The 120,113-nt window shown below is 37.7% G+C and overlaps 13 protein-coding genes across 33 annotated transcripts; 4 read left to right on the forward strand and 9 right to left on the reverse strand.

Annotated features, from left to right (window-relative positions):
• Positions 1-7,065: 7,065 nt before the first annotated feature.
• On the forward strand, positions 7,066-10,398 carry LOC137745095 (PWWP domain-containing protein 5-like). Its single transcript, XM_068484971.1, has 2 exons — positions 7,066-7,205; positions 7,313-10,398. Exon 2 carries the CDS (start codon positions 7,343-7,345, stop codon positions 10,157-10,159), a length of 2,817 nt encoding a protein of 938 aa, XP_068341072.1. The 5' UTR covers positions 7,066-7,205; positions 7,313-7,342; the 3' UTR covers positions 10,160-10,398.
• Positions 10,399-14,694: 4,296 nt separating this feature from the next.
• LOC137746001 (uncharacterized) lies at positions 14,695-19,019 on the forward strand. The gene is made up of 8 exons (XM_068486043.1): positions 14,695-14,919; positions 15,437-15,634; positions 15,748-16,011; positions 16,446-16,480; positions 16,561-16,653; positions 16,943-17,096; positions 17,210-17,844; positions 18,094-19,019. Exons 1-8 carry the CDS (start codon positions 14,787-14,789, stop codon positions 18,670-18,672), a joined length of 2,091 nt encoding a protein of 696 aa, XP_068342144.1. The 5' UTR covers positions 14,695-14,786; the 3' UTR covers positions 18,673-19,019.
• Positions 19,020-20,939: 1,920 nt separating this feature from the next.
• LOC137745846 (interactor of constitutive active ROPs 2, chloroplastic-like) lies at positions 20,940-25,631 on the reverse strand. Of its 5 annotated transcripts, none has more exons than XM_068485876.1 (4): positions 25,353-25,631; positions 23,906-23,989; positions 23,022-23,193; positions 20,940-22,893 (listed from the first exon to the last, which is right to left on the reverse strand). In XM_068485876.1, exons 2-4 carry the CDS (start codon positions 23,932-23,934, stop codon positions 21,235-21,237), a joined length of 1,860 nt encoding a protein of 619 aa, XP_068341977.1. In that variant the 5' UTR covers positions 23,935-23,989; positions 25,353-25,631; the 3' UTR covers positions 20,940-21,234. The 5 variants fall into 5 exon arrangements, with proteins under 5 accessions (XP_068341977.1, XP_068341974.1, XP_068341976.1 ...); XM_068485873.1 differs by having other exon boundaries at positions 23,022-23,196; XM_068485875.1 differs by having other exon boundaries at positions 23,906-24,019.
• A 4,434-nt stretch (positions 25,632-30,065) lies between these two features.
• Positions 30,066-30,656, reverse strand: LOC137744210 (low temperature-induced protein lt101.2-like). The gene is made up of 2 exons (XM_068484073.1): positions 30,582-30,656; positions 30,066-30,158 (listed from the first exon to the last, which is right to left on the reverse strand). The coding sequence occupies exons 1-2, from the start codon at positions 30,654-30,656 to the stop codon at positions 30,066-30,068; spliced, it is 168 nt and encodes a 55-aa protein (XP_068340174.1).
• A 5,857-nt stretch (positions 30,657-36,513) lies between these two features.
• On the reverse strand, positions 36,514-49,604 carry LOC137744702 (ribonuclease MRP protein subunit POP4-like). 16 transcript variants are annotated; one of them, XM_068484484.1, is made up of 23 exons: positions 49,158-49,604; positions 49,017-49,082; positions 47,944-48,005; positions 47,728-47,792; positions 47,184-47,398; positions 46,676-46,762; positions 46,298-46,347; positions 45,233-45,875; positions 45,069-45,100; positions 44,791-44,917; positions 44,014-44,094; positions 43,760-43,856; positions 42,792-42,878; positions 41,883-41,994; positions 38,945-39,188; positions 38,804-38,839; positions 38,623-38,699; positions 38,281-38,549; positions 38,042-38,110; positions 37,840-37,898; positions 37,278-37,379; positions 36,997-37,103; positions 36,514-36,818 (listed from the first exon to the last, which is right to left on the reverse strand). In XM_068484484.1, exons 15-22 carry the CDS (start codon positions 39,171-39,173, stop codon positions 37,006-37,008), a joined length of 939 nt encoding a protein of 312 aa, XP_068340585.1. In that variant the 5' UTR covers positions 39,174-39,188; positions 41,883-41,994; positions 42,792-42,878; positions 43,760-43,856; positions 44,014-44,094; positions 44,791-44,917; positions 45,069-45,100; positions 45,233-45,875; positions 46,298-46,347; positions 46,676-46,762; positions 47,184-47,398; positions 47,728-47,792; positions 47,944-48,005; positions 49,017-49,082; positions 49,158-49,604; the 3' UTR covers positions 36,514-36,818; positions 36,997-37,005. The 16 variants fall into 16 exon arrangements, with proteins under 16 accessions (XP_068340585.1, XP_068340582.1, XP_068340577.1 ...); XM_068484481.1 differs by having other exon boundaries at positions 36,514-36,845; XM_068484476.1 differs by lacking the exon at positions 45,233-45,875 and having other exon boundaries at positions 36,514-36,850.
• Positions 49,605-53,471: 3,867 nt separating this feature from the next.
• Positions 53,472-57,974, forward strand: LOC137745800 (uncharacterized). Its single transcript, XM_068485813.1, has 7 exons — positions 53,472-53,671; positions 54,025-54,434; positions 55,440-55,631; positions 55,783-56,022; positions 56,211-56,428; positions 56,729-56,977; positions 57,238-57,974. The coding sequence occupies exons 2-7, from the start codon at positions 54,029-54,031 to the stop codon at positions 57,478-57,480; spliced, it is 1,548 nt and encodes a 515-aa protein (XP_068341914.1). The 5' UTR covers positions 53,472-53,671; positions 54,025-54,028; the 3' UTR covers positions 57,481-57,974.
• Positions 57,975-70,292: 12,318 nt separating this feature from the next.
• Positions 70,293-74,351, reverse strand: LOC137745931 (ribonuclease MRP protein subunit POP4-like). Its single transcript, XM_068485964.1, has 9 exons — positions 73,460-74,351; positions 73,320-73,355; positions 73,139-73,215; positions 72,797-73,065; positions 72,428-72,496; positions 72,210-72,268; positions 71,647-71,748; positions 71,364-71,470; positions 70,293-70,430 (listed from the first exon to the last, which is right to left on the reverse strand). Exons 1-8 carry the CDS (start codon positions 73,686-73,688, stop codon positions 71,373-71,375), a joined length of 939 nt encoding a protein of 312 aa, XP_068342065.1. The 5' UTR covers positions 73,689-74,351; the 3' UTR covers positions 70,293-70,430; positions 71,364-71,372.
• Positions 74,352-79,984: 5,633 nt separating this feature from the next.
• On the reverse strand, positions 79,985-82,628 carry LOC137745959 (mitochondrial import inner membrane translocase subunit TIM14-1-like). Its single transcript, XM_068485990.1, has 3 exons — positions 82,513-82,628; positions 81,697-81,875; positions 79,985-80,307 (listed from the first exon to the last, which is right to left on the reverse strand). The coding sequence occupies exons 1-3, from the start codon at positions 82,513-82,515 to the stop codon at positions 80,151-80,153; spliced, it is 339 nt and encodes a 112-aa protein (XP_068342091.1). The 5' UTR covers positions 82,516-82,628; the 3' UTR covers positions 79,985-80,150.
• A 1,203-nt stretch (positions 82,629-83,831) lies between these two features.
• Positions 83,832-87,717, reverse strand: LOC137744978 (protein IQ-DOMAIN 2-like). The gene is made up of 6 exons (XM_068484816.1): positions 87,494-87,717; positions 86,810-86,907; positions 86,383-86,718; positions 86,031-86,252; positions 85,501-85,620; positions 83,832-84,892 (listed from the first exon to the last, which is right to left on the reverse strand). Exons 2-6 carry the CDS (start codon positions 86,879-86,881, stop codon positions 84,194-84,196), a joined length of 1,449 nt encoding a protein of 482 aa, XP_068340917.1. The 5' UTR covers positions 86,882-86,907; positions 87,494-87,717; the 3' UTR covers positions 83,832-84,193.
• A 10,338-nt stretch (positions 87,718-98,055) lies between these two features.
• On the reverse strand, positions 98,056-101,359 carry LOC137744357 (beta-1,4-xylosyltransferase IRX9-like). The gene is made up of 3 exons (XM_068484190.1): positions 100,635-101,359; positions 98,564-98,792; positions 98,056-98,205 (listed from the first exon to the last, which is right to left on the reverse strand). Exons 1-3 carry the CDS (start codon positions 101,357-101,359, stop codon positions 98,056-98,058), a joined length of 1,104 nt encoding a protein of 367 aa, XP_068340291.1.
• Positions 101,360-105,354: 3,995 nt separating this feature from the next.
• Positions 105,355-108,414, forward strand: LOC137745574 (pentatricopeptide repeat-containing protein At3g53360, mitochondrial-like). Its single transcript, XM_068485546.1, has one exon. It carries the CDS (start codon positions 105,491-105,493, stop codon positions 107,765-107,767), a length of 2,277 nt encoding a protein of 758 aa, XP_068341647.1. The 5' UTR covers positions 105,355-105,490; the 3' UTR covers positions 107,768-108,414.
• A 107-nt stretch (positions 108,415-108,521) lies between these two features.
• Positions 108,522-112,691, reverse strand: LOC137745576 (DEAD-box ATP-dependent RNA helicase 57-like). 2 transcript variants are annotated; one of them, XM_068485548.1, is made up of 12 exons: positions 112,494-112,691; positions 112,264-112,405; positions 112,049-112,170; positions 111,863-111,954; positions 111,617-111,713; positions 111,371-111,451; positions 111,056-111,288; positions 110,651-110,845; positions 110,460-110,550; positions 109,948-110,070; positions 109,370-109,520; positions 108,522-108,941 (listed from the first exon to the last, which is right to left on the reverse strand). In XM_068485548.1, the coding sequence occupies exons 1-12, from the start codon at positions 112,572-112,574 to the stop codon at positions 108,733-108,735; spliced, it is 1,617 nt and encodes a 538-aa protein (XP_068341649.1). In that variant the 5' UTR covers positions 112,575-112,691; the 3' UTR covers positions 108,522-108,732. The 2 variants fall into 2 exon arrangements, with proteins under 2 accessions (XP_068341649.1, XP_068341648.1); XM_068485547.1 differs by having other exon boundaries at positions 112,264-112,408; positions 112,494-112,690.
• A 930-nt stretch (positions 112,692-113,621) lies between these two features.
• LOC137745254 (importin subunit alpha-9-like) lies at positions 113,622-118,292 on the reverse strand. Its single transcript, XM_068485173.1, has 11 exons — positions 118,028-118,292; positions 117,412-117,631; positions 117,089-117,242; positions 116,645-116,747; positions 116,167-116,351; positions 115,795-115,874; positions 115,506-115,656; positions 114,765-114,846; positions 114,610-114,668; positions 114,213-114,527; positions 113,622-113,937 (listed from the first exon to the last, which is right to left on the reverse strand). Exons 1-11 carry the CDS (start codon positions 118,077-118,079, stop codon positions 113,773-113,775), a joined length of 1,566 nt encoding a protein of 521 aa, XP_068341274.1. The 5' UTR covers positions 118,080-118,292; the 3' UTR covers positions 113,622-113,772.
• Positions 118,293-120,113: the final 1,821 nt, after the last annotated feature.

Below are 120,113 nucleotides of genomic sequence, written 5' to 3' on the forward strand. Positions count from 1 at the left end.
AGTGACTGGCCTGATAGAAAACTGGAAAACTTGACGGAAACTAGGTAAACTTTAAACGTTCATAACTTCTTCAATACTCAACAAAATTGAGTGATTCAAAACGAAAATCATACTTCTTGACGAGACGAAGAGCATGGTACCTTTCTTGATGGCTAACTCGCCATGGTTTGGCCGGAAAACGGTTCGAAAATGGCTAACTCGATGTGACCAAGATAGCCACCTTCGAGCCATTTTCCGGCCAAACCAAGGCGAGTTAGCCATCAAGAAAGGTACCATTCTCTTCCTATCGTCGAGAAGTATGATTTTCGTTTTTGAATCACTCGATTTCGCTGAGTATTGAAGAAGTTATGAACGTTTAAATTTACCCAGTTTCATGCGAGTTTTCCAGTTTTTCCGCGGACCAGTCACTTTTCAGGCTCTTTTTCGGCCATCTTCGGCAACCATTAGGCTTCCAAATAGTATAATCTTGTTCTACACTTTCCTATCTTGATTTTGATATATTATGGGTTAAATTTGGTTAAGAAATGATTGAGTTACAAAGCTTTGAAAATTGGCCAAACTTTCGACCAAGAGCTCCGGAACCACTTAACGGAGTTTTTAACGGAATAACCAAAATCATGGATGATGGAAAATCTCAGGAACCATTTCTATTGATTTTCAATCTTAGGGACCAAAATTATGTGTTATGTAAATCTCAGGAATTATTTTGGATAAAAAGTCATACATAAATATCATATCCCAACAATATATGCTAGCTCAGCATAATGAATAACTAATCACTAACCATCCTAAGCTTAACAGCTAAGTTAGAATCTAATCTGGTGGTTTTGGTGCATTGTTGTTGTGTGAGATTGTATCACTCTTAACACACCCCCTCAAGTTGAAGGAAGGGGGATCACACTGAGAGCTTGTAAGTAAGAGCAGCAAATCGATCAGCAACTAAGGACTTTGTAAAAATATCTGCAATTTAGAGAAAAGAAGCAACATGATGCACACCAATATGTCCAAGTAAAACTTTCTCTCGGATGTAGTGATAGTTGATTTCAACATGCTTAGTCCTAGCATGGAAAACATGATTGAATGCAAGAGCAATGGCACTTTTGTTATCACAATAGATCACATGTGTCTTTAGCAAAAGAAAGGATATATCTTGCGGTATCTTGCACACCCAAGTAATTTCAGCGGCAATGTTGGCAAGAGATTTGTACTCTGCCTCTCTGGAGGATCGAGCAACTGTAGCTTGTTTCTTAGCACTCCATGAAATTAGATTAGGTCCTAGGAAAACACAGTAACCACTGGAAGATCTTTTATCCATAGGGCAACCTACCCAATTTGCATCAGACCAAGCAGTGAGACATTGAGAACCTTGAGTAAACCAAATACCTGAATCCACAGTGCCTTTCAAGTATCTTAGGATTCTCTTGACTGGGATAGGTGAATAATTCTTGGAGAATGCATATATTGACAAACTTGGTTGACTGCAAAGGCTAAATCAGGCCTTGTCCAAGTTAAATATTGTAAAGCATCGACTATGGACCTGTAATAAGTGGGATCATATAAGAGAGTGCCGGAATGATCCAATTTGGATGCAAAAACAGGTGTGGCATAAGGTTTAACTCCAAGCGTGTCTATCTTTTTAAGTAAGTCCAAGGCATACTTAGACTTATGCATAAACAAACTCTTTGCTGATCTTTGAACTTCAATACCTAAAAAGTAGTGGATATCTCCCAAATCCTTGACAGGAAACAGAGCTTAAAGCTTGGAATGATGGATTGACACTCAGAAACTTCCAATGATGATTATATCATCAACATAGACCAATATAAAGGTAATGGATGTATCTCTTTTAATAAACAGGCTGGTATTAGAATATGATGAACTGAAACCCAAAGAGATAATAATATTGTAGAAAACCTCACACCAAGCTTTAGGGGTCTGTTTAAGACCATAAAGTGATTTCCTAAGCTTGCAGACATGATGAAGTTTGGAAGGATCCACAAAACCAGGGGCCTGAATCATATACACATATTCATTCAAATGACCATGAAGGAAAGCATTACTTACATCCAATTGGTGTACAAACCAATTATAATTGACAACAATGGATAGGAAGATTTTGATGGTAGTGGGTTTTACAACAAGGCTAAAGGTTTATGAGAAATCCAATCCTTCCTGTTGATGAAAACCTTTGGCAACAAGTCTTGCCTTATACCTTTCAATGGTGCCATCTGGTTTGTGTTTAACTTTGAAGACCCATTTGAAGTCTACAAGGTTGTAATTTTGATTGTTAAGAACTAATTCCCAAGTTCCAGTGGACTGCAAGGCTGAAACTCATATTGTATAGCTTCCATTCAGTGGGAATGCTTAGAAGCTTAAAGAAAAATTGAGGGAGTAGTAGGTAATTTGGTAAAGTGTCAACAGTAGATAAAAGGTGATGTTTGGTGGCAGTGAACACCTTAAGTTTATGAATACCTTCTTTTACTCTTGTAATCATATGATGGGAATTAACAGGAGCTGGAGGATGTAAAGATGTTGAATAAGATGTTTCTGGTGTAGGAGATGTAGTGTGAGATGCTTCTGTGCTAGAAAATGTTGTTGTGTGATGAATGACATCTGGAGTATGAGAAGTTGTTGAAGACATAGTTGAATTGGGAATGACATCTAGAGTATGAGAAGTTGTTAAAGACATAGTTGAATTGGGTGCATCTAATAGAGCTGCAGGTGTGACATACTTCTCAGAATGTGATATAGGTATTGGAATAGTAAGAGAAATATAAGCAGTGGAGTGATGACTTGAAGTTGTTCTTGGAACTAAAACCTGAGAACAATGCTTGTAGGGAAATAAGGATTCATCAAACACCACATGTCTTGATACGTATAACCTGTTAGTAGCAAGATCCAAACACCTATAACCATTGTGATTCAAACTGTAGCCCAGAAACACACACTGTTTACTCTTTGTATCCAACTTGTCACTTGAATAAGGTTTCAACCAGTGTTCTAAAATCGCCCTAGGCGGCGCCTAGGCGTTGGGCGGTGGAGCCCCGATGCATTTTAAGGCAAATCGTTACGGAAATCGGTGGGGAGTTAGGCGGCCGCTTAGGCGCTCTAGGCGGTCCAGACGGCCTAGGTAGATTAAATCTTGTCTTCTTCAATCGCTGGCTCTGCAACTTTCATCTTGAACTCTATTTTTCTCTGTGCACAATTCTCGTCATTGTATCCTCTTCTGCCCTAAATCATGTTATTTGGTCTTGATTAAGCAGACTCGCATCTTCAACTCCAACTCTTGCGATGCCAAACTCGAAAAAGAAAGGAATTTACAGAAGAGAATGGAAGAAGATTTGCGAGAGGAGGAAGAGGAAATAGAAGAAAAGAAAAAAAACGAAATGAAACGAAGATGTGAGAAAGGAGGAAAAGGAAATAGAAGAAAACCCAAAATAAAGAGCTTTCCGGTTTTCAAGGCATCAAAAGGTGTTGAAGAGTGTACCACTTTACTATATTTACTGTCATGTCCACCACTAGCCCTATTATTAAATAGACAATTGATTTCTTCAACATTTTTTACACTATAAACCTTTGATATGAGATTGAAACCATGGGTAATGTGAGAGAGGTAGGGCTCCATCGATTGGGAGTGATCTGGAACAAGTGGAGTGCATGGGTCATTACGCGGGTTTTGTTTTAATGCTTTATTGTTTTTTCTAAGACCAAATATAATTGAAATCTTACATTACATATATTATTCTTTTTACAAAGCTACATATTGTTTCATATTTATTTATATATTACATAGTAAATCTAATTAATTTTATGTAATATATAATAAATTCATTAAATCCGCCTAGGCTCCGCCTACCCTCAGTTCACTGCTCAACTAGCACCTAACGTCTTTTAGAACCTTGGTTTCAACCATGGATAGCAGGCACATCCAAATGTCTTCAATGTATGATACTTAGGAGGAGCATGAAACAAAGTTTCCCAAATACTGATCACAAAAGATTGAGGAGAAGAAGTTAGAGAATCAGCGACCTGTTTGGGAGATGAGAAAATTTAAGAAACGCATTTCAAGAAGAAGAGGGAAGCGTCGGATCGTAGTCGGTTGGACAATGGTGATGATACCATGTAGCAACTAAGAATCTAGATAGAGATTCAGTTATAGAGAAAGAGAATTGTAGATAGTGACTAAAATAAGATTGTGATTTTCATTAACTCAACAGATCATTACACAAGGTATTTATACATAAATATCATATCCCAACAATATATGCCAGCTCAGCATAATGTATAACTAATCACTAATCATCCTAAGCTTAACAGCTAAGCTAGAATCTAATATGGTGGTTTAGGTGCATTGTTGTCGTGTGAGATTGTATTTCTCTTAACATTGAGCACCAACTAGTCACTACTTTCCTCTTAGTCCAGTAGTGCTTTTCTTCCTAACGTCAGCACAAATAGTACTTCTCTTGTGCCACTCAGTACTACGATCTAATAGTATTCTTCCACTTGTAAGTGAGAGGTCTAGATTCAATTCTTGCCAAAAGAAAATTTGAACCACATTATTGCTAGATAGAAGAGGAAGAGGAAACTGAATAGATTTGTTAGATAGAAAAATAAGAACTAACCATTGCATCCTGGGCTGTTATTTCTTCTCTAAAATCCAGCCTTGCCCGAGCATCGATCAACCTTGCCAGACTCTCTAATTGTCTTGCTGTTATTAGTGACATAGCGTGGTCTCTCGGTTTTAAGTAAGATTTTTGCAGTTGTAGGCTTTGAAATCGTGGTTCACCCAAAGTTGAAAATTTAGAGTATAAAAACTGAAGCATTTGATAACTCTTGCAAGAGAAAATGGATGCACAAGAGTTGCAGAAGGTCGTGAAATTCACCTAGGAACACACAATTTTTCTTGCATAAGCAATATACTCACGGAGAAGTTGTACTCGTAATGGAACAAAATCAACATCCTTTTGTGGGTCAAGCCTCAATCTTAAAACCAAATAACCTTCTCCACTAGTATCTATGTCTTTTGCACTCTCTGATGTTGTTTGAAGTAGAAGGCAATATCTTGATTTTTTTAGTACAACGTTATATTTACAAAAAAGGGAGGGGAGTTTGGCTAAGCCACAAAATGGATAACCTAATTTAGTATTGAATTCGCTGTCTACGAGATTCAAACCCAAGGCCTCTCACTTACAAGTGAAGAGGAATACTATCAGACTATAGTACTGAGTGGCAGCAATATCTTGTTAAATAGAGAAGATTTTGTATGTGGAACTACATGACCAACTTATTGTCCACATCATCACTTAAGTGACGAATATTGTTCTTTATCACTTTATTTATCACGGGGTTGGATAAGTTCAAATTTCGAGATCTATAGATACATATTAATCTTAAAATTTAAATGCACCCAATGATAATAAGTAGGATGGTGAGCGTGACTGACACTTCGAGATGGCAAGCAAAAACACACCTAGTGAACCTAATAATTGTCCACTTCTCAAAACGTTAGTTAATTATTTAAAATGTTCTAAAATATTAGAATCCATTTAAAATCACTCCAATAAGTAGTCATTTGGACTTAACCTAAAAATAATTAGAGAATTTTATTTGAATCCGTACAAGTTCGTTCTACATCCAGCTTACTCTTACACCCACATTATTTTTCGTTAGATTATCAGTATCTCTTTAAACTCAAATTTACTACCTAAACTGTCCCCACAAACCTAGTTGAATATGTAAATTTGTCTTTTATTTCCACTTGAAAAATAAAAAAACCAAAATCAAAACATTCTCTGCTTGGCCATTCTCTCTATGCTACAATTGCTTTTGATGGAGTCTTCATCACCCTCTCCAGTGTAGCTCTCAACAAAACTCAAGTTGCTTTGCCTAACCATGTCAAACAAGCCGTCCCCTCTAAACTATCCTCTTCCATTTATTTTGACTTCTCCAACACACTCACTAGTGTTCTCATACATTTGAGTTTGAGTTCACCATGTTATTGCGATTTGTCCACTTTGTAAGGCTTCTCCAACACACTTCAATATCATTGTGATTTCTAACTAATCAAGGAATTGGTCCACACAAAATTGTAACCTCATCAGATAATTAAAATTATGTGACTATAATGCACTTGATTTAAATCATTACTGACGGTTCTAAATCTCAATACTCATCCAGGGAACAAAGTGCTAATTTTAGCCAATTTAGTGAGCCTTAGGGTTGGTTTGGGATTATGGTGTTTAAAAAAGCTTATTAAAAATTTTGGAACATTAAATGTGTTTGGTAAAACAAAACAAAAAAAATTAATTTTTAAAAAATGCTGTCAATGTAAGTAGAAAAGTAGAAGTTGAGGTCTACCATGCTTCTAAAAAATTACTTTTTTTTTTCAAAGCATATTAATCTTTCATGAAATTTCCAAATGGGAAATACCCCACATGTTCTACAAAATTACAATCTTTGCCCCTACATTATTGTTTTTGACAATTATTATATCTCATTAAATACTATATCATTTTTAGTCATTTAACATATTCAAAGCAATTTATATAAAAGTTTACCAATTACTCAGACACTTTTTTTTTTTAATTAAAAGCACTTCTACAAAAAAAAAGGTTTTCCAAACACTTAACAACTTTATTTTACAGCTGATTCTCACATCACAACAGAAGCATTTTTATTTTTTTATTTTTTTGAGTCGAGAAGCAGGTTTTTTAAAAGCACATCAATACCAAACTAAACCTTAGCCAATTTATTAAGCCTTTGTTAGAATATAACGTAGTAAAAAATTACGTAGTGATGAGGGTTTGAATATTAAATGTGAATTTATTTATAAATTTATTTTTTATTATTAATTTTGTCTCGTACAAGATGATAATTATGTATAGTTTAAATGGAGTAGAAAAAAATTATATCAATTCAAATAAAAATTTTCAAATAATTATGTTTTGTTTTGGTCAAAGAAAAATAATTGAATTAAAACAAATAAAAAAGGAAAAGACGGGTAAAGAAAGATATGCGCACAAAATATAACAGCCGCCGATTTCTACCACGTGCACTCTAAGATCTCTGGGCCTTCCTCGTGTCATCGATTTGAAACGGAAATCCTCTGTTATTCCCTGTAGTTCTGAAAGGGTGCCCTCAAAATATTTGACACATTGAAGGAGCTGACAGCCGAAGCAATCGAACCGGCCGAGCCAACCCGGAAGGTACGTCTTGCTACTTCCATCGTCCTCTCTGCATCTCTAGGGTTTCTATATTCTGCACAGTTAGGGTTTCCTGAATGTTGTAGCATAATTTCTATTCTGCTTTCTAGGGTTGTATACGTTTGACTATACCTGACTGTATGGACCTGAACGCCGACGTCGTTTTGGCTGACCCGAGTGACGGGGTTCACCACTCTGAGCCGGCGCTGGGAGTGGTGGGCGAAGTGAATGAAATGGCTTGTGTGGGAGGTGGAGTGAATGGGGGTGTAGAGGAGAAAGGTGAAGTGGTGGATGGAGGTGATGATTCTGAATTGAAATTAGGACTGTTAGATGGGGATGTTGAGGGGAAAGGGAGCATTGTTTCGTCAGAGGTGGCGGTTAATGGCTGGGAAGGTAGAGAGGGCTTGGAGGGACCGCAATTTGGTGCTGGGGGTGTGGTTGGAGAAAATGTTAATAGGTTGGTTTTGAAATCTGAGGATGGTTTGAGGAACGTTGAAACCAGAAGGGGTAGAGGGGAGGATGCGACTTTAGGGGAATGGACAAAAGATGAAGTTGTGGGTTCTGAGGATGGAGATTTGGTGAGTGTTAAGGCCAAGCAGAATGTGGCAGTTCATGGAAGGGATGACATCATGATAGATGAGAAAGAAGAGGACGTTGTTCGAGTAGCTGATATAGCTCCTGCTGAAATAGAAATGGATCAAAAGGTGGAGCAGGGCCAAGTTGAAGACCAGAGTCTTGATGCTTCCAGTTCTATGCGTGGCAATGGTGACATTGAGTATTTGGAAACTGTTGGACAAATAACAAAAGGCACCCCGGCTATGGAAGTGAAAGTTGTTGATCATAGTGAGTCTTTGGATAAAAAAGACCTGAATGTAAGCACGCAGTCTAAGATGGAAACCTGTGATGGACTAGAAAATCAGCCCATGGAAGTTAATGTGGAAGCACAGACAAATGAGAACAAATTGACCCGTGATGTTTCAGAGAATGCGGTTCGGCAGAATACTGAAAATGGAAAATCTACTTCCTCAGATGGGAATGTGTCAAGTGATAGAAATGGAAAGTCTGCTTCCACAGAACTAGAATTCCGTGATTCTGATCTAGTATGGGGAAAGGTAAGGAGTCATCCCTGGTGGCCTGGGCAGATCTGTGATCCTTCCGCTGCATCAGTGAAGGCAAAGAAGTATTTTAAAAGAGGCACTTATCTAATAGCGTATTATTGGGATAATACATTTGCTTGGAATGAAGCAATGCGGATTAAGCCCTTCTTTGAGAACTTTTCACAAATGGAGAAACAAAGCAACATGGAAGAATTCCACAATGCAATTGGTTGTGCTTTGGATGAAGTCTCAAGGCGGGTAGAATTAGGGCTGAGCTGTTCTTGCATATCCAAAGAAGTATATGAAAAACTCAAAACTCAGATAATTGAAAATGCTGGAATCAGTGAAGAAGCAAGTAGAAGAGATGGTGGCGACAAGTCTTTAAGTGCTGCTTCTTTTGAACCTGTGAAACTCATTAGGTTTGTAAAGAAGTTGGCTCAGTTTCCATATAGAAAAGTTGACAGACTAGAACTTGTGACATCAAGGGCCCAATTATCAGCCTTCAATTGCTGGAAGGGTTGTCCTCCACTGCCAGAGTTCAATATACTTGGTGGGTTGCTGACCGATGCTGAAATATTACAATTGGGAGAGAAGCAGTGTGCTGAAGCAAGTGAAAATGCACTTCCAGTAATTAAGGATGAGGATTTGGGGCCGCAATCAAAAAGTAAAGATAACTTACCGCAGAAGCGCAAGAATATGTCTGGAGATAGTATGCGCCCGAGTAAAAAAGAGAGAAGTATACCAGATGTAGTGGCTGAGAAGTATTTGTCTACTCCAGTGAGTGAGAAAGGATTGGAAGGGAAAGTGGGCAGTAAACTGATTTCACAATCTTCCAGTAAGAAACGAAAGGCAGCTGATGCTACATCTGATGACTCGGCAGTAAAGCAACGGAAAATTGAGTCGTCGACAGGGGCTGATAGTAATTCTATACAAAATAAACAGACTTTTAAAGTTGGAGATAGGATACGCAGGGTTGCAAGCCAACTAAGTGGATTGAGCTCAATACTGAAGAATTACAGTGCAACATCTGGAGCAGTTGAAGTTGAGGATAAAGGCAAAGGAACTGAGTACCCATCTCCTGATAAGATGCTGTCTCAGGTCTGCTTGGCGGCTATAGATCCCATGAATGGATACAGCTTCTTGAGTTCCATGATTACTTGCTTCCAGGAATTTAGGAATACTATATGCTTGGACCATTCCAATCCAAAGGAGGATCAAATGTCTCTGGAACAAATGTTTGGTGGTAAGCTGGTTAAGAAATCAATCAGGAGTGGGAAGAAATCAATGAGCTCCGGCATTACTGAAAAATCCAAGTCACAAGAAATTCCTCCTGAGCAATCATCACTCAAGAGTCGAAATGAAAATGAAGGATTAGTGCCTGGAGCTCCAAGTGATATAGAGACCTCTACTGATGAACAGCAAGCAAGTCTTGAGTCGGATCCCAATTTGGATTCTGAACAGAAAATTGCTGGTGGAGATATTGAGTCAGAAACAGTGAAGCCAGCTCTTGTCTCAAGTGAGAGTTGTGATGAATATCTCTCTCGGACAGCTCTGATCTTGAAATTTTCAGATTTGGAGTCCGTCCCTTCAGAGAAAAACCTGAAGAAAATATTTAGCCGCTATGGACCCTTGACTGAAGTGATGAGGAATAACCGCCGGGCCACAGTGGTTTTCGAGAAACGTTCTGATGCTGAAACAGCTTTCAGCAGCACAGGGAAATACAGTACTTTTGGACCTTCACTTGTCGGTTACAGCCTCAAGTACCTGCCGTCTAAACCAAGTAAAGCTGCTTCTTCAACCAATGCGAAAAAGCGTGGCAGAAAATGTGCAACAGCGCCTGGAGGCAATGCAACTAAGTGATACCTTCTGTTCAGGTAAAAGCTCAACAATGAAGTTACTGTTCTGTTTTTTCTTTTACGAAACTTTCAAGCAAGAAACCATATGAATTTGTAGTTGACTCGGTATTTTTGTCGAAATTGATAGGACGAAGGCTAAATAAATATGTGTATATCCATGTAGCGTATTTCGTAATCGGCTTTCAGAACTTCATAATGTAACTATCTGGTACAATTAGGATAGTTCTCTTGCTGTGTCTGACATATTTTCGAGCAGTGTCTCAGATTCTCATTTCCACCATCAGAGTAGATTTGAACCTTTTATATAACACAAGTGAAGCTAAACCTGTCTCCTGAGCAAATTTCATCTCCCTTGATTTTCTGTTGATTCTATTTTTTCAAGGTTTGGGCATGCGTCCGCTCTTCAAATTTCGAAGTACTTGTTCGTGTCATGTTTACTTGCTTGGAATGTGTAATTACGGGATTTATTATAATCCTGATTTTCGATTTTTTTCTCTGTTATGTTTACTAACGCATAGGAATCAAAACATACAATTTTTCTTCAATAGGCTGGGAAATGAACGATGAAGATTGACTTTATGGAAATTTTCGTCAATCTTTACCGTTTATTCGCGAACCATTGAAGACAACCCCCAAAATATATGGGGCCAATTTGTATTTCTGGATCAGAAAAGCCAAGTGCTAGATTGATTGATTGAGGTGAGTTGATCTCATTCCAGCTTTCCCTTATTCTTAGCTTTTTCCAATCCAAGCAAGCGTGTCATCTATTTGTCTTCCACTTTTTAATTATTTTTCCGATGCAAGAGTAAAATAGTTTATAAAGAACAAATTGAAGAAAACATGAGATCAACCATCCGTACGTCCATGTTATAGCAAGTGAATTAGTAAAAGACCCGCTACAGTGTAATAACGGTCACACTAAAAAATTGCTCGAAATGTGGGTACGGATATTTGATCAATGCTTGAGAGAAACTCTTCTTTACTTTCTTTAGACCATAATCATCTTCTTTCGAATTTGGTCAACACGGGTATAATTGAGAAAAACATTGGGTAAAGCAGATGTGCTTCTTCTATCGCCTTCCTTACGTTTTAAATTTTTACGTAGATTTTTGTTGGTGATAAGAAAAAAGAATATTGTTTGGTTTTTCGAATTTTATTTTTTCAATTTTTAAATGTTGATAAAATACGTAGGGAGGTTAGGATGGAAGCAAATATTCTAAGCTACTCTGGAGTAGACCCGGCAGTTTCTGACACGACACGATGACACGACACGAAAACGACACGAAAATAACGGGTTTCGGGTCAACACGATAACTTATCGGGTCATTATCGGGTGACCCGTTAAGAACCCGTTAATAACGGGTTGTTAACGGGTATACACGCAGGTAACACGTGGGTAACCTGTTTCGACCCGTTAAGAAAAAAATGATTTTGATAATTTTAAAGTTTAATTACTAAAAGATTTATTATAAAATACAATAGCCCTATTAATATATTATATGTACAATATATTCTATATTAAATATATAGTTTTGTATTATTATTCTATATAAGTTAAAAAAAACAAAAATTTTGTCATTATTTATTTTTATTATGAGAGTTCCTTATTATCAATACTAGGATATCATATGGGAGCTCTCCTTCCTTGAAGGAGGAAATTCTGACCCATAGGTTGTCAAGCAAAGGCCAAAGGGTTAAGACTTAGGAGTCATGCTGCTTCATTTGATTTTATAAAATCATGCACATTTGATTTTAGGGAGAGAGAGAGAGAGTCCAACTTATAAAATCAAATATGCTTCCCTAAAAGGCTTAAAGCCTTAAACCATGCTACCAGAAGGAAACCATGAGCCAGGCCCACCTCAATAGTCAATACCCTTGAAAAGTTTAGGATAATAAATTTTATTTAATATGTTGTTGTCCAAAATTAAAATAAACTAAGAAGACATACATACAAGTATGAAAAATGTCAAAGAATATATAAACACTTGTGATTCATCATTATTCCTCTACCAGTATATAATGGTTACACTTACATTATCGTTTAGATTTTTAAAATCCTCCAAATCCTCATAAATAATGTTTTTTATTTGAGGGAAAAATTAATAAAGTTAATAATAATTATTGTAGAAGTGTAAAAAATGTAAAAAAAATATACAATCACTCATAATGACAAGCTTTACAACTTTCATGAAGGGGCCAGCTTCAAAATCCAACACTATAATCCATAAACCTTAAATTTATATTTAACCGTTGATTGTCATTTACGCCTTATTCTTGTTACTGAATTTCATTTTTTAAATTTTCTTTTTTGAAAACATGATCATCTGGCGGATGTAAGAAGATGAGCGGTTTAGATCTTTAATATCATGTTTCAATATTTACGGTTAATTGAAATATGAGTCGATGTCATATAGTTTGTAGAAACTTTATAAACATCAAGCAATATTTTCACTAACCATAAAACTATGAACATAATATCAACGATCCAAACCGTTCATCTTTTGGCATCCTCTAATAGATCATGTTTTAAAAAAAAAAAATCTGAAAAAAAAAAATTTGATGAGAAAAATGAAGCGTAAATGTAAACAACAATCAACGGTTAAATTTTAATCTATGATTTATATGATTATAGTGGCGAATTTCAAAGTTAAGCTCTTCACGAAAGTTGTAAAGCTTGTTATTACGAGCGTTTATATATTTTTTCTATATTTTTTATACTTCTACATTAATTTAAAAACTATTAAAGACTTCAAACAAAAAATAAATAAATAAATAAAAGCCACTAACAAAGCCAGCCCACTGACTTTGAGAGCCCAGGGCCAGGCTGCCAGCCCACTGCCCAAATGCAAATGCCCAGCAGCCCTAAATAATAAATCTAATCACTTTCTCTAGTGACCCAAATCCTCATAAATAATGTTTTTTATTTGAGGGAAAAATTAATAAAGTTAATAATAATTATTGTAGAAGTGTAAAAAATGTAAAAAAAAATATACAATCACTCATAATGACAAGCTTTACAACTTTCATGAAGGGGTCAGCTTCGAAATCCAACACTATAATCCATAAACCTTAAATTTATATTTAACCGTTGATTGTCATTTACGCCTTATTCTTGTTACTGAATTTCATTTTTTAAATTTTCTTTTTTGAAAACATGATCATCTGGCGGATGTAAGAAGATGAGCGGTTTAGATCTTTAATATCATGTTTCGATATTTACGGTTAATTGAAATATGAGTCGATGTCATATAGTTTGTAGAAACTTTATAAACATCAAGCAATATTTTCACTAACCATAAAACTCTGAACATAATATCAACGATCCAAACCGTTCATCTTTTGGCATCCTCTAATAGATCATGTTTTCAAAAAAAAAAAAATCTGAAAAAACAAAATTTGATGAGAAAAATGAAGCGTAAATGTAAACAACAATCAACGGTTAAATTTTAATCTATGATTTATATGATTATAGTGACGAATTTCAAAGTTAAGCTCTTCACGAAAATTGTAAAGCTTGTTATTACGAGCGTTTATATATTTTTTCTATATTTTTTATACTTCTACATTAATTAAAAAACTATTAAAGACTTCAAACAAAAAAATAAATAAATAAATAAAAGCCACTAACAAAGCCAGCCCACTGACTTTGAGAGCCCAGGGCCCAGGCTGCCAGCCCACTGCCCAAATGCAAATGCCCAGCAGCCCTAAATAATAAATCTAATCCCTTTCTCTAGTGACCCAAATCCTCATAAATAATGTTTTTTATTTGAGGGAAAAATTAATAAAGTTAATAATAATAATTAGTTTGGGCGTGCAACCTTTTTTTCACGCAAAAAAGTATTATGTTTTTTTATTTAATTATTTATTAGTTTAAAAAATATTTTTCTTAACAGGTAACGGGTCGGGTCATATTACCTGTTAATATTATCGGGTCGATTTCGGGTCGGGTCATTTTACCCGTTTATTTTAACGGGTGTTACACGACACGACCCGTTAAGATATCGGGTATGACACGAAAACGACACGAACACGGGCAACACGACACGAATGCCAGGTCTACTCTGGAGTATGAAAAGTTAATGACCCATTTTTTTTTAAACAAATGATATTATTTACGCTAAAGGGGAGGGGTTGACTTAGCCTCACAATAGGCTAGTAATAATGTGATTCAGATTCGTCTTTGGCAAGAATCAAACATGATACTTCTCACAAATGAAAATGAATATCACTAAATCATAGTATTAAGCGGAAAAATATTCCGATTTTTAACTGTTAGATCTTAACTTTGTCTTTTTAAATAAATATTCAACATTCAGAATATCTTATGCTCTAGAATACAATAGAAAATCTCAAATGAGAGATGGGCCTTATGTAGGCCTATCACCTACTTTTTGATCAATATGGGGGCCCATGTTCTGGTGTGCCCATGCAATAAGTAAAACACCGTTAATCCGGTCAGAGTAAAGTCCACACAAGACGCTCCCCATTTTTTTATTTAATTAAATTATTACAATTTTGAACCGCCGCTTCTTCGCTGTTCAAAATATTTCGTTTCACCTTCTCCACAGAACGACTGTGCTTTTTCCATCACTGCAGCAACCCCGATCCAATCCTATTCGATTTCGCCCGAGATGTACGAGTCCGAGTCGGCGAACAAGAGGACCGATTCCACCCAATCGAGGCGGCTCAGCCTCATTGACGTCTCAGCTGAGGACGATTCGCTCCTCAATTCGTTTGCTGGAGACAACATGTTTTCAATTTCAGGTCCCCTTCAATTTCACCATTTTTTAGGATTTTTTTTAGATTTATTTTCAATTTTTGTAGGAATTTGAGGTTTTCTTCGAAGCTGAATGATCTTGTTCGTGCAATGCTGGGAATGGTTGAATTGATTCCCTTGTTGTTTGAAAGTACATGAATTTTTTGACACTTTACGTTCATTCGATATGCAAATTCAGGGCTTTTCGATAGCTGATTAGGTTAGAGTATCACCAAGGCATATTTCATTGTTATCTACAGGGGGAAAGTGGGAAATTGTTCTCGAGCACAATATTAGGTGTTAAATTAGAAAATGAAATCTTAATTTTGTGTGAGGGAAGCAAGGAATTCGATTTCCTAGCACGGCGACACCTTATGTTATGCACGGGCTGAGTGTGGAGGAATGAGAGAAAAATTGCTCTTGTGTAATTTTATAATTTCTATATTTCTGCCTTCGCTAGTGAATGAGAAAAATTACTCTGGTTGGTTTCGCATTTTATCTAATCTTTCGCAATGTGGTATGCAGAAGACCAGGAAAACAGAAGTTTTCAATTGTTTGAGGGTATGACTGCTAACAAATTAGAGGATGTGCCTGAAAACTTTGAGCTAACCAAGCAAGTAACTGAACCTTCTGAATCACTGGAACCTGAAATGACAAAGAAAAGTGGCAAGTGCAATCTTCGCAAGAGTTTAGCTTGGGATAGAGCCTTTTTCACCAGTGCAGGTACGCTTGTGTGTAGATTTTATTGTCAGAAGGTTTTCAGTCAATGTGATTCAGGTTATTTCCATCTTGCACATTCCAATTCATAGCGGGTGATACAAATTTTGTGGATTCAGGTGTTCTGGATCCTGAGGAGCTGTCTTGCATGATTGACGGAGATAAGACTGGAAAAAAGATGTTACCCGGAATTCAAGAGGAAATTCACAGATCCACCGATTCCATCTCCACATTAGGAAGTGATACTTTGACACTAGAAAGTAGTGAGGCCAATTTGTTTGAAGATGTGAGAGCTTCAATCCAGAAATCCAGTAAAGCATCCAAAGCAGTGAATGAAAGTATGAAAGATGGTTCGGGAGTAACAGAAACCAATAATAGTGGCAGTAAGTATACTTCTATACCTTGTATTCTGTATGAAACAAAAAAGTGTGTGGATTCGCCTGGTTTAGGTGCTCGCAAATTTGTGCTTGACGACAAGGATTGGAAGCAGAAATGGAATTAGGGCCACAGATTTACTTGTTTCTTCCTTTTTGTCCCTATTTTGAAGCACATAGACATAAATTGGAAGTTGAAGGGATAGAGGGAATTTAACCGATTCTTTACTATACTCTCTCTCTCTCTCTCTCTCTCTCTCTCTCTCTCTCTCTCTCTCTCTCTAGAGAAGTAATGTTGGTGTTATATATATATAATACCCTTGTTGAGGGAACTTAGAAACTATTTTGAAACCTTTGTGGTACCACTGCCTTCACACTTCTCATACCAGCCAATTTTCTTGGTAACTTATTTTCCAAACTAACCAGGTCTAGTCATTTTTCAGCTTCGAAGGGGATCAATGTTGTTTCTCAAAACAAGGTATGCCGAGTTAATGCGTGCAAGCTTCAGTTTCACTGATTCGATCACAAGAATATCTGAGATAATGTTGTGAATTTCAGGTGATGCCTAGATTTGCTTCTAAGAAGCCAACTGTCAGTGTGCAAAAACCAGGGAAAGTGAAAAAGGCATCTACATGTCCAGACGTATCACAGGCATGTGAAACAAACATAGATATCAATGCCAATTATGCTATACCATCAAAATTACTCACTGTTTATAATACAAGCAGTTAGTTCTGGAACAAATACTACTGGGAAATGAATCTGTTTGTCATAGTATAACGACGATTCAACCAACTATGAAGCTATTAATGCTATTTGAATTCAACATTACAGAGATCATATTTCTTCTCTATGCTGATTTAGTCATTTAAACAGTATTAAAAAGAGATCTGGTCTTGATATCTTTAATTGACACATCACTTATGTTCTCTAAATGAAGTCTGATTCTGCACGTGGAGACACATCTACATCTCTTTTGAAGCGAACAAAGGTAATAGGGAAGCCTATACCTAGCCCAAAACCTTTAACCAAGAGGGCTTCTCTGGGTAGCAAACTTATCCAAAGGGAAAAGGATAATGTCAAAAGTGCAACTGGTAACAAGAACTTCTGTTTGATTATATTTCTTCTTTTTTTCTCCTTGAAGGCCGAAGTGTTTATGCTTGTGGTATAAAGTTATCATTCTCTAATCCTAGTTTGACCATTGCAGGTAGAGGGGCTCCATTGCCAAAAATACCCTCAAGTTCACGAGTTCTACCTGGGCCTGGACCATTAGCTAGATCTTCCTTTTTGGATACTTCACCCGGAACCAAGAGAGAAGGAGCTCCTTCCTCATTTGATAGTTCTGGCAGTACTTCTAACAACATTGGTCCCTGCAACTCCAAGAGAAAAACTGATTCCAGGACTGCCAATCCCCCTTCCTCCGGTTCTACCAGCAAAACACCATCACGAATTGAGCCAAGAAATAAATGTCAATCTGGAAAATCTCTTCTGTCAACTAACAAGGTGCCTGGGACAAAGCTGGTTACTAGCACATCCCCTGCTCACTCATGGTCCTCAGAGTCATCGTCGTCATTTTCAACTTTAGAAAAAATGTCATACAGTCCAAGAGCTAACCTTGACACAAGATCGTCCAAAAGCGGCTCCGTAGGTGGTGATGCACCAGATATTCTAGATTTGAAAAACCATATTTATGATCAAAGCTCAATTGGAAATGAGACTCAGGTGACTGGGTTGCTTCGTCAGTGTGATGTGAAATCTTCAACCGAAAATAGTGGACTTCCTCCAGCTTCAAAACCTTCCGGACTACGATTGCCATCACCCAAAATTGGCTTCTTTGATGGGGTTCGTTTTTCCTTGCCTCTTGATTCTTGTGTTCTATATGGGAAATTATTATCTCTAGTCTCCTAAGTTGAATAAGATAAACTATGCTGTTACCGGAAGGCCTAGGCTAAATAACTTCAAAGTAGCATTTTTGTGAATGTGACGAAACTAATGTTAGCAAAATCACCTTGTTATTTTTCTTTTGTTTCTCTTTTAAATAACCACCTGGTCCCCTCAAAAAATAACCGCCTGGTGTTTTACTTTATGCAGGCGAAAACAGCGGTGTCCTCCCCAAAGGGAAGTATGCAGCCTCATCCTGTTGTACGTAGTGGCTTGCCTAAAAGTGGGGTGCGAAGTGTTATCCTGAGTGCGGGACAAAACAAGGGAAAGGTGGGAAAACTTTTACCTGTTAGAAATGTATCTAAATTGGGGAATAAGACCACTGATGCTCAAAAAACGTCCTTTAGCACGAAACCTAAGTCTCCAGTACCACTCCAGCAAGCATCCAGTGCTGCAAAGGTCCTTCGTCCTTCAAGGAACAGCATATCTCCTAAAGTTCCAAGTCAAGGGCCTCATAAATCTGGCAGAGAAAATCACTTGAAGGATGAGAAAGTTGGAACTGAAGAACATGGTACTGACATTAATGAGCAAGAAAACTGTGTTGTAGAGTTAAGGGGCAGCCCTGCTTTCTCAAAAGATAAAGTGAGCCCACAATTGAAGGTTCATTCCCATGGGAAGGCAGCAAAAGTCACTCCTATTAATGGCGGGTCTCCTACTATTTTTGATACAAGTTCCACTTGTAATGCCGACAACATACCCCTTTCTGATAAATTGGGTGATGCAACATAGGAACCAAGTGATTTCAAGCAGTCGGAAAAATCCCATCTCGAAGATCAGGTTAGTGGCTTGAGCAAACAAGTTGGAGCCATGAACATAGACACAGAGATGGTGTTTATTTAAAAGAGTAGCATTTTCTTGTAACGAACCTTTGCAACGCGTGTGGGCTTGTTGATAATTCAAGAGGATCACCTGTGCTGAAGGGAGAACAAGCCGAGATTAGGGCAGTAGCGTTGAAAGTGGTCTTGTTGCATAGGATTGTTCTGTAGGTCTTTGCATTGAAATTGTTTGCTTGGTGCATATATCAACAAGAAGAACGCATTTGAGTTGCCAATTAAATGGTTTTTCGTGTACCCTTATTCTATATTACGTTAAGTCTACTGCATTTCCCCTGCCTTCTCTCTCTCTCTCTCTCTTCTCTCATAAAATTCGACCGTTAGAATATTTCACACCCTAATTTGATTGTTTGAATATTTCACACTCTAGACATTGAGCTTATAAGTTAGCCTAATGAATCTAGATGACAGATCATCACACGAGAATGAATGACTACCACCATCAATGACCACTCCTAGTCCTTAATTGTATACTGACAAGAAGAGATGACACTTTAAGGATATGTCTGTCCAGACAACAACTCTGAGCTACACGTTGGCCATCAATGAGAAAAGAAGTCTACAAGGAACATAAATATTGTCAGGTCTAACGTTCCGGTAAAGTGATTTTCATGAACTTAAACTTACCGTTGTTATTTGTTGTAACTCCTTTATGGATTATTTGGGAAGTATGCTAAACCGCGGTGTTTCAAGAATGTTAAACTTGCATGGTATGAATTTTATGAGTACAAAACCAACAACCGAGCGTGGATGGCCGGGGAGTTATTCCAAGAGTATGCTCAATGACTCGATAGACAAAGGGATGATTGACTCATATTTTAGAAAAGTCTCGTAGTCAAATCATAAGAATTATGATACATATTATTAGTTTATATATTATATGGGACTTATATGAGGTTTTTTTTAATAATATATTATCTTATAAATTTAGCGAACTATTAATTTAGTACATTATTTTTCAAGTTGCAAAATATTATTTAATTGAGGTTATTAATTTAATAGGCATTAAATTATTGAGATTCTACTGTACTTGGTTTTTGATGGTCATGATTTGACATTGGTGCTTAAATAGTAACTGGGTTTTCTTTCACTTGGCATGTTGTTTTTTTTTATTCGCCCAAAAAATACTCCGTAAATAAATTGAAAATATTTTTGCTCATTACTGTTGACTGATGGTGATATTCACTCTCTACCCTATTGAAAACCAGCAGTTACTAAAGTTCATTCTCCATCAATATAGGCCCCAAAATTGCTTTGGTTAACATTTGATAAAGTATGATACTTTTGGAGTTTCCCATAAACAAAAAAACAAAAACAAAAAAATAAAGTATGATACTATTGGAATAAAATTCCTCACATCGAGAAGAAAAGAGATTCACAAAAAGTACATGAATGAAATATGAACACACTATTTTTCCTCCGTCATTCAATCTAATTCATTCAATATGATATCGAAAAATTAAAAAAAACTGTTTAAAAATAGAAAAAATTACGTGTGCTTATCATTTCTCAATTGAATCCTATCTTTAGCATAACTTCACTTTCAATCCAAGACTCAAAACACATCCAAATATTTTGTGTTTAGTTTGCTTTTAGTACACATAATAATCATTTATGCATGCTAGGGCCCTTTGATATCCATGATTAGTGAGAGAACAATACTTCATGTTAAACAAATACTTTTCGTAAGTTTTATCTTTTGGCATCCATGATTGCTGAGAGAAGCACTTGCTTTTTATATTTGAGCTAACCCACAATGCTACCATTGTTTTCCCTTTCAGCTAACCCACAATGCCACTAATGTTTTCCCTTTCAGCTAACCCACAACGCTACTATTGTTTTCCCTTTCAAAATTTTCTTTTAAAATTTTTTATTACAAGCGATATTACTACTCTAACTTTAAATTACACTAAGAGGAGAGAATGATTTGAACCCGAAACAAAATGAGTTAAAGAAAAATGACATTCGCCAAGACAATCCGCCACCTGCTTTCTTTCGTCTTTCTAACTTGAAAAGGCGAAAACTTTGCGCAAAGGCAAGCAGATGCATGAGCATTTTGAACTCTTTCGTCTGGAAAATGGACAGTGCCCGGGCTTGAATCCGGAAGGTCAGTTCGGCACAAAGGACTGGATGCATTTAGCACAACATTAACATAATGCAAACTGCATTGATCCAATATTGAAACTGATTTAATTAACATAAAATGGAAAGGCTCAAAGTAAAATACAACATTAATCCAAGTCTTTCATAGCGATACATCATGTGAGAAAGGACTCTTCAAAGTTCACCAGTTTCCACATACCTATACAGTCTGCAAATGTCGGTCTTTAACTCCACACGAAACTCGGGTGCTAGCAGCCTAGCACCCTCCAAAATACCTGTCAAGATTACAACAGAACATACTGAATCCAACAAAATAACAGCAAGCGACGATAAGCAACTTGTGACATAATTCTGACTACTTTTGGCCTTTCTTCCATAACACGCCGATCTTCTTTAACATATTCCCATTTTTCTTCTTCGGCGAGTCATCATCCATGTCTTCTGAATAAGGTGAATTCATAGGATTGTAGTTGTTGCTGTCAAGAGAACCTGTTCTCTCAACAAGGTTCCCATTGTTTCCAGTTGAAAGCATGGCAGCAGCTGCCTCAGCGGCCTTCCTCCACTGATCCGCCTGCACCTTTAACTTCCTTAACTCAGCCTCCAGTTCAGAATTTGCAGCCTGTGCTGCCTCCAGCTGCTCAGTCACCTGTGCGGCTCTCCTGGTACTTTTATCTGCTTCCTCAGTCGCATAGCCAAGTTTCACCAAAGCCTCTCCCTCTGCAGCCCTTGCAGCTTCCTCCGAAAAAACAGCCTCATCATTAACTTTATTCCTCTCGATTTCCTTGTTTTTTAGTTCCATCTTGAGCATTTCATTCTCCTCAGCTATGTTCTGCAATTCTGTTTCCTTATCCAACAAACTTGCCTTCAACTCTACCATTACAGTCTCTGACTTCTTTAGCTCCAATTCAAGTTCAGATTCGTCTTCAGTTGATAAATTTTTCTCAACTTTCAAGGCCACCCCATCATTTTTCTTTGATACACTCTGAATTTCAGTTTCCTTATCCATTAGCTGTGCTTTCAAGTCTTCAATATGATCCTTCGCTTTTTTCAGTTCTGCTGTCAGTTCAGCTTCCCTCTCGGACGCTTCAGATTTTGCACTGTCAACTTCCTCATACGCATTCCGAATCTGCAATGTGCTCTGAATGTATTCTTCCTGGTACCTGACCTCAGCTGCATCCAATGCAGATCTCAACTGACCCACTTCGGATTTCAAAGAATTCAGCTCTGCTTGTAACTGTTTTCTTTCTTCATTTTCATCTTCCTTAACAAGTTTTACATTGTCTGTAGAGTTTACCGAATGATTGCCTTTCCTATTAATCAGTTCTGCTTGAAGTTTGCTCACAAGACCCTCCAGTGATTTAACACGAGCATTGGATTGCTCCAACTCCAACGATAAGGAGTTGCAAGACTCTGTGGCTTTGATCCCATCCAATTTGAGCATTTCTATGGTTGCATTTGCCGCTTCCAATTGCATATGAGTGCTTTGTATAACTTCTACTGCCCGGGATTCGGATTCTTTGCATTCATTGAGCTCAGCTTTCAATTTCTCAACCAGGGAAAAAGTTTCGGAAAGTTCCTTTCTCAAGGTCTGGATCTCAGCATATGCCAACTCTGCATGCCTGTTTTGAGTGTCCTCAGACTCGGCTACCCTTTCGAGCTGACCCTTTAGCTTCTGAATTTCATTCATGGCAGAGGCCAGGGCAGCAGAATCCATTGACCGCTGCTTTTGAACAGCCTCAAGTTCAGACTCCCATGCTCTATCCCGATCCTGAGACAGTTCACGAAGCTCTTGAAGACGAGCATCTTCAGAAGTAGAAAGTTCCATCAGTTGCTGTTGGGATTCTTCAAGCTTTGCAGACATGGCTAATATCTGGTTCTTCGCTTCTTCAGCCTCCTGCTGGGATCGTCTCTTCAGTGACTCAGTTGTGTTTAACTGGTCCTTTGTCTTCTTCAGATCCTCTTGGAGTTGAGCAAGTTGTGTTTCCAATTCTGACACTCTTTTCGGTTGCTTCTTCTGAAGCTCAAAACCAGGGAAAAGGGAAGTAATTGAGAAACTACAATCGTTTCGAATTGAATGATAAGAAACCACACTAGATAACCTTCTAGTCGCAACTCTTAAAGACATAAGTTATCATGGAATACCTCAGGTACAGGGCTTCGTGGTGACATGCGCTCATTGACTTTTGGACTTCTGTTTTTCAGGGTCTTAGTCGCCCTATTTGGAGAGGATACAGAAACCGGCTCTGATCCAGGTGTCTTGGTAGTTCGAGGCTTTACTGGAGATCTTCTTTGAGGCACTTCCAAAGAGCCAATTCTGCTATCAATACGAAAAGGAAGTTAAATATTAGAAGACATGCATCAAAGTACTCAAAGTAAAGATAAGTTTCACAAATTTTTGCATCAAGAACACGAAACACAGAAAAAAAGATAGATGCGGATACAACTTTGTTACAAATGGATTCACCCATATCTGGAGGATATACTGCATAACAACCATTTACCAAAGCAATACCTTCGTTGATTTGTCTAACTTACTTTCAGATACAGAGCGATAATAATTTAAGCAGAAAAGAGAGAAGTATTTTACAAAATTATAACTTACAAATCAGCATTTCAATTCTGATGATACTGGCATATAAAACGAATTCCACATGGATAGATATAAATCCGAATTCATACTCAGTTAAGTTTAGATGAGGTTTATAAACTTTGTTAAAAACTCAAAGTAAAATATTTCTCAAGCTGTTTATTGCTTTCCTTTTACTACTTTATTCTAGATAGTTACATATAATTTGAAGCATATGATTTTCGATGACAAGTATCATTTAGAACACCATCCTATTTTGCTTTCTTAGCTAATTGTATCACCATTACTTACCCAATATGTCAAAATTTTCCCATAACGAACACAGAAAATTTGAAGTCTAAGAGTGATTATTAGCACACTATAAAATTAAGCAAACAACACTATAAAATTAAACAAAGTTAATATTCTTATAAAAGAAGCAAATAAATGTTGATCTTACTTTGCTTTTGGTGTCTGCATCTTCAACATCTACTTGTTATAAGTGCTGATTGTGTTATCCTAATTCGATCTCCCTTTCAAATCCCTGAAAGCAGTTCGGAGAAACGATCTTTGGCTGAGATAAAGAAACTTCAAAGAGATTACCATATATATATGCACACAAAAAACACAAGAAAAATGGCTCACTAAAGATGGCCACCTTAGATCCATATAAAGTACAAAAACTAACAAACAAACAAACAAACAAACAAACAACACCTGCCTTCAAAGAAATCCCACAGTAAGCTAACACCACTACTACCAACCAATCCCACTAAATATTCAATATATATTTAAGAAAGAACGCTGCAGCTGCAAGATTCATCGAGTCTCATTAAACAAGCTAACCTTTTAATTTCCCTTTCTCCCTTTCCCACCTTTAAACTACATTCCAAAAAATGATTTAAGCCACAAGGGACCAGCAGGAGTTAGAAAATGACAACAATAACCACGTGCGATTGCCGTGGCTTAATTTTTAATTTGCATCAGTGCTCATGACAAAAGGAGGATCTTTCGGTAATAACTGATTTAAGTGTGGGCATACTGAACCCAGCGGAAGCACAAATGAACCCCATTTCTGTTCTTTGATGAAAATCCACTCTCTTAAAATTTAGCTGCAAATTAAAAACTATGACATAATATTCTTGGAAATGCAGCAATGCAATAAAATGCAATCAAAAGCGTTCTTAAATTATAGTAAATTACAGAACCAATATATTAATGAAACCCATAGATCTGTGAACCCCAGATTCGCACAACAGATCTACAGAAAAAAATTGAAACAGGAAAAACTCAAAAGAGAGGCCATGGGAATAGAGCTTCCTGCTTAGCAAAATAGGGGAAAATAAAATCTTTTGCGGTGGAACAAAAAATCTGAAAGAAAAAACATGAAAAGGAAGAAACTTTAGCTCTTCTTCTCCAGCAACTCTTCAGAAATTGCCTTGCAAAGTAAGAGACTTTCAGTTCAAATACCACCAACCCACATTTTCATTTAAAAGCACAAGTTCCCAACATTTAAATTAAACCAAAAAATAACATAACATAAGAACAAACTAAAAGCAACAAAACCCATAAATGAACTGTCTAAAACAAGCTCTTTAAACCCAGAAAAAGCAATTAACCCAAAAATAAACCCCAGAAAAGTTGACACATTTTCCATAAGAAAGCAACAGAACCCAGAAATTCATAGACTAAAACAAGCTCTAAAAACCCAGAACAGACAACACATTTTCACCAGAAGGTAAAAAATAAGAGTAGACTCAAGTTGAAAGGATAGTATCAAATGGGAAAGGTTTTGCAACGAAAACCATGACATCAAAATACCGTTAGAATCCTCCTCCTCTTCGTAGTTTAGATTAGATTAGAATGTCGTTCAAATAAAAAGAAAAAACCTTGACATTTGGCCTTACCACAAAGATCTCTGCCTCTGACTAGGGTGGCTTGCTAATATTCCTCAGGTTGGATAGTACTAATTAGCAGATGTTTGGCAAAAGACAAGAAAAAGGAAAAGAAAAAAGAAAGAGGCTTTGGAAATGGCAGAAAACCCTAGAGCTTGCTTGGTTTAGAGTTGCAGCAGTAGCATTGGGAGGGTTTGGTAGCTTCTGCAGTAGCTGCTTCTGTGTGCCCACTTCCCAAGTGAGTGAGACTCTTTCTCTCCATTTCTTTGTATTTGTCAGTGGAGGGAGGGAAGTGAGCAACAGACAAAAGCAATGCCTAAATTGGCTAATAGAAATTTATAAATGTTTTTACCCTCACGCGCCTATTAATCCACATGTTCCCACTCACATGGGTTTGCTGATAGAGTGATAGTAGGTCTTAGTCTTACCTTCTATGATTGCTACAGCCACCCGAATAGTTTTTGAGTAATTATCGTGGGGTGGCTTAGCTGCAAGAGATGAATTTCAGATTCATATTCGACACGGTATATTTTGAGTTTAATTTCAAACACTTGTAAATCACACGATGATTAATTAGGTGAAATTGAAATGTTTCTGTTAATTTTTTTAATCTTTAAAATGATGAATTACCGTAATGAAATCACTAACTAATTCCTTTTTTTAAAAAAAAAAAAAGGTTTTTGGGGCGAAGAGCAAGGCTTAATTCAAGTTCCAACATCCAAGAACAAATGGGGTTATTTAGTGATTATATATAGTGTACTCTCCCATCTTAAGCTAATCTCCAATAATTTGTTTCCATTAGGCCCCCTATGCATGATTTATTGGTCTCTCAATTCCCTTATAAAACTCATTTATTTGGTTGTACAACGAATCTTAGGTACCCTTCATGATATACGTAACTGATCTTGATTAAGAAAAAAGATAATGACAATCATTCAGGTATGCATGCATTAGCGTGAGTTGTTTATTGGTGTGTGTTGTACGTAGGCATTTTACAATTGTTTTAGGTGAGTTTGATTCACACACACACAGATATATATATATTGTCCGTCAACAATCATTTTGGTCATTCTGTGAAAATTCTGTTAAAAAACTTTGTTAAATAAGGACTAAAATGACAAAAATACTGTTAATTTAATAAACAATGGACCAAAATGATTTGACAAAATTTGAGGGTATTTTTGTCATTTTATCCTTATTTAATGAAGATTTTTCACAGAATGACCAAAATGATTGATAGTAGACAATCTTAGCGACCACTTCTATCAGTTTCAAATTTCAGAGACCAAAGTGAAGAGTTATACCAATTTCAAAGACCATGTTGGATAAAAGCCTCTTATAATCTCCAAGCTTTACTCCCATAGAACTCAAGAATTGAAATCAGTCCCATAAACTTATTTTCCGCAATGTGCAAGAGTTTGATTCTTATACAATTCGAATCAAACTTAATTGTCCTTATTGCGGAAGGCCTTATAATATTGCTTAATAAAGATTGCATACTTAATTAGGTTAGGAGATTATTCATGACCCCGATTTTCAACAGTGTGAATAAGACTTTCAAGTTATAATTACTCAAAAATAATGGAGAGTTGTTAGTTCTTCTCAATTCCCATGTTTTCAATTTGATTCATTGAATTAGAGCATATCATCCTTCACATACCCACCTCTAAACAGCTGGTTTGCACAGGCAATTGGGATACACTTGGATTTGTCAAAGCTTCAATTTTTCAAAGTTTTCGTCAATGATTTTAGACCCCATTGGCTATAAACTCATCACTGTGTAGATCCCAATTTGTGGATCTCCAACATCTGTCTTTCCATTGACCTAGGACTCTTGCCTGGTCAATGCAACTGAATTTTTTTTTTTTTTTTTTTTTTGGGGGAAACTAATGCAACTGATATTTAGTAACTGACAAGACAGATTGATTAGGCTTTGGATGCATTTTCAACCATCACATGTGCTAAGTCTTCTGCTTCGGGTTACAGGACACAAATGGCTGGTAATTAGCTAACTAGTTCCCTTCTTTCATGGGGTCCCCCTGAAATTACACCAATGGGCCCCCAAAACTAGGATACTAACAAAGAACAATATGGGCAAACCGCTTCATTTCTGCATGATCAATCATATCAAGCAGACGAGTTGTCTTCTTGGAGAAATTTTTGGATACAGACGTTCAAACCACGTTAATATCTGATTACATACTTAAAGTGCTCGATCCCCCTCTTTTGTGCACATACCTCTTTTTGTCTGATAAAACAAATTTTATCTTGTTATTGTTACAATCAATCATTCCAATCATCAAACTCAAAGAGTCTAGTGTTGTTATTTATTGTCACTACGTTCCCATGTCAAGATGAAGCATAAGTTTGCTTTGAACACCCTAATTTATTCAAAGTAATAGCACTATATGAGAAAAATTCTTAAATGTGGATGCTTAAATCACGTAATTGTTTGATTGCACACACAAAGTGTCTCGTCCTCCTTGTGTCTAGTGCCTTGTATGGATAACCACACACAAAAATTATTTTGTGTTAATACTACAGCTAGTCGTCCATGCGCGAGTATGGGATTCCTTCTCATTGAAGCAAACATGACCCACAATGACAATATATCCAAAGTTAGGATCCGGCCAACGCACACATGGGCACCCAACTTAGCCTACAGTAAAAGCTTAAAAAATGCAAAAAACAATGGAAGATAGCCTTCACATATATGCCAAAGTATTGTCAAGTGTCCTTGTAGTGTGCATGGCATGAGTTGATATAATTAAAGAATGGTATCATTCTTTATTTCTTTAATTGTGGCATTTCAAATGTGAGTGGAAATAAAGGTCACCCATTGATATATACTCGTCCTATATTGTAGGACAAATGGGCAATCCATATGTTTATTTGTACAAAGCCCTTTGCTTTGTCTGCAATGAAAGCAAGTTGGTATCATATAAAATAAGGTATAATTTTGTTCATTTCTTTGAACTAAAAGAGGTAAAAGCAACTAACAAAAACAAAATATCCATTTGGAAAGCAAAGGGAAAGTCACACTCGTTGCTCAAAAGTGGATTAGAAAATAAGGCTTTGGTTGTTGTTTTAAGACTTCTCTGAGAGGGATGGGGTATTTTAATACATATTAGTCCACAACAACCTGATGTATCATAGGCTAGCCATCCGATTAGGGTTTTTTTTTTTTAATAAGTAAATTAGTTTGTTGCTTGTTTGTCTGTAAATTACATCATTTCTCAAACTGCTATGGAAAAAAATAATGCCTTTGCTTAACTAACAAACATGCATTTTGCATTATAATTGTTTTATATTGTTATCAATATACAATTCTAAGATTCTCATTCTAAAGACCTGTGAGACCCCTTTTATATGAGTCCTCAGATTAATCTTATGGTAAATTAAGTCATCAACTTAAATAATCTATATTACACTGAAACAAAACACTAATTCACAAAACCAAAAAAAAAAAAAAAAAAAAGAAGAAGGTTTCACGTCAGGTCGAATCTCATCCATCGGCAAAACCTAATCTCCTCATTGAATATAAAAACCCAGAAAATCTAATTGCATAAAACCCTAATAACTTTAGACATCCAATTTCATCGAATCTTTTATCAATAATATTCAAATCTAGTTAGTTACAAACACAAAAATTTGAGATTGTGTGGTTTCGAAAATTGGGATCCCTTTCTTCTTGAACACATGAACCCTTTTTTCATATGAAAATTTTCGACAATGGTGAAAATTTTAAAATAGATCCCTCTTCTTTTTTCATATGCGAAAAGTAAACAACAAAAAACTTAGGTGGAGTAAAGGAGAATGAATCATTAAGAGATGGAGGAAGGAAGGGGATGTGGATTAGAGAGACAGTAGGGGAAGAAGATGGAAGACTTCATGCGAGAATTTTTTTTAATTTAATCACTTCGCAAAATTATTTTGTTTCGTGTATCATAAATTATATAAGTTGATGGTTTAATTTACCATAAGATTAATCCAAGAGCTCATATAAAAAGGACATCAAAAGTCTTCAAAATGAGAATCTTAAGATCTGTCAATATACAATTATCAAATCACTGTTACTAATTGAGGCTCAGTGGTATTTGTTTGCACCATATAAAAAAAAAATTCAAATTCGAATCTCGAATGATTAGAAAATTGATATTCATTTAGTATTAAACATATATAATGTCACGTTTTTTTGGAGTTGATCAAATCAAAATCTTAGTGCAATGTAGTCATTTTGGGATTGGGTTCCCTCCTCATCAATTCACAAAGCCTTATTCGGCCCAAGGCGTTAATTATGAGTTGTTTAGAAATGTTTTTAAAATTGCTAAAAATCCTTTTGTAAAAGTGCTTATAGTATCTATCTTAGTAAAAATACAAATGAATTTTAAAATGGTTAAAGTGCTTCCTAATTAAAAGAAGCATATAACTAGTACTTCTTAAAAATGTACTTAAAGTGCTTTTCAACCCTAAAAGCACTTGAACCAAAAGCATTTGATACACACTTCCAAACATGCTCTGCAGGAACAATTGGGCAAAGTCCAATATTTATACAAGACAATGAAACAGAAGAAATCTAGAAAGTCCAAGTATAAAGGTGGACTAATTACACAAACCACGATGAAAATTTAACAAAAATGAAGATTTATATCTTAAAATATGTCCATCAGATCACACATTACACAAATTGATCGCTAATTAAAGATGTAATGTAAACTTAAATAATTACGAAGTTTCTCGTAATATGACATAAAGTGCATATATAATTCCTGGTATATACCCAAATAGCGTCAGCAATAAGGCAATCCAAAACTCCACCTGCAATTTCACAAACAAACCTATATAAAAATAAATAAATAAATAAATAAATAAAAACCCCTAACACCACACAAAAGCGATGATAATACTTTTTAGTACCATCTCAACGGACTCTAGCCACGTTAATTGAAAGATATCCAATTAACGGGTAAGATAATCATGTAATTGTATAAACAAAAATTGTTTTCGTCATAACTTGCTAAACTAGCTTCTTACGATCGCCAAACGAAGATATATAACTGCATGATTTGCATACACTTGAAGATAAACATACAGTTCTATTCAATCAATATTAAGAAAACAAGTATTTCAACGCATACCCATTAGATTCCAACTTTGCGTAGACAGATTACTAGATCGCCAGTTGAAATGGTAAATGTAAAAGAACTCTCATTCAATACAAATGGTGACAACGTGACTTACCGCACAGCCATAGCGAATGATGACACCAACTGGTGGAAGAATTATGGCACATACGACTTCTACGCATGTCCTCATCTTATTAATTAACTGAGTTTTTATTGCTAATTCGTTTGTGGGAGAAGCCTTGTAATCTGAGAGCCGATGAGAAGAACATGCAAAATTAGTTGTGGAAAGCCGCAGGAACTAAGGCTACGTTTGCATGGCCAGCAATACACGTGTCTATCATTCCACCAATAAATGCTTTGGTGGGTTTACTTTTTAGGATTATGGGCTTGGTGTGCTTTGACGGGTGGATCATACACCAATTACCAAAAAGTATTAGAAACCATCCCTTTTCGTTATTGGAAAAGTTTGAACACCAAAAGATATTTAAAGAAACAACTAAAGGTATTAGAAACCGATTCATGTGGTGTTTTTATGGGGAAAACTAGTCCTTGATCATGGACGGTAGCAGCAACTAAGTCCATTAAAAAATCAATCTTCGTGTGAGTCGCTATAATTTGTGATTGTTACAAACTGCGGGAGTTATGTTCTCTAGAGCATCAATCAAAGCTCCGTCTTCAGGGTCCTTTAGTTTTAATTATCGTTCATTGCAAAGGTCATTGGCTGGAGGAAATTGAGTTCAACTCTCATTGAAAGCACCAATGTTGGAGCCAAATTTGTGCACATCCCTTAATAGAGACGAGATCCAATTACAATTGTCCATGATCTCCGACGAGGGTAGATGGGGTTGGTTGTGGAGTGTGGTTGAATACAGATTAGATTGCCGTGTAAGTATATAGGAAAACAAATTAGGCTCACTTGTATATTTTTGTTTTTTAGAAGAATATAGAGATATTCCATTGATATACAAGAATAGCTACAAGCCTACAAGGGTTGCCGTGTAGATATATTCCTAAAGTAACCAATATATTGCTATGGGGATAATTTTCACAAACAAACATGCAAACATTATAGTCCTCTAAATGGCTACCATAAGCACAAGAACTACCGGTACCAGCTCAAGTATAGCCATCACACATCTGCCACAAATACGGCAGCCTCAAGAGACCTATATTGTGGAACATGCAATGTCATCAACAATAAGCGAGACCACACAAAATCATTGCTAACAAACGATGCCACATTGCTTGTTAGTCGGGACATCACCAGCTAGATGCGGTACAAACACAAGTACACTAAACCTACACTACGGCGAAAACAGGAGCCACTGATTGGCTCATCTTCATAGCGAAATAAGAACACCCAGCTAGGACCACCTGCGACTTAATTAACCGGTTCTAGAGAGATCCGCAACCACCGAGAGAAAAGCACCGCGAAGCCACCACAAATCCGGCTAGGTAAGGCGGTGTCCACGCTAATTGCTCAAGAAGAATAACTCCACCGTGGAGACCAAGCCATAGGAGGTGGATCTGATCCACCAAAAATAAAAAAGAAAAACTAATAAAAAAAAACTTAAGGACTTTGAGCTTTAACGATAAAAGCAAAATAAAGGGTAAAGTGAATAGTACCATGATTGACTTTTTAGTGTAAAGATGTGATTTTTTGTTAAAATGAACAGTACCGAGAGTTTTTTGTTAAAGTTCCAAATAAAAAACCAACCAACCCACAAATTTGTGCCCAAATCAAGGGTAAAAACCTTGAGAGGAGCTTGAGAGGAGTACAAATTTTGATTTGGGGCGGAGGCTCCAACAAAGCCATTGAAAAAATATTTGCCCACAAAATGATGGGCGAGAAAAGGTGCTAGTAGCAAAAAGTGGATTCGGTAATTTACAGAAGCAATTCGTGTCGTTCTATGTGGTTGAGCAATAAAATGTATTTTTCAAGCTAAACGTTAAATGTTTCAAAGAGTAAAAGAATCATGGAATGGACACTATATTGCAGAGTTTCAATGATACGTTTGTACCAGTAGTAAATAAAAGTATCATTAACATAAGTTGTCCTAGTAGGAAAGAACGATATATTGCTGATTACAGGAAATAATTTCAAGATTTTAAGGGAACCAATTAGGTGAAAGAACAGCTATTTAAGTTATTTTCTTATGTATTTAAAAATATAACTACTTAACAATGGTTAAGTAAAGACGCATGGAACGTTTTATGAAGAGTGATGAGCAAATTCTCACTCTAATACTATTATTAACGCTGGATTCTTTTAGGCCTACCAGAAGACTACAGAAGTTAGGAAGAAGCCCAATGTAAAGCCACGCAAGCCCAAGACACCAAGAAGCCCAAAATGAAGCTCTAAAATAAAGAATTCCCGAGTGATCTAGGTCGACCGACGGATTATGCATTAAGTTTGAACTGCCAGGTTGAGTTTCGATGTCGAATGACATGAGCACGTGGGCTAATTGACAACTTTATGGCACAATGCTCAAGAAACAAGCTCACTTAACCATCTACTCAGGACATGTGATGATTACCAACCAATCAAAGTCTATGACGAGACACAAGGCAAAATTGGATCGTCGAGCTCAAGCAGGTTGCTTGGCAATGCTAGGCAGATCACCAGAAGATAGAAGAATGCTCAGCATATGGGTCGTTGGATTTTTATTCAACGGTTATAATCATTATAATTTTAAAGGACCTTTCTGTTTGTAGTCGTTGGATAAAAATTCAACGGCTCACGATGATTGGTTATGAGAATCCTCTTCATTAGCTCAGAAGAGAATCCAAATCCAGCAGATGGACTGCTTAGCAGGCATGATGCTCTACAAACGACTGCATCTCGAGGAGCCCCACAGCTAGACTACCATTAAAAATGAAGGTGCGTTGACTGATACCAGATATTTGTTAGATTAGATATTTTGGTTTGTATTTATTAGAGTGGTTGGGAAGTGCCACGTGATGATTGTTTAGGACCGTCCGTTTGACATCCATGTGAAGGGTGGGTTTGCCAATTTAAGGCAGAAAGGCAAAAGAGAGAATGGGAGGCTGGTGGGGGGAGAAAGGCTATGTTCGAAAATTTTCGAGATAATTTCAATTTTGTTTAAAGAAAAGAGTATACCATGCATTACATGATTACACATTTACACTAAAGATGTAGCTATATATTATAATGTTCTACAACACTAACATGTTACATGCACAAGTTGTGAAAACTGTGATATCGATACCGACACAAATTTACAAGACGTACGCATACTGATAAATCAAGATTCGTCCTCTGTGTAGCAAAATTAGCTATAGCTAGAAAGCTCAACTAGTGAAGGCATTCCAATTTATAAGGTAGAATGGTCCCTCACTAGAAGATTAAGAGCTCCAACGCAATTGTTACAAAGTGTCAAATTGGCCTGCAAGTTACTGCCAATTGGTTAATCATTTGTCCGTCTCATGCATTATTGTTGTAACCTAGCTAGCTTGCTAGTTATATATGCAAGTATTGTTTCAGACGTAACTTCCATATATGCATGCATGCATTGTTTTGTGGAATAAATTCCAAGGGTTAGCTGGCGTACATGACAGCGGATTAACAATAATGCTACAGTGTTCCATCCATTTGTATCACAGTGCTTGTATCATTAACCCTAGACCCTAAACTTTTGCTTCTCCCGCTCTCCTCGTTCATTCATCTTCTCTGTCACTGAAATAAGTATATCTGGCAATTTACACTTACATGATCCTCAACATAGTAGGAGGAGTAGAAAAAAATTTCAAAACTCGAACTGAATACGAAATCATGAATATACAAAATTTACACGATCTCAAGATACAAAATTTTTAATATCTCATTACCCAGGGATTCGTCATAGGTTGGCCAAGTGAATGTTGGGCCTTGGGTGAGGCCACCCAACATCTACAATGCGTCAGATGATCAAGGCGAACCTGGCCACTACGGAATGGGAGCTGTTCTCATTTTGCCTTCCTTCCGTTGAAGAACCAACAACGTTGACAAGGGTGCTGCAACACTGGACATTAGGGATGAGGCGGGTATAGATAGCAAGGGAATCCAATTCACTCCGATCATCCGAGGCCCGGTCAAGGAGGAGTACTTCAAGTACTACCTAAATTTCACAGGAATTACTATGATCTGCTCTATGGCCTCTAAGATGCTGGGTCCAACTCCGATGATCTGGACATTAATCATGCAGATTTCATTTTCCTCGGCAAATTCAGAAAAAACCTGAGACAACTCCCTCATTGCCCTGCCGTCGAAACTGAACTCAATTCTCGGAAATAGCTCATGTGGATGCCACCAAGTCTGACCAAATCGCCTGTGGCGTAGCACAAGTCAACTCTTGTCTTGCTATCCGAGACAGGTATGACTCCATAACTTGTGGCCAAGTACTCGACAACATCGGAGCCATGGCTGCCAAGTCCTTGTGAAGGGATATCGAAGCCATACATGGCTTCGTAATAAATGTTGGAACCCCGCTGATATTATTGCTGATGCAACATACTATCCGTTGGCAAAGCGTGTTGTGGAATACTTGGCCACAAGGTATGGAGTCGTGCCTGTCTCGGATTGCAAGACAGGAGTTGACTTGTGCTACGCCACAGACGATCTGGTTGGCCTTAGTGGTTATCCACATGATCTGTTTCCGAGAATTGAGTTCTGTTTCGACGATGGGGTAATGATGGAGGTGTCCCAGGGTTTTTCTAAATTTTCTGAGGAAAATGAAAGTTGCGTGATTATTCTCCACACAGGACCCAGCATCATAGGGGTCATACTGCAAACGACAGAGGTTTTTGTTTGATCTCAACCACTCTGTCATGGCCTTTGCTCCAAACCAAAGCTAGCGTAATGTGCTCTCTGTTCGGTCTCCAAACGTAATAGCAACTGTACCAGTGTTGATTTATAAATATAATCTAGTTAATAAAATAGAGAATTCTATTTCAATCCTTGAAGAAGATTACTTTTAGAATAATATCATGTGTAAGATTAAAAACTAACTTTAGTCTTTGGGATTAGTTGTAATGATCAAATATTAATTACGTTGTAATAATTATTGAGCTTATATTAATTAGGTTGTAATAATTATTGAGCTTTTGTATATAGGTTATATATTCATCCTCATAAACAATAAAAATATTATTTGACAATTATTATTAAGTCCCATAATAAAAAATGTCATATATATATATATATATATATCATATATTCTTTATCGTGCATAAATTTCTCTATATATATGTATATGCATATTACGTACCAATGCAATCGTACCGAAACTTATATATTGATACATTCGTACCGAAACATATGTACTGATACATCCGTACCGAAACATATGTACTGATACATCCGTACCGAAACTTTTGTACTGATGCATTCGTACTGAAATTTATATACTGATGCAATTGTAGTAATACATTCATACCGAAACTTATGTATCGATACATTCGTAGCAAAACTTATATACTAAAGCATCGTACATAAACTTTGTACCGATACATTATATTGAAACTTATATACCGATACAATTGTACCGAAATTACGTGCAGATAAGAAATTGAATTTTAATAAGTTTTATTATTTATATGATGGAAACACAAGAAAATACATTAATAATGGAAGGATAGACAATTTCGGATGGTCAGTTATATATAATAAATGTGCTATAAATATTTAAATATGGTAAGTTTTAATAATAGAAACTTAAATTAGATTTATAAAACTATTCAGGTTACAAACTCTTATTTAAGCCGTAAAATCTATAAACCCCTTAAATGTGCGCTCTTATAAGTGTGTTTAGAGACGGTGTTAATTATAATCCAGAACGTTGCAGAGCATGTCAGAGTCCTACAGTTGGTGAGACTCATAAGTTCGTTTTGAGACGGTGTTAATTACTAGTGGGGTGATGAGAAAGGCACACCACCCATGTGAATGTGATCCATTTAGGCATATGAAAGGCCTGTTTTTTGTAATGTTTAGCGTGCTGGTTCATGTGATCCATTTTGGAGGCAGTGCTTCCATTCTTTGCAATCATATATAACGTCAAAAATAAAACATCTTCCATGATTATGAAACATGTAAGAGATGGGCTGCCATAGTGAAATATGGAAGAGATAACTATAGAATTGCACAGCTTCATACATCTATTAATTGGGAACTTTAACGAAAAACTCCCAATTAATTGTATTTGACGCCTAGCAATGAATTGTAAAGCGGCATACTGAAGACCAGCTGGTACCTGCAAGAGTCCACTCCCCTTCCTTTTGTGATCATAGTTCTTCTCGATTGTTCAATGCCAAACCTGTCTCAGCCGCTCATCCACCAACCAACATTGTCGAGCGACTGTCAATGATATTGTTAAACTCTTAACTGTTCTGCAATTTACCACAATTGGAAATCTGGAATAAGTTAACAAGTAAACTGATTATGAAAACAACGTCGATCGTAGTAAAGTTGATTGATTCGTCATCAAATAACTTGCCATGTTCTTATATCCCATATAAATAGTGGAGAAGATCACCTGAAACAATTACAAGCCCAAGTTTCTTGAAGTGAGTTTGTCCCCGTGCAAGGTAATCTTCCAGCAATCAACTTGAAATATAAACACAGAAAACTTTTTGGGCACCACTGCAAATATGCCCCATACAGATAATCAAACCATCAGCATTCCATTATCAATTCACAGACGAGAGAAGAAGAAATCATAGCATGAACACATACGTGTTCAAAAGGTTCAGTTCAAAGTTCTATCAACACGAGTTGTACCAAGAACATCTAAATAAATTAAAGGTTTGAAATTACCTCTGAATTTATCATCCTGTGTAATTATCCCAAATGTTTCTGCTGTTTCACGAATCATGATACCACTCACTCCAGTGTATGAAGTTACTTTACACTCGGCAACTGCCAGTAAATAGACAGGGAACTACAGTAAGTATTGACAGAGAGAAAAGGGTAGATGAGGGCGTATTTGACACTGCCAAGCAATGTGCAGGAACGAGTCCAGATAGTTCAAAGGACGTGCATTTGAACATAAGTTCATAACTTGATATAGAATAATGTATCCTTGAGCCATTCACATAAGAGAAGAACAAAATAACTTAAAGGAGCAGAATTAAAGCCCTAAATAATTCCCAATTTTGATCGACAAAAGAGATAAAAGGTTCTCAATTTTAGGATGTTTGAACATGTTGGAATTACAAGAAGCCATAGTACATGTGATCTATCTGGTGTGATAAGAATTCGTAATATGGCTTGGAGGATGATTAGAGGTGAATAATGAACAAACAGTATGGACAATGTTTACATTAAGGACAAGAATGGGCAGTTATGAATGAAAGTTATGAAAAAGTAAGAAATAAACCTGAAATAATAGCACCATGTAGATCTGCACTAAGAATACACTGAGCCAGCTGATTTTTTCTGCAGGATTGAACGAACTTGTGGTTAGTTAACAAAATGCAAAGCATATTGCCCCCCAAAACTATAGATGCTTAAGAAAGAAATGATTAACCATTAAAATATATACATAACTCTGATATCTGCAATGAGAAAGATATACTCACCCAGTAGTTTTTAAGAGTTGCATAATATAGCCTTTCCACATCTCATGCATTGGCTTAAATTTATCAAAGCTGTGATCCAAACAAAAGAAAGTATTAGAGAGTGAACCATAGATGGCAAAATATAACAAGTAAAAAAAAAAAAAAATTGTTAAGATCTTATCATCAATCACGGAAAACATCTCTCCAGTTATTTTGCTGAGAAACACAAATGGCAACATATGCTGAGAAACACAGTTCACCTATGAAAATCTTTAGGAAAATCAAACAATCCCATCCTTTTTTGCTGTTTCATTGACATGTGCTTTTTAGAACGCTTGGAATGAATCTGCAGCGCCCTGGCACTAGAGCCAGTTGAAACGCCACGTCCTTGCACATAGTTATCGAGGAGAATCCAATTGTCAATTCTCTTACTTCTGGATCCTTGCATGTACTTCTGAGCTGAGTCTCCACTCTGAAGAAGCTCGTGCAAAACCTTATCAACTTTACTCTCCTTTCTACCGCCAGAGACCTGCATTTCACAAACTAGATCTTAAACCAACGACTTAAACCAAAATTTTTGCTTCAACTTCACTAAAAAGTACCTCAACACTAGTTGCCAGCAGATTCTCATCAACAGATTGAACTAGTTTTGCATATGTTGGACCACTTTCGTCGATCTCTGAATAACAAATACAAGCAAAATAAACATATAACCTCAATCCTAATCTCTTAAATTAAACTACCAAAAAATTTTGCCTCGATTCACTAAAACTGAAACAGTACCTTGTGAATTAATATAACCCGAAAAAGTGAAAGCTCCTATTAAGAATAAAGACGAGAAAAATCAAATAATCGTAAATATACAAAATCATAACAGAAAAAAAAAAAATTAATTAAATATCTGAAACTAAGATTTTCACAAACCTTTCTTAAATGGAGTTGAACTTGAGGCCGATGGATTTGCTAAATTTGGTAAAGAATTAACAGCCGAAGAACTTGCAATCTGCGATTTCTTTCCAGCTTCATCGGTTTTTGATCTCTTGACAGTATTCTTTTGATGTAAATCGAGCTCGACTTGGGCAGCCTCAAACCTTCGTTCCAATGCCTTCAAAGTGCGTTGGCGTTGATCGTCAACAATTGTTTCACCAGCCATGGCTGCTTGAAAAGACTAAGGAAAATTGGTTTAGTATCCCTTTTACAAACCCATCAACTGAAAACAGCCCTACACCCAAAACGGAATCTCTTGCTAGTAATTGGACAGAGAGACAAAACATAACAAAAATAAAATCAGACAAGAACTAGCATGCAATGAACAAAACTACAGAATATGATATCCATTTAACTACACAATACTAATAGAGCCTTTGGCTGAATGGTCCATATGCAATAACTAATATGTTTATAAATATCCAAACATTTGATCAAACACCAACTGGTCAACAAACACCTTATGCAGAAAGACAAGCATAACGAAAAGAAAATAAATCATGAAGATATATACCAAAGGTCAATCCCAGTAAACTCTTGGATCATTCATTATGTAGTTCATTTTGTGAGAGTACTACTTGAAATGAAAAGACCTCGATGCTGAAGAAGAAACATTTAGACATGAAGTAATGGATGACTGAAACTCAAAAACTTCTAGTTGAGAAATTAGATCACCTTCAGATCATGACCCAGTTAATGAATGATAGAAAAATCAAAAGGGCATAATTCAAATATCAAAGAATCTTACAAATGTGCCCTGAAGATAATATGAGGTTTAAAAATAACATAAAAACAAAAAATAGAGAACATTAACAGATAAGATGAACAACAAGACCACCGCAGAAATGAGAATTCAGAAACAAAGATGATACCTTTATTAGCAAACCGAACAAGATAAAGTCTCAAAAACTCAATTTCCAACAAATTAACGTCAAATATCTACTAAGTAACTGAATTGCAAAGAGTAGCAAAAAGAACACATTACAACATAGGATTTCCAAGAAAGAGAGAGAAGCATACTCGTCAATACGAGTGAAATCAGCCAAAACTAAGCCTAGGAATCCAAAAGCAAAACCCACAAGAGCCATCCCAGGACCAATGAAACCAATTAGTAAACTGTCCTTTCTTGGGCAACCTCCTCCGAACCCTCAACCGAACTACAATTCAGTGAAAACCTAACCATTTGCAGGATCCTATCAAAATTTGAATCTAATTACAAGAGCGGATTAAATGTTCAGCAAATCCCAAATATAATTTAGAATGCAAAAGTATGAAAGGAGAAAAATGTATTACTATTCGTCACAAGAACTTAACTCGTCATCTAAATCTAAAGAAGACGAGCCGAAATCTCGGCAAGATCATGTACTCTAAACAGTAAAACCCTACGTCCTACCACCATTGATAAAGCAATTGAAAATTTTACAATTAGGCAGTCATATTTGTCCAAAAAAAAAGGCAGTCAGAGTTGTAATGCCTCTAATACAATTACACACCTCGTCAATGGAGGTGGAAGAAAGGGAATTCAATTCCTCTCCAAGTGATTCCGGCGTTTACCAAATTTGGGAATGAAAAAATTTGTGGGCTCCACCCAAAATCAGTAATCGTATTCCTGATATCCCCGGAATCCAAATACTGACTTTAAGGTGGTAATTGAATTCCAGAAGAAAGCCAACATCAGGTATCAAACTTCAACACCGAAATTGCCCTGCCCCTCCCATCTGCCTCCCACCATTCAACCACCCAAAGCACACCCATCCCCACCCTTAACCGACGCAGACCACCGCACCACCTCCCAGACTGCCAAGACCTATCACCAACCCACCCCAACAGTTCTACAAACAAACTCCGGACACCCCAGATCCAAATTCGGATGGGGAAAGAGAGATGCAGATGAATATAGAAAAAAGAAAAACCTTGTGACTTACCCACTGCGGATCGAATTTCGATTGCAGACGTTTTTACAGAGAGCATAACCTAAAGCATTGAGCGGATGGCAAATGGTTGAGAAATCCGAGAATGGCCGCAGGCAAGGAGTTCATGATTTACCGCCAAAAGGAGATCTTCAGGCCGATAGAACCCGACAAGGTCAGGATGGGCAAGAGTTGGCGCTTGGGGATGATCGCAAAAACAATATGCGGATGCAGACGGGGAGAGTAGAGAGAGTTGTGGTGGAACCGTGGAACCGTAGAGGTTCCCGAACCTTTCTTTTTTTTTTTTTTTTTTTTTTTACTTCTTTTCCTTGTTGAATTAGGTTTTTACTCTTTACGAAATAAAAAAAAAGTTCAAGTTTTATTAAAAATAAATATATGAGAATTGTTAAGATTTTAACAAAACTATATGTGTGTGTGTGTGAAATTGTATTAAAAAGTTATGAATTTTTTTATTATTAAGATTAAGGGTATTTTAGTGATCATATTAATTTTTATTTTGATTTAGGTGAACTGGTAAACAACTTATATCATTTTAACTCCGATTATAGGACATTATAGTAAACAACTTTGACAGGAATTCGATTCTGACTCCTCCCTATTTCAATTCCCCCTCAATACAATTCATCATCAATTCAATTCCTCTTATTTTAATTACGGATTAGTAAATGAACCATTAAATCCTTCCTAAAACCATTCAAAACAGATTTCTGGACTATCGGATATCAGGAAAATCCAATTTTGGGTTTTTATCAAACAGTTTGGGGAGGCAATAACTGTGGCTAGAAATCCAAAAACATAATAATATGAAAATTACATAAACACATATACCCTTCCAAAACCCTAATCTAAGAGTAACCCATACAAATTTGAAAAAAAAAAATTGGAGAAATTAATAGATAATCAAATTTACTGGAAGGGGGGGGGAGAAGAAGAGTGTAATGTACCTTGGTTGCGTCAAATTTTGAAGCTTCTTAGAACTCTTAGAACTGAAGGACGTCGTAGCGAATGGTGATTGGGCGAGCTGATCGGTTGATATTATCTGGGGTGTTAGGATTTCTGCGAAAGAAAGAGGTCGACTTAGCAGTGGGCGCGAAGACGTTGAGAGTTTAAACGCACCGTCTGGTTAAAGTGGAGATACAGTTTGGGCTTTTAGAGACTACCATTGATTTTGATCGAAATTACTAACAGGGAGTTTTGGAAAAACGTCCGTCCGGAAATTTAAGAAGAAAAAAAAACAAACAGAAAGAAACCGAATCAAATTTAAAAAACTGAACTGAACTGAAATTTATTAGTAGTTTTGATTTTCAGCCGTTTAGAATCCAAATCGAACCAAAACAAGCAAAATAATGTCGTTTTATACTTTACCCTAAGGTTATTCTTTTTAAGCATAAGCAAACTATCATTTGAACTAGTAGTCACATCAATTATTAAATTAATATTTCACATTTATCTTTTGTCATCTATGTGGCATGACATGAAAAGGCAGTAGAGTAAGTTGTCAAATTTGATAGCAACTTCAAATTTATTTTTAGTAATTAATAAATACTTTTTATAATTTTAATAGTTATCTTTTGTTTTAAAATACTAATTAAAACTATAAAAAGTAAATAATGTAATAAATAATAGTTTAAACTAGTAATAGAGCCCGCGCGTTGCTGCGGGTTTTAAAAGTTTATAAAACATGTAAAAAGTTGTATTTCAATAGTAGAAAACGATAGTAGGCAAGAGAAGCAAAGAGCTAGGTGCATAACAAAGCTTCAGTAATGCATAAATGATTTCATCAAATGTAAAGGAAAGGATTGCTAACTACTAAGACATGCAACTAACACAAAAACAGTTACTCTTGAGCTTACAATTATGATTGTTGTTTGATCGAGATTATTCAGCTCAATCTGCTTTGTTCATCTATTTCTTACGCTTTCTGTGTTGATCTCTCAACCCTGAAAGGAATAACAATATCAATACAAAAACAGTCAAACATAGCCACAGAAGCCAAACACCAACAATCTCTCATATCCTCCACCCAAAAACACATAGAAAGAAAAAGGAAGAATATGTACGTGTTTTCTCCTCTTCTCTTTTCCTCCTAAAGATACTCACAATGGATATCATTGACAGTGATAATATATTATTGTTTCTTTGGTCAAATGTAATCTAATATTATCAATTGGTAGTTAGTTCTAAAACATTGTTTTTGCAAAAAAAAACGAAAAAAGAATGTTGTAGAAAGATGGATCAGATATATTTGGTTTGGTGTCTCTATGTAATATAGAGATATAATGTAAAAATAAAAATGAGTCAGCATAAGTACGTTAGAATCAAACTATTCAGATTTCCATACAAAACAAAACCATATGGACCCCATTTTGTACAATAACTCGCAGATGCTGTAAAATATGTCTAATACAGGGCAAATAAATACTGATAAAAAATTGTCAAATGATAAATACAGGCTTCTCTAAATAAGCCCATGCAACTACACACATAGAAATAAATCGATAATAAGAATATAAATATGTATACCATGCCTTGAAAACAATGAATAAATTAAATCATCCTCTTGACAATTATAAAGAAAACCAACTATATGATTAACAAAAATTAAGCCTAAAAAGAAACGCAGGACATAAAGATCTATTATAAATTGTCGCTTACATCAGAAACAAATGTTAATTTATTCAAAATCAAACATGGAAAAAAATATATATATATGGAAAGAAGAGAATAGATAATAAGCGCGAACAAATTTTGTTCAGATTATTAATTCATATTGCAAATCATAGGTCACAAATTGAAACCAAATGATATCATTAAAGAATACCTTTTGTATTATGTCTTTATATTGATTGCCAACAAAATGGTCTTCTTTTTTTTTTTTTTTTTTATCCTTTCTCAACCCAAAGTAGAACCACCAAACCCTGTAATGAAACAAAATATTGTTCATAGAAAATTCCAAAAATTTAATTAGATTTAACCAATACAGTCCTAAACCTATTTAATCTGAAAAATATAAAAAGAATTTTGTACATTACAAAATCAAATCAAATCATATAATCTCAAACATTTTATTCATACCTATTTTATTGTCTTTATACCGATCATCAACAACCTTTATATATTTTTACTCAATCTTTGAAGGTGAATTTTTATAAAAACCTGCAATCATGACCAAAAAAAAATTAATATCACAAAGATAGGAAAAAATTGCAGCCTTGAATATTTATAACATCAAGAGAAGGACCACAAAAAGATAAGATTGATCAACAAAGATACATTTGTCCACCAAAGTCCAATAAAATACATTTAGAAAAGCTGTTCAGTTTTTACACTTATTGATCAAATGGACTTTAAAAACGAATTCAAATGAACTAAACGGAAAAGAATAACAAAAATTATTGTAAAAAAAAAAAAAAGAATTTAAGCATATTAAGACCATGCACTCTAAATACGAATAAATAAATGTGCAAGTAGAGGATCCCATAATTGTCCCAATGTTAATTTCATGAGTAGTTTACGAAGACATGTGAGGACAATAATTACTTTGTCAACTGATTTAAACAATGAGATTCCAAAAAAGACAACCCCGTAGGAGACACACTATAGTTTCTGCCCACCACAGAGCTTAATCTCTGTCCACACACTATCCATACCCCTTACTGAATCAAAACCCCTAAATCGAACTGATCACAAAACTGGATTACTGCTCTTACTCTGTTAGACATACCCACACTTATCAATTTACACATAAATTTCAATTCTGAATCATTGGGGTTTCCAAAAAATTCCACAGAAATGCAAAAGTAGACAAATAAACTGAAACAAAATTATGTGCACTGGGGAATCAAGACTCACCCAAAATTGCTATCCAATGCCCTACAATTGAGAACACGTTTACAAAGCCTTTCAAAGGCTCATATTCAACTTTCATATGCAAAGACTCTAAGCTCCAATTGTTATTTCTCAACTCTAGTTACTTCAGCTGCATAACAGAAAGAAAAAACAAAATTTATTTAACTATAATTAACTAATCTGATTTAAGATTAATAAAAAAAAAGTCGGAAATTTCAGCTTTAAAATTACATCTCAGGCTGGAAGTCGAATAAAAAACGTAGAATTTCAAAACTCCTCACCTTCATGTCAGAAACCCGAAAAACCGGATCTCCTGAAACCAAAAAGAAAACCAAACTAAATCTGAGGCCAAAATTCCCAAAATCACAACCAAAAAATTTAAATGAAAAACCCGTTTATAAATCCAAATTTACACTCCCAAGCACATAACATTCAAAGCCCATACCAAATCGGCAGCAGGAAACGTGATCCGCTCCAAATTTTCTGCAAATCGAGACCAAACTGACTATTTTTTAGCAAGCGAGCGTTGTCGTCTGCAGCCTCCGACAAAAGGATCTAAACAAATTTTACTGACTTAACCATTTTTTGGAAAAAGCCGAGACACAGAGAGAACTCGAGATGGGAGAGCAAGGCCAGGATTGAGAGAAGGTTTGTGAGACAGAGATAGAATTGGAAAGAAGAGTCCAGAAAAGAGAAAAGCTGTAGTCCACGAAGAAGGGATACCCTCTTCTGAAATCATCGACGACAAACGCGTGGCAAAGGAGGGTAGCGATGCCATTTCACTGTAGCAAAGATGGCAAAAAATTGACTTAACAAACGAATTGAGGGGCATTTTGGTCCGCACACTGCTCTAGAACAGTAACCAGAATTTGGGTTTTAGTATATACTAGCAAGAGTGCCCACGCGGTGCTGCGGGTTTTCAAACTGTACAAAACATGTAGAAAGTTTTAAATGTATATATGATATGCCATACTATTTACATACATGTGGAAAATGTACTTACAACACTATCTACAATAAGGAACAATAAGTAGGATTGGACTTCCTTAATCTGATGGGCTTGTTTTCATTTTGCTTAGCATCGTTGACTGAAATTATTAGAGAAACAGAAAAAGAATTTCAGAAATTGTTTATGAAGGAAACAAATTCAGTCCTTATTATATATAATAGATGATCTATTACCTATAAGGAAAAACACTTGGTAAAACCATTTTACCACATCAGGAAACGTTTGTTTATGAGTTGTAATTCATTGCAACAAATTTATTTCCATCACCAATGCTTCGTACTTGAATGATCTAAATTAAAAAAATAATAGCTATAAATGGACATTCATCACTAAAAATGAAAATCATAGACCCTAAAACTTCCAACATGGTGAAAAATATAAACATTGCGAAATTGGAATAGAAATCAATTCTGAAAAGAAACTGAGCAGCGGGATTACACTAAATGGAAACCGTAAACATAAATTGAAACAATTCTTATAGAATGAGTCAGTCGAACTTACAACGTAGTGAGGAGTGCAATCTTGCTGCCAATTTGCTAAACCAAGACTACCTATACCAAATCAGAACATTTTAATCCTTGAATAAGTTATATTGGATGACGCTAAGCATGCATGCTTAATTAGACAATGACTTGGAACATCTACTTAAAACTCAAAAGTACATTACTTCAATTAAGAATATCTCGAGACTATCTCTAATCTTTGGTTAAACCATGACTTGGGACATGTCTAAAAAGCCCCGAATTTTAATTGGTACAACAGGACAAAGAGCTTATAGCTCCAACCAGTAATCAAACTCTACTGAAATCAGCTAGAATAATAACTGAAATGAAAAAGAAACAAAAATATAGGAATACCATATTAATTTTCAAATCTTACCACCAGTCTGCAAGGTGTGCCGAAAGCTTGTGTCTCACCATGGCTCAGTCTTTGCTTTGTTAGTAACTTAACCGTCAAATCTTTCAACTGCAATGATCAGTTAGAACACAATCAGAGAAAAAGCACATATGGAAAAGCATACTACTTTCAAAATGCTCATGGAATCCACAGTCGAAACTTTTCACTTTGCTTATATCTGCAAGATACCAAAATGATATTAACGATGAAGGGATGATAACAAATCTTATTAAAGAATGCACTGCATTCATTACCAAAGTGTTAACCTGGTGAAAGTATAAAATATTATGGATTTACACAGCCAAATTCTACACTTGTTAATTCCGAAATTTTTCGTTTTTTGGCGTATTGAAACAAAAGTAAAAGGCGTGATCTAATCAATTTGAAAAATCTCAAGAATTCACAAATTATTACAAAACCAAATTCATTGTCAAGATTATGAGCAACCGAATAACACAATAACAAAACGGAAAAAAAAAAAATTATCTACCTTTGTCAAACCTCTAGTCAATTCAAGTCGATTGACTCCACCCCCATACTAAGTGGTGCCCCAGAAATTCTTGCAACTTTAGTAGCCTTGATCATGCATGTTTATAAATACATAAAAGAAGATAATTGCAATTTATTAGACTAAAGAATTTGGGATCAATAAACAGCTACTGAAGATAATTTTTCGTGTTGCTACATTGAGAGGGGCACCCAAACCTGATATTAAAAAACAAAATATTTAGTATAATGTAAACAATTCAATATGTAGTATCAGTTTAGGATGCATAATTCAAGGCTCTAAAACCCGCAAAATCACAGGAAAAAAATATCACATCTCATTGTAAAAAAGAAAGAACCGACTTAATCACAGTATAAAAGACATAAATACAAATACAACTTTAACACATGATGATATTTGATATACATAAATTTTTAAAAGGTGATACAAATACCAGAACATATTTATATATATGTACAAACAGTTATCAACATGATTAACAAAAATTTGTAAATTCTAAAGTTTACACTACTTGTCAATCACTTACACTTTTTTTTTCTTTCCAATTTGAGCAAAAGCACTGTAGCTTATATAAATTGTTGTGCCAATAATCTACAATAGATAACATAGTATAAATAAGCTATACAAAACAATAGCATTGTAATAATCCTTTTTTTTTATTTTATTTAAAGCAATAATTATCAATACGATTAATAAAAATTTATAGATTGTGAACTTAACACTACTTAGTAAGTTGGCTAACCTTTTTTTTTTCAATTTCAGCAAAAGCACTTTGTAGCTTATATAAATTGCTTTGATAATGATCTACAATGGAAAATGCAGTCACAAATGAGATACACAAAACAGAAATAGTATTATAATGATCTTTCTTTTTTTCGTTGAAAGCATTGCATAATTGGGAAAAGAAATGAAAACTTAAATTAAACTATCAAGAACCAAATGATCTAACACATTTTAGTTCTTCTTAAACTATAACAATACAGTATATCTAACACAAATAATCTGTAAAGAGAACTATTAAAATCTCTTGACCCCAATAAGCATCTTTTACCTTACAAAAATTCTATGGATAAGTGACTTCTTTATACAACATTGCTATTCCGAATACCTAATCTCACACTTAGCTTGCAATTAAATTTTCCAAAGAGTAGGATGATGATGGTAATATACTTTCTTATAAAACAAACCATATACAATCTATTTTTCGTCATATTCTAGAAATGGGTAAATTTTTAATTGCCTTCTCAAACAGTATATCTATATTTGGGCAATTTGGGTAATTGAATCGCCTAGAAAATAAATTCACTGAACAGGATTTCATAAAATAAAATAATAATAATAATAATTGAAAAAAAAAAAAAAAGGGTGAAACCGAATCGTAAAAAATGAATCATCTCAATCAATTTCCCAACAAAATAAAAGGTTAGGCTAGGAGGAACCCACATTTTCCTCACCCTCTCCGCCTATTTCGAAAACATTTTTCTTCTTTCCAACTTCCCCATCTCTCTCTCCCCTCTCCTTCCCTTTCAACTCCTTTTTTTCTCTGTTCATATCTTCTTTCCCATCTCTGAAAAACCCACCCTAGTTCAATTGAATAAATCGCAGCAAACTCAAATAAAAATTTGAATATTTCAGACCGAAAACGGAAACCAAACGACCACATAAAAATACGAAAATTGGAGATTTCCCAGATCACGAAAATTGGAGATTGCCCAGATGACGAAATTATGAAAGAACAGTAACCCAGAAGTTAAAATCGGAAAAAGCCGAAAACTTTGTAAGATTTGACCGGGACAGAGTAATCAGAGTTCATACCTTTTTCAAGAGAGAAACAAATAGTAGTCACAGCTACTGCAACTGCTCTCTCTAAGTCCGGAGTTTCTGGGAAATTTAGAAAAAATCGTTAGGGTTTCATCCAAATTAGAAAAAATCCTAAACAATCATTATAAAACACACCTTAGCTATATAAGATTGATTCTGCAGAGATCTGAAGATAGGCCGCGCCCAAAGGGATGGAAATCGACCAAAAACCCAGCCACAACCCAGAAATCCCAAACGGAAAAAGGGGGAAACAGCAGGAATTCTTTACCCCAATTAGAGATGTCGAAACCCTCGGAACGCAAAAAATCCCAAATCTAAATAGACGCACAACGGCCCGGTAACCACAAAATCCCTTAAACCACGAAAATCAGCAACCCTTTCCGCGAAAGAAAGCACGGTTATCACAGGAAATAGAGGATTGGAAGAAAGAACAGCCAAAACGAAAAGAGCAAAAGCCGAAATCAAGAAAAGCAACGAAGGAACAAAACCCTAACTCAAGATGACTCTCGAAGTCGAGAGAATAAGATGAGCGCCTCGTGGAAAACAGGGACACGGAAAGAAAACAGAGAAGCCAGGTTAGTTCCGTCCGGACACTGGTCATCCACAGTACTCAACCCCGGTTTTAGTATATATGATAAATTTGACATATCGGTTAGAGAACAAAATTTATAAAAAGATCAATGTGCCACATAAGACCAACTTCAATGGTTGGGCTAAAAGCCAAATTTTTTAGCTCAGAAAATTTAGCTTTTAGCTCAGAAATAGTTTTTCTGCTCTAACCGTTCTGGGCTAAAATTTTAGCTTGGAATTATTAAAGAATAAACTTAGGCTTTTTTTTTTTAAATTAAATTAAAAAAATAAATATGTAGACTATCGTAAATTAATTTTATGAACATTTTAATCTAAAAATATTTAAATTTTGATAAATATTGAAAAATCACTAAATTTTCCACAAAGCAAGCCTTCAACTTTCACCAATCTTTCAACCCTGGGCTAACTTTCAATTCACCAACCGTTCAACACCAAATTTTCTACATCAAAGTGTGGAATAATAAGTATAATAATTATTGAAGGCATCTAGATTAATAGAAACAATAATTAATAAGACATAAATTTAATAAAGTACATAAACGACGATAATTAGTAGGAATTCAATAGAAACAATAATTAGTAGGAGAAAATTGAGTTTTGTGTGGATGTTTGAACAAATACATAGGTATTTATAGAGTTTTTGGGTGAATTTTGAGTTAAATAATTTTTTAAAATTATTTTAGCTGTTGGATTTAAATTTGGGCCGTTAGATCTATTTTTTTACCGTTATATTTGATTATATTCGATCTCAGTCGTTGGATTCAATGTATTTTAAAATAACATATTCTAAAAAAAATAAATTTGAATCAGGACCGTTGGATCAACCAACTGTCCTTAAACCCCAGCCATTGGATTTCAATTATAGTCATTGGGATGATGATGATGCTGGCCAACAACCAGCTAACTGCGGGGCCCACTGTAACAACATTTCCCGAGATTTACAGAACAAAAAAGGTATTTTCGTATTTTCACTTTGGTTGGGTTTCTTTTGTTTAAAATAATGGTTTTTGGTTCTTGATTGGTGAGCCCAAGGGGCCCACCCCCTGTTTTGTCCCCCGATTCCTTTCCCATTTTCTTTCTTTTCTGATTTCTATGACTCTTTCTCTAGCTCTCTCTCTCTCTCTCCTTGAAACTCTCTGCATCTCTCTCTTGACTTTACTCTTCCCTCATCACCGTCGAACACACACACAAACATACAAACACACGACGACATCACCACCATTGTTGGGCCTTTCTTCTCTCCCTTCTCATCTGTGAAGCACAGAGACCACCCAACCATGCTTAGCACACCCACGCCGGCGAGTTCTACTATTCCCGACTAGGTGAGGCTCGAAATACCATTACTCATTCTTCATTTTCAACGATTTGGTGGTTTTAATGAAAATAGGTATTGTCTTGGGGACGTTTTGGCACATGAAAACCACCTCAGAGAACTAAACCCAGATTCCAAAAAATACCCATAGCTTTCAGGCCACTTTCTGGCCAAACCATGACGAGTTGGCCAACATGCAAGGTATCAATCTCTTCGTCTCGCTGAGCACTACAACTTTCTTTTTTGAATCACCCAATTTCGTTGAGTATTGAAGAAGTTATATCCATTTGAATCTTACCCAGTTTCTGACGACCTCCGGCAAAACCACAGTGAGTTAGCCATCCTGTGAGGTACCGTTCTCTTCGTCTTTTCGAGAGCTATGATTTTCATTTTTGAATCACTCGATTCCCTTGAGTATTGACAAAGTTATGGATGTTCAAAGTTTGTCTAAATTTCGATCCAATTCCGGGCTTCTTCTCCGGCGTGAAACCCAGCCCAAGAAACCTCCTAGGCCTTCGGGCCGTTCCTGCCAAGCCTAAAACCATGGGCAGCTCAACTGAACCCTTTTATTTCTCTTTATTTTGTTAATGTAAAGGCCTTTGGTCCATTTCCCTTTAGGGCCTTAGGCCCGTGCATTCTAAAACCCAAACCCATCAGAACCCAAACCCAAGTCCAAACCCTTTGACCCAACCTAGTCCAACCCAATACCCTTGACCCGGATTCGTTGACTTTGACTGTTAACTTTTTGGGTTTTCCTGTGGGACCCCTCTTAGGCTAATTTCGATGTCTTGAATCCGTTTCTGACATTTGTTTTCCCAAATTAATTCATTTGAGTAGAGTTTGGCTAAATGTACCCTTTATGTGCTTAAGGGCAATTAATTGGAGCGTTTTGTCTTCGCTAGTTGCGTGGCTCTTCAACGGCTAAGTACTGTGAGTGGACCCCTTCTAAAAATGCATGTTTTGATAGTAGAAATGCATACATGAAAAGCATGATTCGATGATTATGTTTTATGAGATAACATGCTTACTGAGGCTAGTTTGAATTATTACTATTTTTCCTATAACCCATGTTCTTATAGAATATCCGATTGATGACGATATGATATTTAGAACATGTTTAGAACACCTCTTCATAATATAGATGATGGATGACTTTATACTATGAAGTTGTTTTTCAATATATGTATGTTCAATGATTTTGTACTTACCTAGTGGTTCTTTCCGCTACGGGACGTAGGGATAGATTCTACTCCGTCCTGGGCGATGGTTTGGTGTTGGCATAGGGCCTGGAGTGTGTTTCCTCTGGCTATTAGCACAGGGACAGGGAGCCGGCATGGGGCTTGAAGTGTATTTTCATTTGACTGTCTGTTCAGAGACAGGGAGCCGGCATGAGGCCTGGGGGTTATCGGACATTCACTAGTGATTATTATATATACAAGTTATGATTTGTGATATTGCATGGCATGCTAGGTTTCGGAAAACCTATGTTTATCATGATATATATGTGTTTTCATAAAACCTGGGGGTTAGTACGTTGATAACTGTTTTATTATATATATCAATTTGGTCCACTTATGTTTGTTTTGCACCCCCCTTTCAGGACTTAGAATCGAGGCGTACAATCTTGGCGTCAAGGTACTTCCGCATCGGCATCTTCGAGTCATCTCAGTGTAGGACCCATTCTTTTATTCGTTCAATTTTATATTATTTCTTTTAGTATTCTAGTTAGTTGTATGCTCTGAACACGTTCCTTAAATGCATATTCATTATTCTTTTATATTTATAAGTCTTATCTATCCCTTTTTTTCAACATTTGCACTCAATAAATGACTTTCGTCATCCTCGAGTGTCGGCTAGCACGTGCCTATCCTGATATTCGGAGAGTATCGAGATCGGGGCATGTCACCCAACCCTGTCAGGAAAGCATTGCAGGTCCAGTGCGTGGGGTGCGTGCGCGTGTGGGCGGGTCGAGAGTGGCCCAAGTTCCAGCGAATCCACTTGCATGAGGGGTATTTGGCCCAGCTTTGACATTTGACTTTTAGCCTAAAGATTTAGCTTGGGTTGAAGTGGGTTTGAGGGGGAAATTTGACATTTAACTCATTGTTTGAGATGGTCTAAACCTTCAAATTTAAATTTTGTGTTTAAAATTTAACATTTTATTTGAAGATGGTCTTAAAAAAGCTATCAGCTTCTCGTCATCACTCACGTCCTTTCACAAACCTAATCAAATAAACACCGTTGGAAGAGACGGTTTGGAAAACACCATGCATTGACCGGAACTAACGGTTAAGATCGAACCAGGCATAAATTAATGTAACCTATCTGGCGGTAGAGAATAATAAATTAAAAAGAACATTCCCGTGTCACATGGGCCCAGCGACGTACACTGAAAACCGGCAGTTCTAGGTCGACAGACAGCGTGGGCAGAACCGCCCGACACGCACCGCCCGAGCCGGTCTCCAGCCGTTTAAATCACGGCATAGCAGCTGATGACGTGGACACATCCAGACCGTCCGATTCCACTTCACACCAAAAGTAAACTGGGCTCTCGTCTTCGACTAAGCATCTTCAACCTCAAGCACCGAAAAACGCTTTTCCGTATGAAGTGCTTGCAGAAAACCAGCGTTGGCGAAGGGCCGACGAGAAGTGCATAAGTCAATTCCAGTAAAAAGCTGAATGATTCAGATCAGAGAAGCAACGGTTTCAGTGTTGGGGAAAGCAAAAGCTAAAACGCCGCTGAGCTAAGGTGAGCAATGCAGAGGTGCTTTTGGCTCTTGGCTTTTGCTTTTTGATGCATTGAATATTTATAATTTTATTTTTCACTTTTCTGTGTTGGTTCCGATTCGTTTTTGAACGGTGGTCGGTTCGGTTTTCTTCTTGTTTTTTCTTTATAGCAAAATTAGGTTGAAACCAAGCTTCAATTTCACGCTTGGAAAGTAACAGTTTTGACATCATTGCCTCTGCAACTCTCTCTCTCTCTCTCCTCTCTCTATGTATATTTATATATGTATGTATGTATGTATATATGTATGTATAAGCTTTTTGATGATTCTGAGCTCTCACTCTCACTCTCTGTCGACTGTGTTATTCGAATTTCAGAGAAATGTCGGAGGTGAGAGGATCGAGCTCGTGGAGGGACGAGCTGGCGAGTCTGGTGAGTGACTCGGGGATACGATACGCGGCGGCCGATCCTATCGAAGTCTCTACGGCTTCGTTTGATGCTGGTTTCGCCTCCCGCGAAGAATTGGAGCAATCGGAGAACTTCAAGGATCAGATTAAGGGATTCGCGATCGCTTGGGGCGAGATACTTGTGGATTTGGCAAGAGGCTGTAAGGACATTGTGGAGCAGAACGTTCTGACTGAGGACTCTTACATTGTCCAAAAGCTTCGGAATCCCTGCGCCAAGGCGTCTGCGAAATTGAGATACTTGAATGAGTTTTTGCCGGAGGATCGCGATCCGGCTCACGCTTGGCCGGTTATACTCTTGGTGTTCATTCTTGCACTTTCAGGTATATTGTTTTGCATTTGTTAAATGTTCAATGTTTGTTGATTATGCACTTGTTGCATTAATTTGATTGTGATAATTGCATAAATATTTGTATTTGTTACTCATAAGACTATTAATTTACTGTTCAAGTGTTTTTTTTGTGATTAAGGTTTTTGATCTGTTTCGAAATGTTTTGGGAGGAGCTACTACGGATCTACATACTTTTTTTGGATAGAGCTTTCGCATTTTTCGTGTTCTATTTTTGTTCCTAATGTTTTTCAGTTAGTGTTTGGGTTTTGTTCTTTTGATGTACCTTATTCAACGGTTGAACAACGTGTTCTTGAGCTCGAGTCTTTCGCCGCTTGATCAATGGAATCATGAGTGGCGACATTTGATAATATTTGGACTGCTTGTCATTCAGTTAGCAGAAAGTTGATGCTTAAAATTGCATGATTAATTTTTGCATGGAACATTCCAAATGTAAGCAGACTGTTAAGGGAAATGTGGTTTCAAAACGGAGCAGTCTCCTTTCCTTTTTTTCAATCTGCGATGCTATGTTGGGGTTTCCATTTTCGCCTCTGTGCATTCTCTAAATAGTTTCTAGGTGATGCAACTTTACTCTGTTGCATTTCATTAAATCTTACGAGGAGTTAACGAGAGAAGTGCTCTACGATTCCTGGAGCCATGCTGGAAAGGATTGTATTCCTCTGGATAAGGCTATACTAGTCTTCTGAATGTTGATAGTTTTGGTGGAATGAATAAATATAAGAAAAAAAATTCCTTGAATCAGTCCTCGATGGAGTGGTTTTGGTATTCTTATTCGGCCTTTTTGTATGTAGTGGAATTATTATTTCTTAACTTTCAACTGTCCTAGTAAAGTTTTTCTAGATTAGTCATTGTTTTTCTTTTGAACTAAGAAAGCTTTTTCGGTAGGAGCTCCAAAACTTGATTTGGACTGCAGTATACATTTGTGTTCTTTCGTGCTATAAGCATGATCTGACGTGTCTACATTTCTAATCATGTGCAGCTATAAATGTCAATACCAACCATGACAGCTTGGTCCGATCAGTGAAGAAAGTGCAAATACATCCTCCTAGTGCTAGCCATGTACTACTTCCAGACGGGAGACGATTGGCCTATCATGAACAAGGTGTCCCAGCAAAGAGCACTCGATTTTTACTGATTGCTCCACATTCTTTTCTTTCATCTCGACTTGCAGGTAAATAAATCACTGGTACTGCTACATTAATTTAGGTGGTTAGAATCTCGGAAACCATAATCTATGCTCTTGCTGAAGAGTATATGGAATAAAGATATCAGACATTGGTTTTTTCCTCCTTCTCCAATTTATTATTCTTTTTTCTCAAAAGGTATACCAGGAATAAAGATATCATTGCTTGTAGAGTTTGGTATCCGCTTGGTCGCATATGATCTTCCTGGTTTTGGGGAGAGTGATCCTCATCCCAGCAGGAATCTTAACTCATCGGCATTGGATATGCTATACTTAGCAAATGCTATTGGTGTTGATGACAAGTTCTGGGTGCTGGGCCACTCAAGTGGAACGATGCATGCTTGGGCTTCTCTCAGATACATTCCTGACAGAGTTGCAGGTATATTACTTGTTTTCTGAAAATTTACGTCCATGGTTTAATTTCTATTTGGGTTCTGTGGATGCTTGCATAATAATATTTAACACCCAAAATCCGAACCTTATTTATGGGCACCCTTATATTCTACCACTTTCTGAAGATTTATCAGGAATAACTTGCTGTGTTATGAATCTTGAGTGAACTTGCAGGTGCAGCCATGGTGGGCCCAATGATTAATCCCTATGAGCCGGGTATGACTAAAGAGGAGAAGAAAAAGACTTGGGAACCATGGGTTCTACGAAGGAGATTAATGTATTTTTTAGCTCGTAGATTTCCAAAATTTCTGTCCTCTTTTTATCGCCGAAGCTTCCTATCAGGGAAACATGACAGAATTGATAAATGGTTGTCTCTCTCACCGGGGAAGAAGGTAAGCTCATTGTCATCTAATCCATGAAATATCCTGCAAGGTTGAAAACCTTTTTCTTCCCCGCAGTCAGTGCCAGCTTTAAACAGATTTCTATGTTTCTCATTTCTCTTAAAGCAAGGCATGATCATGCATGCCAGTATATTTTTTTGTTTATAATAAGACTGCTTTTTTCTGCCTTTGGTAGATTAACAATTTCATATTTTTAGTCACTTTTTAAAACCTGCACTCCGTATTGCTTCACACATATTCAGGTGTATTCATTGCACAAGGTGTCAACTTTCATATTCTTGATACGTGCAGGATGAAATTCTGATTGAAGATCCAAAAGTTGAGGAACATTTGCAAAGGGATATAGAGGAGTCGATCCGCCAAGGGAGTATCAAACCCTTCATAGAGGAAGCTGTCCTACAAGTATCACGGTGGGGTTTTAGTCTGGCAGATCTTCAGGCACAGAAACAGTGTCAACGAAGAGGATTTCTTGCTTGGCTCTGGAACAGTGAGGCAGAATGCATGCTGACTGGATTTCTAGGCCAGATACACATATGGCAGGTTGGTTAATGTATTTTATTATTTTTCCCTCGTATTTCTTAATTGCCTATCCAACGTTTGCTGCTCTGGTGTTTCTACTATGAATCTTGCGACATTTTACTTTTGTATGCGGCTGGTTTTGTCGGGGTCAGTTATATCATATACTGAAATTCCTAACCCAGGACTTAGAACTACTCTCATTCAAAATGCATGCATTAACGTCAGTGCAACTTGGCTCGAGAATTTTGTTAATGACATTATGCCTAATGAAAAATGTGCAGGGAATGGATGATATGGTAGTCCCACCATCAGTGACTGATTATATAGCACGGGTTTTACCTGGATCTTACGTGCATAAGCTGCCAAATGAAGGCCACTTCTCGTACTTGTACTTCTGCGATGAATGCCATAGACAGATCTTCACTACTCTTTTTGGAAGCCCTCAAGGTCCAGTAGTCGAAAAATTGGATATAGATACAACGTCATTGGAAGGTAACTCAGAAGAGATAGCAACAAATGCTTGATACACTGTCAGAGATCAACTCGGGAAGAAAGATCAACAAATGTAGATCAACAATTGCTTGATTCTCTCGCGACTTGCGCATCGTTTCTGATAATTGGTTCCTTTTACGTAGAATTCTGATGTAAATACCATATAATAACCGCAGGATGCTCCTCTGCTCAGCAGAGCGTGAAGCTGAGTTCGAAAAGTTTTGGAGGATTAGCACGTTTGATGACGAGATGCTGTGAAGCAATGGTGCCGCAGTCTATGTAAAGTTTGCGTCTCCTCTGGTGGTATGGTTTTTTCTCACCGTCCACGACTCACTGTATCATATGTGATTCAACAAATGGAAGTTGTTTTCTCTCTTTAGGAATCATAACTCGTACGAATGTTTGTATCTAACTGTTAAACATCGAAGGCCACGAAGGGGTAAACAACGTAATGTTTCGCTGCTTTTGTGAGGACGTGTGCCCCAAATGTCGTTCGGATTTGCATATTCTTGACAGTAATAAAAAGTGGAAGCTCGCCGTTTTCCATTTGAATGCAATGTAGATTGTGAGTTGATTTAAATTCTTTTGCTCACACCCAGGTTAAGGTTAAGTCAAATGGCACAGTAAAAAAAGCAAAATACAAAGCCGTACAATTATCACGGTGATTGGCAGATCTTGGGAAGTCGTTTTCGTTCGTTCCTTTGATTTCTTGACGGTAAATAGAGTTTTCCATGGAGTTGCAAAACAATTAGTACATTTTAAAACAAAAATATTGGACGGTTGTGATTTGTACAAAATTTGGCTCCCTCCATTTATCTACGTTCACACATCCTACCGCCTACTGTCTCGATCATCATTCATCTCTCTTCTAAATTCACAACAACAACAATTTGGAATTCAAATTCACCTTCATCTCCCCTTCGCCCCAATCTTCTTCTCACTGTCACTGCCTCTGCCTCCCAACCTCTTACTTTCCCCAGCCTTACTATCCCCACCACCACCATGTCTTCCAATGACACTGCCGTCACCGTTACGCCGACACTCTCGGCCTATTACTTTGTTGAGGTCCGAATTGGGCTTCCATGGTTCACCGTGAAACTGGCTCTCTCTAAGTCAACCCCGACAATCAGGGTGCTGAATGCGATTCGTAGTCTGTTTGGACGTCCCCTCAAAATATATGAACTTCAACACATGGTTTCGCACCCCTTCCCGGGATGATGCCAGATATTGCATCCCCTGTCGCCAAAGCAGCCACATCGGCAGGCCTGTGTCAGTACGATCTTGGCTTCAGCCAAGGGATCTTGGGGATTGACACCTCCTCATTGGTGTCGCCGTCATCAACTTCCAGTCCACCGCCGTCCCTGAAGATAAACGACTTTATCTTCGGCCTGGGTAAACAAAACATCGCCAATTTCGGCGCACACAGTCCGATAGTTGGACAGCGGCAGACCCGTTCGGAGCCAAAAACTGCTCCGATTGGAGGAGATTGTACGTGAATATCCACCCTCTTTGCTGCAACGCACCCAGCCGGTTTGGCTCTGTCCCAGTCTTCGGGATCATTACCATGCACGTTTGAAGCTCAGCCCCAAAAGTGAGGAAGGCTTGAGATTCTGGTAGCTGCAACACCGCTCCTCCTTCGAAATGGTAGGAAATATTCGGGTATGTGAGGGTGGTGATGGACTCAAGATCCTGGTTGCAAAAGCAGAGATCGTAAGTCGGGGTCTCGTAATCAAAGTGGGAGTGGGAAGCCTCCTTGTACAAGAGGGTGACCGGGGCTGTCCGACTATCGGACTGTGCCCATCGAAATGGTGATGTTTTGTTTACCCAGGTCGAAGATAAAGTGTTTGATCTTCAAGGACGGCGGTGGACTAGAAGTGGATGACGGCGACACCAATGACAAGGTGTCAATCCCCATGATCCCTTGGCTGAAGCCAAGGTCGTACCGACACGGATCTGCCGCTGTGGCTGTTTTGGCGACATAGGGACTGCAATATTTGGCATCATCTCCCCGGGAATCGATTTGAAACCATCTGAGGTTTTGAAGTTCATATAATTGGAGGGGACGTCCAAACAGACTACACCTTTAGCCTACTGCACCCAGGTTGTTGGGGATGACGTAGAGAAAGCCAGTGTCACGGTGAACCGTGGAAGCCCAATTCGGCCCTTCACAAAGTAAAAGGTTGAGAGTGTCGGCGTTACTGTGACGGCAGTGTCATTGGAGGACACGGTGGTGGTGGGGTTAGTAAGGCTGGGAAAAGTAAGAGGTTGGGAGGCAGCAGAGGCAGTGACACTGAGAAGAAGATTGGTGGCAAAGAGGAAGATGAAGGTGAATTCGAAATCGAAATTGTTGTTGTTGTGAATTAAGCAGAGGAAGATGAGTGAGGATCGAGACTGTAGGCGGTCGAACGTGGGAACGCAGAGAAATGGAGGGAGCCAAATTTATACAAATCTTGGATAAATCACAACCGTCCAATGTATTTATTTTTAATATTTATTAACCGAGTAAATTTAAATGAAGATGGGCGTGCGGTAAATATTGACACATGGGATGCCGCTGAATGTGTAATTTTCAACTGTAAATAAAGTCAGTTAAAGGCATCGAATGGGCACTTTGTTTTTGGTGTCCGAGCTATCATCTACTGTCCAATTTTGTGAGTTTTCCGGTGGCTCTCGTCTCTTTCAAGTTCCAACACTTCTCCATTCTCCCAATCGATTTACCTTCGGTGCGTAGCACAGACTGGAATTCACTGTTGATTTTATTAAATGGCTTAAAAATAAATGAACAGTGACCATTGAATTTGATCAAATGGTTTGAAAGTAGGTAACGACAAAAAACAAGCTAAGGGATTTTTATAACACACCTCTCCTTATTTTTAGCTTGTAAATTGAATAAATCAACCTAAAATAACATGCTGATTAAACGAGGATATGTGAGAAGCTAAAAAATATGTCTTATTATTTTCCAAATCATAAATCTACCTCACATCACCTACATCATCCGCCATCTCCAAATCAGTGTAAATATTCTCTCATGCTATCTTTAAAGAAAATGCTGTAAAAGCTGTGGCTTTGTCCCATATTACAAAAAAGAAAATGTTGTAAAAGTTGTGGGTTTGAATGCCCACATAGTTTAGTCAAAAGTTAAAATGTTAGGATAACCAAAATGATGGTATTGTCAAATTTGTTATTGTTGGATGACATGATTTTCAACTTGTATGGCTTGGTTTTCAACATGCCTTAATGTGCCTTGTAGACTTATGCACGTAAATGACTATATAAAGAGCATACAGTGTATGACCAAACAACACACCAGATCAAAAGTAAAAGTAATAATATTAATATCTCTTTCTCCCTCTTTACATGCACGGTGCACCCCTTTTGTGATACAATTACGAAAATAAACAATGTAATACATTGCACCCGTTCTGCTTTTATCTATAACAAATGTTTTCTCTCTTACTTTTGGCTATTTATAATGGAAACTTGGTTGTTTAGTCTTTAGTGAAGAGAAGGGTTTTTAGTCTTTTCACAGCTTATTTTTCCATATTAAATAGTTTGTTTAGGAGAGAATTAAATTGACAGAGGTGTACAACTGTTAGACGAAGTCAAGCCCACTTTGTGATTCCCGCGCCTTGAGGAGTCTTCATCAGTTCAAACTCTTATCCTTTAGTTGTTCCTAGTTTATAGGATTTTTTTTTCAAATGTTTGTTGTAAGTTAAGCTGCGCATGCAGTCTTTTGCTATCTAATTGTATATTTGAAAGCTCCATGTATCTCGGGTTTTCAAACCCCTTCTATAATCCTCAAGTTAATATAAATACATGCATCCCATCATTAACTGGGTATGCAATTGAAATGAATCCTGAGCGTGCTAAAGTTCTTATATGGTATTGAGCCTTACTGTCTAACGACTAGATCCTTGTTTTTTTTCCACGCTTCAATGGCTAAAAACACTGTCAACTCTTCCAACTCCACCTCCTCCAACCCACCTACCAACACACCTACCACTACTCCCTTCCATCCGTTTTCCACTGTTGTCAATATCAAACTTGACAAAACCAACTACCCACTGTGGTTGGCTCAAATTCTCCCAATTCTTAAGAGTAGAGATCTGATGGGGTACGTGGATGGCACTTTGGTATGCCCTTACAAAAACCTGCTTGGTGTTACCACTGTGGATCCTGCGTACACTGCGTGGATCCAACAAGATCAAATGATTCTCAGTTAGATAAATGGATCCTTGACTGCTTCTGTTTTGTCTACTGTGGTAAGCAAGAGGACTGTGTTAATTAACGTTCTCATTTTTTATTAGTGACACATCATTTAATTTATACTTTTAATCTATAAATTTAGTCGACTTAGCATTACTCTTTCGAAATACTAATGTCATAAGCACAATACAATAGGACACAGATGACCCAACTTCTTCCAACACGTTATAGTAATGCTAGCCTTCTAATACATTGGACGGTTCAAGACTTCAAGTTTGGCTTCCAAGTTGCAACGGTCAAATTTAGCAAATTTTGAAAAACTATATTACCAAAACTAAAACTTAGTTGCATACTTACGTTTTTTTGTTTTGGGAAAAATGATCTTATCTACATTAATGAGGATGGGTTGGACTTAACCTTAAAACGGGTTATCAATAATGTGGTTCAAATTCGCTTTCGGCAATAATCGAACATAAGATCTATCGTTTACAAGTAAAGAAAAATATTACTAGACCGTATTACTAAATAGCAGTTGTACAATTATGTAGGGCTGGGCACGGGCCGGGCCGGGCCCAAATTTGGAAGAACCGGACCTACCCGTTTTAAAATGTAACGGGCCGGGCGGGGCCGGGTGTAGGGATTTTAAGTTTGGGAACCGGACCTAACCCGGCCCGTATCAAACGGGCCGGTTCGGGACGGGTCCACAGGTCCAATAACTTTTTTTTTTTTTTTTTTTCATTATCGGACCATTCATCCAGGGTCACTGACAAAACCTGAACATTTCCAATTCATGTTGTTTAAGACAAATATATAATTGTAATAATGCACACGACTGGAGACATCACGTCAGCATATAGAAAACATAAAATAATAATGAATATTGATCAATTAAGCAACATTTGACAGATCACCGAGCAAGCCTGAAATAGTTCTACCATGCCTGTCATCCTAGAAACGAAAGAAGGAAAGCCAAAGAGAGATTTTTTTGGTAAAAGGACTGAAATAAACTTTCCCAGTTTCCTTGCATTGCAACTCAAACAACCAAGGATGAACAATCAAATGAACTTCCTTGATGAAAGCAGATTGGGATCAATCAGTTATTTCGTTCACCGAGTTACAAGTTCCCTTTTGGTCAGTGGATTTTGTATCGTTAATTTTGTTTGTTTAAATTTAGTTATATAACAATCCTGCAAACAAAACTCCAAAGTATGAGTGTCCCTAGCTAGTTTCATGTTTTCAACTGGCAAATTGTTTCCATTATAAAAATTTAAATTGGATGCATCCAGCAATCAGGAGCGGTTACCTTTGATATATGAGTACCAAGACTCCTGTGCACACCACAACATTTTAATCATATAAAAACTCCAATGTTTGCTGACCTGCAAATGCAGTTACGAACAGGATACCTTCCAAGTCAGAAGGATATAGGATGGAAAGTAAACTGTCCTAAGAATATACATTTATTTTCAAATGTCCTGAAACATGTGTATCCGAATTTGGGATGTCAACTAATAGCTTTACACGACACGCTCATCGTTAAGCTCTGAAGCTTACTCACGAAACAAGCATGTCTCAAATTGACTTGGTGCCATACAAAAACCGATACAAAGTTGTATCAATGGGAAAAAACTTACGCCCATTTAGGATCAGGAGCACCACAATCAGCACAATTGCGATTATCTTTTTGCACCAATAAATCTTTTAATCTTCTTTTACCATCTTTCACCAAAACACCCAAACTAACAAATCACACAATTAGAATTAGATAAAGAGATTCTAAATCCAAATTAGCACAAATGCTGAAGACCATTACCGTGGTGTCGTTGACTTGCAGCAGCATGCAAGGGATCAAACCCGGACCGGTTCTTCTTCGTAACGGTCTCCCGATTCGAATATTTCAACAGCTCCTTAACCACATCAAGGTGCCCTTTATCCGCCGCCGTGAACAAAGCCGTCTCTCCCAGCTCATTGACCTCATTCACTACCGCCGCCCTAACCTCAGCCAGAGAGTTCTGGTTTGGCTGTGCAGTCATCGGACCCTTCTCTAAATCCCCATCACCTCCTACAAGTGAACACTGAAGTCGTGTCGTGTCGGAGAAGGTGGACGGAGGAGCGGCGCCGCGAATTTGAGAAAGGGTTGGAGTGTTGGAGAGATTGAGATTTGAGACTGAACACTGAAGTCTGAAACTGATTTGGAAACCTAGGTTACAAATTAACGGTTCAGATTGAATGATAGGTTTATCATTCAATCTCAACCATTAATTATAATATGAAACGAGCCGGTCCGGGGCCCCGTTTTTCTAAGGTGTAGGAACCGGCCCGCCCCGTAAATAACCATGCCCCGGCCCGCCCCGCCCCGTTTGTTCCCAAAAAAAAAGGGACCCGGCCCGTACCCGCCCCGAACCTACACTACCCGCCCCTACCCGCGGTTCCTTTACCCGTTTGCCCACCCCTGCAATTATGTTAAACTTGAAGGTAAAAGAAAATGGCTGACTAATTTGCATGTTTTGGGGTGCCAGTCCAACGTTCCTTGTTTGTACCAATAAAAGCGCACGTATATCATTAGAAATTTCATAAAACATACTTTCAAGAGACTTGGCAAAACCTCGAGTGGGCCTTATAGCTAAGAGAGAGAACCCATTTGGGCCAAAATTGGATTCCAGTTCCAAATGAACAAACCCTTGATGTGGGAGAAATTTTTAGTTGTGACGAGAACACAGATGGTATACCATGTGTTTTTATGTAAGTGGTGAAAAATTTTAATTTTTAAGTTATTAACCTTTTAACACAGATAATCTACCATTTATATAGAGCCATGTGGTATACTACCTCATGTGACGGTCACACTGAAAAATCTCTCATGATTTGGGCCTAAATGGTGAAAAAGATTAGGTGTAGAGAAAATATATGTATATCGGAGAAGATGGAGAATCCAAAGTAGGTCCCTTGAATAATAATAAGTTAGAGTATTGATCTTGAGTCTTCGTTGAGAAAATAATTTCAATTAAATAGGGAGACTATCTAGGAGGGAATTTAGGATAAGATACCAATCCTCCTAGGATCACGTTGTCTAATCCTCAAGGTATCCCAATTTGACTTGAATTAGAGTTTCCTTACTTGAGAGACAAGTAATATCTTTAATGGGCTTAAGCCTAACTTGTCGGAACTATGCTCCATGGGCTGTGGTCAGTCTTGCCACCTGAGATGCACATGTCATGCTCCTAGAAAATCATGGTTCTACAATTGCTCCTAACTATGCCTCTGTGAATGCACTTCGCTTTGAAAATGGATAGTTACCAACAGGCCATGAGTGAATCATCCGAGAGTAACTTCTCCTAAATGTGTAACAAAATAACTTTCGAACTGTGTGTGTGATTTGAAAGCTTCATTGCATTGTATTGATTGGTATATATATTAATGTAAAATTGTTGTAAAGTTTAGTTTTGGACGAAAGAGGATGTTAATCTCCACACGTGTTTTTTAAGAATAGGAACAAATGCACGGATGATCGAAAACCATCCTTTACACTACAACAAACATATTGGCAATGACTAATAAGTTATTTTTCACTCAATATTTTAGTAACTTTAATATATACCTAATATTCTTCAAGATAAACCAATTCAATATTTTAGTAGCTTGATTACAACATAAACCGATAATTGTTGATGAAATTTGCAATGGGACTAACTCTGCTATTAGTTCCAAACCCCAGAGGCGGATGATTTAACACCCATTTGGAGCGAAAGACAGCTCCGAATGGAGGAGATCGTACGTGAATCTCCACCCTCTTTGCTGTGGTGCACCCAGTCGGCTTGGCTCTGTCCCAGTCCTGGGGATCATTACCAAGCATGTTTGAAGCTCATCCACAAAGTTGTGGAAGGTTTGGGATTCTGGCAGCTGCAACACCGCTCCTCCTTCGAAATGGAAGGAAATGTTCGGGTAGGTGAGGGTGGTGAGGGACTCAAGATCCTCGTTGTAATAACAGAGCTCATAAGCTGGAGGATCATACTCAGGTGGGGAGGGGTAAACCGGGTACAGTCCGAAGTGACTGGAAAGATATTCCATCACAGCGTTTTTCATCGGGATGTAAGCCTCCTTGTACAAGACGGTGACCGTGGCTCCCACGTCAATTACAAATCCCGGTTCCCCTCCTTCTCTCCATTCTGAAGGTGTGTAAACTAATACGTTGTCGACGACAATTGCTGTGAGGTTAAGGTAATAGTCGAAGGGGTGGTCGGGGGGTCCTTCAATAATCGGGGTATTGCAGTAGTAGGCAGTAGTTAGTCCGGTTTGGGGCCAAACTCGAGGGTTGCATTCGTATTTTAGGGGTTGGAATTGGAGAGCGGAAGGCAGTAGGAGAAGCGGCTGATGTTGAGCTGTGAGAGGGTGGAAGAAGGGTGGCCCTTTCCGAGGCCAAGCTGTCCGACTATGGAACTGTGCGTGCCAAAACCGATGAGGTTTTGTTTACCCAGCCCGAAGATAAAGTGGTTTATCTTCAAGGACGGTAGTCGACTGGTTGTGGATGGCCGCGACACCAATGAGAAGGTGTCAATCCCCAAGATCCCTTGGCTGAAGCCAGTTTGACGGGAAACCGTGGAAGCCCAATTTGGGCCTCCACAAAGTAAGAGGCTGAAAGTGTCGGCGTAAGGGCAACGGTGGTGTCATTGGAGGACACTGGTAGTGTGGATGGTAAGGATGGGGAAAGTAATGGGTTGGGAGGCAGTGATGGTGGTGAAAAGGAAGAAGAAGGTGATTAAGATTGGGAACAGAATGAAGGTCGTCGTCATATTGATCGAGAATCTGGATTCGAATTTGTTGTTGTTGTTGTGAGTTTAGAAGAAGAAGATGTAAAACTTAAGAATGCTCAAGAGTTCACGTTAATTGCATATCCCCTTAACGAGAGGCTGCATGTATTTATATTGCATTTTCGATTACATCAGGGAAAGCAATCCCTATTTACAAGGCTTTTCAAAATTTAAAGATTACAACAAACTGGAGGAAATATATATATCCGAGAACCAACAAACATTTGAAAGAGTTGTAACCTAAGCTAACTCTTCATGGATAAGAGTTTAGAGCGATCACAACTCCCTGAAGTCTCGGAAGTGAGAATCATAGACTGACGTGGTCTATCATCCCCCTGCAAGCTAACAGGTGGAGGAACAACGGAAAGCTTGGAAACAAGAAGCTTGAACCTTGTTGATGATAATCTTTTTGTGAACAGATCATCAACCTGATCTTGAGAACAAATGTAATTAACAAGTAACTGACGACGAACCACCTTCTCTCGAACGTAATGGTAATCAACCTCCAAGTGCTTTGTCCTTGAGTGAAACATGGGATTGGAAGCAAGAGCAATTGAGGAAATATTGTCGCACCAAATTGTGGGTATGTCAAGATGCAAGTTCAAGTCTCGAAATAAAGACCTGAGCCACGAAATTTCTGCAACGGTGTAAGCAAGCTGTCTATATTCAGCTTCAAAACTGGACCTACTAACAGTCTTTTGTTTCTTAGAACTCCAGGACACGAGATTGGACCCAAAATAAATACAGAAACCACCAGTTGAATGTCGAGTATCTGGATTACCAGCATAATCAGCATCAGAATAAGCCATGAGATGAGTAGAACCAGGTTTGTAGACAAGGCCATGATTGTATGTGGCCTTTACATACTGAAGAATCCTCTTTACGGCTTGCCAATGTGTAGTTTTTGGAGAATGCATGAACTGACATACCTGGTTCACAGCATAAGAAAGGTCTGGTCTCGTGATTGTCAAGTATTGTAGGGCACCCACAATACTCCGGTACATCTCTGGATTGTTGTGTGGCTCACCATCATATGCACTAAGTTTGTGACCACTAGGAACTGGAGTAGAAATTAGTTTGACATCCAAAAAATTTGTACGTTTCAGCAAATCCAATGCATACTTTGCTTGATTGAGATGCATTTGTTGACCAAAATAATTAACTTCGACACCCAAAAAATAATGGAGAGGACCTAAGTCCTTCATTGAGAATAAAGTACCCAATTTCTTGATCAATCTCGACATATGGCAAGGACTATTTCCTGTCAACAGGATGTCATCCACATAAATCAATAAAATCAAATAGACCCCACGATGATTGAAAACAAATAAACTATAATCACAAGTTGACCCGTGAAACCCTAATTGAAGAAGAAACTCTGAAAATCGATGGAACCACGCTCTAGGGGCTTGTTTCAAGCCATAGATGCTGCGTTGTAATTTACACACATGATTATGATACTGCTGATCAACAAAGCCAGTAGGTTGCCGCATATATACATCCTCCTGTAAAAAGCCATGCAAAAAAGCATTTTGTACATCCAGTTGTCTTATGTGCCACCTTTTTGAAACTGCTAAACTGAGAACAAGTCGAATAGTGCTGTGCTTGACCACAGGACTAAAGGTCTCTGTGTAATCAATACCAGACTGTTGATGAAATCCATTGGCAACTAACCTGGCCTTGTGCCTCTCCACCGAGTCATCTGCCCTTTTTTTGATCTTGAACACCCATTTATTTGGCAACAGATTCATATTAGGATGATAAGGAACAAGTTTCCACGTACCACAACGTTGCAATGCATTAAACTCCTGGACAATGGCATCTCGCCATGCTTTAGTCTTGACTACCTGACTATAGCACGTGGGTTCAACAAAAGAAAAATCAGTAGAAACATGCAATGCATATTTAGGATTAGGTTTTAGTATTCCTAATTGCGAACGAGTTGTCATGCATTGCAATGGCTCAGAGGTCTGACTTATTTGAGTATGGGCATGATCTGAAGATGGTATGGGCGGATGTAGGGGTGGTTCAAAAACTTCTGCTTGCTCATTTAAATTAGGATGAGTGGAGATAGGGTTAGGTGAAGATAAGGTAGGTGGCGGGTTTGTAGGTAGTGATAGGTTTGGACTTTGTGGAGGGTTGGTCAATGCAGTGGCAGCGGGAATTGATTGAGGCAAGGTCACTAAGTTATGGGATGAAGACAGTGAGTTGGTGGAAGATATTAAAATAGGAAAAGTGAACAAAAGATCAGGGGATGTAGCAATACCTATTTGATCAATGTTTTCCAGTGGAGATGTGAGTTCCTTAAATGGAAATGAGTCCTCATCGAATAGAACATGGCGAGACAAATATATTCGCCTCGTGGACAAGTCCAAACATTTGGACCCTTGATGGTTCAGTGAGTATCCTAGAAATACACACGGTTTTGACTTGGGTTGAAGTTTATTTTGGGAATAAGGCACAAGCCAAGGAAAACACTTACAACCAAATACCTTAAACGTCTCATATTTGGGAAATTTGCCAAATAATTTTTCATATGGTGATTTATAGGACAAAATCCGAGTTGGCAGCCTGTTGATTAAATAAGTTGCTGTTAAACAAGCATCAGGCCAATATTTGTTTGAAATATGAGAATGAGAAGGCATGACAATACCAGTTTCGACAATGTGTCGATGTTTTCTTTCTGCAATACCATTTTGCTCAGGATGTTTGGGACATGAAAATCTTTGAGAAATTCCATGTTGTGCAAGAAAATTTTGAAAAACACGACTCTTATACTCTCCTCCTTCATCACACTGAAAATTTTTAATGGAAGTATTGAACAGATTTTCCACTTTAGATTTAAATGTGACAAATATTTCAAACACTTCAGACTTATTTTTAATGGGAAAGATCCAAGGGTATCGAGAATAGTCATCCACAAACAAGACATAATATTTAAAACCTTCATGTGAAACAACTGGAGAACACCAAACATCCGAATGTAAAATTTGCAAAGGAAATTGGGAAACAGACTCAGAAGCACTAAAGGGGAGTTTCTTTCCTAATGGACATGATTGACAAAACATTGCATCAGAAGTACCATGAATTGGTACTCGCTTATTTGAAATTAAATACTTAATAATAGACGACGAAGGGTGACCAAGGCGTGAATGCCATTTTTGGGCCGAGACTCGGATGCCTACACACACTGAAATAGGGTAATTGAACTGTCCACCGCCACCAGAAAATGGATATAAGCCATTCTCACATCTCCCGTGGAAAAGCGTCTTCCGGGTCTTGAGGTCCTTAACAAGAAAAAAATGAGGAAATATGATTAAATAACAATTATTATCTAGGGTAAACCTATGGGCAGAAATAATATTGGTGGAGGCAGTGGGACATCTTAGAATATTTTGTAATTCAAATGAGCAAGGCGGAGTTTGAATTGTATTTGAACCAAGATGAGAGATAGAGAGACCAGTATCATTACCTACACCACCAACATTTTCATTACCATTATACTCTTTTGGATTGATCAAATTTTGAAGATCTGGAGTGACATGTGCATTAGCACCCGTGTCAAGCAACCACTGTCCATTAGATTGCTTGTTGATGGTGACCGGTGATGTTGCCATAACAGTAAGTCTCTTGGCTGGAATGCGCCCTTCATATGCCACATTCATTCTTTGATAACAATCTAGGGCAGGATGCCCTTGTTTTCCACATATTTGACAAGTAAGTCTTTCATCTGTAGCCGTGAACTTCTCACCATTGCAAGCCTAGTTTAGCCGTTGATTATTACTGCGAGGAAAGAAACCTCGCTGGTTGGCAGCACCACCACCACGTGCAGACGGAGACACACCACGTCCATTACCTTGAAGTCGTCCACCACGACCTCTGGTAGTCACAAATACATTTTTTGGTGGCTCTCGTCTTTTCTAACACTTCTCGATTCATTCTCCTAATTGATTTTTCTTCGGTGCCTACCAACACAGATTGTAATTCACTGTTGAATTGTATTCAAAGGCTAAAAAACAAATGAACAGTTACCATTAAATTTGGTCTAACGGCTCAAAAACATCGGCTCTCAATACCTGTAGGTAACGAAGAAAAATTGCAACGAAGGAGATTATCACAAACCTTATTTGGCTTTCACACACTTTTTCTTTATTTTTGACCTTTGGATTGCATAAAACAAACTGAAACAACATACTTAATAACAAAGATGTGTGGCAAGCTAAAAATGTGTTTATTAATTCCCAAATCACAAATCTCCAACACATCATCCACCATCCCCGAATCACTCAAATATTCTACCTCACTCTCTTTAAAATTGACTCCTAGGTGTGTAATCAACAAGAAATGATTTTTACGCCCAATTTTTCATTCTACACACAAGGAAAATGATTAAAAATAAAAAAGTACCACACATTTATATTATCACTTGCACCATCTTTCTAGTAGATATGCCTAAAGAAAAAAAAAAGTAACAAATTTCGCAATTCTAAATAACCCGACTTTGGCTGCAAAGAAGGGTGAAAGGAATGAACCACAGCCTGCTGGCACATATTTGCTGCTGATCTAAGGTTAATTTTGTAATTCTGAGTAACAGATGAAACATTACTGTAGGGCTTTGATTAGATTGGTAAGGAGGGCACCCCAGGTATGTTATAGAAAGGGAAGGCAGAGGTAGTACATTGAATGGTGAAAGACTAGGCTTAAGGATAGAGTTCCCTTCTTGAATGGTGAAAATGTCAAAATTCCAGTTCTTTCTTATTTTCATGCAAACCTCCTCGGGATACACAGATATTCAGGCCCAGTCTTTTTCACGATACCATGAAAACAAGTGCATAATCAGGTCTTATCAAATAGCTTGCCATGTTCTTATATCCCATATAAATAGTGGAGAAGATCACCTGAAACAATTACAAGCCCAAGTTTCTTGAAGTGAGTTTGTCCCCGTGCAAGGTAATCTTCCAGCAATCAACTTGAAATATAAACACAGAAAACTTTTTGGGTACCACTGCAAATATGCCCCATACAGATAATCAAACCATCAGCATTCCATTATCAATTCACAGACGAGAGAAGAAGAAATCATAGCATGAACACATACGTGTTCACTTTAGGTTCAGTTCAAAGTTCTATCAACACGAGTTGTACCAAGAATATCTAAATAAATTAAAGGTTTGAAATTACCTCTGAATTTATCATCCTGTGTAATTATCCCAAATGTTTCTGCTGTTTCACGAATCATGATACCACTCACTCCAGTGTATGAAGTTACTTTACACTCGGCAACTGCCAGTAAATAGACAGGGAACTACAGTAAGTATTGACAGAGAGAAAAGGGAAGATGAGGGCGTATTTGACACTGCCAAGCAATGTGCAGGAACGAGTCCAGATAGTTCAAAGGACGTGCATTTGAACATAAGTTCATAACTTGATATAGAATAATGTATCCTTGAGCCATTCACATAAGAGAAGAACAAAATAACTTAAAGGAACAGAATTAAAGCCCTAAATAATTCCCAATTTTGATCGACAAAAGAGATAAAAGGTTCTCAATTTTAGGATGTTTGAACATGCTGGAATTACAAGAAGCCATAGTACATGTGATCTATCTGGTGTGATAAGAATTCGTAATATGGCTTGGAGGATGATTAGAGGTGAATAATGAACAAACAGTATGCACAATGTTTACATTATGGACAAGAATGGGCAGTTATTAATGAAAGTTACGAAAAAAGTAAGAAATAAACCTGAAATAATAGCACCATGTAGATCTGCACTAAGAATACACTGAGCCAGCTGATTTTTTCTGCGGGATTGAACAAACTTGTGGTTAGTTTTCAACATTGAAGACTAACAAAATGCAAAGCATATTGCCCCCCAAAACTATAGATGCTTAAGAAAGAAACGATTAACCATTAAAAAATATACATAACTCTGATATCTGCAATGAGAAAGATATACTCACCCAGTAGTTTTTAAGAGTTGCATAATATAGCCTTTCCACATCTCATGCATTGGCTTAAATTTATCAAAGCTGTGATCCAAACAAAAGAAAGTATTAGAGAGTGAACCATAGATGGAAAAATATAACAAGTAAAAAAAAAATTGTGAAGATCTTATCATCAATCACGGAAAACATCTCTCCAGTTATTGAAAGAGAAATATATTGATGATAACCAGTAAAAACAAGCCATTCTGAATCGCAAGCTTGTAACTTCAGGATCAGAAAAAACAATTTGCCTAGCGTATCATTATTATTGTTCACTTGTTGGAAGAAGAAAAATAAGTATCACAGATTCACAAATGGCAACATACGCTGAGAAACACAATTCACCTATGAAAATCTTTAGGAAAATCAAACAATCCCGTCCTTTTTTGCTGTTTCATTGACATGTGCTTTTTAGAACGCTTGGAATGAATCTGCAGGGCCCTGGCACTAGAGCCAGTTGAAACGCCACGTCCTTGCACATAGTTATCAAGGAGAATCCAATTGTCAATTCTCTTACTTCTGGATCCTTGCATGTACTTCTGAGCTGAGTCTCCACTCTGAAGAAGCTCGTGCAAAACCTTATCAACTTTACTCTCCTTTCTACCGCCAGAGACCTGCATTTCACAAACTAGATCTTAAACCAACGACTTAAACCAAAAATTTTGCTTCAACTTCACGAAAAAGTACCTCAACACTAGTTGCCAGCAGATTCTCATCAACAGATTGAACCAGTTTTGCGTATGTTGGACCACTTTCGTCGATCTCTGAATAACAAATACAAGCAAAATAAACATATAACCTCAATCCTAATCTCTTAAATTAAACTACCAAAAAAATTTGCCTCGATTCACTAAAACTGAAACAGTACCTTGTGAATTAATATACCCCGAAAAAGTGAAAGCTCCTATTAAGAATAAAGACGAGAAAAATCAAATAATCATAAATATACAAAATCATAACAGAAAAAAAAAATTTAATTAAATATCTGAAACTAAGATTTTCACAAACCTTTCTTAAATGGAGTTGAACTTGAGGCCGATGGATTCGCTAAATTTGGTAAAGAATTAACAGCCGACGAACTTGCAATCTGTGATTTCTTTCCAGCTTCATCGGCTTTTGATCTCTTGACAGTCTTCTTTTGATGTAAATCGAGCTCGACTTGGGCAGCCTCAAACCTTCGTTCCAATGCCTTCAAAGTGCGTTGGCGTTGATCGTCAACAATTGTTTCACCGGCCATGGCTGCTTGAAAAGATTAAGGAAAATTGGTTTAGTATCCCTTTTACAAACCCATCAACTGAAAACAGCCCTACACCCAAAACGGAATCTCTTGCTAGCTACGATGCACAGACACGGCACATCGGCCGCGTATCGCGTGTCAGATACGCAAATGGACACGATACGCCTCTGGTACGGTCGGATACGCGTTGGATACGTATCTGGATCAACAGATACGGCGTTTGACAGATGGATACGGGTATCCGACGGTTTAGATACAGGTATCCGACTGTCTAGATACGGATATCTGCACCATGACGCAATCTGGTGGAAGGACACCTCGCAAAGAAGATGACGCAATTTGATGGAGGAAGGCGTCGCACGGAGACGACCCGATCTAGTGGAGGAGGCTTCGCAAAGAAGATGACTGCTAGGTCCATATGCCGTTTGTTTGTTTATGTAGTAAAAAACGACACCACATTATTATTATTATTTTATTATTTTAGGGTTTAAATGAGACTAAAGCCCAAAACTACATAGCCCACCGAATTTACACCACTACCATCCTTTCTTTTTAAGAGTTTGAATAATATAAATTAAATTTTGAGTAATTATTTTTTTTTATTGTTATTTAAAATATATTTTTTAAATATATATGTATTATATAAATTACCGTATCCATGCCATATCGTGTCTTAGTTTTTAGAAATTTGATGTATCCCCGTGTTGTATCGTGTCGTATCCTCGTGTTCGTGTCCGTGTCCATTCATCGTAGCTGGAAAGATATTCCATCACAGCGTTTTTCATCGGGATGTAAGCCTCCTTGTACAAGACGGTGACCGTGGCTCCCACGTCAATTACAAATCCCGGTTCCCCTCCTTCTCTCCGTTCTGAAGGTGTGTAAACTAATACGTTGTCGACGGCAATTGCTGTGAGGTTACGGTAATAGTCGAAGGGGTGGTTGGGGGGTCCTTCAATAATCGGGGTATTGCAGTAGTAGGCAGTAGTTAGTCCGGCTTTGGGGCCAAACTCGAGGGTTGCATTCGTATTTTGGGGGTTGGAATTGGAGAGCGGAAGGCAGTAGGAGAAGCGGCTGATGTTGAGCTGTGAGAGGGTGGAAGAAGGGTGGCCCTTTCCGAGGCCAAGCTGTCCGACTATGGAACTGTGCGCGCCAAAACCGATGAGGTTTTGTTTACCCAGCCCGAAGATAAAGTGGTTTATCTTCAAGGACGGCAGTCGACTGGTTGTGGATGGCCACGACACCAATGAGAAGGTGTCAATCCCCAAGATCCCTTGGCTGAAGCCAGTTTGACGGGAAACCGTGGAAGCCCAATTTGGGCCTCCACAAAGTAAAAGGCTGAAAGTGTCGGCGTAACGGCAACGGTGGTGTCATTGGAGGACACTGGTAGTGTGGATGGTAAGGATGGGGAAAGTAATGGGTTGGGAGGCAGTGATGGTGGTGAAAAGGAAGAGGAAGGTGATCAAGATTGGGAATAGAATGGAGGTCGTCGTCATATTGATCGAGAATCTGGATTCCAATTTGTTGTTGTTGTTGTGAGTTTAGAAGAAGAAGATGTAAAACTTAAGAATGCTCAAGAGTTCACGTTAATTGCATATCCCCTTAACGAGAGGCTGCATGTATTTATATTGCATTTTAGATTACATCAGGGAAAGCAATCCCTATTTACAAGGCTTTTCAAAATTTAAAGATTACAACAAACTGGAGGAAATATATATATCCGAGAACCAACAAACATTTGAAAGAGTTGTAACCTAAGCTAACTCTTCATGGATAAGAGTTTAGAGCGATCACAACTCCCTGAAGTCTCAGAAGTGAGAATCACAGACTGACGTGGTCTATCATCCCCCCGCAAGCTAACAGGTGGAGGAACAACGGAAAGCTTGGAAACAAGAAGCTTGAACCTTGTTGATGATAATCCTTTTGTGAACAGATCATCAACCTGATCTTGAGAACAAATGTAATTAACAAGTAACTGACGACGAACCACCTTCTCTCGAACGTAATGGTAATCAACCTCCAAGTGCTTTGTCCTTGAGTGAAACATGGGATTGGAAGCAAGAGCAATTGAGGAAATATTGTCGCACCAAATTGTGGGTATGTCAAGATGCAAGTTCAAGTCTCGAAATAAAGACCTGAGCCACGAAATTTCTGCAGCGGTGTAAGCAAGCTGCCTATATTCAGCTTCAGAACTGGACCTACTAACAGTCTTTTGTTTCTTAGAACTCCAGGACACGAGATTGGACCCAAAATAAATACAAAAACCACCAGTTGAATGTCGAGTATTTGGATTACCAGCATAATCAGCATCAGAATAAGCCATGAGATGAGTAGAACCAGGTTTGTAGACAAGGCCATGATTGTATGTGGCCTTTACATACCGAAGAATCCTCTTTATGGCCTGCCAATGTGTAGTTTTTGGAGAATGCATGAACTGACATACCTGGTTCACAGCATAAGAAAGGTCTGGTCTCGTGATTGTCAAGTATTGTAGGGCACCCACAATACTTCGGTACATCTCTGGATTGTTGTGTGGCTCACCATCATATGCACTAAGTTTGTGACCACTAGGAACTAGAGTAGAAATTGGTTTGACATCCAAAAAATTTGTACGTTTCAGCAAATCCAATGCATACTTTGCTTGATTGAGATGCATTTGTTGACCAAAATAATTAACTTCGACCCCCAAAAAATAATGGAGAGGACCTAAGTCCTTCATTGAGAATAAAGTACCTAATTTCTTGATCAATCTCGACATATGGCAAGGACTATTTCCTGTCAACAGGATGTCATCCACATAAATCAATAAAATCAAATAGACCCCACGGTGATTGAAAACAAATAAACTGTAATCACAAGTTGACCCGTGAAACCCTAATTGAAGAAGAAACTCTGAAAATCGATGGAACCACGCTCTAGGGGCTTGTTTCAAGCCATAGATGCTGCGTTGTAATTTACACACATGATTAGGATACTGCTGATCAACAAAGCCAGTAGGTTGCCGCATATATACATCCTCCTGTAAAAAGCCATGCAAAAAAGCATTTTGTACATCCAGTTGTCTTATGTGCCACCTTTTTGAAACTGCTAAACTGAGAACAAGTCGAATAGTGCTGTGCTTGACCATATGACTAAAGGTCTCTGTGTAATCAATACCAGACTGTTGATGAAATCCATTGGCAACTAACTTGGCCTTGTGCCTCTCCACCGAGCCATCTGCCCTTTTTTTGATCTTGAACACCCATTTATTTGGCAACAAATTCATATTAGGATGATAAGGAACAAGTTTCCACGTACCACAACGTTGCAATGCATTAAACTCTTGGACCATGGCATCTCGCCATGCTTTAGTCTTGACTACCTGACTATAGCACGTGGGTTCAACAAAAGAAAAATCAGTAGAAACATGCAATGCATATTTAGGATTAGGTTTTAGTATTCTTGACTGCGAACGAGTTGTCATGCATTGCAATGGCTTAGAGGTCTGACTTATCTGAGTATGGGCATGATCTGAAGATGGTATGGGCGGATGTAAGGGTGGTTCAAAAACTTCTGCTTGCTCATTTAAATTAGGATGAGTGGAGATAGGGTTAGGTGAAGATAAGGTAGGTGGCGGGTTTGTAGGTAGTGATAGGTTTGGACTTTGTGGAGGGTTGGTCAATGCAGTGGCAGCGGGAATTGATTGAGGCAAGGTCACTAAGTTATGGGATGAAGACAATGAGTTGGTGGAAGATATTAAAATAGGAAAAGTGAACAAAAGATCAGGGGATGTAGCAATACCTATTTGATCAACGTTTTCCAGTGGAGATGTGAGTTCCTTAAATGGAAATGAGTCCTCATCGAATAGAACATGGCGAGACAAATATATTCGCCTCGTGGACAAGTCCAAACATTTGGACCCTTGATGGTTCAGTGAGTATCCTAGAAATACACACGGTTTTGACTTGGGTTGAAGTTTATTTTGGGAATAAGGCACAAGCCAAGGAAAACACTTACAACCAAATACCTTAAACGTCTCATATTTGGGAAATTTGCCAAATAATTTTTCATATGGTGATTTATAGGACAAAATCCGAGTTGGCAACCTGTTGATTAAATAAGTTGCTGTTAAACAAGCATCAGGCCAATATTTGTTTGAAATATGAGAATGAGAAAGCATGACAATACCAGTTTCGACAATGTGTCGATGTTTTCTTTCTGCAATACCATTTTGCTCAGGATGTTTGGGACATGAAAATCTTTGAGAAATTCCATGTTGTGCAAGAAAATTTTGAAAAACACGACTCTTATACTCACCTCCTTCATCACACTGAAAAATTTTAATGGAAGTATTGAACAGATTTTCCACTTTAGATTTAAATGTGACAAATATTTCAAACACTTCAGACTTATTTTTAATGGGAAAGATCCAAGAGTATCGAGAATAGTCATCCACAAACAAGACATAATATTTAAAACCTTCATGTGAAACAACTGGAGAACACCAAACATCCGAATGTAAAATTTGCAAAGGAAATTGGGAAACAGACTCAGAAGCACTAAAAGGGAGTTTAGTACTCTTTCCTAATGGACATGATTGACAAAACATTGCATCAGAAGTACCATGAATTGGTACTCGCTTATTTGAAATTAAATACTTAATAATAGACGACGAAGGGTGACCAAGGCGTGAATGCCATTTTTGGGCCGAGACTCGGATGCCTACACACACTGAAATAGGGTAATTGAACTGTCCACCGCCACCAGAAAATGGATACAAGCCATTCTCACATCTCCCGTGGAAAAGCGTCTTCCGGGTCTTGAGGTCCTTAACAAGAAAAAAATGAGGAAAGATGATTAAATAACAATTATTATCTAGGGTAAACCTATGGGCAGAAATAATATTGGTGGAGGCAGTGGGACATCTTAGAATATTTTGTAATTCAAATGAGCAAGACGGAGTTTGAATTGTATTTGAACCAAGATGAGAGATAGAGAGACCAATATCATTACCTACACCACCAACATTTTCATTACCATTATACTCTTTTGGATTGATCAAATTTTGAAGATCTGGAGTGACATGTGCATTAGCACCCGTGTCAAGCAACCATTGTCCATTAGATTGCTTGTTGATGGTGACCGGTGATGTTGCCATAGGAGTAAGTCTCTTGGCTGGAATGCGCCCTTCATATGCTACATTCATTCTTTGATAACAATCTAGGGCCAGATGCCCTTGTTTTCCACATATTTGACAAGTAAGTCTTTCACCTGTAGCCGTGAACTTCTCACCATTGCAAGCCGAGTTTAGCCGTTGATTATTACTGCGAGGAAAGAAACCTCGCTGGTTGGCAGCACCACCACCACGTGCAGACGGAGACACACCACGTCCATTACCTCGAAGTCGTCCACCACGACCTCTGGTAGTCACAAATGCATTTTTTGGTGGCTCTCGTCTTTTTTAACACTTCTCGATTCATTCTCCTAATTGATTTTTCTTCGGTGCCTACCAACACAGATCTTAATTCACTGTTGAATTGTATTCAAAGGCTAAAAAACAAATGAACATTGACCATTAAATTTGGTCTAACGGCTCAAAAACATCGGCTCTCAATGCCTGTAGGTAACGAAGAAAAATTGCAACGAAGGAGATTATCACAAACCTTATTTGGCTTTCACACACTTTTTCTTTATTTTTGACCTTTGGATTGCATAAAACAAACTGAAACAACATACTTAATAACAAAGATGTGTGGCAAGCTAAAAATGTGTTTATTAATTCCCAAATCACAAATCTCCAACACATCATCCACCATCCCCGAATCACTCAAATATTCTACCTCACTCTCTTTAAAATTGACTCCTAGGTGTGTAATCAACAAGAAATGATTTTTACGCCCAATTTTTCATTCTACACACAAGGAAAATGATTAAAAATAAAAAAGTACCACACATTTATATTATCACTTGCACCATCTTTCTAGTAGATACGAGACTCATATGCATTGACGGATCCTAAAAGACAAAAAGTACCCCAAAATTACAAAGAAAAATAGCTAAGAGTAGAAAGTATCCCAACGTTATGGTTGTTTGGCCTTTAGTGAAGACGAGGGTTTGTAGTCTTTTCCACAACTTATTTTCCGTATTAAATAGATTGTTTAGGAAAGAAAATTATATTGACAGGCATGTCACAGCAAAAAAATACGTGTCGTATTGGGGAGTTCGAGTTTTGAGGAGCAAAGCAAACTAGCAAAGATCCCAGAAATATGACTTCACTGCTACAGAATTTTCACACGAAATTAAACGTACAAGAGTTCCAATTAGAACCAACTACAGGATCCTCAAATTATAATTTCACTGCTACAGAATCGTTCATATACGCCGAAAATTATTGATCTATAAAACAAAGATAACACTCCTAAAACTCACTATGTGAAACCTTCGCAAGAATGGCATTGATGTAACGGAAAGGACAAGTTAATACAATTAAAATGCAGAGCCGGTGCCCTTGGTTCTTCCAAGCATCATTTCTTTAGCTTCGTTAATTTTGGATGCAAGGTAATGACTACCCCCTGCATCCGGATGGTTAGCAACCATCACCCTCCGATGTGCTTCCCGGATTTTGTCTTTAGGAGTAGTCTCCCTGAGAAAAATACAAAATATATATACACGAACATCACGTATAGAGGATATAAACAAAAGGATAATAAAACAGTATCCCACAGCTTGCACTTTTTCTCGGTCTTACAGCTCAAGACTTGCTGTAATTGAGCAGGACCAAGTGTGCATGGGTTGAGCTCATGTCAGGCGTAAAAGTTTGAAATTTTGACGAAAATATGAACTTCTGAGCACAATATCAAGACTTGGAAAATTCACTGTATAACACAGCTTAAGCTACTGAAAACCGACAATAGGAAACATGCCAGCACTAGTTGAGCTTCCTGTCATTTACGCCAATGAAGAAATCTCTTGTGAAAATCAAAGGACCTAGAACAGATAACCAATTTTGTACTAGGCACCCACAAGCTCTCCAAAATTATAATTGAGCAGAACCTAAAATATTGGATGCTACTCAGCTAACCTCAAGGCTCAGGTATATACAGGGTTAAAACCACCGCTACGGTTAAAAGATCAGTGACAGGACGAACATTTTGACACATATATGCCTAAAGAAAAAAAAAGTAACAAATTTCGCAATTCTAAATAACCCGACTTTGGCTGCAAAGAAGGGTGAAAGGAATGAACCACAGCCTGCTGGCACATATTTGCTGCTGATCTAAGGTTAATTTTGTAATTCTGAGTAACAGATAAACATTACTGTAGGGCTTTGATTAGATTGGTAAGGAGGGCACCCCAGGTATGTTATAGAAAGGGAAGGCAGAGGTAGTACTTTGAATGGTGAAAGACTAGGCTTAAGGATAGAGTTCCCTTCTTGATCTGGGTCAGAGGTTCCTCTTCCTGAGCCTCTTTCTTTGCATGTTCCCAAAGGCTATACCGCAATTCTTGGGCCCCTTTTTCTTTGCTCTTCCGGAACTGGTGCAGAAATTGATGGGCCTCGGTCCTTTGCTACCCAATTGTTTGGTAAACAGGAGCAATTCAAACAATGTAAAGAAGCCAGGGCCAAGGTTCTGAAAGAAGCAAGGAATACCAATAGGTACAATACGAAATAAAAAGACCCGGCTTCCACAGCTACAACTAAGGGAGGAACTGCTAATTACATAGTGGGTTCTAAAATAAGCAATAAGCTCCTTCGGACATGCTTAAGGATCAACCAGTCCAACTACCAAATAGACCTAGCCTCATCCATTTATTATTTTCTATATATGTAAGGCAGTAGAGCTGCAATTGCTTGAAAAACTCCACACCCGAATAATAGACTCATATTTGAGGAAACATTAGCAACAGGAACATTTCAAAGAAATTTTTATGCAATCATCGCCATAATGTACATTAACCTGTAGCACTATAGTTTCCATGACTCAAATACAACATAGATTCATATATATTTCAAGAAGGGGCCAGTTGGTGGTACCTCACTCCAAGTATGAGAGCAGCTTCCCTTTTGGTCATGGTAGATTGAAAACCACCCTCATAGAATTTCCGCAGTCTAGCTGTCGGTGGTCTTGCTTTGAACGCTTGCCAAGCCTGAATGCTATACCTACCAGCATATGCAGCAGCAGCTACAGCAATTCCTCCTACCAACGGCGTGACCTGTTGCAAATCTTATACATAAGCTTCACCGGTAGCATGTGCAGCAATGTCACAAGCAAAAATAAAAAATAAAAAAGAAAACTATTTTGCAACTAGGGGCGGTTAACTCATCCTCGAAAAACAGAGTACATAGCTGTGAAATCAAACATAAGGGCTCAACTGTACAATCTTCTGTTGTTATATTCCGAGTTACACAAAGCATAAAATTCCCTACTCAAATATGGACAGTACCACACCTAAATTCTAACGAATCAAAACGAGAAAAAAAAAAAAGAAAAAAAAAAAGAGACATTGTTCAATGATCAACACCCACGATCCATAAAGATTAAAATTCTTAAAACTCCTCGCTCATTAGGCAATAAAAAAGCAAATAATGTGAAAAAATTAACTTATTTTTCAAATGTAGACAAAAGATTCTAAATTTTTCAGCTCCCAAGCTTTTTCATCTGAATCCGAAGGTGTGTTTAGCTAATTGAGCCCTAATTACATCTAGAACAGACGCTAAACCCTTGCTTGGAATCACCCTGATAATCCCAATCTACAAATTACTTCCCTTTCGGATATGAAGAAATTTAGATTCGCATATCGAAACAAATATATACACAGAAAGATTGAGGATATTGGGACGAGGACTCACCATTTGTGCAGCTCTTTCGAGGTCGGAGAAACAGTTCCGTTAGGGCTCGGCCAAGCGCTAGGGTTTATGGTCTTTTCCTTTCGGAAGGTATTTCTTCGCAAAAAAAGCAAAAAAAACAAAAAAATTAATGTTTTCGTGTTTGTTTGGCGGTTAAATAAACGTAAATATCTAATTACAAAACGAGAAGGCCGCCGACAACCACAAGCCGAGCACTTGTAGAAGAAGCCAAAGGAAACTACTTGCCGTAAAAGGAAAGGACTTTTGTTTTTTTTTTTTTTTTTTTTTTTTCGTATTTTAATATTTTGATTGGGTGATTTTTATTTTAGTATCCTCAAGAATCGTAAAATTTGTATTTTGATATCTTAAAATTTTTTCGTCTCAATTTCATACTTAAAGTTTGATTTTTATGACATTTTAATATTTTCGTTAGGTTTTCAGTTAAGTTATTCGTTAAGTGATGATGTGACATAACTTTGGCCACCATAATTTTTACATGAATGTGAAATTGTCTTGTAAATCCAAGCCATTGGGTGATACTTCTTATTAGCAAATGTCCCAAAGTTATGTCACGTTATCACTTAGCGAAAAATTTGGCAGAAAACCTAATAGATATATAAAACCATCATAAAAATCAAAGTTATTGAGACGAAAAAAACTAAGGGCGATGAAGTGCAAATTTTCACTATATTTGAGGGTAATAAAGTAAAAATAACTCATTTTTATTTTATAAACATGAAGGTTTTTTTATTATTAATATTAATGCGAAGGTTATAAATAATAACTTGGGCTACAAAATCATTTTGTTATTTTGAATCTCTAATAATGCTATTAATTGTCGAATATTGAACGGTTATATAAGGCATGTACGAGATTGCTTGGAAAAATTTAGAAATGTTTTATGTTTCATAGAAGCGTTTTTGGTGAAGCACTTATTAGACGCTGCTTCAAAAAGCTTTTTCGGGAAGCACACATGCTTTTCTTTTTCAATTCACTCTGTATCACTCCTTCGGTTTTCTAAGATATATGAAATTAAAAAAAATGCGAGTCTTCTTTTAAAGTTTGTCTTAAAATTAGGAAACTAATCAACTGTGGCCTAGGTGATCCGATTCCCGTTCCTTACTACCATCTCCGAGTTTTTCGATTCCTTCACTCTCAATTTTATTGTCATATGCACGTGTCATCCAGATGTCATTTGGATATCCGGGTTGGGACGTGTCAATTTTCTTTTCCAGCTCTAATCATCAGCATAAACATATGATCAAACACATCACACCCAGTTGTCACTTATTAGTGGCATGAACTAGTCTAACAATAATCCATAAATTAAATGCATAATATATAAATTTTAATTTTAATCACCAATTCGAGGAAACAAGAAATTCAACACAACAATATCAGTCTTTTAAGAAATGGGTTCTGACAATGGCGAGGACCCGGATAAGAGATGTAATTATATCAGATACAAATAAACAAATATGAATAAATAACAACAAATTGCCCCATTGCTTGCATCACAAGCAAACTCCTGGGACTCAATTTTACCCCACACCACCAACTTTTCAGGAATAACAAATTAAAGAAATTAAACAATTCACAGATGCAATAAACCTTTATTTCTTTCTTTACCTTTTGGTCCATGAAACAGCTTTTCTTCCACTCTTCTTCTCTGTGCTGGAAATAATTAGCTTTCCACTCCAATATTGGTCGTTTTGTTTTCTGTAATTATACTGCTGTCAACCCTTGGTGGACCAGAATGCCGCCTTGGTCGAGCGGGTGAGGCTGGGAATGACAGCCGTTTCTTAGCTGACTCAGGCGGCGAGTCCTTCTCGGTGATCCCATTCTTCTCTGCTGGGCTCTGCAGCCTGGACTTAGCTCTTGCGGATTTAGTTGGTACCATGTAACTCGGAACTGCTGGAGAACTATCTAGGCTTTCGTCATCCCTCACTGAGGAGCCAGCAATGCTGTGCCTCCTAAACTGAGTTGATTGGACACTCACCATGCTTTTCGTGTCATCATCCGGCCCCCTACTTCCCCTTGGGCTTGCTGCTGGCTTTAACTTTCGAGCTACTTTCGAAGCTGGCCTGGAAGGAGTTGAAGGGGACCGGAACCCAGGATGGCTTGGCTTTTCACTGGCTATTGGGGATTGCTTGTCGGAATTCAGGAGGTAGCGAGCATAGGACTTATTAATTTCTCCAGCAGACATGCTGCGACTTGCACTCTTTACAGATGCATGGTCGTCTTGCATGTCTTTATCCGTCATGCCACGACTCTCCCAAGGCCGGGCAGCCATCCACCTTTCCAACCAGCTCCATCCCCAGGTGGGATTGCTTGGATCCATGAACATAGGGTTTACAGATTTTGTAGTATTCTTCCCATTTTTCTGTAGAGTGATCAAGAGGTTAGACCAAGAATGAGGCCCATTCAAGATTCAGGAAAACACAGACCATGTACTTTATATTCGCTACATGTATTTATTACATGTTTTATATCACACACACAACAGGACACGACCAATCAAACCACCCGCAGAAAAGGAAACTATGCAAAAGGAAACCAAGTTACTTTTTTTTTTTTTGTCAAACCAAAACCTAACCGTTGATGTTACAGACCTTAATGTAGCTCGGGTAGCTGCATTTATAAACTACCTCTATGTCACCTAATTTTACATGCACCATAACACTGGTGACCAAGCTTACACCTTTTAACTCCAAGTATAGAAACCGTGTGATAAAAGTAAAATTGACAACCTTGTTAACAATTATGAAAAGAAACAAGAAGTCAACAGGAGTAACTTCTCCTGAATATCGGGGAATTGCTTAGAATGATATGTGCGGTACTAAGTTTCAGGCTTGGATGAAAAAACCTAAAGGATAGCAAGGCTCATAACAATTCAAATAGCACAGTAACAAAATTAGTTGAATACATAGGCTACTCCTCCCTCATCTTTTCAATTCATTTATGTTATGTAAAAGAATAGATTTAGGATACCTGATGAGAAAATGCATAAGCAAGTGCTCTTTCCCTTCTCATCGTTGCCTCATGTTTGCTTAATAGGTTAGCTTCAACTTGCTCCTTCGACTGTATGCTATCATCCCATTCATCCCCGAGCTGTATCAATTTTCAAAATGCGTTAACCGCTGAGATTCATCTAGATGAAAAGTTCCCTCAATTAAACTACAAATATAGAGCTGTTTGGGAATTTTTGATTTGATTTCAACCTTTGTAACTGTCCCATTTGACTTGGATGGGTCAACAACGCAATAATTCTAACTTGCATTTCTCGCACCAGCTCGAGAAAAAACTTTGAACCCATAGTGTTTAGTTTATTCACAAAAGAAAGGTTTGGAAATTGAGTTCAAATAAAAATCTAGCCAATAGGACTTGTCTCTTAAACAGCTCGTAGGATTTACAAATAATATGGAAATGAATTGAGAAATCCAAAGGAAAACAGGTTAGACTTTGTAACACACTGTAATTAGTAGTAAAGATTATAACACACTAAGAGTGATAAAACAGACCCGCAAAGTTTCAAGCTCTTTTGCATGTTTCAGTAGGAGTTGCCTTTGCAGAGCCTGATTCTCTTCTAACATCCTAATCCTCCTTGAACGTATCTGAGATTGCACACGAGATAGAGTCTGCATGCATCGGAGGGTATTTGTGGCTTGCCGTTTCACAACAGACCCCTCTATCAATGATTTCAGCCTAACCAGCCCTCTTAAAGCCCTCAATGCCCTTCTTGCCTGATGAGTTCAGAAATTAACTCAGGTTAATTTCAAAATATCAGGTTAAATTTTAGCATCCATTTGTAAACTTATGAACGCTGGCATCAAAGATATCAAAGACCAAAACATAAAGTTCTATAAGCAATACCAAGTATCCTCGAAATGCGGTTTGAATTTTGATAGCTGCCACTTCCTCCCTTGATTTTCCAGCATAATGAGTAATTGTGGGAAGTCTGACGACCTCCACAGCCGCTTGAGTCGGAGGAGCCAGAGAAACCACAGGCTCAGCCACTGCAGTAGTGGAGACTGTGGTGGTGACTGGAACAGAGTAGGCATCACTATTCTGCTCATTCTCCGCATTGGTTAATTTCACCTCTTCTCGTGGCGGAAGAGGTGGCAATATAGTGGATGGTTGATAAGAGGTAGACTCGAATTCCGGGTACTTTTGCTTCCCAAACCATTTCTTTTTCGATTTATCTGATCTCTGGAAAAAAAAAGTTACAAAAAACATCAGAGACTGGTAATGGAATATACAATAGAATACAATGTTAAGAGGAATTCGAATATCATCAAACCTGTTCTTTCTTCTCCTTGGAATCAGGGCTCAGAGCTTTCTTTACTGAAGAAAACCAACCTTTCTTCCCCATCTCCTTAACATTCCTCGAACTAATCCCTGTGAAAAACAAGTCAAACTTCACTTCCAAATTTCAATTGCATAGAATTATGACTGCATCTAATTCTACATATTATAAAATGTACAAGGCACATCCTTCAAAATCAGCATTTTAATGACCGAAAAAATTATCGAACGAAATATAGGGAAACAAAAAAGGAAAGACAAATCAGCTAGATAATTAACTTTCCATGGCAACTTACAAGTTTTCTGCTAAATGCCAGTAAATTTAAGCAATCAAAGATGAAAACTATTTACCATCATCCAGTTCAACTAGCAACTGGGTAGCTTCAAAAGAAAAAATGGAAGAACACCCAGATGCCAAGATTGCCTATTTTTATCCAAAAAGAAAATTCACCACAATTATAAAGTCCAACTAGTAACTGGGTTATCTTCCAAATCAAATTTGCACACCACCCAGATGTTAAAAATTGCTTCTTTATCCAAAATTAGTAACCCAAATGCCAACGCTACACAAATCACAATGAAAAATCAACATTCAACAGCACCACATAGTGAATTCAAAATAACAAAAAGCTACAATGGGGGTGGTGTTTCCAAATTAACGAGCAAATCAGAGCATTACCCTGTAAACAAAAGTGGCAGATCTCAAATGGTAACTTCAAAGAGATTGGCCCTCCTCTTTCTCCTCTCCTCACTATTTTCCCACCAACCAAACAGAAAGTATTGCAAGAGCTTGAAGGGTACGAGCAACAGCCAATAGGGCTCCACCTGCCCTCCTGTCTTTCCCTTTGTAAAGGGCAAAGAAAAGCAAAAAAATCAGATCTTGACAAGGAAAATTTGAAGGATGGGGAAGAAGAATATGATATGAGGAAGACCAGCTGGGTTCTGCTAGTGTGGGTCCCTTATTTCTCGGGTTGGCCAATCTGGGCCCAAGGATTTAAGAAATGGATTTTAATCTTGGCGTGTGTATGGACCAGATGCTCTGCCCTCCGACACTTCCCTTTCATTGATTGGTCCCTCACGGTAACGTCCCTTGACGGGAAATGGATCTCCTTTAGATTCCTTCCATCAAATCCTCTTATCAACTAATTCGAGTCTTTAAAATTTGATCCAACGATTATAAATAGGAACCTACTTTAAAGTTATAATAACTTTAATCGTTGGATCAAATTTCAAGAATCTGAATTAATTGATATAAATGATTTGGTGGAAGAGATCCGAACCCCTGACGGTAACGTTTAAGTATCCTACTGTACGTAAATTTGACTCCCTGTCACCGTTAGTTTAGTTCTCTCGCTTCCCTTGCAAACAATATTTATCGTCATGGTCTATACAAAAATATAAACAATTGTCAATTACTCGTGATAAAAAAGAATGTTGGGTGAAAATTAATAAAAAGAAATATGAACCATTGTCCAGTGCTGATGGTAAAAACATAAGAGAATGTTGGGTGGAAATTAGTCGAACTTTCGTTGTGTGTATATATATGCTCTACCGCTAAGGTTATCTAGTTTTCTTGCAAGGAGAATATTGTCATTAAACTATTATTAGTAAAGTCAGAAGATTTAGGAACTTAAACTTAATTAAACATGTTACATGCAAATGGATGCGTTTAATTTTATCAAGTTATAATTTTTTTTTTCATTAAATTTGATTGCTAACCTTTCACATTTTGTTGCCACATATAAAATAGGAAATAAGATTAACGTACGTACCAAATTGTGGTTGCATGGTGAACGTCTCATGTGTTATTAGCAAACGCTAATTAAGATTTGAGAATGTTAATTGTGTTTGGTTTGCGCTTTTTTTTTTATTATTATTTTTTCATTGTTTACAAACGATATTATCTACACTAATGGGAAGGATGTGAGCTTCGTCTCACAATAGACTAGTAATAATGTGGTTCAAATTCACTTTACCACTGGACCGTATTGATAAGTGGCTAGTTTGCATTTTAATTGTTAGGAATAGGTTTTTGATATTTCTTAATAATATTAGGAGTGGGTATAGCATACTTCTTTAAACAGATTTATAAGTTAAGAGTCCAAAACTCTTACCCTAAATGAGTAATCTTCGTGTTTAAAACTCATAACTAATCAATTATTGAAGCAGGTTTATGATTGGATCCCCATTTGCTTTTGATTTAATTAATTTGACTTAAAAAGTGAACTGTTTGTTAGCAACCCAACATGTTCATCATGCTGTATAACGCGTTTTAGGAAGAGCATCCAAGTGCCTTGCATGTCTACTTTCAATTAAGCTGAACTAAAGTTGTAGTTGATTAGTATTGCGCAACAATATTATTTCTTTTCATTTGTAAGTAGAATATTTTAGGTTTGACTTATGTAAACGACGAGCTTGAAATTAATTTGTTATGCTGACTTATTATGTTGCTTATTTCAAATCACCCACCATTTTATGTAAAATGTTATTGTAATATCAAATATTCTTTGCTATCCCTAAGAGTACCAGTAAATTGTTGGTTCGACTTGGGTTGTCGATTTTTCGTCTATGTGGAATGGGGATTTCTGCTCAGGTGAGTGTGTTTGATCATGTTGCTCAACTACTATTTTGTGATCTTCAATTAGAGAATTGTAATCTAATTGAACTGTTTTTTTTTTTTTTTTTTTTTTTTTTTTTGGGAAATTGATCAAAATATTAACCAAAGAAACTCACACAGGGCAGAAAGCCAACAAAGGCAAACAAACAGATCAAGTAACTAGGATAGAGACATGGGGTACAAACAGACACACAAGACCTTGGAGTCAACCCTATATCTCAACATCAAAAGACTAGTTCGGCAAGCAGGGAAGGTTGTCATTGTTGAGAATGCCCACAAGTGAAGATGGGGGTCTTTCGACCCAAACGATATCGCACATCTCCGCCCCAGAATGAGACGCCATATAGTCTGCCTCACAGTTTGCTGATCTTGGGATCCAAGACCAGTCGCAAGCATGGAAGGAATTCCTCAACGCACGAATGCAGGATAGGATGAGGAATGCCTCCCAGTTGCAATCATCAATTTGGCCATTGAGGTAAGACACCACCTCTAACGAGTCAGATTCGATGATAATATCAGAGAAACCCCGCTGCAAGGCCAACATGCACCCCACGAGGACCGCCGAGGCTTTTGCCGAACACACATTTGGGGCCCAAACCTCCTTGCGACTGATCGCAATGCAGCAACCCTCTGAGTTTCTTACTACAATACCTGCAAATCCACTGGTCCGACCACCCACAAGGCCCTCCATCCACGATGTGTCAACATTAATCTTTAGCTTATTCACGGGATGAGGAGTCCAATTAGATGGCGAACACGGAGACCTTTTGCAAGGTAGGAGAAGAAGGGCCAACTTGGAGCTTGCATCCAAGAAGGAGGCAATTGCAACTCCCGTTGCATGGATAGTTTGAGAAGGGGATAGGGTTATGTTGTTGAACACCCCATTACAGCGAGCCTTCTAAATGTTCCAGCATGTAAAAGCAATTATGGACAGAGATTTCATCCGTTCCTCCACAGAGCCAAGATCCAAACCCAAAAAACCCATAAGCCAGGCCTGCAGAGATGTTATGGACCCCCGATCCACACGATAGCATAACGGCCCACCAAACCAAACCCTTTTAACGCATGGGAAAATTAACAGAAGGTGTTCTATTAACTTTTCATGGGATAGCAAGCCCCTTTCTAAGGGCCTTCCATATAAAATTTTGAATTTTGGGGAGGGGGGGACCTTCATACTCCATATACATTTCCACACCCTTGATTCAACAACATTAGCTGCCAATGGAAGATAAGACCGAGCTCTAGCATTACGATCATGCAGCCACCTGTAGCCAAACTTGACCGAGTACCTACCTCTACGATCAGCAGCCCACACGAGCATGTCACACTTAGTGGGGTCACCAATAAGTGTATCCAGAATGGTTGCATGCTCCTTCAGAGATAGTAGCTTAATAATAAGATACACATATTGGTGACCCCACTAGATGTGACAGGCTCGTGTGGGCTGCTGAAGTCCCCAACAATTGAAGAAACAACAAGTGTGTCATCTGTTGAAGTCCCCAAGAAATGAGCGAGGTGCCCCGTTGGTAAGGTAGGAATCCATTTATCCACCCACACCTTAGTTTGTGCCTCGCCCATAATTTGCCAATAAGAACTTTGGAGCAACAAGTCTCAGCCTGCAATGATACTTGACCAGGCCCACGAAGCCCTCCCACCTCTCTTGGCCTCCCCAAAAGACCCATTAGGAAAGTACCAGCCCTTAATAACTCTAGCCCAAAGAGAATTAGGCTCATGGATTAGACGCCAACACTGTTTGCCAAAAAGGGCCAGGTTAAATTCTTTCAAATTTCGAAAGCCCAAACCTCCATCAATCTTAGCCTTACCCATAGTTTCCCAGCTAACCCAATGAATCTGCCACTCCCTATCTTTTTGACCCCACCAGAACCTTGCAATAGCGGCATTAATATCATTGCATATAGAGTCCGGAAAGAGGAAAACATTCATTGGTTAGGCAGGGACGGCATGGGCTACCGATTTAATAAGAACCTCCACATGGCAAACACTCATAGCAACCCTCTGAGTTTCTTACTACAATACCTTCTTTCTTCCCTCATTTCCTTCCTTTTTCTCCCATTGATTCGTCCGTGTCCCTCCATTTTCTCCCCTTTCTTTTCCATCACAGCCATCCATTTCTTTATTCATTTTCATCTCAACCACACACGTGGCAAAGCTTTTGTTCTAGAAAATCTGGATTCTTCTAAATGAGGATTATAAAAATGTCCCTAACTTTAAACGTTAATAACTCTTTCGTTATAACTTCATTTCACGAACGGTTTGCAACTACGTGTTCGTGAGATCGAGCTCTATTCAAATATATAAATTGTGACCTTGAATGGTCTACGGATTTTAAATAATTAACTTACAAACTCCAAACTTCGTAACCAGTTTAATTTAAAACTGATCACAAATAAATTAATATAATTTCTTGAAAAGTAATAATATAAAATCTCACCAATACAAATACGTAAATTATAATAATTTTTAGTAACAAAATTTTATAATTCCTCAATTAAATTTTCATAACCATAAATCGATTTATTTTCAATTTTCTCCACATATTCATAATTATGAATATTCTATTTCATATATTAAAATTTTTAGAGTATTACATGCATGGCTGAACACATAGACAACTTAAGACCATTACAAGTCTTAAGTCAACTTAATGTAGAGTACATTAAGTGCTTGGCGTAGAGTACATGGAGTGCTTGGCGTAGAGTACATGCATGGCTGAACACATAGACAACTTAATTCGCAGTGAAAAACACTTGGTGTTGTAAACAAGAATGGTTGAGGCAACTATTAAGCGACCTAGACAAGTGGAGTCAGTAGTTAATGCTTGACATCAATATTGAGGCATGCACAGACTCGATAGCCATCATTTCCAATAGTTTGTTAGGTCGCTTTGTTTCATGTGCTCGCCATGATTAGTCTTGGTGACATGTTTGCTTGAAGTAGTGGAGCGTGCACCCAATCCAATCCATCGATTGTGGTTTGGAAAATGACATGTGCCCTACGATCTTTGTTCCTCAAACGATACTTGGCTCATGAACAAGTCTTTTTTGAAATCACACATAAAAGCCCTTTCCTTTCTTTCTTTTTCTCTTTCTCTTTCTGCTCTCAATCTCTAACTAGAACTTTTGTCATTTTTTCTTTCTCGATTTTCTTCCTAAAATTCCCAGAATTTTTCTTCATTCATCCAAAATTTTCTACCCTTAATCAGATTCGATTGAATCTCCAAACTCCAAAGCCTTGACTATTTCCAAATCTCCACCCAAAACTGTCATCGTCTCAAGCAACTATAAGTGCATCTCTCTCATGACACATATAATGGGGGATGAAGCGGCACTTCAAAGGTTCATAGAGGCGCACAAGGAAGTTCTGGGTGGTTGAAGCATTCGATTAGAGCGTTAGGGCTCTAGTATTTACGACAAACTGCCAGAATCAGAAATTTCGGAGCAATCTTACATTAGGATTCACCAATGGTACTTGAGCCTTGGGTTGAAGTTCCTAATAAACGGGTTTGTGAATAAGGTTTTGATTCACTACAACCTTGCCCCGTTAATCTTATGCCAATTGCATATAAGGTCCTGAGTGGGTTTAAGAGACTCAAATCAATTTTACAAAACTAGCATAGGACTCTTATAATTTCGAGCTTTGTACTTCCTTAAGCCGATCCTTGCGAGCTCTAGGTATTTCTTCTAGAGTCATACTGTGGGCAAATGGAATCGTTATTGGGTCAAGAATTTTCCCACTAAGGACAAGCATTATGATTTGAATATCTTGGTGGTTTTTAGGGCATGGGAAAAAGATATCCCTGGCCATCGAGTTGACCCTAACTAAGTCAGTAACCATTCAAGATCCGGTAGATAAAGTTAGAGTCATTTGGCCTCACCTTATTGATAAGGCATATTTAGTGATCCAAAGGTGCACAATGATTGGCAATGTATAGTCCACCTTGTAGGGATAGGCTCGGCGATTTGGTGGAGGTGACTAAGAAGTATTCTGAGGTAGAAGTGTCGGAGATGATCAGGGACTACTCTCGAGTGAAAACAATAAAACCTTTTGAGCCCAAGACAGGCAAAAGGAAAAGTCTGTGCCAGTAAATTGTAGGGTGGAAAAGAAGAAGGCCATATTGAAGATGGTGAAAATTTTCAAAGTTGCTAATGTTTTTGAGATATCAATGAAGTTAAAGTCAATTAAGCATGTTGAGAGACTTGAGCAAGTGGTTTCTACAACTAATGAAGTCAAGGCTCAGGATGAGCTTACAGAGAAGGAAAGACCCATCATCAAGAAGAGGATTCGTCATTGAAGTGCTAGTTGAGTAGTGACTGCGGAAGTTGAGCTCGAGGCTAAGAAGCCATTTGTAGCGGAGACGAAGGGACTTCAGCGTGGTTCCACTCCACCTTCACAAAAAAAAAAATGGATGTGGCGGACTTCGCAGAAGCTGCTAAAGATACTTCTAGAGATACAACCAAGGGTAATGTTAAAGATGTTCTGAATGATGTTAAGAGTGTTGATGTAGATGTAGATGGTGCTAAGAAAGATGTTGTGGATAGTGTTGAGGGTGGCATCGGTAGAATGGTTAAAGATGATGCCCCGTTAGAGCATAAAGGGATATAAATGGTCAAAGAGGACGAACAAATTGAGGAACCAACCAGAGAATCCCAAATTTGTGAATATAGCACAGAGTATTTTGGAGGTATCCACTTTGTGCCCCGCCAACATGCCTAACGACGAAGTTCATTGTTGTCACGCTACACTTGGAAAGGCTCCGAATTTGGTCTTGGAGCCCATTTTTGGAAAAAAAACGTGTTGGCAGTGGACGCGAGTGGGCTGGACAACTTCACATTGCCTTTACAGTGATTAAGGTAGCCTACCTTCCTGGAGATCGAGCTTTAGCAAGGGATTAGAGGACCTACCTTTCTTGGGCTACATGGGCCGTTACTTGGTAAGAGTGTGTGTCTGACAACTTTCCTGTGAAAGTTCCTAGAATCAAAGTGCCTTGGCTTGTCTTAAATTTGCAGGGAAATCTGTTCACTAAAGCAGAAAATGAGGAACTACGGAGCAAGATTCGGGAGTTGAAACAAACTATCGCTAAGCTTGAGAAAAATAATTCCTCCCTTACTGCCGAACAAGATCGCATTGGCAATGCCCTCTTGGCTAAGGAGTCTCGAGTTTGAGTGCTGGAGGCTCGCCTTGGGCATATCTAAGTTCAAAGCAAAGGTTGGGAATCGAAGGTGAGCTCGTTTGACTCCGTTCCAGATGGAAGAATCAAAGTCGGATTCATGAAAAAGAGATGGAGTTGCTTGCTTCTACGAAGAGGATGAGAGAGTTGGAGAGTCTAGGTGTTACAAATCTAATTTAAAATGGAACAATGATTCTAAAGGTTATGAATATATAAGAGGAAAAGTACTTATGAGAGCCTTCATAGGTTAGATACATTGCTAGGAGGAAGGTTGTTCCAACAATTTTTGGTAGATTATTATGCAACACTTTGAGAAGATCAATTGGATTACATTAGAAAAAAGATAAAAAAAAAATAAAATTGAGAAGTGAGGTTTATAAAAGTATATATGACACAATTTCAAGGGGAGCTAATGATGCCAATAATGTAGGATAAAAAGAGATATTTCCTAGCTCATATATTGGACGCCCTACATAAATTACCAATGTGATCGCTCCGCCTCCCACTAGGTTCAGAAAATCAAAAACAAAGATGACATGTTATAAGACTACCGTAAAGTGTGTATTATAGTGTGAAAATGTACCGCTAAGTTCAAAGTTTTGTTATTAATAGTAAAAAGCTTGAGCTAGGTGACACACCCCGACCGAGATCAGGGCGTGCTGGCTGCCACGCGGAGGTGACGTAACCATGTGCACGTGCGGAAGCTAATCAAAATAGTAATACAAATAGTACGAATAAATAAAAACTAGCATACAAAGTAATAAAAACAAGTGCTAGTGTAAGTGAGACACAAGTTCAGAGCGTAAGCTTACAGCAGTCCAAAAGAAAATGATACGACAATAGTACACCCGAAGGTGACCCTACGTTGGTGAGCGTCTGTCAGAAGTGCCGGGAAAGCCCTCTGGGAAACCACCGAACCTGCTAAACGACTAGAACTTGGAGGGGCGCAAAACAAAAGCGTGAGTGGGCAAAAACAAAGCTTTTCGAAAACCATTTCATAAACAAGATTCTAACCCCTCGCCGTAAAACCTGTATACTTCCCAGAAAATAAACATATATACGTATATACAGATATGCCAATCATGCTCAAGAATATGCCATGTCGGAACCTCAGAATGAAATGCAAGTGCTCAGGTAAAAAAATCATATCAATAACATATAATCTGGCAGCTGGAGTCACCTAACGTGACCTGTACGGCTGCATGTAGAGCTCAAATCTCAATATCAATACTAAACCTGCCCATGAGTCGGAACCACCTAAAGTGGTCTGTACGACAGGCCTGGGTGTAAAACATATAAACGCTCTAGTGCTACGATCACGTGAAGGCTGTGCGAATAATCGCGGGTCACCTACGAGTCGGAACCACCTAATGTGGTCTGTACGACAGGATTGTGCACCTAACTTGGATCCAAGCTGAGCGTGTGGTGCGGGAGGTGAACATCACGTGAAGGAATGTGCCCTACACTGGGCGGGAGCACTAACACCGGGGGTGCAGGTTATGAGCTCTCTAAGCATCTCAAACCACTACTGAAATATAAACATGAATAACACTTACCTGGCACTTACCTGTGCGTCCACAGCACCCAATATGCATATGTATATATATATGCAACTAATAATGTACTAACAATGTACAACCAACGATAATATAATGCATGGCATATGGCAAACAATAATTCAAATCAATTTTTGGGAAAATATAAGTATATAGGTATATACGGAAAACCAAAAGCCCACTCACTGGTAAGTGGAAGGGTCGTAGCCCCCTGCCTCGAGTGACCACGCTCGTCCTCGGGATACGAATCACCTATATGCGAAACAACTACAAAAACGTTAATTTTAAAGCACATAACCTACCTTTCGTAATAACTTCTCATACATTGCTCAAATTGGACAAATGAATATACCAACGTGCTCTACACAACCTCAGGATCACACCCAAATTTTTAGAAAAATTTTCCACCGCCGCACGCACCCCCACGCGCCGGCCAAGGCACAGCCACACGCGCCGGCCACGCGCAGGCACGTGCCTGGCACGCTGACGGCGTCAACTGACGCCGTAAGGAATATTCCGTCAGTTCTAACGGATTCCGTTAACGGCGTCAGGAATATTCCGTCAGACTTGACGAAATATTCCGTCTCCTTCTCCGGCGAGCCTCCGACACCGTCACCGGCGCCGGAAAATCGCGAAAACTTTAAACTTCGAAATCTCATCCGTTTTTCATCCCAATTTCATAATTTTGGCACCAAAATGAAGCCTAGGACTAGGGGAACACAACCATACAACTTTTAAGGGTTAAAAACCATGGAATCTCACCTGCAAAATCGATCCAACTCCGGCCAACTTCGAACCCAACGATCCCGACGTCCAATTCCTTCAAACGAACTACTCCGAGTCTCCTTGGGACTCCACCAAGCTACCTACAAGCTTCATTTTCCTTAAAACGTGAGAAATCACGTTTGCATGAATAGTACCCAAATCGGACATCGTCGAATCGACGTGAAAACGATGGAGTTCTCACCTGAAAATGGTACAATTGGACTCCCACGAGCCTCACGAGCTCGAATGTGTACTCAGTTCCTTCGATCTGTGGAGATTTAGTGTGCTTATGTGTGTGTTCGTACGGTTTCGAAGAAAAGGGAAGGAATGGGGCTCGGGACAATCACAGGGAAAGAGACAGAGGGTTAGGGAGAGTGAGAGTGTGAGTGTGTGGCCCAACACATGCCAACACCACACAAAACAACCAATAAACGTAAAAGAAGCGAACTAGGGGCAAAGTAGTCTTTTCACACGTACGTTTTTGATATTTTCGGGACGGGCTGTCACACTAGGTATTCAGCTTGAATTTTTTTTTTAAGCTTAATGGAGCTCAACTCGTTGAAGCTTGACTCGTATAGAAAGTAAACCAAGCCTAATTTGATCTCAAAAAATATTAAACAAGCCAATCTTAAATATTGATATATGATTTGGCCCGACTCATTTATGGACGATATAAGTGAGTCCACAATTGTGTTTTTTTTTCCCAATGTACAGTATACTTTGGGTCTACTCACGTCTCTTTATCTACTTGATTGTAATTAAGATTACTCAATGAAAGACCTCGTGCAATTATAAATGTTGTTTATCAAACTCAAACAATATGGTTTTGGTAGTATAAATATAAACACGTAAAAAATATAAATAAATAAAAATAAAAAAAAAGAGTAACAACCCTATTTTATTGTAACTTGGGAAAGTTGCTCTAAAATGGGAGAAAGGTAATTCGTATGATATGATGATTTAAACCACTGACTTAAGTATACTGTCGGTGTAAATCTACTCCAAAAAATATAAAAAAAGAAAAAAAAAACTAATAAAATTACAAAGAATTACATGATTAAAAAAAAAAAAAAAAAGATATAGTAATTTGTCTTTTTGGTTTGCCACCGATGGAATTAATTTCCGTTTGTTGGTTGATTGATTTGGTATGGTCCTGCGGCATGAAAACGAAGACACCAAAGCATGATCTTGGAGCAGTCTTCTGGTGGGATTCCTTTCAGTTTTGTTTCGTCTTCAAGAACCACTTGCTTGACAAATTTGATCGTCTGTTGCCAAAACAGCAATTATTAAACTCAAGAAATATATAAACATATTTTTAAACGCCTGTGTTTGTCTGTACTAATGTATAGGCGTCACTAATAAACATATATTCAAAAGCAAAACAAGCAACCACTTGCTTTTATAATTCAAATAAAAATTGAAAGAGAGTTACCTAAATATAGATATGATTAGTTTTGATATCGTATCAATTCAATAATCTTATTATCTTTGTAATTTCGGGCATGGTTTTATTTTTATTAAATTTGAATCAAGACGTTACCTTTACAAACATGATTCTATATATTTAGCAGTCATAACTTAAACATTGACGTCAAACTATATGATAGGAGAAAATTTATGTACCTGATAGGAGCTTTGAAGAGATGAAGTGCGCCCCCATCTCTCAGGGTCCCAAAGAATTGAACTATTGAAAGCAAAACTTGAGATATGAATGGGAGGCCTAGTCTCAGTTTCATTGTTCATTTGCTTCAAATGCCATCCTATGACTTGTGAAGAATCACATACAGGTCCTTTAATGATCACCTTCTTTCTGTTTGCTTCAAGTAGTGCCATTGGCCATGTCCCAAAAACCCTGCAAATTAATATACAATTGAAGCATGCATGTTTAATTAATAACACACACAAAAAGCAGTAGAAACAAATACTACTTTACAGAAGATTCTCCTTCAATAGATTTCTGTTTAGATATTACAAGAATGTATCCATTTATGTATAGTAATATAAAAATCATAGTAAATTATATGTAGTGGTTTTTATTCAGAAATTTCGAATGAAAAACTATACTTATATAACAGTCAAACCACACACGTAAACATGTATCAATTATTGATGCACGTATATCCCACTGCGAGATCTATGGTTGGTTTCAAACCTCAGAATTAGGAATAAGAATAGTGAGAAACTAGACACATGCACATTAGAATATGGGTGGTGCTATCCACACATGTTTTTTTTTTTTTTTTTTTTTTTTTACCTTTTACACACCTTTATTAATTGGGGCTTTTGGATTTAGGTCCAAAAACATAGATTGTTTTTGGGACTGAGTCCAGTTATCCAATTACATATTTTGATATCAATTTTGCCCCTTCAGATAAAAATATTTAAATTCTTTAATTTTTTATCATTTATTCAGTTTTTAAATTTTGAATATTTAAATACTCAAACTAAAATATTATCTAGTAACTACCGACTATTTATGAAGAAAACAAAACCGATATAATTTAGTAATTACCTACCTATTATATAGGAAGAAAAATGCTTTATACCTACAAAGTAGATATAATCTACCTGCAAAACAAAAATAAACTACCTATTGTATTGGAAGAAAAATGCTGGGAACCTATAAAAATATAAATATGATATAATATACCTTCATTAAATGAACGAATTTGGAGGGAAGAACACAAAAATATCAGAAAAGAGGAGACAAAAAAGAGGAGGATTGATAGAGGGAATTGTTTGGAAGAAGGAAAAAAGGAGGGATGAAATGGATTGGGGGTTGAGGTTATTATATGGCTATAACTAATCCTACAATTAAGGGATTAGTTAAACAACAAATAATCCTATAATTAAGAAATTTTGTGTATTTGCAACAATTCGTAAGCTTAAGGGGTAAATATGGTACAAACCACAAATAAACATACATAGAATCTCAATTATTGGACCTATTTCTGTGACATCCCACATCGCCCAGGGGAGTGATCCTTAAATGTATATTCCCATCCCTACTTAGCACGAGGCCTTTTGGGAGCTCACTGGCTTCGGGTTCCGTAGGAACTCCGAAGTTAAGCGAGAAGGGGGCTAGAGCAATCCCATGATGGGTGACCCACTGGGAAGTTGCTTGTGAGTTCCCAAAAACAAAACCGTGAGGGAATGGTAAGCCCAAAGCAGACAATATCGTGCTACGGTGGTGGAGCGGGCCCGGGAAGTGATCCGCCCCGGGCCGGGATGTGACAATTTCAATGAAGTGGACTAATTCTACTAATGACTCACAAAATTGGATCTATATTAAGTTATCTCTTATTAATTTATGTTCTTTGATCCTCTTCAGTTCATTTGATCCGACGACTAAAAATTTAGAAATGTGTGTTGATAGCACCACCCTAGAATATAAGTTCAACAAAATTCACTAATCACAACCTTTTTAGTCCTAATAAGGGACACTTCTTCTTTTCCCCTTCCGGCAATCACAAGTTTCTTAGACACCACTCGAACTTCGAAACCTCCATCCCTTCAGATAAAGAACCATAAGTTCTTGCGTTCAAAGAAAGAAAGAAAATTTTTGAAATTTTCAAGATTTCAAGATCCATTTCTAACAACATAATACTAGGCAAAATTAATAATACAACATAATATTCGAAGTAAAATTTTTAATCGAATGAGAAAAATAAGGAATTAAGGAACATTGACGTACTCAATTTCTCTGAGCTGGTCGAAGAAGCCAAGATCGTAAACATTAGAAAGCCCGGCAAAGTGAACAATCCCACTAATCCTGTGCTTCTCAATGTGCTTAAGAGCAATGTTCCTCTGGCGATCCCTTTCAGCTTCTGCGTCTGTGAAATTCTTTCTCGAAACCAAATGCCTGTACATAATCCCCGTTCCCCTCAGCAATTCAGACACTTCATTCGTCTCCGTTTTCGGCGCCACCACAACCCAAAGCAACGGCTGAGGAACCAACCTTAAAGTATTGGCCAGTCTTCTCAAAAACACACTTTTAAACTTAATGTCTTTCGTGCTTGTTGCTGTTGCAGTGACTATGATTATGAACCTTCTCGGTGTCATCACCTCGGGTTCTTTCTCTTCTTCCACTTCTTCATGTTGTGACATGAACCTCGTGTTTTCGGAGTACTTTTTATGCCTTGCAGGTTCTGCTGCTGCCGCCATTGACACATTCTGTGCCTCTGTAGCTATCAAACTTCTATTAATAGCATCCGGTACTTCTTGCGGTGGTTCTACTGACTGCAACGGAAAGTGCTGTGGTTTATTGGAGGAAACCACGGCAGCGGTTCTAGCGGAAAGTGAAGCCTTACCCGTTGGAGCAAAGCCTGAGAAGAACCCCATAACAAAACACAAAGCAAAATGGACCGCTGCTTTCTTCCATAATTGAGCCCTCTTCTTTGTTCTTTCTGTGGTCCCCATTTCTTTGAAAAAGCTATTAAATTTGGTATTAGGGTTACTGAGTTTCGGTGGGTTTTGGTCAGTATAATATATGATGTCGGAATCTATGTGTAAAATTTTATATCAGTTTTGTTTTTACGAACAAAAGGAGTAAATTTCTTATAAAAAAAGAGAAGGAGCTAGCTAACTTGGTTATGAATGGTACTGGCAAACTCAAAAGCGCATTTGTTTTTGTTTTGAGGTGTTTCTTTAGGTGAGGAATTTGCTTTTTTAGGTTGTTGCTTCAAGTAAAAACGAGTTGGAAAGAAATCGGAAACTTTAGTTGCTGTCTTTGCACCAAATTGTTGTTGGGATAGAAACCCATCAACTAATTGGCATCAAAATTCAACCGATTGCCAGGGTTTGTTTTGTAATTTGGAGTCAACCAAATTATATATAAAGAAAGGAACAAAAAAAAAAAAAAAAAGAACAGAGAACATGAAAGGGGATCAAAGGGCAAGAATTTTCAGCCATTTAAATAAGGATAAATACACTCAAATAGAACTTGTTTAAATTTTACTTAAAGATAGAATTGGTGGGTAAGTTATCTCCACTGCTTAATTAAAGATTGTAATCGGTTTTATTTGTGTACGTATTGTGGAGACATAAATTAATCACTTCAAATTGGAGGAGGACGCACAGACAATATGCTCACTATGACGGTTTTTACCTTGACGTCAGGAGTAGACCACATACTTACCTAAGGGAATAGGACATAGTCTGGCCTAAGGTAGTTGGGCTTTTATGGCACTAATGCACCATGGAGTTTCCGGGCCACCCATGGTGTGGGCCATGGGCTTTACGGGTTGCCCATGACATATATTATAAGCTCACCAACTCTCCACTGTCTCTTCTTAGATGTCTGGAAATTGCACTTTTACCAACAGGGATTGCCTAGTATGTTCTACTACTTTTTTGACTTAGGCATTGGAAGATTGTTGGCGGACACCCTCCCTTTTTTAAGGGTGTTTGTCAATTAGGCTAATGGTGTTTGTTCTCTTATAAGTAGATTTTCTTCAAATTAGCCATGTACAAAATTTGCATCCACAAGTATTTCTAACGTAATTGTGTTATTTTCATCCTACTTTATTCTATTTGATGATCATCAACACAAAGGCACACTACTACGTACTTTAGCATTCTGTTAATGAAATAAAGATACATGAACAACAATTTACACATGTTTGTTTCATTAGCATGAAATGCCACAATAAAACTGTAATTCATTCTATACAAGTCTTTCTTCCGCAAGATTAACAAGAACATGTTGTACACACATAACAGCCAAAATAAACGTGATGTTATGAGTCGTAAGAATTTTGAGTTTCACCATAATGTTCAAAAATCATATGTAAAGCTGATGATTGTTGAATGAAAGCAAAACTCAATTGCTCAAGGGCCTCTTATTAAGCTTAAAATTAGATATGAAAATTCTACCACGTACCCCGTTCCTGATACTTGAAGGAGCCATTAAACTGACACATCATCTCATTCCTTATATTTTGGTCCAAGGCAACAAACATTGATGTCACCACACATTGAGTACCATTGAAAAGGCTTCAAACTGGAAATTTTTTTTTTTTTTTTTGGTGGTTAATAAACTTTTGGAATATATATTTAAAATTTGAAAGAGTGAATGTTTTTCTGAGTGAGATTTAAATTAAATTTTAGAAGGCATAAGTCATATTCCGGTTTGGGCCCCCATCACATCCCGGGTTTGACTTTACTATAGCATGATATTGTCCGCTTTGGGTCCCTACCACACCCTCACGGTTTTGTTTCTGGGAACTCACACGAGAACTTCTTAGTGGGTTACCCATCCTGGGAATGCTCTCGCCCAAACTCGCTTAACTTCGAAGTTCCGATGGAACCCGAAGCCGGTGAGCTTCCAAAAGGCCTCGTGCTAAGTAGATATGAGAATATACATATAAGGCTTACAAAATTCACTCATCTGGGCGATGTGGGATGTTACACATAGATGTAATTAATTTTTTATTTAAATATTTTTAATGAGAAGGTGTTGATAATCAGTCTCACATTGATAGGAGGAGATACCTTGTATGAACAATTAAGAGTAAGTTAGGTTACTCTCCATATTGCTAATTTATTTTGTTGTAGAACGTCAACTTTCTTCAAAAGGGCTTCACAAAACTAATTTTTAGTGAAAAGCACTTAATTAAATTTTGTTAAATAATAAGGCCAAAAACAACGGGTGATTGCAATATCATAAATAAGTTAAAATTAATTTGGAGGTAATGACAGCATCATAAATAAGTTGAAGTTTAGAACAATGACAATATTATAAACAAGTTGAAATTTGATGACAGTTATTTATTCATAACTAATTGTTTCTTAAGAAACAGTCATCAGTGCCACAAAACTTCAGAAAATGACAATAGCAACCGTCTATTATCATTATTATTAATAAAAGTTCATCAAGAGTTTTCATTAAAAATTAGTTTTGTGATGAGGCCATTTTCATTAGTTTTCTCTTAGGAGTGGTCAATTTTAGCTTAAAATTATTTGGTTCTCCATTTTTTCTACCAAAAAATCGAACAGGACCATATATGATGAATCTAACACCAGAATCCTGGCCTCCTCATCTCTCTCAGCCTCCCTCCTACATCTCATCTCTCTTAGTCCTTGCAACCTCCGCTCACGCCTATAACGCCATCCACTTTCTTTTGTACTTGAGATCAAAAATATTTATATGAAACCCAACCATGTGACACTTACCGGTATGTATAGGAGTAGCTCGAACATGAAAAGGCTGAAGCCTTGACAAGAAATACAACTCTAATTTGGCATTTAGGAAAGTCACGCAAGGGTAGTAAATCTCTTTTCTTTTCAATTTTTTTCGAAATTTTAGAAGACAGATAACAAATTACTTGCCCAACAGTCATCAATGTCGGCGAAGTGAATTCTGGAGCCATATCATTCTTCCAATCCTGATAGTTTTACATAATCACCACCATGATAATCCAGAACGATGGATTTCGTGCCTCATTCTCAGACAAATGGCTTGCCCGTATCTACGGAGTAAATATTGCCCAAAATGTATACCTGCACGACACATGGCATCATGAACACGAGCTTTTGTTTTGGGATGAACAAGATTCATGGAGAAGATATGATGACTTGAAAGAGCTTAAGTATCAATACTGACCCAACAATAGATTAGATGGAAACGTGTAGAAGCATAGTAGATTATGACAAGACTAGACAAAGATGAATCACTTAAGAGCAAGTCCACCTCTACCAAATGAGCTGACCCAAAGTCCACTTTTCCAGCCTAGCCCACCAAAAACCCACTCCACCCCACCTAATAGGCTGGCCAAAGTGGAGGTCAGCTTTGAGCCCAACACATAATGGATTGAGCAAGAAATCGGGCCATCTGACGTCTGGTTGACCTCAGCCACGTGAACTCCTTTTTTTTTTTTTTGCGTCAGACGCGTTGGAAAACATGCTCGTGTGGGTGCGCATTGCCGACAGCTCGCAGAGGGGGGGTCGCCATGCAGGCCCACTACAGGATACTGGGTGTGGGGATGCGTGGCGGTTGGATTTCCAAGGGTAAAATTTTTTTGAAATTCAAAACCTAATGGCTAGTGACGTGGGACAATTTAGACCGTTCAATTTTCAGATTAAGGTTCAGGTTTTTCAACCAAAAAACTTTATAAAAAAAAATTAATAAATAAAATGTCAGAAATTAATAATATTTTTTTTTATAAATAAAGAAAATGTCAGAAATTAAAAATAGAATTATTATTTTATAACAAAAATTAATAACATTTTAATAGGAATTGATTAGGTTAACTAATTTAGGGGTGGAGATACACTTTGTCAATCACTATTCATTACAGTCAATTGCTATTTATATGGGTGGATTGAATGGACTCTTGCCCAACTTGGTTTTTTTGGGTGGAGTTGCTAGTATTATGATGTAACATATGAGAAGGCATACTTGAATGGAAATAATTCCTTTATTCTAAAATCCTTCCTGAGTTTGAGTGATGTGCGAAAATCATTGTTCTTTCAAACAGAAGAGCGGCAGATGAGACGAACGAACATCATAAGCCAAAAACAAACGGGAGAAATCTCTCTCCTCTGACCACGATGAAAAGATTAAAATCCCCACTACCGTTGACATTCCATAAGAGTCAACCAAGTCAACCTCCATCTCTTTTACCAAACTTCAACAACGAACAGTTTAGCAACAACTACATAATCTCCTTGTGCAAGCAAAAGCTTTACAGAGAAGCCATTGAAGCATTTGAGTTTTTACAAGGTCAAACGAACTTCCCAATATTTCCCAGCACTTACACAAATTTGGTTTATGCTTGCTCGTCTTTGAGGTCTCTCGAATACGGCCGGAGAATCCATGGCCATATTTTAGCATCCAATTACCAGCCGGACATTGTTTTTCAGAATCATGTTCTCAACATGTATGGAAAATGTGGGTCGTTCGCGGAAGCACGCAAGGTTTTCGATGCAATGCCTGAAAGAAATGTTGTTTCTTGGACTTCACTGATTTCTGGGTACTCTCAGAATAGTCAAGAGGGTAAAGCCATTGAATTGTATTTCCAAATGCTGAGGGCAGGTTGTGTTCCTGATCACTTCACCTTTGGAAGTGTCCTAAAAGCTTGTTCGGGTTTGCGGAATGAACTGCTGGGGAGACAGCTGCATGCCCATGTTGTTAAATCAGAAACTGGTTCTCACCCTATAGCACAGAATGCCCTTACTTCAATGTACGCGAAGTTCGGTCTGATTGCAGATGCTTTTGATGTCTTTTCTCGTGTTCCGTCAAAGGACTTGATTTCTTGGGGTTCGATGATTGCAGGGTTTTCCCAGCTTGGTTATGAAAAAGAAGCTTTGGATCACTTCAAAGACATGCTCTTTCAGGGTGCTTACCGGCCGAATGAGTTTATATTTGGGAGTGTTTTCAGTGCGTGTGGCGGCCTTCTTGAACCTGAATATGGAAAGCAGATACATGGGATGTGCATAAAATTTGGTTTGGGGAGAGACATCTTTGCTGGATGCTCCCTTTGTGACATGTATGCAAAATGTGGGCAATTGGAATCTGCAAGAACAGTGTTTTATCAGATAGACAGGCCCGATTTAGTGTCCTGGAATGCAATTATTTCCGGGTTTTCGAATGCTGGAGATTCTAATGAAGCATTATCATTCTTTTCTCAGATGCGGCATAAGGGACTGATCCCCGACGAAGTTAGTGTTCTCCCCATACTAACTGCTTGCACAAGCCCTTCAACACTCTATCAGGGTGAGCAGATCCACTCCTACATTATCAAGAGGGCCTTTGATTTTACCGTTATTGTATGCAACAGTTTGCTAACCATGTATGCTAAGTGTTCAAATCTCTATGATGCATTTCTTGTGTTTGAAGATATGAGAAATGACGCTGATTTAGTTACTTGGAATGCTATTATTAGTGCGTGCATGCAGCACAACCAGGCCGGGGAGGTTTTCAGATTACTAAATTTAATGCGTATTTCTGAAACTACGCCTGATCATATTACTTTGGGTAATTTGATTGGAGCATGTGCAAATATATCATCTCTAGAGGTTGGGAATCAGATTCATTGCTTTACTGTAAAAAGTGGGATTGTGCTTGATGTTACTGTCAGCAATGGATTAATTGACATGTATACAAAGTGTGGATCAATTGGAAGTGCGCAAAAGCTCTTCGGCTGGATGGAGGATCCAGATGTTGTCTCGTGGAGTAGTTTAATCGTGGGTTATGCTCAGTTTGGATATGGAGAGGAAGCTCTTGACCTTTTCAAAAGAATGACGGAATTGGGCATAAAACCCAATGAAGTTACACTGGTGGGTGTCCTTACTGCTTGCAGTCATATTGGACTGGTAGAAGAAGGATGGAAAATATATAAAATCATGGAATCCGAGCATGGGATTGTACCGACGATAGAGCATTGTTCTTGTATGGTTGACTTACTTGCTCGTTCCGGATGCTTACATGAAGCAGAGGCATTCATCAAGCAAATGGCATTTGAACCTGACGTTCTGGTATGGATGACTCTACTTGCTGCCTGCAGAACCCGTGGGAACATTGAGATTGGAAAACAGGCAGCAGAGAATATACTAAAATTAGATCCTTCCCATTCTGCTGCTCTCGTGCTGCTTTGCAACATCCATGCTTCTTCTGGCAATTGGGATGATGTTGCCAGGTTGAGGAACTTGATGAGAGAAAGGGACGTCAGGAAAGTCCCAGGGCAGAGCTGGATTGAGGTTAAGGATAGGGCCCATGTATTTTTTGTTGAAGATTGCCTGCATCCTGAGAGAGGTAAAATATATGCAATGCTAGAGGAGTTGTGGCTGCAGATGCTGGATGATGGTTATGACCCACTTCAGGCATAGGCTTTAAGTAACAACGTCGAATTATTGTTTCCGGAACAAGAGGAAGTGGGTACCAGGATCTTCTGAACGTTCCTAGTCTAAAAAAGATAGCATCAGTCAGTCGTGATCTAAGACCCCAAGAAATGCTAAACTGCATTTCGATTGAAAGGCAGGGCGGCACAGCCCTCACCTTAGGGACTGGTTAAGGCTGCACAGCAGTAGAGAGCGTTAAGACCCTTAACATTGACTGAAGCAGTTGGATAAGAAGGCAGCGGTCAGACCTGCAGCACCAGGGTAGTACGCAGCAGCAGTTTCAAGTTTCAACCATACAATGTCTACTCTAAGTCTGCATATCAAGAGGAAAACTTTTCTCGTTCGCAAAGTTGAAGGCATAAAACTATGAACTGCAAAACGATACTTGATGAGGTGACCGGATTTGAACTCCAGCAGGTAAAGTTATCATTAGAGTTACAAGTCCACAAAGACTTGCATTCTTTTGCCCGGTTGAATCGACAATTTTCGCTGGTATTGGTTCTTCTACAGCTGTTGAATTGACAATTTTCGCTCGTGTTGGGTACTTGCACCCAAAGGACAAGCTACCTTCAAAGGAGGATGTTTTCTTGTCAAGTTTTAGACGGCAGGGGCATACATTCACAGTTATGGACTTCTGAAACTAACTTGGACCATTCAGATGGATGCAAGTCGTCATTTTCCCTCGCATTCCGAACGTTCAAACTGGGTTACTAAATTATGAACAGCTTATTGATGGCTATACTCATGATAAAGGAGCTTTGAGTTGTTTCATAAATTGAATGAAATAGATGTTAATTTGTTTTCGACATCAATTTGTAAATATCTTGTACATTTCGATCCGTACAGCATCCCAAACTCTTCAATTTGTAAATATAATTGATCCATAACAAATGGTTGCTTTGAGGACTTCCAATTCAAAATTGCAAAATCCGGTCGACGATATGACAATTGCCTCACTCTTTCTCATCTTTCGGTTGGGTTGATATCGATTCTCTTCGGGGTCGGTGCTTTTTCCACTTCTGTTTGCGCAAGGCCATGATCCAAGACGGAACTTCACAACCTGATGTTGACATCACATTAGCTATATTCCGAAGATATGGAATATCTTCCTCTGTGTAGAAAGTAATAGCTTCTCCACTCCTCCCTGCTCGTCCGCACCGACCTTCACAGAAAAATTACAAACAGATTCAGTGGCACCGTAAAATAATTCCCCAAAAACAAATTCAAATAGTTGTAGCAATAACGTGAAGTAGCCTTGCACCGCTTGTCTCGGGAAAAAGTGATACAATCAAGTGACTACTACATAAAACAACAGAAGTACTTCAATTTGATAAATAAATTCTACAAATTATGAAGTGATGGTTGAACCAACAAATAAGTCTTACGGAACAAGCCCAAAAAGTATCATATTTGTTCGATAGCTTTCCAAATTAATCATCTACCAAATTTTCTATTAATACATTCTCATAAACCATATATGATATGTCTTCTATAGAATTCTTTTCTGAAAGAAACTACCGACCGTTGTAAATTTAACACATTCCATATTTCATGTACATACATTACAATCATAGGGATGGGGAGACATACCAATCCTGTGAATGTACGCAGCTGCAGAATCTGGAAAATCATAATTAATTACACAGTTGACACCTTTGAAATCCATACCCCGAGCAATAACATCAGTGGCAATTAAAACCCATGTTTTCCCAGCTCTGAAGTCATCTACAGCATTTTCTCGCTGTATTCCAATTTATAATTAGTATAAAGGAGATGGAAAAATTGTTCAAGTATAACGTATGTAACATGAGAAATCGAGCATGATATACAGTTACAAGTGACTAAACATTACACAGGCCCAAGTACTAGTAATGGAATTCCAATGTAAAATGAAAATGCTAGAAAGAAAATGTCAAAATTCCAGTTCTTTCTTATTTTCATGCAAACCTCCTCGGGATACACAGATATTCAGGCCCAGTCTTTTTCACGATACCATGAAAACAAGTGCATAATCAGGTCTTAACATCAGTTACGGTTTTTTTTCCTTAATTATACACTTATGCCGAGCCATAGGATTAAGGCTGATCCTCTGATAATTCCTTAATTATACACTTATGCCGAGCCATAGGATTAAGGCTGATCCTCTGATAACAGTGGGAATAAATTACCTGTGCTTGGAACATATCAGAATGTATGGCACCAACTCTTATGTTCTCAAACAACAGTTCTCCGTAGAGTTCCTTAGCTCGCTCCTTGCTTTGTACAAAGATCAACACTGGTGGATTCAGACTCTACTAACAATATAAAACAATAACAAGAAATTGGTCAAATAAAACTGATCCAGGTGAAAGTCTGGAATGTTAAACTGATAAAAGATATATGCCAAGTACGTGGATTAAATGATCTAATAATTGGTGGTTATTCAGTAACATTTGGTTAACTTCTACACAAAATTCCTCGTTTGGTCGTTATCTAGATCTTGTAGCTTTTTCAAATTTGCAAGGACGTACACTATATAATAGCCTTATTCAATTAAAACTAGGTACAAAACTGTATGAGGTGCCCTTAGAATACCATTTGATACACAATGAGGACTTGTATTTCATATCATCATTGAACTGGATCCTGAAGCAGTTATTTAGAAGAGGTTCTTAAAAGTAAAGTGTTGCCTCTATCATACCTCCTTAAAGCTTTGACGAAGTGCTAACAGCTTCCCCTCTTCACTTCCAGCAAAGACCAATTTTTGCTTGATAGTCTCAGAAGCAGTATTTCTGTATGAAAACATATGAAGAAAAGATGCAAATCAATGGACCACTGATGCAAGTCAAGGGAGCCACTCCATGATTTTCAACAAGATAAAGTCAAACTCACTTCCTGCCAATGATAACTCGAACAGCATCATGCATTATAGTGCGGGCAAGCTCCTCAACGAAATCAGGTAAAGTAGCACTAAACAAGGAGCGAATAATTGAAGGGTTTGAACATGCTTTGACCACAGAGTCAATCTGCTTTAACAAGCCAAGCTCAAATAGCTTATCAGACTCATCCAATACCAGATACTCAACCCTGTATAACACAAAATATTTAAGAGGAAACATAATCAATGTATCTGAAATTTGTGTAGTGCTTCAAAGACTAACTAGTCTTGTTATTCATCAAATTCACTTCTTGAGCCATTTTGAAAATGATCATTTTGCCCCAAAATCTCATTTGTACACATCGATTTCTTGTTTCTACCAGCCTCTTTGAGTTTCTATGAACAAAAGATGAACACACCTGCTTAAATCAACCTTCTTTTTCCGGATAGCCAGCCGTAACCGAAGTGGAGTAGAAATGAGTATATCACAGCGTATTTTTGAAAAATCTGCATTTCTTGCCAGGTCCTTAGTCATTAATTTGATGTAGAATTTATTTCCCTTTGCCATCTTTTTGCACTCTCTGGTTGTCTGAGCAGCTAATTCTCGTGTAGGACACAGAATAACAGCTCGGATGCCATCCTTAGATGTATTCTGGTTATATGGGAAAATTTTCATCAGAAAAGCTCAGCCATCAACATTTGCAGAAAGAAACAGTTGAATGCATGAGCAATACCTTAAGTTTCATCAGCATGGGACAAACAAAAGCAAGGGTTTTTCCAGATCCAGTCGGAGCACAAGCAAAGCATTCCCGACCCTAAAACAAAAATGATGACAAAGTCGATGAGAACATCTTTCAAAACCAAATGTCAACCCGTGCTGAAGTACTGCCGAAACTGAAGCCGTATAACAACCAGGTGATCTCTTACAAAACAACGTAAAATTTACAAGCGTAGCAGATAGCATAGGTATAAGACCATACAGATAAGAGGACTGGAATAGCCTGCCTTTGGATTGGCGTTGGTTCTTTAAATCCAAGTTCCGCCAAATTCTGAAGTAAATATGGCTCGCACCCATATCTAAAAATAACAAAAGATTAGCTCTCATTTCAATCATATTATCATTCGCAATATCAAGCTTATAAGCGAGAAAGCTTAGAAAATCTATTCAGCATTCATAGATATCCTACCTAAGAAACACTAAAATGAAAAGAAAATAAGGAATATACCTAGAGGTTAAGTCCGCAAAACTATCAAGCGGCGAAGGGACGTTATTCCCGTTCACATGAATGTTATACTTCTTTCGCAGCAGCGAATCCCGCTGAATCACAATGAAAAGTATAAATCCTTGAACTTTAATTTAAGCACAAGGAAATTAACGAACACGAAAAATATGAAGGAACTAGAAGCAAAACCTCAAGTTGCCTATTTAACTCCTTCTTCTGCTCGGATAGTTCATTTCCCGGCTTCTCTTTCTCCGCTTTCGCTGCCTTCGCCATTTTTGAGGTCTTAAAGACACTAATCCCCTCCACACCCTCTATTCCATCACAAAATCAAACAAATCATTAGCAAAAATAAATCTCAGGGTTTCAACTGCATACAAATTCAACACCGAGAGCAATGAAATTACCAGAAACCTCCCCCTTCCGCTTCCTCTTCTTAACTGGCACCGCTTGCACCTCCTCCTCCTCCGCCGCCACTTGCTCCATTGCAGATTCCGTAATTCCGAACAAGCTAGAATCTTCTACCACTTTCTCGCTCTCTATGTTCTTCTTCTGAATCAAATTTGAAAATTTAATTCAACAAAATAATAGAAAAATCGACACTGTGATATGCTTTTCTGAGAAAAAAGAATCGGACCTGGAATCTGGAGAAGTCCCTGGAGAACTTTTTCCGGTTGAAGTTGACGCCGGCGAACAAAAATGAAGTGCCTTCTTCCATGATTGGCGGCGGCTGACAGGCGGCGAATTGGCCAAGGTGAAGCGAAAGCTCTGTTACAATTTGCGGGTTTATGAGTCGCTCGTTAAACCCTCGGCTTTGCTCTTCCCCGCGAGTGCTAACATTAATCGCTGTTTTTGTCAATTACACGGACATCCTTTAACGTTTTAAAAATGATATCTCTGCCCCTAAATTTACTTTAAATTGCATTAACGTAATTTTAATTAGGGGTAATTTATTTCAATTTTTTCGGTACATTGATATATTTTACACTAAGAGAAGCAGGAAGTTTGGCTAAGTTGTAAAATGGGTAACCTAATTTGATATCGAATTCGCCAACCACGAAATTCATACCTAAAACCTCTCACTTACAAGTGAAAAGGAATACTACTAGACAGTAGTACTGAGTAACAGGAGTAATTTATTTGAATATTAGAGTTGAGTCAAGTTATAAAGATATATATATATATATATATATATATATATATATGTGTGTGTGTGTGTGTGTGTATTAAGAAGGGGTATTGACTTTAGTTGGAAAGAAAATTGTTTTATTAACCTTAGTTGAAGGAAACAACCCTGGTTGAAGAGGATAATTATTTCAATTAGTCGTTTTCCAAAAAAAATTAAAAAATTATTTCAATTAGTCTATTCTGGAAAATAAAATGATCATTAACCATTGTTGAAATATGAAAATATTTATTGACTTAAACCAGAATTTCTAATTTTTTTGGTTGGAACGGTTATGTTGCACGGACACGAGACGGCAAGTATACGACAATTAAAATAATATATGAATTAAATATGTATATATATGTGTGTGTAGGGATGGATTCGTGATATTATTATTTTTTACATAATTTTTGGACTAAGTTATGTTTGGATGAGTGACTTTTAAGTCTTAGAAAATTTAGACTACGTGATGAAAAATAGACCACAATGTGTACGATTATCATTTTCTTTGGGAGCAATAAGAATTTCTGTGGACAAAATTGTAAGCATTTCTTCAATCGTGTGAGAAAATTTTGGAATCTCTAAAATCAAAGGATAAATCATAAATTGTACTCGTTTTCCTCATATTTAACGAGAAACCACTTCATCATCAAAACTTAACATTTCTTACAACAATTCATCATCCATGGCATACAAGCATGGAAAGATGCAAGATAAGAACCGTTGGAAACCCCATGCATCAGTCTGCCTATTCATCTAGCCCATAGTCCTCCCCAAAGTACTTATCCACCAGACTATTCGCCATATTTCGCAAGTCCTCGTTTTCATGAAACTGAAATCTTTCCATCGCTTCGATCCCATTTTCTTTCTCAACAAGCTTTGGGCCCTCACCGTTCGGCATCCCTCTCAAAACCTGCATGAACCAGCAATATAAGAACCACCACTTGTCTTCTTTTCTAATATAGAGGATTTATATTGTGGTTAAGTTGTCAAGGATTTTCATTACTCACTCGGGAGTGGCAAACTTTCATTTACGGTACACCATTTCATACCAATTTATGAAAACAAATGTACCTAATGAATCATTCAGTAGTCACATAACCAATTTTACTCTGAACCATATTCTGTAAACTCCTCCAAAAGTGAATCGTATGGTGGGAAGCCAATGTTTCATGGATGTTTGCTTACCAGTTCCGTGAATTGTAGTCCGAGTCTTGCAGCTTCAATATCAGCAGAGTTAACCAAATCAATGAAACCAGCAAGGCATCCTCGACCAACAAGTGAAACCAAGTGCTCCAGAATAAAGTTCGGTTTTCCATCACATTCTGTAGGTGAAATAGGAAGAACACAGAGGTTGCCTAGTACATATGCTACTTCCTTTCTTATATCAAATGGGGCTGTGGAAAGGAGGCGTAATAGCACTGGCACTGCGTCACTTGAATATATTAACTGCTTGTGCTCTACAGAACCAGCCGCTATATTAGATAGCACCCAAGCTGCTTCCTACATTAATGTAAGTTGAACTTTGAATGAGCATGGGTGAGTAAAAGATCTATCTCATAACATTAATGACAAGCTTATATACCTTCTTCAGGACCCGGTGCTCACTATTCAAACATTTCACCAGGACTTCAATTATGTTTCCTGAAAATTTCATCATTATACATATAAATGAACTTGTCTTATAAATACGTGTTCAGAACAGTTAACAGTTTCCCATCAAAGGGGTAATGGACTAGCCTGTGATTTCATGCCCAGGAACGATAAGAGCTTGGGTTGTCTGTGAATCACCAGCTATAAGGTTACCTAAACTTCTTAGCACCTAGATGAAACCCAATTGTCAGTACGATCCATATACTAGAAATATTAAAGCATCTCAAATCCATGTACTCTAAAAAACTTTTACAATGCCATCTCCTCATAAATGGATCAACTTAAGATGGTACATCATATATCACGTGAACTCTGAAGATATGATACACGATAACTAAAGGATCACAGTTTTTGCTCAACAATGGAACCGTGTCATACTTCTCTAAATTCCCTTGTCAATCTCACAATAAGAAAGATAGAAGGGTATATACAAACATGTAGTATTTGATGTTCACCTCGACTTCATCATCAGGATAAATCTAGATGCATCTTATAGGTCAAGAAACACATAGAATCTGGTTTTTCTTTTGGGTTAGGGCAGGGTAGGGGATATTGGCACTTGACATAAAAATCGCATGTGGTACAAAATTTCAAGAGAAATAGCCAGAGGGTAGGTTTCTGCAGTGGGAACAAGTACATCCATACAGATAACAAATAGAGCATAGCGAATGATGACTGGAACTAGTACAGCCATTAATCAAATAAAACAATCAAAAAGGTAAATTGTTATAACCTTCAATTTGATACATATAGTTGCTCCATGAGCCATTATTGAAAGAAAGAGAAGGTCAATAAAGAGCTTATGTATACTTTTAAATTCCACCTTACCGGAATAAGCAACTGCAAACTATTGGATGTTGCCAATCTCTCCACAAGCAGTTGAAGGACATCACTCTTCACTAGCATACTGGTGGCAAGATTTGAAAGGGCTGAGAGATACACAACCACCCATGCTACTTCAGTTGCTAACTCATCATCTCTGAATTCAAGAACAAGTTTATGGTACACTATCATCATAAGGAAAGGCAGTCCAAAATTTTAATGACAAGAAATCATGATGACCAGAATTAACTATAGGGTAAATGTAATCTACTTAGATTGAAGAACCACAACTTACGCTTTTCTCAAGTGTCGAATAAGTGCATCCAATACCCCATCAACTCTAATGAGCTCCGTTGCAGCCTTTGGATTAGGTCCCTGCATATTTAGCAACTGAGGTTATGTTATAAGTTCTTCTCAAAGATGATGTGTAAGTCCACATTGATGGTGGTACGTTACCAAGAACCAAACGAAAACAAAGTGAAAAACGAAAAGAAAAACACACAATATTGGTGCAAAAGCAAGGGGCCCTGAATGTCACACTAATTTCCAGGTAAGAATGGTTACTCAGAAATGGGGCAAAGAGGCCACAGAAGTCCAAAAAGAGCTCGAATTGTGAAGAAAATGGCATGGTGCTATAAAATTGTTCATGAGGTGAATATTTTAGCACCTTGATTAGGTTTGATAGTGCCCAAGCAGCTGTTCGCACAGTTGAACCCTTGTTTGGAAGCATCATTCTTGCAAGAGGTAGTAATGCACCTTGAGATAGCAAAATACTTCTCAGCTCTTCCCCTTCACCAGCAACGTTTCCCAATGCCCATGCACATTGCTCAGCAACAGGCAGGGAACTTTTTTCTGCAAAAGACGTGCAACAATAGATGCAAGATCAAAAGCAGCCATCTGATCAGACAGCTTAAAATTCTGCACTAAGTATTGCATGCCAATGTCTCACTTTGAAGTGGTACTTCAAAAGGTTAGGTGGTACCTTACAAGCACTACCGACACCAATATCACATTACGCATGCAAAGTCTATGCAAAGTATAGAGCCAAAAAATTTGATATAACACATCAGCGAAGATAAAGAAAATTAAACAGGAGAAAGTAATTGCTATTGCGATCTAAAAGGAGCACACAAGACATTACCAACCTCCGAGATGAGCAATAAGCAATGGTAAAGCGGGCAACAAAGCTTTTGTTTCCTCAGGTTTCCCTGCTGCTATGTTCGTGAGGCACCAAGCTGCCTCAAGCAACTGCATTATATTAAAAAAAAAAAAAGGTGAAAGAGGCAGAATATACCCTTAATTCTTACTCAAGAAGTTTCTTAATTCCAAATGATTTCTAAAAACATTCCCTGGCGTATGATACTTTAGTGACCAAACTCCATAGGTGTGTCTGATGGGTTTTTAGAAACCAGAAGTTCTGAAAGCTGCTAATTACTATGGAACCTAACAGAAAATAACATAAAAGTTCCTTCTTTCCCCTTTTTCCTTGAAATAAAGTTCCATACAAGCACTACTTACCAAGTCTATGCTAAATATACAAATTAGAATAATACCAAATGAAACCATATTATACGAAAAGTTGGCTCAACCTGCTCGTCTTGAGAGCCAAATGAAAGACATTGCACTAATAAAGGTATTACTCCAGCTTTAAGGGCAGCTTCAACAGGAGGGAATTCTGATCTTGACAGTAAGCGTCTGAGTTCACGAAGGGCACTCACCCTCTTTTCCAATGCACCTTTTCCCCTACAAAGTACACAACGACAATGGTGTTTAATGGGTTGCTTTGAAGAAACCATTGAACGGTTTCATGTTTCATATCTTTCGATGAAGTGTTTCATGTTTTCACAAAATTGAGCCTGATGTTCCTCTAAAATTCTCACAGTATTTATGCAGACAAATTAAATTCACATACTGATATGCAACCGCAGACTTCAACCCTTCCACTGCTGAAGAAGTTTGAGCCTCCAAGATGGATTGCTCTTCATCAATGATCATTTCACTCTCAACCGTATCATCACTATCTCCGCTAATCCCCACTCTGCACAAGCGCTTCGCACGCACTAGCAACTCTCTTCTTTCCTTTCCTACAGAAACTGCTTGCTGCCGCCTTCGCTGTCCCGCAACAGTGGCAACTAAATTTTCCACACAATCAGCATTGTACACAGAACAACTAAATACAGCTCCAACAAAATTAACAAAAATTACAAGTAGTCCGCTCGCTCGCAAGACCAATGATAAAAAGTTCAAAATTTATGTATCTAATTAATTGTTAAGAGGTTTAGGACCTCAAAGAACAGAACCCAATTTAACTAATCCCCTCTTTGTTCTTCCTTAACATTTAATTGCTTGATTTTCCGTTTGGATGCCGAGAAAAAAAGGTGGGAAAATTAAAGAATCAAACACTGAATTGAACCGAACCCACAAACCACAGAGACCCAATACAGAATTCAACATAAATTCCATGAAAGTTTGATTTTCCAATCTATTTCCTTAATTTATGAGCAACCCAATAGCGTTAAAGAACTTACCCGAGGACTTGATAGGGTCTCTTCTATGGGAAGCCATACTCTCATCCGCCATTAGAGAGATAGAGAGTTCCGAAACTAGCTTAAAGCCTAGGAGCAGAGCAATGTACGAATTACGAAAGGAGGGTTTTGAATTGTAATTAGGAGGTGATGACGTTGCCGAAACGCCGTCATTCCGATGTCAAAATAAAAAAACCACCAATGTGTAGCAAATTGACCTGTTTTAGAGCAATTCCACTCCATAAAGTCTTCATCGGCTATAAGCAATTCAACCACCTCAAATTAACCGTGATCATTTTCAAATAAAAAAAAACCGTAATTACCTTTAATGAACACTAGTTGTTCAAGTGCATCCTTTCACTAAATTTAATAGACAGATGATTTGTATTAAAATATTATTTTTTATAAAATAATAAAAAATAATTTTATTTTTAATTTTAGATAATAATAAAAGATTAATTTGATAGTATTTGAAAATATTGAAATATGGTGTAAGATAAAAGAAAATGGTTAGATATTTATGGGAAAAAAAATTATAATCTTTTGTATTTTTAATTAATTTTTTAATATTTTATAATTAGTTTATTTTTTTGTATTTTTAATTAATTTTTTATAATTTTTTAATAGTAGCTGATGTCACTATGATGTTGCATCACGGCTGGAGGGGTTTTTTTTGGGGGTTTTGGAAGGGGGGTTGAAGGGATTTTGTAGCCCATTACCAGGGGATGGGAGTGGGCTAGAGTTGCTCTTAGGCGGGTAAGGGCAAGACATGAGAATTGTCCTTATTATTTATTCTAAAGTCTAATTAGGTTTTTGTATTTGTCTTTTCATTTTTTTCTCTTTTTTTTTTTTTTTTTTTTTTTTTTTTGTGGTTTGTGCAAGTCCATGTGTTTAGAAATGACAAGAGCAAGGGTTTGTGGGTTTTAGGCAATTGGGCCCGCCTTGCCCTCCCTTTTGACAAACCGGTGTAGTTACTCTTAGAGCATAGTAATTTGTTGTTGCTCATGTAAAAATACATATCCCCCTTTGGTCGGTTTCGGTTTTAGTTTCGGACATTGAATCCATTGCTAATTAAGAGATCGTTTGGATGTGCTTTTAAAATAATTGAAAGCGTTTTTGGTAAAAATGTTTTTGTAACCAATTCTTAGTAAAAATGCAAGTAAATCCTGGAAAAGCACTTAAAATGCTTCTTGGAAGAAGCACATAACTGGTGCTTCCTGCAGAAAGCACTTAAAGTGTTTTTGGAACAAAAAAACATTTTCTCTAAAAGCACTTTCAGCTATTTAAAAGCACTTCCAAACGAGTCATAACCATGTGTGTTAAGGCAAACCTATGGAAATACCCATTTATCAATGAAAAATAGATACAATGTAACTTTATTGCATTGGAAAAAAAACTATGTTGTGGACCCTCTTTTTAGTGGATTATCTTGGGGAAAGAATTAATATTTGTTTGATTTGTTTGATTCTTTTCAATTACTTTTAGTAATAATGAAACTATTTTGTTTGTAGGAACAAAAAGAAGCAGATCTATTCTACACCCAATAAGTACCAATACGCAATGGTAAGGGAGTTGATACCATTTTATATGAGTGAGTGCACACACACACACACACACACACACACACATATATATATTTGTTCATCATTCAAAAGACTTATTTGTAATAATTTTCCTTTATTCATTTTGTCTTCTTTATTTTTTTTATGAACTTAATCAATCTATGGATAAAATGTGATAAAGGCCAATATTAGTAGGACACTAAGGGCCCGTTTGTTTTGTTTCACTAGGTTTCACTAGACTGGACTGGACTAGCCTTTAGTCTAGTCTTGTGTTTGTTATCATGCGGGCTAAGATTAATGAGATTAGCTCGGATTCGCTGGTACTAGCAACGTCACTAGAGGTTCTTAGCTAGAGTCCCCAAAAATCATGGGACTAGCTAAGACTTGCTTCGTTCCTCTGTCGCTTGTTTGCTTCCCTTCGCCAACTCCATCGAAAAACGGGTTTCATTTTCCCAAAAAGAAGCTCGATGACTCTGCCTTTGAATCACCACATGCCTACCACACATACATTGGGAAAGCCTGAACTT

The sequence above is a fragment of the Pyrus communis genome, chromosome 9 (genome assembly GCF_963583255.1).
Source record: "Pyrus communis chromosome 9, drPyrComm1.1, whole genome shotgun sequence".
Taxonomy (NCBI): Eukaryota; Viridiplantae; Streptophyta; class Magnoliopsida; order Rosales; family Rosaceae; genus Pyrus; species Pyrus communis.

Coding starts and splice junctions, on each gene's coding strand:
- LOC137744702 (XM_068484486.1), bottom strand. CDS start 39,173: ATGGCTGGTGAAACAATTGTTGACGATCAACGCCAACGCACTTTGAAG. Junction 37,899..38,041: donor CAACTCTTAAAAACTACTGG/GTGAGTATATCT, acceptor TCAATCCTGCAG/AAAAAATCAGCTGGCTCAGT. Junction 37,104..37,277: donor ACAGGATGATAAATTCAGAG/GTAATTTCAAAC, acceptor GCATATTTGCAG/TGGTGCCCAAAAAGTTTTCT.
- LOC137746001 (XM_068486043.1), top strand. CDS start 14,787: ATGTACGAGTCCGAGTCGGCGAACAAGAGGACCGATTCCACCCAATCG. Junction 16,654..16,942: donor CATGTCCAGACGTATCACAG/GCATGTGAAACA, acceptor CTCTAAATGAAG/TCTGATTCTGCACGTGGAGA. Junction 17,097..17,209: donor TAATGTCAAAAGTGCAACTG/GTAACAAGAACT, acceptor TGACCATTGCAG/GTAGAGGGGCTCCATTGCCA.
- LOC137745576 (XM_068485547.1), bottom strand. CDS start 112,574: ATGGAAGAAGGCACTTCATTTTTGTTCGCCGGCGTCAACTTCAACCGG. Junction 112,171..112,263: donor GCGGAAGGGGGAGGTTTCTG/GTAATTTCATTG, acceptor GTGATGGAATAG/AGGGTGTGGAGGGGATTAGT. Junction 110,551..110,650: donor CGAGTTATCATTGGCAGGAA/GTGAGTTTGACT, acceptor GTTTTCATACAG/AAATACTGCTTCTGAGACTA.
- LOC137745574 (XM_068485546.1), top strand. CDS start 105,491: ATGAAAAGATTAAAATCCCCACTACCGTTGACATTCCATAAGAGTCAA.
- LOC137744978 (XM_068484816.1), bottom strand. CDS start 86,881: ATGGGGAAGAAAGGTTGGTTTTCTTCAGTAAAGAAAGCTCTGAGCCCT. Junction 86,253..86,382: donor CCGCATTTCGAGGATACTTG/GTATTGCTTATA, acceptor TGAACTCATCAG/GCAAGAAGGGCATTGAGGGC. Junction 85,621..86,030: donor AAGAGCTTGAAACTTTGCGG/GTCTGTTTTATC, acceptor AAATTGATACAG/CTCGGGGATGAATGGGATGA.
- LOC137744357 (XM_068484190.1), bottom strand. CDS start 101,359: ATGGGGACCACAGAAAGAACAAAGAAGAGGGCTCAATTATGGAAGAAA. Junction 98,793..100,634: donor GACCAGCTCAGAGAAATTGA/GTACGTCAATGT, acceptor ATTAATTTGCAG/GGTTTTTGGGACATGGCCAA. Junction 98,206..98,563: donor CTCTTCAAAGCTCCTATCAG/GTACATAAATTT, acceptor TTTTGGCAACAG/ACGATCAAATTTGTCAAGCA.
- LOC137745959 (XM_068485990.1), bottom strand. Junction 80,308..81,696: donor GCTCTCATACTTGGAGTGAG/GTACCACCAACT, acceptor TATTTTTCTCAG/GGAGACTACTCCTAAAGACA.
- LOC137745800 (XM_068485813.1), top strand. CDS start 54,029: ATGTCGGAGGTGAGAGGATCGAGCTCGTGGAGGGACGAGCTGGCGAGT. Junction 56,429..56,728: donor CTCTCTCACCGGGGAAGAAG/GTAAGCTCATTG, acceptor TGATACGTGCAG/GATGAAATTCTGATTGAAGA. Junction 56,978..57,237: donor GCCAGATACACATATGGCAG/GTTGGTTAATGT, acceptor AAAAATGTGCAG/GGAATGGATGATATGGTAGT.
- LOC137745931 (XM_068485964.1), bottom strand. CDS start 73,688: ATGGCCGGTGAAACAATTGTTGACGATCAACGCCAACGCACTTTGAAG. Junction 73,216..73,319: donor GGGGTATATTAATTCACAAG/GTACTGTTTCAG, acceptor TTTGTTATTCAG/AGATCGACGAAAGTGGTCCA. Junction 71,749..72,209: donor ACATGGTGCTATTATTTCAG/GTTTATTTCTTA, acceptor ATTTACTGGCAG/TTGCCGAGTGTAAAGTAACT.
- LOC137745254 (XM_068485173.1), bottom strand. CDS start 118,079: ATGGCGGATGAGAGTATGGCTTCCCATAGAAGAGACCCTATCAAGTCC. Junction 115,875..116,166: donor CACTATCAAACCTAATCAAG/GTGCTAAAATAT, acceptor CTAAATATGCAG/GGACCTAATCCAAAGGCTGC. Junction 114,847..115,505: donor GTTTGCAGTTGCTTATTCCG/GTAAGGTGGAAT, acceptor GGTTTCATCTAG/GTGCTAAGAAGTTTAGGTAA.
- LOC137744210 (XM_068484073.1), bottom strand. CDS start 30,656: ATGAGGACATGCGTAGAAGTCGTATGTGCCATAATTCTTCCACCAGTT. Junction 30,159..30,581: donor TCATTCGCTATGGCTGTGCG/GTAAGTCACGTT, acceptor GTGAAATTGCAG/GTGGAGTTTTGGATTGCCTT.
- LOC137745846 (XM_068485873.1), bottom strand. CDS start 23,934: ATGTTGAAGATGCAGACACCAAAAGCAAA. Junction 23,197..23,905: donor ATGCAGACACCAAAAGCAAA/GTAAGATCAACA, acceptor TCGTATTGATAG/CAGAATTGGCTCTTTGGAAG. Junction 22,894..23,021: donor CACGAAGCCCTGTACCTGAG/GTATTCCATGAT, acceptor TTTGAGCTTCAG/AAGAAGCAACCGAAAAGAGT.
- LOC137745095 (XM_068484971.1), top strand. CDS start 7,343: ATGGACCTGAACGCCGACGTCGTTTTGGCTGACCCGAGTGACGGGGTT.